The sequence below is a fragment of the Panthera tigris genome, chromosome F2 (assembly GCF_018350195.1).
Source record: "Panthera tigris isolate Pti1 chromosome F2, P.tigris_Pti1_mat1.1, whole genome shotgun sequence".
Classification (NCBI taxonomy): Eukaryota; Metazoa; Chordata; class Mammalia; order Carnivora; family Felidae; genus Panthera; species Panthera tigris.
Window position 1 is genome coordinate 29,121,270 of NC_056676.1, and position 144,179 is coordinate 29,265,448.

Below are 144,179 nucleotides of genomic sequence, written 5' to 3' on the forward strand. Positions count from 1 at the left end.
CTCAGAAGGTTCCTAGGTTGCTTTGAGAGCAAGAGAGATGGGTGATCTTGGGGGTAGTTTATGTTGACCATGTAAATTTCAAAGCTATTCTGACCCACATATGGAGTGTGTCTATAATTCCTGCGTGATCAGTTTTGTATCTCTTGACTATCTCCTTCCAAAAGAATACTTTATTAACTGTGCCTCAAAATCTTACTTTTTCTTTCTTTAGGATTCCATATACACCACCTCTTGCCAGTTCTTAATTAACACATTCTTTTTTTGTTAGTGGGTAAAATAATTGATTAGGTAACAGCTTTCAACTCCTCTTCCCTGATTGCCCCTTGATCCAAATCTGACTGTTCCCTAATGCTTTCAATTTTATATTCACCGATCATCATCTAGGCTGGATTAATTCTATCATCTACTCTACAGATTTGCTGATCCCAGTTTAGTTCTCTGAAGGCCATCTTGTTTCCAGGTTACAGGGTCATCTATTGTCCCCATGCATTAGGCTTTGAAACTGTAAACACAATTTGAAATTAAAAATAGTTAAATAATTTAAAAATTGGGAAAAAATCCTATAGAAAGTAGACATGTAAACGGTTTCTCCCTTTATTAAAAGCTTTACTGGGGAAAGCTTCTGGAAGGCCTCAAATATAGAAGAGGCACCTACATTATACTACACAGATAGCAAAAGCAGAATATCCACAGATAGGCAGAAGATACACTTTGCACTTTCTCTGGATGAAACATCAAGTGTTGTGGATTAATTCTGTCGCAGGCAACCACTGCTTTAGGTACACGGTGCCCACAGCAGTAAACCTAAAGCAGTAACAGAAGACTTCTTTCCAAAGAGCTTAAATCTAACTCAAGAGTAAAACATACAAATGCAACATGATTCTGGTTATTTTCAAATTATCAGTAATTGTTAATAATTATTGGAGATAAGCCAAAGAGGTGAAGCCTGAAAGAAATTAATAACAAAAACAACAATGATGGCTGTCATTTATGAAGTCCAACTAGGAGATACTACCTGTGGTGGTATTCTTAATATCTACATTTTACAGATGAAGAGACTGAGGTTCAGAGAGGTCTGACCAAGATCACATGGCCAATGGAAAAGGAGAATTATCATTCAAATCATTACTCCACATGGGCAAGTCAAGAGTTTGAGAAGAGTTTGAAAAGCAATCCAGGGGAAATGAGGTGAACAAAGGCAGCCAAGGACCACCAGGCTGATTTAGTCAGAGGGCAGATCTAAAGTGGAAGATAGGAGGCAGCAGAAGGGTAAGGGAGGGGGTTAGCTGCCAGCTGAGAAGAGAAGGGGGCTGAGAGGTTCTCAAAAATTTAGCCCTTTGGAGTTGATGTGATAAGCATGCAAGAATCAAGCAGGGGGAGTGGTCCTCTTCTCATATAGCATTTGCAGACCTGGCATCTAAAGACCTGGTGGGAAAAAGAACAGTCCTTGCAACCAGTAGTGTCATTAAAAAAGAGTCTACGTTGAAGAATATTTACCCATCATCTAGGATGTGCCTAAATACACAGTAAACAAAGATATCAGCAAAACAGTAACAGTGCAGTGTAAACGCTATAAATGCAACAAACAGGGTGACAATAGGTAACTGGGGTAGGGGAACCAACTTTGGATAGGGAGATATTGGTCAATGTACCTTTTAACACTCCCTATTCACACAAATAGCAAACATGAATGAATCTTAGTGACTTTTTCAGAAATACATAAAAAGTGAAATATACATATGAAATGTACCTCATACATATGTGTATATATATTAATTAAATATACACATATTTAATTACATGAAACTACAAAGGTGTTGCATATTTTTATAAGAAGTGTTCCTTACTGTAAAACTAGCTATAAGGAATGTACCCTTGAAAACCATCAAAAAGAATATAAACTGAATTCAAAGTCTATGATTTCATAGGGAAGTTTCCAATTAGAAGGAAATATTTGGAACACATTTTGAAAGACTTAGAGAATAGTGGCATTATAAGGCAACGTTTCCATTTCAAAGTACAAACAGAGTTTGAAATCTGCTGGCTTCACTAGAACAATTTTTTTTAATGTTTATTTATTTTGAGAGAGAGAGTGGGAGCAGGGGAGGGGAGGGGCAGAGAGAATCCCAAGCACGGTCCAGGCTGTTAGCAAGGAGCCCAATGGCAGGGCTTGATCTCACAACTGTGAGATCATGACCTGAGCAGAAATCAAGACTCAAAGGCTGAGCGGACTGAGCCACCCAGGTGCCCCTTCACTAGAATATTTGTTAGTGAAAGTTGTGCTGTTAAAGAATAATCCCAGAGGTATCTGAAATTCCTACAAACTCCAGGAAATGCAAGTGCCCTTGGAGCATGCAACCTAAAAGGAGTTGGTTTCCTAAAAGCAAAACACCCTCAGATGTATCCCAGGTGTCCCACGCTCAGAGAGAAAAACATGAAAGGTCACAGATGTGAAAATTACAAATGAATCAACAAGATCCACTCAGTCTTGATAGCAGGCACCCCAGACTCCAAGATGGCATCATCTGTACCCAGGAAGGAGAAGAAGCCCATGGATGTCAAACTAGGAGGGCTGCCAAGCTGGATAATGATGTGGGATTTCACCCCAAAGGTGCTGCTGGAGCATTTCAAAGAGGTTACTACTGGTATTACATCAAGTATGTCAATCTGAAGAAAGGGGTATCGCTGGGATTTCTATGGTGCTGGCAGCTTATGTGCTTTTCAACTACTGTCGTTGCTACAAGGAACTCAAACAGGAGTGGCTAGGCAAGTACCACTGAAGAGGGCCCAGCGTGGAGGCACATTCTGTATTCCTGACCATGATCTTTGCCTGGCACTCTTGAATCCTTACATATTCTAATTTAGAGTTAATACCTACTAAAAGATGACTTGTACATGGAAAAAAATCCACTCAATCTTTCTTTCATTAAAATAATACTAACCCAACAAAAGAAAAGAATTATGGGCTACGTAGGGCTACAGGAGTTTAAGCTTTGGGATCTCCTACCCGCCCTGCCGCTGTCCCCCAATTTGCAAGACCCCCTTCCAAGATCCTATAAGGGATCTAGCAATGTATTTCTCAAGATGATATGTTTTTGAAAATTTAGAGAAAATTTTTAATTCAATTTCTTTTTTTTAATGTTTTATTTATTTTTTTAACTTTTTAATGTTTGTTTATTTTTGAGAGAGAGAGCCACAGGGTGCAAGTGAGGGAGGGACAGAGAGATGGAGATGCAGAATCCAAAGCAGGCTCCAGGCTCTGAGCTGTTAGCACCAGAGCCTGATGTGGGGCTCAAACTCACAAACAGCGAGATCATGACTTGAGCCAAAGTCGGATGCTTAACCGACTGAGTTACCCAGGCATCCCTCAATTCTATTTCTTACCCTATATTGTTTAAACTTCAGGTTCTAGACCCTGGATCCTGCTGACTGAATGCCTGCCTTGTACTACACACTACATTCAATGCTGGAGATACAAAGACGAACAAGGCACATCCTTCCTAGGGAGAAGCTTGGTGTAAAACAGAAACAAGAAAAATAATTGCAATGGGACACCTGCTTGGTTGTGGACTGTACAATGGGAACAGAAGCCCAAGGAATGTTCTTGGGTTGTTGTTATCAGCCTATTCATTAAAAATTTAAGCTTGGATTTCTTTTTTTAAGTGGTGAATGTCCATTCATATGACACTTAAAGTAACACAGGAACTTGGGACAGTCAGGAGAACTGAAAGCACCAAAAGTATTCAGGTAATCCATAAGGTTCACATATAAGAACATACATAAGGAGATAAGAATGGAAAAAGAAGGGCAAGAGTGTGGGGCTTGGAGTTCCAGGTAAGGGACTCTCGCCTCTGTTCCAGATGGGTTTTCAGCAGAATATTACTATAAATAAGCCCTGCTTTAGAATGGCAGTTGTGTTGGGGTGCCTGGTGGCTCAGTTGGTTGGGCGGCTGACTTCGGCTCAGGTCATGATCTTGCGGTCTGTGGGTTTGGGCCCCATGTCGGGCTCTGTGCTGGCAGCTCAGAGCCTGCTTCTGATTCTGTGTTTCCCTCTCTCTCTGCTCCTCCCCTGCTTGCGCTCTCTCTCCCCCACTCTCTCTCTCTCTCAAATAATAAACATTAAAAAAAAAATTTAGAATGGCAGTTGTGCATGGAGCTGAGCTGGTTGAATGGAGACGTGCTGGCAGAGCAGTTAAGAAAGTCTGGTCCAGGTAGTAGCAGCAGAATGAAAAGTAAGGGATGGGCTTAATAGACACAGGAGAAGAATCAGAACTTCAAACCTGATTTGGATGTAATGGCGGGAGGCCTAAGAAGGAGCCTCACATTACTCCGAGGCTTGGTGGACAATTAATAAGGTAAAAATTAATGACAACTCAAGAGGAAGACTGCCTGATTTGGGGAGGAAGATGGTAAGTTTGAGCTCAGCTTCATTACTTCTGAGATACTAGTAGGTCAACAAAGTGAAAATGTGTCATTCTTTGCTACTCAGTGTGGTCTGTTGGACAGCATCATTGGGACCCCCTATGAACTTATTAAATATGCAGTGCTTAAGCCACAGTCCTGCTGAATCTAATCGGTATTGTAAATCTGCACATGTAAAGCCCTGGGATCTGTCTTGGGTCCAAACTGCTCAGGACATCACCAAACTTCCTCTATTCTGGGGGTTAAAACTTCCAGGATTTAGGACCTGTTCTATAGATGTGATTGGTACAAAGGAACCGCAGAAAAAAATAGATTGGTAAAGTTGTGTGGGACCCTTTAAAAACTTCTGCCTATGCAGTATACCAAAGCCAAACAAACACCTGCGGACCATGTGTACAGCTGTCACGGCCAGCTGACTCATCTACCCATCTGCCTGTTGCATCACACATTTTCCTCTGTAATTAAGGGCAGTGATAGTAACATCAAAGAGAAAATAACTTACAGGGATTGTAATGAACTTGTCAAATTGTAAGAATTTGGGTATAGACAATAAGTGAGAATTTGAGTATAATGCCATAATTATAAAATCAGTATCTTATACTCTTCAAAACTCTCCATATTTATAAATACTGATTTTTCCTTGTTAATCACATAAGTCAATTCTTCAAGTTCACCCTAAGACAGATATCTGTGTGTAAGAAATCACCTCCCAAACTCACCAGAAAAAGCAAACATAACTATGACATTTTCTAATATCCAGTTTTTGCAAATGCACAAAAAAATCCTTTCCTTTTCTTTTTCACTTCTGCTGTCTGAAGAGTATTTATACAATAGTGCAATGCTATCTTTTAAACTTGGAATATGATTTGGCATGCCACTTGAATGTGTTGGGAATGGGTTTTTAAGGAAAGTTCACTCTAAGTAAAATAATGTGTATAACAGCACGTGTAACCAGTAAAGACCATATCACAATATGCTACTATATTGTGATTAGATATACTCAGACTAGTGACCTAATGACTCAATTATTCTGAACACCAACCATGTGCCAGGAATTTGGCTAGACATTTTACACATATGAACTCTTTATAAGCACCTTAAGATCTCAATTGCACAGAGTTCTTGTTCATATTTTCCTGAAATCTCAACAAAAGGGAAAAAAAAGTGAAAGGTGACCCTCATTTGGAGAATATGCAAAGGCAATATGTTTACCAACGGTATGAATTTTATTTTCATTATTATTTTTTTAATTTTAGAGAGAAAGCGAGTGAGCAGGGAAGAGGGGCAGAAGAAGGGAGTGAAAGAATCTCAAGCAGGCTCCATGCTCAGCTCAAAGCCCGAAGTGGGGCTTGATCCCACAATCCTGGGGTCATGACCTGCGCTGAAATCAAGACTCAGATGCTCAACTGACTAAGCCACCCAGGCACCCCATGACAACTGTGTGAATTTTAAAAGAGGGTGTAAATGAAATGTCACTGTTTCATGGGCATAGACTGCTTCAATTAGCACCAGAGCTATTAGGACAAACCATATATGACATTGCTGCCCAATGTCAAACTGGCATTTAGCAACCAACTATTGGCCAAATAGAATTTCATATGGTTCAGCTTATACTGTAATTAGGTAATTTCTCTTGGGCCAACTCATGCTGTAAGTAGACAACAAAATCAAAAGTGAAGCCCAGAGTGAACATCTAAGATTATTTTCTTTCCTGCGGTTGATTTTCAAAGTACAGTCATCTCTCTAATGCTATTGCTACACAGACTCTTAGTGTCAACTCTGAAACCTGACTGCCAAGAGAGAACCTAAATTTCATGATGAACCACGGGTCAGAATGCCCTTGTCTGATCATTGCTCCAATCATCAGAGAAAAGTTGACAGATAGTGTGATAGGGTGGACGTCAACCCCACAGAAAAAACATTTTTTGTTTGTTTCTTTGACTGAAAAGGTACATGTGATTTTTCAGCTTCTTTGAACTAAAAATCTAAAAACTTAGAAGGCAGGGGAGCCTGGGTGGCTCAGTCGGTTAAGTATCCCACTCCACCTCAGGTCATGATCTCATGGTTCATGGGTCTGGGCCCCATATCAGGTTCTCTGCTATCAATCAGTACAGAGCCAGCTTTGGATCCTCTGTTTCCCTTTCTTTCTCTCTCTCTCTCTCTCTCTGCCCCTCCTCTGTTCATGCTCTCTCTCTCAAAAATAAATAAATACTAAAAAAATAATAATAGGGGCACCTGGGTGGCTCAGTCAGTTGAGTGTCTGACTTGGGCTCAGGTCATGATCTTACGATTCCTTGAGTTGGAGCCCTACATTGGGCTCGCTGCTGTCAGCGCAGAGCCAGCTTTGGATCCTCTGTCCCACTCCCTCTGTCCCTCCCCCACTCATGCTCTCTCTCTCAAAAATGAATAAATATTAAAAAATAATTTTAAAAACCCAAAAATGCAAAGACCTAAGGGTAAATGTATCTCCTTGTCTAAAATCTGTTGCCAAAAAAGCTGACCTGACACAAATAAGAAGCTAACTATGTTTATTTTCAAGATATCTTATTTCATGTAATCAAATATTGAATGCATGGCCAATTCATGCCTGTGAGTGTAGGGCTAATTTTGTATCGTGGCAGGATAATGGGATGAATACAGTCTCCAACAGTTACAGGGGGGAGAATATTGTTATCTGGGAAGGTTGTTTTTTTTTTTTTAGGAGATACTATATACATCACATTTTAAATTGTATAAAACCTTAAATGGTCAGACAAGGGTCAGCAGAGTGAGTGTAATTAACTCATTAATTACAAAATCCTCCAAATGTATTATTTCCAAGTTAAAAAAAAAAAAAGAAAAACAGGACAGGAAATAAAAAATGGATGACACTGAGGGTGGGGTGGGGGAATGGGCAAAATGGGTAAAAGGGAATGAGAGATACAAGCTTCCAGTTATGGAATGAGGAAGTCACCAGGATAAAAGGCACAGCCTAGGGCATATAGTCAATGGTATTGTAATAGTGTTGTATGGTGACAGATGGTAGCTACACTTACGGAGAGCAAAGCATGTTGAATCACTATGTTGTACACCTGAAACTAATGTAATATTGTGTGTCAACTATATTTAAAAAAATAAGTGACAGAGATTAGTGGTTATGTTAGTATGAGATATAGAAAATAGCATAGTACTAGACAAAATAAACATTCAACAAGTTTAACAAACTATTACTATTACTACAATTGTTATTATTGAATGTGCAGAATTGTTTTTGAAATAATAGCTCATTTTATTTTATTTTTATGTATGTTCATAAGGTGTTAGTTTGGTTTCAGATTTCATCAGTCAGGTCAAGAGAGTAAAGATGCTTTTTTCTGTAAGAAATTATAAAATTAATTATGCATGCAACACATTATCTTATAACTTATATGTTGCAATAGTCAATTCTCATAGCAGAATCTGTACAAAACTGGAATCTGAAAACCTGGATTTCAGTGTGGGCTCTGTACCTAGTGCTAACCAAGGAAAAGTTGCTTGAAGTCTGTGAGCCTTAATTTCCTTATCCACAAAACAATGCCAGCCTATAGCAGCAATAATAGCTAACTTTCAGAGTATGATGTTTCTTCATTGCCAGGGCTTTTCTAAGAACTTTACACACATTAACTCAGTTACTAATATTTCATCTAACATCTAGCATTTACTTAGCAAAAAAGGGGGATTGTGCTGGTCAGTCTCCATTGTCCTCCAACACCTGCCTTGCCCTGCCCTGCCAGGAAGCTGACTCCCGCAGATCAGACACTGGGGCTCCAGCCACCAGACTTTCAGTTCAGACAGGGGGTGGCATCAGGAAGTCCCCAGAAGCTGGGAGGAGAGAGATGCTGGGGTATCTCGTCTCCGCTTCCTTCTTGATTTAGCAACCCTATTCTAATTTGTGTATGTTGTGGTGTATGGCAGGGGCGGGGGATGGGGGGCTGTTCCCCAAGACTAAATCTCCTGCCTGACAGCCTCTTCTCCATGGTTCCCCTTCTCCCTAGGTTCAGTAAACACCATTTTCTTCTTCAGCCTCTTAGCCCCCTTGGTAACAACTTTCTACGTTTGCCAGTCTTCTGGTACCCCAACATCCCTCTTTTGTTTCCTTAACTCCCTTCCCACATCACCCTAAGGAGTTGTTTCATTAACATGTCTTGATTTGAACCCTTTAAGTGGAATGCTCTTTCTTGCTGGGACCCAGACTCTTACGGGGATTTACTATTTCAGCATTTTAGTCAACTACATTACTTAGTATGAGAGTATGTTAAACAGAGCTTTGTTTTATTTCATTTTGTTTTTAATGAATTGGTATGTTAGGAAATATGATCTTGAATTTCAGTTGTTTTAAAAAACTAAAAGATTTGTTTCTAATCTGAACTACTTCACTTTTTTTTTTTTTTTTTTTTTTTAACAATCTCTTTCAATTGGTTCACACTTGAAGGAAAGGGTATTTGGGATTTAATTTAGTTCTGGAGTTCAACAAATTAGCCTGCTATATTCCAGTTAATGGTTCATGGTTTGGTATGGTTCAGGTTCAAGCATAAAACCCCGAAATACTGGAAAAGGCAAGTTGGCAAGTTGAAGTATGGTTTCTCTGAGTGGGGCTAACGCACACTCTACAAATATGAGGCTACATTCCTACAATGATAGAAACTCAAGGTCATCCTAGTAATAAAACAAAGTTAGTGATTCTCACTTAAATGAATGGTTCATCGGCCCCTGGGTTTCCCTGTGTATATAGTTGAGCTTCCTAAACAAAATTATGACAAACTGTGTGTTCATGTTTTCTAAGTGCTATTATATCTCATCTGTTTCTTTCTCAATGAATTCCCTTCTCAATTAGATCAGTACTTCTCAAAGTATGGGCCCCAGACCACCACCTGGAATTTGCTAGAAATGCAAATTTTTGATCCCCACCCCAGATCTACTATATTAGAAAATCTAGGGGTGGGCCCAGCAATCTGTGTCCTAATAAGCTCCCCCAGTTGATTCTAGTACCCAGTGAAGCTTGAGAAATACTGAATTAGATCATACGTTTCTTGAAGTCAAATCCTATCTAGTATTTCTATGTTAGAATTGGGCTCTACTCAAAATCATGTTGATATTATCAGTTTCATGTGTGTGTGACACGATAAAAGGGGCAGCTGATGGACTGCCCAAAGACCTAAATGACAGAGCCAGCATTTGAACTTGGGCAATCTAACTCCAGAGCTTAGCTTACTGAGCACAACTACGCTAGAATCCCTCCCTAATGGCCACACAAGAGGTGAGACATGAAGCACTAGGACACTTTGAGCAAAATTTGAGGAACAATATTCATGTAAATTTTTTAACTCTCAAATATCCTTAATATGAAAATGTGATACGTATTTAGAATAATATATATTTGCTTCATTTTTTTATCCGGTAGAAAAAGTCAAGATGTAATTTTGTTAATATACATCTAAATTTTCAAGCACAAGTCTCTGGTTATCCTGAAACCTGATGAGTTTTTACATTTTTGCTATTGAAAGCCAGTTTCTTTGCTTAATGAAAACCAAGCAGAGCTGAACACGAAGAGTACAGCTACAGTCTGTGATAAAGCCATGGACACATAGTTCTAAGCATTCCAAATGGGTTTAACTGTATCTTCTGGCTTTCATATTTCTTTCTTTAGGACAATAGGTCTGTTTTAATTATACATATTTTTGTTTGTTTGTTTTTTGTTTTTGTTTTTGTTTTTTGTTTTTTGTCTGGAGCCAGATCTCATAGCTTCCTGAGAAAAGCCTAAAATGGACAGGAAAAGCATGGGTGGGAGTAGGTGGGGTTGATTTCTAATCTAGGGATTCCCTTAGTTGAAACGAATGATGTTTCACTACGCAGGCACATCTTCAATGTCACAATGAATAATGTATAATGGTTTAGAGAAAGATATAATAAAAGATCCCTATGTTCCAAAGCCAGTAATTTGGGCATTATGCTAGTTCCTCCTTCTCTCGCCCCCAAACACAATCTGTCACAAAGCCCTACGGATTCTAGCTGCCAAACCATTCTCAAACCTGCCTTTTCTTTTTCAGTCATATTACAACTGCCTTAATTCAAGACCTGGACTCTTCCTAGGTCTTCCTCTCCTGCTCCCCTTTGCCTCATTGTCATCACAATTATACTTTTCTTAAGGTCATGCTGTTTCCCTGTTTTCAATGTCACCAACGACCCCTCCCACACCCAGTTGATTAAGTCATTAGCAGACAACCTTCTGTCTCTTCTCCTTGCTTAACAATGTGCTGTACAAACCAACCTGTTTCATACTTTCCAACCTTTGCTTCCCAGCCTTTTCTCCTACCTGGATTCCCTTTCTCCTCCTGGGCCAAGAGAGCAATACATGCATTTCTTTCAAAACCTAGCTCAAAGGGAGCTTTCTTCACCCCAGGAGCAGGAATTTCTCTGTCCCTTGCCATCACTGCACCTTGAACATTATCTCACAATTCATCGCTGATAATTTTAGTTATTTATTTGTATGCCTTGCTCAGTTCGGATTTCCAGACATTGCACACAATGCCTAACATGAAATAGGACACATAATTTAAGGAATGACCGTATTCCTCAATACTGGATAATAGTCTTTAGCTATGTTAAATGATATTGGGTATGCACACAACTTGAAAATCTTTTAACTCTCATGCAAATGATTTCAAAAGCCAGATGCTTGGAGTTGAAATAGCTTCATTGCCTCTGTCACCAATAGCATTTGCTCATTCTTTATCTTCAGTTATGAAGTAAGTACAAAAAATGGTTTTATCAACCACAAAAATCTTCTTCCTATTGCTGGAGTTTTATAACAGTATGGCACAAAGGAATCATAGAGAAAAGCTAGCTGACCAACTTATTTGCCTTATTCTGCTTAAATCACATATTTTGGGTTTTAGTCCAGATATGTCTAGTGTGTCCAAGAAATTTGACTTTGAAAATGAACTTGAATTGACTAAATTATTTGGTGTAGCTATTAACCTCAGAAGTCATATTATAAAAGCTTGAGATATAAAACAAAATGCAAATGTATTAATTAACAATAAAAGATATAGATGTGTTTAGAGACCTTACTATTCCTATCCACTCCTATTAAACAGGAGGCAAAATTAGAAATCAGAGGGCCATATGTTAAGTGTGGAGTCATAGGAAAGGGAAACTGCCAGTCTTATGAGATGTTTCTTCCAGACTAGAAAAAAGCCAAATGAACCATCCCTGACTTCGCTGTTAACAGAGCACACTTCTTCTCCGGGACCTGGACGCACTGCGTCTGGTAGGGTAAATGACTTTCTCCTGACCAATGCAGGAGAAATACTACCAACTCTCTGTTTGGGGGGGATAGGTTTGGTCTTTCCTGCTGCCTAGATTCTTGTTTCTGCTTACAATTTTCACTTGTTTTTATTTTGTTTTGACAGGGCATAATAAGGCGACCTCAGAACTCACCCCTCTCACTCTTGATGTTCACTCCTTGGCCTTTTGTCCTGGCTTGGCCTTGTTATCCTAGTTATGATTTTCACTTCCTCTTAATCACATTACAGGTAGACCAGGGAATAAGGCAATCACCCTGGATAAGACGTAGTCACAGTTTTCTCAGGCATACAGTTATGATTTATCTCATCTATCGGTGACAGGTCTCATCTGCCATACTTTTATACTTTCTGATTTTTGTTCTCAGACAATGGCATTCTGGAAGCACCTAACGGTAGTCCCCTAGATACTGACTATACTTGACACATGATGGTTTTAACAGCTATAGTCCCAAAATAATGTTTTGAAAAGGAAGAGGTAAAATTAAATATGAAGAGCTGAATCTTTCTCATACTGACCCTTCAAAACACTTCTCTTTCTGCCTCTACTCAAAAGCAGAAGATGGGAGGTGACCTTCATAAAGTTATATTGGGTAGAAAAATTACTCACTGCCAGAGGCTAGGAAGAGAGGCTCTCTGTTCACATGATCTCCCCCGTGGTTTTCCATGGTTGCAGAAGCTCAGAAGAGTGTGTATACAGGTATTCTCTGTGTGGCTCAGGAGTTGACTTCATTTTTTTTTTTTTAATTCTACTCATGGGATGCCTGACTTCTTTTCCAAGGTTGGCCACAATCATTCATGGCCTTGAAGGGCATAACTTGTGCATTATCTGCATTATGTTTCATACCTATATAACAGAGATAAAAGATACTTTTGAGTATAAAAGTAGGTTTTGATCTACTATATAGATTTAAACCAGTGTCAGCTTCTAAGAAAAAAGAAATTATTCAATGTATTTTTTAAAGGTTTTAATCCTAGTTGCTCTATTTTGGGCACTTTTCTGAAATGTGATTCCAATTATTTATATAATAGAAAAGAAAAAAGCTAAGCCTCTTTCAGTATGTGACTCACAACTCACTACCCACACACAACTTTTAAAATTATCTTTACACAATATTAGCATATTTTGGCGCTTAACTATACTATCGCTGGCCACTTATTAAAACTTTCAGCTGTTTCTGTGAGGATCACTTGTTTTATGGACCCTTTTCAATAGGTTCATTCACCTTCCCCTGATCTAGATTCTTGATTCTTCCTCCTCATCATAAAATACTCAGAAAGATTGCTTATGCATTTGCATTAGGAACTATAAAAAGAGCACAAAAGAAAATGGGCCTTAAAATTTTAGAGTACACTGACATGCAATACACGAACAGCAAAATAAGGAGAGTGAGTCACTATAAAATTAGTCAATTGGATTCAGAATGTATGTTTTAGGGATAAGTGTATTTAAGGTTCATAAAAGTAGATGAGGCAGATAATACTGACTTACATGTGTAGAATGTGTGGCAATATAATCCAGTGGTGAAGACAAAGGCATCGGAGCGATAGGCCTGGGCTCACAGTCCAGCTTTCCAAATTACTTGCCATGTGACTACTGATGTGACAATATCTTTTGGACCTTTGGCATTTAACTGATCTAGGCCTCCAATCACTCCTCCGTAAAATGGGGTTTCTAATACCTTCTTGTTTGTTGACTGAATGATATAAAGTATAGGAAAGTACTGAGCACAGTGCCTGGACATAGCGAGAGTTCAACAAATAGTTATGTTTTACTCATATATGGAAGTTAAGAAACTTAACAGAAGACCATGGGGGAAGGGAAGGGGAAAAAATAGTTTCAAACAGAAAGGGAGGCAAACCATAAGAGACTCTTAAATACAGAGAACAAACTGAGGGTTGATGGGGGAGCAGGTCTAGTAGAGGGGAAATGGGTGATGGGCATTGAGGAGGGCACTTGTTGGGATGAGCACTGGGGGTGTTGTATGTAAGCAATGAATCACGGGCATCTACGCCCAGAACCAAGAACACACTGTATACACTATATGTTAGCCAACTTGACAATAAATTATATTAAAAAAAATAGTTGTGTTTTAGTATCACTGTGCTTTCTACTTATTCAAAGAGTTTTCAAATGCATCATCTTTTCTGATCTGGACATCAGTTTGGTAGAGAAGATCAACAGGTATTATATACCCTTTATAACCCCCTACACACACACATCCATCTTCCAGTTAGATGAGGAAAGAGAGATGCATAAAATGGAAATGATCTGCTTAAGCTATTGACAGCATCAGCACAAAAACTGAACTAGAACTCTTTCTACTCCGTCTCACCAAATAGGAAGCATAGCCATAGGTGTTCTCGACTCCAGACAGAGTGACACCATGTATGCAATTACTGTTCTCTGACCAGACTAGGAAAACTTTATAGAAAACATTAAAGATTTCCAGGACTATTTGAGCGGTGGGTACAAGGTGACTTTTTAGATGAGGTGTAAGATTGGTGCTTAGCCCTGCTTGGGGAAAATCTCACCAGGGGTGTATTCTAAGGGGATGGACCCTTGATATATGCCAGAGAAGAATAAAGATACATCAATTTCTTCTGCAAGTAGGACATACCCACCCATAGAACTGTAATAAAGATTAACTTGGTTAAAATGCATGAAGGAATTTGTATGTGGAGCTGTTACAGAAGTTGAGACTCTGGACATAAAGAAAGTAGAAAAAATTATGCAGCTCCGTTCTTTTTCCCTTTAATATATGCTATCTCAGATTGTGTAAAATCTTTTTACTTTGTTAGATTTGCCTGAATTTAGGTTAGGGAGTCACTGAGGTTAATAGGCATCCATTTATAAGGTATACATAGTTCTAAAGTTTATTTATTGACCAGCCATTTATAAATTAATATGTTGTTTAATCAGATTGTTTTCCTAATTTTTATTTATTTTTAATTTTATTTTTTTAATGTTTATTTTATTTTGAGAGAGAGAGAGCGAGTGCAAGCATGAGTGGGGGAGGGGCAGAGAGAGAGAAGGAGAGAAAGAATCCCAAGGAGGCTCCACACTGTCAGCACAGAGCCCAACACAGGGCTCAATCCCACAAACTGTGAGATCATGACCTGAGCTGAAATCAAGAGTTGGACATTTAACCAACTGAGTGCGCCCCACTTTTTCTTTAAATGTTTTTTTTATTTTATTTTGAGAGAGAGAGAGAGAGGGAGAGTTGCTTTCCTAACTTTTAAATGACACTGAAGAAAAATCAGAATAATTCTGGCAAGAAGAGGCAGATAATTTGAGGATAAAGAGCAATTTGGTAGTACACAATATTGGGTGTCCAAGTATAAGAGTACAGTGTTTTTAAAGGGCAGAGAGTTGCACAGAAGGAGATGGCAGAGTCTCAATATTACTATATGGCGAAATTTTCCAGATTTATGCCTATAACAAGAGAAAGCACAGAAATATTTTTATTCTTCATATTCCTCTTGCATAAGGAGGCCCTTATGCTTCCTGTAACCTTAACTTATGGTCCCACTCACTAATATTTGACTCTACAATGGTTAAACAGATGTTTTGGGCTGGCCTGGGAGGCTATATTATTTCTATGGGAAAATTAGTCCCAAGTTTTAAGTAAACAGCCTACAAATGACATTTTTTAAACCTAGGAAATATCTATGTTTATATTATACATATTGATTTAGCATGCTAGTATCTTTAAATAAGAAAAAGGCAATTATAACATCCTTTATCTTTAGCTCTCTACAAATTGAGTACATCTCTTGATTTTCTACTGTTATTGGCCAGTGTATTTTTCTGTATTACTTTACAAATGTAATGAAACAGCAGTAGAAACTGATATGTTTTATATATTTTTAAGGATAGTTCCAGTTATTTAATTACCGCCAAATTGGTTTAGGGGAATCGTCCAAAGTAAGGAGACCATCCTCTGGAAATACCTACTATAATGCTTCACAAAAATAAACTACTGAATAAATTCATATATTTAAAAAAATATAATTAGCAGTATTTACTTGAATCCTTGCTAATCATCAAACTATAGTAAAGATATTGGATCTCTTTTTCTTTTTTTTTTAAGATTTTTTAAAAAATTTATCTATTTATTTTGAGAGAGAGAAAAAGCATCAATGGGGGAGAGGCAGATAAAGAGGAGAGAGCAAGAATCCCAAACAGGCTCTGTGCTCCCAACGTGGAACCCAATGTGGGGCTTGAACTCATGAACTGTGAGATTATGACCTGAGCCAAAGTTGGAAACTTAACCAACTAAGACATCCAGGTACCCCTCATTTCTTTTTCTAAATATACTATTTTTCTTTATTTGCAAACCTGACTGCAAAGCCCCAAATATGAATAGCACCAAATTCAGTACAGAAGTTTTCAGAGCAAATGACATTTATTTGGCATTATTCTTATCCTAGATGACGTCCTTCATTTTTCATTGAATTTAAATCACGGTTACAAAATTTATGAGTTAATCTGAGCCAGCTTCTAAAGTATCACATTAACACTGAAGACATTTAAACACAAGGATTTAGACCAATACATCACCACTCAACACGTTTCAGGCCTCTCCCTCTTCATCTTAGTCCAAGTTACCATTATCTCTCATCTGGCATTTTATAATAGCCTCTGAAATTGGATTTCTTTGCTTTCACTCGGCCATCTGCAATCAAGGCCCAACACTGTGGCCAAAATGATATTTTTAAATAAATTAGATCACATCACTTTTCAGCTTAAATTCCTCCAGGTGCTCTCCACTGCACTTAAAATATTAATTCAAACTTCCAATCATAGCCTATCAGGGTATCCATGACTTAGTTTACCTTTTTTCTTGTCCTTCCTCCATTTATTTCTACCTTCCAACCCTACTGGCTTCTCTGTGTTTCTCAAGGAAGTCTAGTCTGTTTCCTACCCAGGTTTCTGGCACTGTAACTTCCATCAGGAATGTCCTGGCTCTTGGATTTCACAAACCTGGATTCTTTTCTTTCTTTAGGTCTTAGCTATTCCCTGCTTGTCTCTGTAATGTTGCCCCAGACCACCCAGTGCCTCTTTAGAATATGAGCTTGTCTTATTTTCTTCATAGTTTCTGCTACTGGCTATGATTATTTTATTTATAGCTCTGTTTGTCTTCCCTCCCCACTACAATTTAAGCTCTCTGAGAACGGGGATCTTGCCTGGTTCTTAGACACTATCACTGAGATCTGTTCCTAGTTACTTAATAGTAGTTGAACTCAGGGTATTTTAAATTCTTATAACCTATATTTTACAATAGAAGGAGACCTTAAATACTACAAAGCAGCATCTTTTCGTGTTATGGATAATAAAGCAGAGCACAGGGAGTTAAAACACATATTTGGAAAGTTGTAAGACCAGTAGTAGAATCCAGTTCTCCTAACTCCACAACTGCACATGGTCTCTCCATTATAGCTAGTTGTCCTGAATTTCCCTAGTTGCCTAATTCTTCAGCTAGCTTGATCATTATTTCTTCCTCTTCCTTCCTTGTACAATTTTTTTCTAAGATTTTGTTTTGTCTATTCATTACTGCTAACATAATTCATTTATTTCTGAGGCTTACTAACTCCATGAAGTGCTTTGTGATGCTAGTTATGAGAAATATCTTATGAAAATAAACCATAATGTGAAAAAAGCCAGTCTCCAGCAGTACTGCACACAGTACATATAACAAAGGCTCAGTTGTGTTGTTGCAGGGAAGAGTCAATAATTAGTAACACATTTCTAAAGGTCTCTCTTGCATAATTTTTGTGTCCAGATGTCTATGACATTTGGGTTCTAAAATAGAGTTCCAAATACCACACATTCATGCACATTTTCCAAGAATAATTGGATGATTTTCGAATCTTTCTATTTAATAAACATCAGGACTAAAGATGGACTACTTCACAATATCAAATTTATTCATTTTAAACATCCGTTTTGATGTGGAAAGCGTTTGGAATAAACACAATTAAGAGTGCCCAATTGTAAATCTTTTGAGGTTTTTGTTCATGATATGTCTCTTCCAACTGCTAGTAGTGTAAAAATGGAAAGTAATTTACATAAAAATTTTCAATTCACATGTTCTTGGAGATTAACTATTTTCCCCCCAGTCTTATTGAGAAATAATTGATATACATCACTGTATAAATTTAAGGCATACAGTGTGATGGTTTGATTTACATATATTGTGAAATGATTACCACAACAGGTTCAGATAACACCATCCTCTCATATAGATAAAGTAAAGAGAAAGAAAAAAAGAAAACTCTTAGGATCTACTCTCTTAACAACTTCCCTATCTATGACACAGCAGTGTTAGCTGTAGTCATTATGTTGTATATTACATCCCTAGTACCTATTTATCTCATTATTGCAAGCTTGTACCTTTGACCACCTTCCTCCAATTCCCTCTCCCTCCTCCTATTCTTCACCTCTGGTAACCACAAGTCTGATCTCTTTCTATGAGATTTGTTTTCTTTTTAGATTCTCTGTATAAGTGAGCATACAGTATTTGTCTTTCTCTGTCTTATTTCACTTAGAATAGTGCCTTCAAAAAAAAACTAAAAAAAAAAAAAAAAGAATAGTGCCTTCAAGGTCCATCCTTCTTGTCATAAGTGGTAGGATTTTCTCCTTTTGTTTTGTTTAATGGCTAATATTCCATTGTGTGTGTGTGTACATATCCATATGTAGATATATACACATGACAATGTCTGTATCCATTCATCAATTGATAGACACTTAGGTTCTTTCCATGCCTTCGCTACTGTAAATAATTCTGCTGTGGGGCACCTGGGTGGCTCAGTCGGTTAAGCATCCGACTTCGGCTCAGGTCATGATCTCACGGTTTGTGAGTTCGAGTCCCGTGTCGGGCTCTGTGTTGACAGCTTGGAGCCTGAAGCCTGCTTTGGATTCTGGCTCCCTCTCTCTCTGCCCCTCTCCTGCTCACGTTCTGTCTGTCTGTCTCTCTCTCAAAATTAAAATAAACATTACAAATTTTCTTTAAAAATAATGCTGCTATGAACATGGAGTTACAGTATCTTTTTGAGTTAGTGTTTTCACTTCCTTTGGATATATTCCCAGAGAGATTTACTACTGGCAATGCCCATGAAACCCTCTGGTGGATCTCCATGGCCCAGAGTATAAAGTCCAAGTGCCCTAATAAGATACAAGCCTCCTCTTTTGCACCTGGCCCTGACTACCTCTTCCACTCCTCCAAATTTATGCTCCAGGAACACTGAACTGCCTATATTACCTGGAACACAGTGATGTGCTTCTTGTTTCAGTGCTTGTCTTTGCGCACACTGGGCTCTTTCTTTCCACGTCTCCCACCTTAGTTCTATCCACCCTTTAAATTCTAGTTCGTGTGCCAGTTCTGTAGAAAGCTGTCTCTGATGCCCTCAAGTTGGTTGTGGTAGTTCTTGAAAGCATAACTCCCTCACTGGACTACACTGAATTATAACTGTTTATGCAGGCTTCCTGTTGGGCCATGCACTAACAGGAGCTCATCTTTGTCTCTAAGCATCTAGTACAAGGTAAAGTAAAGTTAAATAAGGCTTTCACATAAGAAAATTAAAGTACAGAAAAATAAAGGTTAGACTTCAGTGAGAAACCTTAATTAATTACAACAAACTAACTACTTGAATTTACTGGACTTTTAGACTGTTTATATTTTTAAAAGTCTCAGGAAGATGTTTTTACCTAGGATCTCTTAAAAATGAATGAAAGAAAGAAAAGACAATTTTCAGGATATGTCATAGCATAAAGCAAGATTTAGCACAATCTTTTAAACCTTCAACACCTATTCCAGTGGCCACCAATCCTTGGAGAATTGAGATTCCTCAAAACGAGTTAAAATAATCTTTAATCCACTATTGTAGTTTGAATATCTATGTATGGATAATTCAATAGTGATGCTGTATGAATATTTATTTGTCTTTATTTTTTTTAATGTTACTTATTTTTGAGAGACAGAGACAGAGTGTGAGCAGGAGAGGGGCAGAGAGAGAGGGAGACACAGAATTCGAAGCAGGCTCCAGGCTCTGAGGTATCAGCACAGAGCCCGACACAGGGTTGCAACTCAAGAACTGTGAAATCATGACCTGAGCCCAAGTTGGACACTTAACTGACTGAGCCACACAGGCGCCCCTGTATGAGTATTTCTAAATGTATGTTGATATCAATAAAATATAAACCCATTTAAGCAATAAATAATTCACAGAACCAACATCAAATATATTTTTCCAATCCACGTATTCATACTTCATTGAATAAATACATACTGAGAACTAGTACCTGCCAGTCCAGGTACTGGGGATTCAATAATGAACAAGTTAGATGTGGCTCCTGCCCTCAAGGTGTTTACAGTCTAGTTGGAAAGAGACAACAAACAATAACAAATTGGGTGAGACTTATGAAAGGAAAAACTAGGAGTTATGTCAGAGAAAAACAGGAGAGAAGGAAACATATTCCAAGAAGGCTTTTCCAGGAAAGTGACTTTTAGACTAAGATCTAAGGTCTATGAAGCAGCCAGCCAGGAAAGAGGTGAAAGAATAGCATTCCATTCAGATCAGCGTGAGCAAAGGCCCAGCCAAGTAAGAATCTTAAGTGTTTGAGGACATGAAATGAGGTCAGTGTGGGTGCAGCATACTGGGCAATAAGTGAGATGGAGTTGGAGAAGTGGGCAGGAACAGATCATTCAGTGTGGGTCATTATAAGATTTCCTTCTAATCACAGTAGGAAAAACTAGACGGGATAGGCTACTCACTGTCTATCTACATTACTAGATACAGTAAGTACTATCTTATGCTGCATGTAAATAAGCATTTGTGTTTCCAGATACTCAAGTAATATTTCTAAAAATATTTCTTTCAAAATGTAGAAGGAACACTGGCATACTGAACAGTTTCCTAAAATATGGACAATTTCTTCTAACAGATCTAGTCAATTATGCATTGATAGAAACGTGGACCACCACAGCACCCTCCTCAACCAACCTTAAACAAATATCCACAGAAAAAAAGGAATTATTGAAATTAGGATCCAAGGGGCAAATTTTTTTTTTCTTTACCTCTGGGCACACCAAATGGCAACATTCTATCAAGTTCACGATAGTCCAACCAACTCAAAACGGTTATGACCTGAAATAGAACTCATAGAGGAAACAGATGAATTTAGCCAGGGATGGATGTTGCCGCCTTCATACCTGAATTCCAGAAGATCACTATTCTGTTTGCTAGTCTACGCTTATTCTCATTGTTTATTTTCACATAGCTGAGTTTTTGTGCTTCCAAGGTATTCTCGCATATGAGGGGGAGGCTATGCTTCTATGTCCTTTTGTGTTTGAACGACAGTCTTAAATTTGAAATAAGAATATGGTGATCATAAACATATATTAATGACTCTCTATACAGTATTTTATGATTTTTTTAGTGTTTGTTTATTTTATTTTATTTTATTTTATTTTATTTTATTTTATTTTTGAGAGAGAGAGAGAGAGAGAGACAGAGACAGAGCATGAGCAGGGGAGGAGCAAAGAGAGGGAGACATAAAATCTGAAGGAGGCTCCAGGCTCCGAGCTGTCAGCACAGAGCCTGATGCAGGGCTGAAACTCATGAACCGTGAGATCATGACCAGAGCTGAAGTCAGTTAATCAAATGAGCTACCCAGGCGCCCCAGTATTTTATGATTTTTAAGTACCTTCACCAATTTGTGAATGCATGGATCCTATAACTGGAGGCATTTGTCCTCTATAGTACTGTGAGAAGAGATTGAGAAATCAGCTGTCAGTGACTTCCCTGGGGTCTCCAAAGTTTTGGTGATGTAAGCACTTTTCTTCATTGAGTTAAATTTAGGAGGAAAGAAAAATCTGCTGAGTTTGTGTTTTTTATGGCAATAAGCCAATTTTCTTTTCCATATGTTGTTTGCCCTAGGGCACTCATAAGGTACATGGGATTCATTTCCACTGAAGGAGAAGCCTTAGAGCATGGGGGAGAACATGAATGAGACAAGATGGTATGAGTAGCTGTTTACTATGATCTGCAAAAAAATATATAAAAATTAGGACCGAACCATAATTGCACCAAAAACCATAAAATGCCTAGGAATAAATATAACCAAAGAGATCAAAAATCTATACACTGAGAACTATATAAACCTTATGAAAGAAAATGAAGAAGACACAAAAAAATGGAAAAAGATTCCATGCTCCTGGATAGGAAGAACAAATATTGTTAAAATGTCGATACTACCCAAAGCAATCTACATATCCAATGCAACCCCTATCAAAGTAACACCAGCATTCTTCACAGAGCTAGAACAAATAATCCTAAAATGTGTATGGAACAAGAAAAGACCCCGAATAGCCAAAGCAATCTTGGAAAAGAAAACCAAAGCAGGAGGCATCACAATCCCAGACTTCAAGCTATACTACAAAGCTGTAATCATCAAGATAGTATGGTACTGGCACAAGAACAGACGCTCAGATCAATGGAACAGAATAGAGAACCCAGAAATGGACCCACAAATGTATGGCCAACTAATCTTTGACAAAGCAGGAAAGAATATCCAATGGAATAAAGACAGTCTCTTCAGCAAGTGGTGCTGAGAAAACTGGACAGCGACATGCAGAAGAATGAACCTGGACCACTTTCTTACACCATACACAAAAATAAACTCAAAATGGATGAAAGACCTCAATGTAAGACAGGAAGCCATCAAAATCCTTGAGGAGAAAGCAGGAAAAAACCTCTTTGATCTTGGCCGCAGCAGCTTCTTACTCAACATGTCTCCAGAGGAAAGGGGAAAAAAAGCAAAAATTAACTATTGGGACCTCATCAAGATAAAAAGCTTCTGCACAGTGAAGGAAACAATCAGCAAAACTAAAGGGCAACCGACAGAATGGGAGAAGATATTTGCAAATGACATGTCAGATAAAGGGTTCGTATCCAAAATCTATAAAGAACTTACCACCTCAACACCCAAAAAACAAATAATCCAGTGAAGAAATGGGCAAAGACATGAATAGACACTTCTCCAAGGAAGACATCCAGATGGCCAACTGACACATGAAAAAATGCTCAACATCACTCAGCATCAGGGAAATACAAATCAAAACCACAATGAGATACCACCTTACACCTGTCAGAATGGCTAACATTAACAACTCAGGCAACAACAGATGTTGGTGACGATGTGGAGAAAGAGGATCTCTTTTGCATTGTTGATGGGAATGCCACTCAGGAAAACAGTATGGAGGTTCCTCAAAAAACTAAAAATAGAACTACCCTACAACCCAGCAATTGCACTACTAGGTATTTATCCAAGGGATACAGGTATGCTGTTTCGAAAGGACACATGTACCCGATGTTTATAGCAGCACTATCAACAATAGCCAAAATGTAGAAAAAGCCCAAGTGTCCATCAATGGATAAATGGATAAAGAAGACGTGGTACATATATACAATGGAGTATTACTCGGCAATCAAAAAAAAAAAAAATGGGGCACCTGGGTGGCACATTTGGCTGAGCGTCGGGCTTCGGCTCAGGTCATGATCTCGCTGTCTGTGAGTTCGAGCCCTACGTCAGGCTCTGTGCTGTCAGAGCTCTGTGCCTGCTTCAGATTCTCTGTCTCCCTCTCTCTGCCCCTCCCCTGTTCATGCTCTGTCTCTGTCTCTCTCTCTCTCTCAAAAATAAATACAGATTAAAAAAAAAATGAAATCTTGCCATTTGCAACTACACGGATGGAACTAGAGGGTATTATGCTAAGCAAAATTAGTCAGAGAAAGACAAATATCACATGACTTCACTCATATGAGGACTTTAAGACACAGAACAGATGAACACAAGGAAAGGGAAGCAAAAATAATATGAAAACGGGGGGGGGGGTACAAAACATAAGAGACTCGTAAATATGGAGAACAAACAGAGGGTTACTGGAGGGGTTGTGGGAGGGGGGATAGACTAAATGGGTAAGGGGCATCAAGGAATCTACCCCTGAAATCATTGTTGCACTGTATGCTTAGATGTAAATTAAAAATAATAATAATAATAAATTAATTTAAAAAAATTAGGACTGAAGGCTAGGGATTAGGAATGTGCACAAAGTGAGGCTGGCATTCATATAAGTCGGCAGATTTTCTTGATTTGTTGTGCAAAACAGGTTGCTGGAAAGTCAAGGCCAGGAAAGCTTGAAGTACAGGCCCTTACAGAGATCACAATCCATTGGGATTTCAGACAAAGAGGTAACCCAGGGTTTGATTAAGGGCTCTGAAGAGAGAAGAAGAGGGGTGCCTGGCAGGCTCACTTGGTAGAGCATGCAACTCTTGATCTCAGGTTGGGAATTTGAGCTGCACATTGGGTGTACAGCTCACTTAAAAATAAAAATAAATAAATGAAGAGAGAAGTAGAGATTACTGTGATGGTATAGCGCATAGGAAGGATTTGGGGCCTGTGGGAAGGTAAGCCTCCTAGAGGAAGTCCTTTCTAAGCTGAGATTTAAGTAATAAAGATGGCATTTCAGGCACAGGAGTGGGATGGGTGGGTGAGAATGGGGACCATGGAGGAGGAAGTGTTTATGCAAAATATTGTTAAATTCGAGGTACATTCCAGGAACTGAGTGTAATTCAATATGCTGAAGCACAGTGTGCAGGTGGAGTGGGTAGGGAGTGATTAAAAGCGAGGCTAGAGATATACACCCAATTACAGAGAGCCTTATAGAACAAGGTAAAAATTGATATGGGGGCAATGGGGATCCAATAAGGATTTTAAGAAGGAGAATGATCAATTGAAAAAGAGCAGTTAGGCGTCAGTGTGAAGAATGCATTGAAGTGGAAATAGTGAGATTTGATAATTGGTTAGAAGAAGGAGGTGAAGGAAAAGGAAGCCTATCTTTCTCTAGTTTCCTGGTTTAAAGAGCTGGTGGATGATGTATCAGTTCTCTAGCAGGGAACCAGAGTCAGTTGGGCTACTGTTCTTGGCACTAAGTCATACTATCTCCCTTCTATCACAGATCATGCATGTTGTCTTGAGAAGGAAATTGGGGCAGCCAAAATGCAGCTACATATTGGGAACCATAGTTGTGATTTGCCAAGTTAGTCCTGTTTTATGCCTATTGTCCTGACATCTCATCTGCTGAAGCATTTTTCTGGAGAAGAGTGTCCTGGTTTGGACCTTACTAATGGGTGACTTCCCTTAGAAAGAAAAATAAGTTAGCTCTTTTCTTGAATACAAATTTTACTAGGGTTGCAGTCATAAGCTAGTGTGTAAAAGGAATGAGTTGGCTAGAATAATATAGTAATGAATAATTCATTATTCATATCACTTATCTGAGTAAAATTACTGTAGGAGACATTCTAAGTTATAACTATCTTGATTGAAAAAAGTTCAAGTACTTGTTGAACCTGCCCATTTTAATTTTTAAATTGGAAGTATAAGTTTTTCTAAATATTCCAGAGAGGGTTAATAAACCATAGACATGGCTACAGTACTACACATGTTTTGCAGAGCTTTTTTTCACAAAGATACGAATTATTATAGATAAGATTATTCTCAGGATATAGTTAAGGAAGCCCCATTATATCCTAAAGTAAATAGCTGATTTCAGGGCTACGGGAAAAAAAAAATCTTCAGGATATCTGAATTTGGTGAAACTATTCTATGGCTCTGTCTTAAAAATTATCTATCTAAATGTTTTTATCTATATACCTCATTTATATATTTATAGCCCATCTCTTTCCAAAAAATATGTAAGATAGCCACAAAAGACTCATACACCACTAGAAAACATTTTTGCACAGAAGCTGATATGTTTCTAACTGCAAACTCCTTCAAAAGATAACTTATACAGGCTGCCTGGTTATTTCACTTTCAAACAGATTGTATTCCAAAAATGCATTTGAGGGTTGGCTCTTTGGAAGTTGGAATAAATTTTTCTTTCAGAAACACTATGATGGTTGAGTTCCTAGGCAAGTGCACAAAAACCTGGTTAATCTTATATATATACTACTTGCTTGAATTCTGGGTCCTAGAAGCATTACTGAGGACAGCAGAATAAAGAGAGCTTTCCCCCCACTTTCTTTTTTTTTTTTTTTTTCTTTCAACGTTTTTTAATTTATTTTTGGGACAGAGAGAGACAGAGCATGAACGGGGGAGGGGCAGAGAGAGAGGGAGACACAGAATCGGAAACAGGCTCCAGGCTCCGAGCCATCAGCCCAGAGCCGACGCGGGGCTCGAACTCACGGACCGCGAGATCGTGAGGTGGCTGAAGTCGGACGCTTAACCGACTGCGCCACCCAGGCGCGTCCCCCCCCCCCCACTTTCTATATAAAGAGGAAAGTTCTAGAAAATTTGAACTCTATCTTGTTCTCTCCACCTTTTTCTCCCTGTTTCATTCTCCTCCTGGTGATTCTTCAAGGTCCCAGTGATGTCCCAAGTCCTCACTACTTCCCTCCATTTGGGCCTGTTCCAATTCCTTGAAAATGTCCAATTTCCTAATGATTGCTTTGTTCTTCCTTAATACAACTCCCATGCTTTCAGTGTAGTTGTCTTAACTTCCCATTGAAACATTCTAGTTGTGAATAACTAATTAACTCTGGATATTTGAAGAGCTCTTTTAAAATATGGAGGGAATGTATATTATTTCAAACATTTATGTTTTGGGAGGAAGAGCATAATGCAATTTAACAACAGGCCTCCAAAGTTTGATTCTTTTTTTTTTTTCTTAATTTTTAAAAATGTTTTCCAAAAACATTTCTTAACATTTATTTATTGGGGGGGAGGGGCAGAGAGAGGGAGACAGAGGATCTGAAGCAGGCTCCATGCTGTGAGTACAGAGCCCAACATGGGGGGTCAGCCCATGAACTGTGAGATCATGACTTGAACTGAAATCAAGAGTTGGCCGCTTAACTGACTGAGCTACCCAGGCAGCCCAAAATTTGATTCTTTAAATTCCTACTTTTATTTTTTTTTTTACAATGTTTGCCCTTACTTTTTAACATTTGTTGTTGCCTTTACTTTTTTAAGTGAATGATAGCAATGATGAACATATCATTTTATAAAGTACATTGGTATAATTTTGAAACCTGTTAAGGTATTGTTCTTATTTAACAGGAAGGGAAGCCGAGGCTCAGAGAAGCTAAGTAAGTATCTTGCTTGGAATCTCCAGCTCAGGCTGGAAAGGACCCAGGTTCTGAGATTCTGCTTTTGGGCCAGTTCTGCTGCATTCAACTGCCTCTCCAGTTTCCAAAGTTCCCAATATTTCCATGCTGACATTGAAGGTTCTAGCACTACTCGTGAGGGGAAAAGCTTAGAAAGTCAGGGATTTAGTGTAGGACTGTCATTCCTTGAAAACCATTTTTTGTCAGACTGTAGATGTGTTTCTTCTTGTAAGAACTAGTCATGTTGCTAATAGCTGACATAAACCTGAGATCTGGTCAGAATAGACAGAGGACGGGGAGCCTGGGTGGCTCAGGTGGGTGAGCGTCCGACTTCAGCTCAGGTCCTGGTCTCACCGTTTGTGAATTCAAGCCCTATATGGGGTCCTGCACTGACAGCTCAGAGCCTGGAGACTGTTTCAGATTCTGTGTCTCCCTCTCTCTCTGACCCTCCTCTGTTCATGCTCTGTCTCTCTCTGTCTCAAAAATAAATAAATGTTAAAAAAAATTAAAAAAAAAAAGAATAGATGGAGGGAGACATCAATAAATGGAAACTTTGCCCATTCAGAGGATATATTTATATTCATATATATATGCATATCAGAGAACATAGATCAATAGATACTATAATTGTTTTCAATTTTCCATTACTGATGAGACAAATAATGTAAGCTATTAATGTCAGTATTGAGGAAACATTCAGAGATCGAGAACATACACTTGACCAAATCGTGAAGAAATGAAAAAAAGAAAAGGAGGTACAATCCAAGAGGCCATAATATTAATTGTTGTTATCAGAATTAAAATGAAGCCTGTCAAAATCAAATTTAGAAAGAGTCTGTATCTTTGGAAGAAAGAAAGCCGTATTGACAAGGTCTGATCATGCATTGGAAACTCTTTCCCTATTCCCTAATAACTTGTATGGATTTGTAAAGAGGATTTAGTTTACTTTCTCCTTTGGGGCCAATGTAACTAATCAGCAGTGAAAAAGATTACATAGGAAAACAGACATGCTCAGAAGTCCTAGCCACAGCTTTTGGCATGAAGCACCAAGGAGACCACTGGGACACCCCTTGGGGTGGTTAGAAGCATGAACCCTTGAAAATCTTGTTTTGGTCTGTCTAGTACTACAAGTGCTCTGAAAAAGCAATAGGGAAAGAACAGAAATAATTAACTCTCTCCATATTAAAAAAATTAAAGAGATAATTGAATTTAAAAATAATATTAGACAAACATTTATCAAAGCTTTTCAACAAGGAAAAACTTTTGCAAACCTGAGATCTGGTCAAAATAGACAGAAGAAGGGAGACATCTGTGATTAAAGGAACTGTGATTAAAGGAAGTTATTAGACTATTGCCAGCATTAAAAAAAAAAAAAAAGAGTCAGATGATCTCGTGGGAAAGAAAGTTTTGGGAATGGGGGTGTGAAATGAGGAGAATGAGCTATGGAGGGCTGTGGTAGTTTTTTGTTTTGTTTTTTTTTTTTTAATTGCTGATAATCTATCAAACCTAGATAGGAGAAAATCTCATCAGTGAAAATGTTAATCCATTTACTTTAAACAAGGCTAGAACCTGAAGTAGGCAGATAGGTTAGACTTTATCATTATTTGGGAGTGATTGGATATACTTGTAATTCAGAACCTCCTCAAAGAATGCTGAGGTTAAACTGGAGCAAAAGAAGCATTTTTCATTTTGTTTTGGGAGCTAGGGAAACTTGTTTGTCTAGAAGCATACTGGGTCTTACTGAGGTATAGGAAAATACACTAAGATTAATTTACTGTATTACATGTTATTAGTAAAATAAAGATTCTAAAATCAAAGATCTGGGGTACCTGGGTGGTTCAGTCATTTGAGCGTCAGACTCTTGATTTCGGCTCAGGTCATGATCCCAGGTTCGTGGGATCTAGCCCCATGTCAGCATGAAGCCTCCTTAAGATTCTCTCTCTCCTTCTGCCCCTCTCCCCTCTTGCACTCTCTAAAATTTAAAAAGTAAATTTTTTTTAATAAAATAAAAAATAAAATTGAAGACCTATGTGTATGCAATGGTTATTTGTAAAAATCTTTACTCAGTTAATCTGTCACTACTTAGACGTAAAAATGCTGTCTCTGTAACCTTAATTCTAGTGCAAAAAATGATTTTGTTCTGATATTCTCTATCAACATACTTTGCTTTTGCCAGCATATAATTCTCATAGTTTGATAAAGGAGCTTCTTTTGTATTTAAAGGATATCTTTGAATAAAAATAATATATAAATTATGTTTTGGATCAATTTACATTCAAATCCTTTACCTTTAGATTTAAGCTAAGAGCTCAATAATTTTTGAATAAATGAGTTTAAGACCAAGGTAAATTTTTTAGAAGGGCAGATTTAGTTAGCTACAGTAGGTGATACAGTACAGATACAAAGAGCATCCCACTGGCAGCAGAGTAAGTCAATATAGTCCTCTTAGTGCAATAAGGCCCAGAGGGGTGTATTAAAACTCAAAAGTCTTTACAGTATTTACTGTACAGGTTTACTGTACAGGTTTACTAAATTTGTCCAGTTCATTATTTTATAACATCTCCACAATTTCTATCTCCAAAATATGTCTTAAGTATGTCTACTTCTTGGAGCACCTGAGTGGCTCAGTCAGTTGGGCATCAGCTTTGGCTCAGGTCACGATCTCACAGCTTGTGACTTCAAGCCCTGTGTCGGGCTCTGTGCTGACAGGTCGGAGCCTGGAGCCTGCTTCAGATTCTGTGTCTCCTTGTCTCTCTGCCCCTCCCCCACTTGTACTCTGTTTCTCCCTCTCAAAAATAAATAAACATTAAAAAAATATATATTTGTCACAATTTATAATGACTTTGTTTCCTTCTAACTTACTGGTGTTTCTGTCTTTTCCCTCTAGACCCAGGACCACAGACTATGCCCATCTTGTTCTGATGAATGCCCAAGTACCTAACATATAGAGCCTGGTGAATTTATGAGAATTCATAAATGAAGAAATTAACAATAACCCTATAATGTGGACAGGCTTTTCAAAGAGGCAAAAATCACTTACTAATAATCACCCACCAGTGAAGTAGTGACCCAAATAAAAGTTAAGCCTTTATGATTGATAGTTTGGGGTTCAGTGAATGGCTGAATGATAGTTTGGGGTTCATTCACTGAATGGCCACTGGCTGTTTCTTCCTCTTGCCACACACCTTTGTTGAGAAAATTACTAATAGGAAAAAAACTGAGAATAGTCATGGAGCATGAAGAATACACATGATAAATTTGTTATTTTCTATACATGAGCAATGAGTAGACCAAATATAGTATCTGCAAAGTATGCAAAAATTAGACTGGAAAAGGCCTTGAACTTCAGGGTAGAAAGTCTAAATTTTATTTGGGAAGTAATGAGCAGCCTGTGAAGGGTTCAGAATAGAGAAAGAATATTTACCAAACAGAACTTTCGAATATGCAAAATGTGTGAGGTTAGTGTATCATAGGGATATATGGAAGGATACCCTCTAAGGGACATACTGCTATTTGATTATGTGCTTGGTCAAATCACGTCCTTCCTGTACAGTGTCAAGATGATGAAATGAGGAGAGTCCAGAACCAGAGAAGAGGTATCCCTGTTCGAGTCCCATCACTAACTACCTACCGAAGGTTGTCATATATCCTGAGTCTTTCTAACCACTCAGATGAATGGCTTGTGTTAAATAACCTCTAAGCTTCCGATTCTAGCATTGAGGAAAGTGCATAGTGAGCACTAAACACATACTTACCTATTAAGAGAATTAATGAATAAATAAATGGAACCTATAACGACATTTGTCACATTTCAATATTTATAGTTCCTTATAGAAACTTTGACGTTTCAGAAGAGTATGAAGAAGGAAACAAATCACACATAAATCTCTGCTCCTCCCATTCTCTCTCTTAAAATTAATTAATTAATTAAATTAAAAATAAATAAAAAATACAATATAAAATTATGTGTGCCCCTGTACCATCCTTTTTAAAAACCATCTTAGTACAATCATTTTGTCATATTACTAAAAATTCTTCAGAAGCATGGTTTCTAATATCAGTAAAATAGTGATATACTTTTTTTTTTTTTTAATGTTTACTTATATTTGAGAGAGAGACTGAGAAAGAGACACAGAGCATGAGCAGGGGAGGGGCAGAGAGAAAGGGAGAGACAGAATCTGAAGCAGGCTCTAGGCTCTGAGCTATCAGCACAGAGCCTGATGTGGGGCACGAACTCACAAACTATGAGATCATAACCCGAGCCAAAGTCCGATGCTTAACTGACTGAGCCACCATGTGCCCCTGGGTACTCTCTTTTGAAATGAACCAGTACCTGGGGCACCTGGGTGGCTCAGTTGGTTCAGTGTCTGACTCTTGGTGTTGGCTGAGGTCATGACCTCACGGTTGGTAGGATCAAGCCCTACATCCACCTCTGTGCCAACAGCATGCAGCCTGCTTGGGATTCTCTCTCTCCCTCTCTCTCTGCCCCTCTCGGCTGGTGCGCGCACGCTCTCTCTCTTAAAATAAATTAAAAAAAAAAAAAAAAAAGAACCAGTATCTCACTTCATGCCCATCAGTCATCTGAAGTGACCTGTTGAGCATACACTGTGTGTTGTACATGAATACTACCATCAAACTCAGGGCATTCCCCCCAATTTTATTTTCCTAGTATTTATTACTCATCTTTTTACCCTGGGAAGACATCCTGGACTTTTACAATGTCAGCAGAATTATGTATTCCCTCCTCTGTATTCCCATTTCACTGTGTTTATCATTCTATTACTATAACCTTTATATCATAATTAGCTATCTATTTCCCTCTGTTAATTATGGGCTCCCAGAGGGCAGAGACTATTGTTCATCCTTGTGTCCTCAGGGCCTAGGACAGGGCCTGGAACTAAACTGGGTTGGGTTTGGTTTAAATCTCAATTTCAATGTATCCTGTAGTATAAATAGCCATCTGTCAGAAATTTTCACCTTTCAGGACTTACCATCATTTCAGCTCTACATACCTAAAAGTATTAAAACTCCTAGCTCCTCCTACAAGAAAACAAACAAAAAATCCCTACTCCTTCTGTAAGAATATTTCTCCTTGTTATTGGTACTTTATTATCGTGGTCAAGCTTTAAACCTTGAAATTATTTTGACTATATTTGGTTACTTATTTCCAGTAACAATTTATTCTTTCCACAAATATATGCAGAGTGCTGCTTTAGGCCATGCCTTGTTCTGGGTGCTGGGTCTATAATAGCAAACAGGACAGACATGATTCCTTATCTTTTGGAGCTTACTTTCTAATGGAAGGAGGCAGTTAATAATGAAGCCAAGGAGAAAAATATCAGATAATGGTAAGTGCCTCGTGGAAAATTAGAACAAAATCATAAGTAGAGGGTAACTACTTTAGGCTGATCATCAGGAAACGCCTCCCTATAGCATATTTCTCCTGTCTCTCCCCTTTCTTTCTAGTCCTGCCAACAGGCCCTCCTCACTTCATGCCTGCATCAGCGTAATAGCTTAATGGATAGGCTTCCTGGCTCCAGAATTAACTCTATATCTTACCACTAAATTGATCTTCTATTTGATTGTTGTGGGAAAGACAGGATAAGATCCATGGAAAATTGTAATTTTCTCCTTTGTTAAGCACACAGATAACAGCCTAAATTACAGAACTCAGATCCAATTTTTACTCACCAAACAAAAAAACTTAATTACTCATTAAGCTAATAAGGCATTAAAATTGGAGAGATCTCTTTGAATTTAGGCTCAGAAACCTATCTGATTAGTATTTAGGGAGAAGGGATTCAGAATTATACCCTGAAGGGAGCAAAGATTGACTCCTTTTTCTTTAACTACTGAGGCCAGACAGAAAAGAACATTCATGGAGCTCCAGCTAGATGCTATGAACTGTACTGTTTTATTATCCTTCTATTACTTAAACCTCAAGATAACCCTCTAAAATAGATATAATTAGTTAACTTGCTTCAAATCTCCACAATTAGCAAGTGGTACATAGTTCAGTGAGTAGAACTCAAGTTTGGGTAGAAACCCTAACTTTACAAATTGTTTGGTTATAAGTGATATCCTGAGAAACAAACACAAGAACTACAAATCAGCTGAAAGAGTGGTACCTAGAATAATTATTTTATTTACATAATAAATGAATAACCAGATGAGAACAGGCAGAAAAATTTATACCCAAAGTAGTCATTTAGGGAAATGGGCAGGGGATGGAATTAACCAAAGTTAAAGATACTTATCTATTCATCAATGCAACAAATAGTCAGATGCTGTATTCAGCACTAGGGACATTGTTCCTGTTCTCTTGAACCTGATGAGCTAGTGGGCCAGTAGATATTAATATATATGTGCTTTGAAACAAAAGCACAGGCTACATTGAGAGTTAGAGACCTGAACTATTCTAGAGGGTCCTTAGCAATTGACATTTAGGTTGGAATCTGAAAGGTAAATTGGAGTTTATCAGGCAAGTAAGCAGGTATTGAGCATTGAAGACAGAGTGAACATTACATTCTATATTGTACCATTACATCTTAAGGCAGAAAGCATCACAGTATTTGAAAACTGGAAGGGAACCACTTTGGGTGGAACATGAAAAAAGAGAGGGGGATGTAGAGTAAAGGAGATTGTGCAGGGACTTAAAGATTTTGAGCTTTATCCTAAGAGTAATAAGTAGACATTAAAGGGTTTTAAACCAGAGAAGGAAACACCAGATTTGTATTTTAAGAGATCACTATGTCTGCTTGCTGGAAAATAGGAGGGAAATCAATTTGAATGCAGAAAGACTACTAGGGACAGGATGGGTGGGTGGTGTCATTACAATAGCACAGGTGAGACTTGGTAATATATCTCACTGGGTCAGAGAGAACTGGGATGGATTCAAGAAGTATTTAGGAGACAGAATAGATAGGACTTGGTGACAGATCGTATTAGCATATGAGAGATAGGAAGGCTTCTGGAATAATTGGCCATATTTTCAAAGTAAGTAAGAAGGTGGTGTTAATTAGTGGCACTGGGACCCCAGATGGAAGAAGAGTGTGGGGAGTGAATACCATAAAGAAGTAAGCAGCTGAAGAATGTTTGGGATGGGCTGTATATTATGCCCACTGTGATAAAGGAAAGTTTGGAACTCAATGGCCAAGAACAGTAATCTCTAATTTCTTTTTCAGAGAGGGGACCCTGGGGCTATGGGACCCTGCCCTCCTGGGGAGAGTGGGGTAGGGGCCAGATTGCTCCTAGTTACAGGTCCCTGGTCTAAGCTTTTTTTTTTTTTTTTTAATGCCTATTAGTAAAAATAAATTGTTAGTAAGTAGTCCCATAAATTATAATTCACCAAATATTGGTAATCTCTACATTGATTTATTTTATAGATAAAATAAGTAGAAATAAAAATGATATCAATTTCTTCATATACCCCAATAAATCATGATACTGTGGACGTTAACTCACTTGAGTGTTTTGAAAAACAAGGTATTATCATTTCAGATATACAACTCCTGGAAGAACCAAAGCCACCCTAAATATTTTAATTTAAATAAAATTGTAGGGGTGCCTGGGTGGCCCAGTCAGTTAAGTTTCCAACTCTTGATTTTGGCTCAGGTCATGATCTCACCATTTGTGAGTTCAAGCCCCACTTCGGGCTCTTGCACTGACAGTGTGGAGCCTGCTAGGGATTCTCTCTCCCTCCCTCCTCTTTCTGCCCCTCCCCTGCTCACACACTCTAAATAAATAAATAAATAAATAAACAAACAAACAAACAAACTAAAAAAAAGATTAACAACCAATCAAACAAACTAGATAACAAAGGAAAGCCTATCAAATACTGGGGTGCCTGGATTGCTCCATCAGTTGAGCCTCTGACTCTTGATTTCAGCTCAGGTCATGACCCCAGGCTCATGGGATGGAGCCCCATATCAGGCTCTGCACTGACTGTGGAACCTGCTTAAGATTCTCTTTCTTTCCCTCTGCCCCTCTCTCCTCCTCATTCTCTCTCTCTAAAACAAAGAGAGAGATAAACAAACAAAAAACCATCAAATACCTTACCCAAACTGAGAGGCTACCACCCTGGAGCCCAAATAGCAACTCTAGAAAAGTAACCAATCAAAGACAGGTTGCTCCCAGCAGACACGTAACAAACTTCAAATTCACAGGCTACTAAAGTGGAAGTACATGTTTATTAGCTGGCACTGTTTTAGCTGCAAGAGACAGAGATACAAATTTTAACCTGTTTAAGAAAAAAGGGGGATTAATTAGGAGGGTTCTGGAGTGTTTTATGGGACCTAAAGAGAGTAACATGGTGAATCAAACCCAGGAACTTGAATCATATCAGTCCCTACATTTTCAAGGCTCTGTTCTTTTATACATCTTCTTTCTTCCTTTTATATTAATTACTTTAATTTTCATAACCTATGAAGTAGATATAACTAACATTCCCATTTTATGGATGAGGACGATGACCCTGAGTAGGTTGTTCAAGGTCATAAACTTAAAAAAGTGGCACAGCCAGGATTCAAACCCTAGCCATCTATTGCCAGGGTCCATTAACTTTCTATTATGGAATATTTTAAAGATACACAAAAGTGGAAAAACTAGTACAATTAATCCTATGCATGGACTAATCTAGCTGTGACAATCTAGGATACACACACACACACACACACAAGGCTATAACAATCATAAACTTATGCTCACTTTGTTTCATATATACCCCTACCAATTACTCCCAATTGGTACTGATTATTTTGAAGGAAATCCCTTAATTTCATTTCATCCATAACTATTTCAGTGCGTACCTCTGAAGGAGAAATTTTAACATAATGGCAACATCCATATAGTCCTAACAATTAACACTTTCTTGACATCATCAAATATCCAGTCCATGTTAAAATTTCTAGTTGTTTCATAACTTTTTTTTTCCTACAGGTGATTAATTTCTATTGGGATCCAAATGGTATCCAAACATTACATTTGATTGCCATATCTCTTAAGTCTCTCTCTCTCTCTTTTTTAAGGGCCTATACTTATTTAGATAAGACCTAAATAGTTATATTTGAAGTAGAAATTGACAGATGGCATAAGACATAGAGAACTAAAGTAAAATGGGAATTCAGAAATAACTTTTGGTGACAGTTACCAAGAATAATATTCTCGATTTAAAAAAAAAAAAAAATTACAGGGCACCTGGGTGGCTCAGTCGGTTGAGCATCCAACTCTCAATTTTGGCTCAGGTCATAATTCTAGGGTTGGGGATTGAGCCCTGTGTTGGGCTCCACATTGAGTGTGGAGTCTGCTTAAGATTCTCTTTCTCTCTCTCTCTCTCTCTCTCTCTCTCTCTCTCTCTCTCTTTGCCTCTGCCTGTCTCCCCTGCCCCACTCATGCTCTCTCTCTCTCATAAAAACAAAAATACAGTGGAAGAGTACATGATGCCTATTAACATCCCTTGTAAAAGACAAAGAATTCTTATACCTTGTTGTCTTTGAAAAAGAGAGAGAGAGAGCATGAGTAGGGGAGGGGAGTAGAGGGAGAGAAAGAGAGAAAGAGAATTTTAAGCAGGCTGATATGTTGGCAGTAAGTAATGATCACTGTCCACAGCAGCAGATAAACATAATATGAGCCACATATGTAATTTTAAATGTTATAGTACCCTTATTTGTAAAAAAGTGAAAACAATTTTAATAATATATTTTATTTAACTCAGTATTTTGAAAATACTGTCATTTTGATACTTAACTAAAAATCATTAATGATATATTTTATATTCTTATTTTCATACTAATTTTTCAAAGTCTGGTGTATTTTTTCCACTTATAGCTGGTAGGTGTTACAGTCTGCTTGCCCTGGCCCATGAGAGCTGACTGTGAGCATCTCATCCCATCTACATTTAGGACATTCCACTGGTAGCTCAAAATGGCTATGGTGATAGTATTTACGCCACAGCAAACATCACAAAGCAGGGTTTTTTCCACCTCAGAGAGCCAGTTATTAAACACTTAACAGTATACCACCGGTTAAATCACATCTCATTTCGGACCATCCCCATTTCAAGTGCTCAATGACTATGTATGGCTAGCAGATATTGTATCACATAGCAAATTATGGGGCATGGAGTTGAGTGTAATCTATTCTATCATTCGTTCTCTGCTAATTAGCTAGAATAGTCCTACAGAGAAAAATTTTCCTCGTTAACTTTTTAGTTATCCTAATGTATAGTAAATTCAAGGAAGGCAACATACAGCCTCAATTATTTTCCTTTATTAACTAGTATTCACAATAATGAGTTGATTCCACAGCAAAAGTAACCAATTAGTATTTTTTGGTAGCATTATGAGTTCATAGATTCCAACATATTTGATCGTTTCAATCCATTGCATTTACTATTTTTATTAATGTTCATATTGTCCCATCTTTGGCCATTGGAGGCTTCTTTAAGTTCAGAGCCCACATTTTAGACTGCTAAGCTACCACTAACACCAACCAGACTTTATGTCTTTTAATTTCAACCATTAGAAAGTAATTGACCTTATTTTCTAGATCAAAAGTACAAAAAGCTTGGGATTCATTGACTTAGCTTGTTTCAAGTGCCCGCCACTATGTCCAGCAATGTCACATGGGAACTTGGCAACTCTGTTAGGAATCAAAGGTGAGGCTATCCTAGAAGAACAATCACTTGGTAGACAAAACAATAGATGTCCACCATCACATATTTAAAAGATTACCGAGAAAATTTTAAAGCACATCATCCTTTTCATGTCATTAATTGGTTGCTTTGTTTATTCATTCAACACATATCTATTAAGAATCTGTGATATTCATGGAACTATTATTCTGACTGTAAAAGTTAGTTTAAAAAAACATAAACCGGGGCGCCTGGGTGGCTCAGTCGGTTAAGCGTCTGACTTCGGCTCAGGTCACGATCTCGCAGTCCGTGAGTTCGAGCCCCGCGTCAGGCTCTGGGCAGATGGCTCAGAGCCTGGAGCCTGTTTCCAATTCTGTGTCTCCCTCTCTCTCTGCCCCTCCCCCGTTCATGCTCTGTCTCTCTCTGTCTCAAAAACAAATAAACGTTAAAAAAAAAATTTTTTTTTAAATAATAAAAAAACATAAACCTGTGTGAAATTCTTATTTTGGTTATTTTTATGATTTTTTTTTATTTGTTGCTGTTATGCATTTATTTTTTTTTAATTTTCCCTATGTGAAATTCTTGAATCCCTAAAGATGTTTGACTCTATCAAACTGAAAGAGAATGAGTGTTAAAAACACTGATATCCTTTAGAAAGTACTCATAGGCCCTTTAGAAAGTAGCACAGAAGGCATAATTGCACATATGTAAGGAGACAGAGAGCATCTTTTTGTTTCATGTGAGTTCAAGAAAGAGGCACTTTTTACTCAGATCGTCCCTGAGATATGAAAACTAAATTTTACGTTAAATGACCTCATTTAAAATTTTCTATGGCAAAAATTAAATGGGACAACAAAGAGTTCTAACAGAGCAAGTGTGGCCCCTCCAACTTCTTAGTATCCCCTCAATGAAATCTCTGAGAGCAGTAACATTCATCCAACATCCCTGCTAATCAACTGGAGATTGGGCAGATGAGTATTTTAGTCATGGTCATATGCTTGCATAATCTTCAGCGAGCAAAATATGAAGAACCTATTTTCTAGTAAAAATAGAATGCACAATAACCAAAACATTCAAAGAATGAATTGTTAAAATTCACCAGGTACTCCAAAACAAGCAAAGAAGTACTTTCAGGATTTTCTTTTTAAAAACAAAAATATCAGCAAACGTTTCAAAACTGAAACTTAACTGACCTTAAAATTGTAGTTATCTTGAAAAAAAGAAAAATTGTAGTTGTCTTATAATATTTATGGTTTTTTAATAAACTTGTACATTTGTAGACAATTTAACACAACCATAAAACATGCTAGCAGGGAAAATAATTAACCTGAGGGAATAAATGGGGAAAGTTACCAAGCAAAAGAAAGCCTAGATTCCAAGATCCCTCCAAATAGGAAATTGTTATCCTGTTCATTTTATTTTAGAATCTTGCTTCTTTTTTGTGGGTGGCGGCTACAGGGAGGTCTAGGAGATAATTTAAGGAAAATAAAAATATTATGGATTATATTTAAATTTTTTCATTCAAAATAGAAATAACATTGAGAGAAAAAATGTGTACTTTTAGAACTCAAATGATGTGTTTTATTGAAAACTGTCAATAAAGGAAAGAATATGGTATAACTAGTCATTCTTTTTATTTTTGTAATACTGATGACTCTAATTGTCCTGTGCTTTGAATAACAGAATACATTCCTGCAGATTTTCCTTCTAAGAGGTACCTGTACTTCTCTGGGAAATGTTTTTTCAGTCTAATATTTAAACTTTCATTTACAAGTGTGCTACTTAGCAATTCTGATTTGGTTAGCAACATTTAAATATATTACTTAGTCATTTATGATAATTTAGCACTAAAGATAAATAATCATACTTATTCATATTTGCTATATTCATTTGAATTATAGACTTCAGTGATTTTTAGGGTACTTGAAAGTATAAATGAGAGTTATTGTCCTTGTTTGGTCACTATATTTTATGTTATCAGTACCAATATAATCTGTTGCAAATTCAAGTTGATGATACTATTGCTTCTAATTGTATTCTATGGTATACACTAATAATAATACACTGTCATTTTTTCAATCAACATCTACAGAAAGATTGCCAGTGTAATAGATTATGTTAGTGTGTTAGAGACACAAAAGTAGATATGACATAATGTTCCTTTAGAGAGTTCATAGTGGTGGTGCAGACAAATCCATACCTAGCCATATTAACATAATGTGATAAGGGCAAAGATAGGCAGGGGTCTTGGGTATTACAAAGGCACAAAGGTGTGTGTGTGGGGGGGGGGTAGGTCAGTAGGTAAGTAAAAGACTTTCTAGGAAGAGATGATAACTGAGGTAGGTTTTATGAAAGAATAATTAGTAATTAATTAAATGATGAGAAAGAAGGAGGGTGCTCCAGACAGAAATAGCGCCACTGCTAGAGAGCAAAGTGAAAGATAAGAAGTAGAGGGAGATGATAAGAGATTAAAATAGAAAGTCAGATGGAGGCCTGATCATAGAATTATTGAATTCCATGTTAAGGAGCTTGAACTCAATCTCACAAACAATGATGATTCACTGAAATGTTTACATAGGGAAATGAGGGGCGCATGGGTGGCTCAGTCAGTTGAGCGTCTGACTTCGGCTCAGGTCATGATCTCACGGTTCGTGGGTTTGAGCCCTGCGTCGGGCTCTGTGCTGACAGCATAGAGCCTGGAGCCTGCTTTGAATTCTGTGTCTCCCTCTCTCTCTGCTCCTCCCCCACTCATGCTCTGTCTCTCTCTCTCTCTCTCTCTCCTTCAAAAAATAAATAAAATAGTTTAAATAAATAAATAAATAAATAAATAAATAAATAAATAAATAGGGAAACGAGATAGTAAGCTATAGACAGGGCCAGACCAGAGACTAGAAGTGTAGTTAAGAGGATGTCATAATATTCAGGATGAGAGCTGATGAGAGCCTGAACTAGGAGAGTGATAGCAGAGTTGGGGGTAGGAAAAGGATTCAAGAACTAATTAGGAGGTAAACTGCATAAGAGTTGGTAATTGATTGAATATGGGACATACAGAAAATGCAAGAGTTAAAGACAATTGTGAAGCATAGCACCACACCAAGTACAACAGAGAATACAGGAGAATGAATAGGTTTCACAGGAAGTGATGACTTCAATAATTTTAGATTTGAGTGTGAGGTGTAACTGTAGCATACACATAGCAGCCAATCAGCGCTCTGCAGAATGTTTTGACATATAGCTCTAGACTTGATGTCATTACCAAGTGGCAGTTAAAACCATATCAATGGGTCAAGCAACTCAGAATGTAGTGAGAATTTTTCCCTCTCAACTCACTGTGAAATTATACTTTTAGAGTGCTTATCTCCACTTTTAACTGTGAACTTTAGATCCAGTACCTATCATGAGTGGATCAATCTACTTGATTCATCATTAATTTATGTATCTTTGAGGTTGTCTTCAGAGTCTAGACATGGAGGCTTACGTTAAGTGAAGAAGCACAAAACAAAACAAAGACAAGCAAAGTATCTAAAATTAAATGTATTGGCAATTCTTCAGGATTATTTCTTACATTCCAGTGGCTCAACAATAACCCCCAACATATTGATTTCTTGTGGAACTTTTAAAGTAGCAGCTGAATTCTTTGATTAGTTAAAAGCAACTCTATTATTTTTGTTGACTTTTAAGTTAAATCAAAACTATTTTCTGTGCAGGCTTCAAGGAAAACATGAATAAAACTCTTACAATGACATTTCAGGATCATGTGTGGAAACCATGCAGATTAGCACTGACACACTTTCCAAGAGCTACTAAAGACAGCCTTTATGCAACTGGGCAAAATGAGTGGGTGAATAGTTTTGTGTGTGTGTGTGTGTGTGTGTGTGTGTGTGTGTGTGTGTGTGTGTGTTTCATTTTATTTTTTTTTTAATTTACATCCAAGTTAGTTAGCATATAGTGCAACAATGATTTCAGGAGTAGATTCCTTAATGCCCCTTACCCATTTAGCCCAACCCCCCTCCCACAACCCCTCCAGTAACCCTTTGTTTGTTCTCCATATTTAACAGTCTCTTATGTTTTGTCCCCCTCCCTGTTTTTACATTGTTTTTGTTTCCCTTCCCTTATGTTCATCTGTTTTGTCTCTTAAAGTCCTCATATGAGTAAAGTCATATGATATTTGTCTTTCTCTGACTGACTAATTTCGCTTAGCATACCCTCTAGATCCAACCACATAGTTGCAAATGGCAAGATTTCATTCTTTTTGATTGCCGAGCAATACTCCATTGTATATATATACCACATTTTCTTTATCCAGTCATCCATTGATGGACATTTGGGCTCTTTCCATGGTGTGTGTGTGTGTGTGTGTGTGTGTGTGTGTGTGTGTGTATTTTAAGTGGAGCCATGACCTCTGAGATTTTCTGTTGTTTTCACTATGATCTATAAACTGAACAAAGTGCTATTTTCTTTCTCACAGAAGCAGTCCATTACTTGTCTGGCACTAAGGCACTGTATCGGAATGAAGCCATAGCTCCTGTTGCTTTTAATGGCAAATACGGGCTACCTGTGCCTCCTTTCCTATGTCCCATGTCCAAGGTAAACAATTTGATATAGCAATTCACAGTTCTAATTTTCGAAAATTCTAATTTGCCAAAACATTTTTTCATGATCTAGGACCCTGCTTCAGAATCTTTCTAATCACATTGCTAAGCAGTAATTAAATTACCACCAGTCAACTGGAGCTGACAAGCAAGAAGGAACTTGAGTGCTACTGCTGGTCAAGACCTTCCTTTTCCACATTTGACTTAAGGCAGGCATCAAGTGTGATTTTCCTTGAGATAAAAAAGTGAACTGAGAATATAAAGATAACCAGAACTGTGTTCCTTCTTTAAGGAGCTCACAGTGGAGTAGGGGAGATAGACATGTGAAATAACTGAGGATCCTTCACACTAACGGTTTAATCTGACTCTACAGTTTAACCAAGAAAGGGAAGATGAAAAAGAACAGATGCTTCATCTATGTCACCCTATGCAAGTACATGGAGTACAGAGCTTTTACCTCCTACCCAAACTGAAACCAAGGCAGATAAACTTATTTCATTCAATCACCTAAAGGTATTGAGAATAATCTCTTTGAAATGTCACAATCAACATGGATTTAATGTTAACAATAAATACAAAAATTTAGCCGGTTACACATAAATAGCCAAAATAATTGGTTTACTAGAAATCCTGTATTTGACATGAAGTCCAAGCATAGCACTGGGATACATACAGTTACCATATAAAAATTTAAGAAAATTCTTCCATGATCCTCAAAGTGAATCTCAAAAGCACATGTAGCAACGGACTCCACAGCTAAAGAAGGATGTGGAGAAAGTGGAAGGGATTTGAGAGTCACAGAGATGATTAAAGGGTTGGGAAGATGGGAGCTAGAAATTATTTAGCCTAAGTTAGAGAAGACTACCAGGTTTCTTAATAACAGTATTCAAGCAGAGGAAGGGTTGTTATATACAAGATGATGAACAGCTGCTTTCTATCTCAACTGGAGAGTGGACAGAGGAAACAGACTTTGAATACAGCATGATATACCTAAGTTAGACATAAAGAAGAACTTTTAAGAATGAGGATCATTGGATAAGAGACCTCAGGATCCTCTTATTATTTTTTTAATGTTTACTTATTCATTTTGAGAGAGAGAGAGAGAGAACGCACATGTGTGAGCAGGAGAGGGGCAGAAAGAGAATCCCAAGCAGGCCCAATGCTGTCAGTGTAGAGCCATACAGGGGGCTCGATCTCACAAAGTGTGAGATCATAACCTGAGTGGAAATCAAGAGCTGGATGCTTAACTAACTGAGCCACCCAGGCACCCCCAGGATCCTCTTATTGTACCTATTCCTTAAATGATGCTGTTTCACAGGGTCCTTTTCAAATTCTTTATCTCTTTTCACTTTATATGTTGTCCTTAATTTATTTCATCTACTCCGATTTAAATTACCTAGTATAAGCTGATAATCCCCAACATACATCTATATATCTTTTTCTCTATATCTCTAATCCAGACCACTTTGTAAATGGCCTCCTGGACATCAGGCTTCTGTCTTTTACTTGTTCAACTGTCATAACTGATAACCCTGTCTCTCCAGTCTTCAATTCCATTCTCTGGTCTATATGATGTTCTGAACCTTGGTTTCAGCTGAGGTCATGATCTCACAGGTTTGTGAGATCGACCCCTACATCGGGCTCTGTCCGCACAGGGCCCACTTGGGATTCTGTCTCTGCCCTTTCTCCACTCATGGGCGCACATGTTCTCTCTCCTCCAAAATAAATAAGTAAACTTAAACAAAAGATTTAAATAAATAAATAAATAAATAAATAAATAAATAAATAAATAAATAAATATTAAAAAGCAAGTCCAGTCATTTCCCTGCTTACAATTTTCTGACAGACCCCATCATTTACTTGCTTTCCATCATTTTATCCCTTAACCTATCCAATATCATCCTTGTCACTCACCAAATGTTATTAATTCCAAGATAATTTCACCCCTTTCATCCCACTCTGTCTTTACAAGTCTGTGCTTTTTTAAGTCTCTGTATTATTCACTCTTCCTAGAACACACTTATCTCCTTCTTTCTCTGGTTCAGCTTCAGTTCTAGGAATTTTTCATTGACCTTACCACATTGGACTAGTGGCCATGAATAAATGCTCATGAATTTCCATGAAAACTTGCCTTGAATAATTTAATGTTGTAGTCAGTATTAATAAGAGCGTTTCCAGACTTCAGGTTCAGTAATTGCTCATTTAGAAAACATTTAAGTAGCTTGCTAACAGAATCTAATGATCAACCTTCAAAAGTGGTATATATCAGACTATTGTGTTTATCACACTAGCCTCAGGCTGCTGTTCGTCTGACACTTCTTGCAGCATTTCCTCTGGCATTTCCATATCACTCTCCCATTACCGTACTAGTGCCTTTTCCTCAATCTCTTAGCCTGGCACAATTATTGATACATATTTAGACACTTTATGTGCAGCCTCTTGAACTCATTTCTTACAATACTCCTATGAGGCAGGTAGTGTGCTCACTTTACAGGTGAGAAAGTCATCACCTATCCACAAACAACATATATGTATGTGCATGTTACTTAAACAGAAGAAAAATATACATGTCATGTATATTCTATGGGCTCTGGCCTACCTAACATGTCCTCTTAAATACCTCAAAAGAATCTCAAAATGAAATTTCCAAAACATGAATTCATAACTTTACTCCCAAATCTTGCTCTTCTGATGTTACCTGCTTAGTGAATAGTGGACACTTAAGAGTCATCCTCCACACTTTGCTCTCTTTTAATCCCCATATCCAATCCATCCCCAATTTATATATATAAGATTTTCTTCCTAGATATTTCTTAAATTTGTCCAGTTCTCTCCAACTTTACCATTATTAGCTGAGTCCAAGTTTTCATCATGTCTTATAACAGCCCCTATATCCTTTGGTCTTCTTCTTATCCATTTTCTACAGCCAAGAGGATCTCAAAATCCAAATCTAATCATGGTACTTCACGCTGTCCCTTCCTCCCACCTCATTTAAAAGCTCTTTAGCAGTTTCCCATTGTTCTTATCAAAAAGACAAACTTAAAACTGCTATTCAATGGATCACATCCATGCATCTCAAATTCACCTATTCTCACATCTTGCTCCCCTTCCTCAATTGCTCCAGGCACTCAGGATTGCTTTCTGTCCTTCAAACCCGTGATGACACATTGTTCTGCAGGCCTCAGCACAGACTGGAAAGCCGTCTCTCTTCTCCATTTCACCAAGTTAACTTTTAATCATCCTTCAGATACCACTTTCCTGGAGAAATCTTCTCTGATTACCCTCAAAAACCAAGTCTAATCTTTCTATTTCTAAAAGCCCATTTGTTTCCTTCTTCTCTTCTTTGTATTTGTTTTTGTGATGATTTGATTATCAACCTCCTCCATTAGATTGTAAGCTTCATGAGAGCAGGAACTGTTTATTCTTGTTCACCATTTTATCTCTAGTACTTATCTCTACTACCTGGCATGCAGTGTTGGAAAAATTGAATAAATTAATTTGTTGATTTATATTTGGTAAGCACTGATCTAAGTGCTTTACATATATACTTTCATTAAATTTTCACAACAGATTTACCAGGTTACTACCTTTCTATTATTAACTCCATTTAGAAATGGGAAAAACAGGCTCTAAAGATATTGGGTAATTTTCCCAAGACTCACAAGTTGAAAAGTTAAATCCTCTACAGTAAAACTATATGCCCAACATTTTGTGGATACCTTTGGAGACATTAATGTATTAATTAATGTAACACTGAGCACATGAGCAGGAAGAAGTCTCTGAATCATGAATTGATCATTTGTGTCTCTTGAGCAAACCTGAAAATCCTGAAATATTTAAGAGTCAACAACAGAATCCCACGGTTGTTAGGTCAGGTTACTTAAACAGAAGAAAAAAGTAGGCTGGACCTGAATTGTACTTGTTCAGTGAGCCTAATTGTTCCACTGACCAGTGAGGCATAATAACTTTGCACAGTACAACACTGACTGTGACTGGCCTAGGGGAATGTATCTCAGAGCAGTCAAAAAAATTTATCAAGCCAAAATTAATTAATTGATTCTCACTTCACCGAAAAGAAAACAACTTACCTCACTCACGTTCACTGTCTTTGTTCATGCAGAAGACTCTGCTGAGCCATTGTAAGTAGTGCAACTACTTTGAGCAGTTTATCCAAAAGTGCTTCTGAGTTTTTCCTTCTCCACCTACACTGGTCAACTCCTTTTGAGAACAGAGGTATAGTGGCATAGCCATTCTTTATGGGTCTTGTTGCAAGAGTAATATATCAAAGTTCAAGATGAATTTTATGTTGGTTGATCACGAATGTTCGGAAGAGCTTCACCTTCATTTCTGGAAGTTGTGTTAAGGATTTTTAAATTATCATTACCATCTTTTATGAAGTTATTGTCATCATGACTACTGAATTCTTACTACATGTAGGAGGCTGATAGATACTTAATCTTCAGGTTACTACAGAGAAAGTCTTCAGAATTCCCACTAGCTTTTCAAGCAGGACTTGAAGAAGTAGAAATAATTTGTTGATCTCAGTAGTATTTTCTCAGATCTGCTACTCAGGTTTGGGCATTCCCAAACTGGGCTTGTTCACTATATTTTAAATACATTAGAGTTTGGATACTATCTCAAACCAACTCAGAATAGATTGCCAATTATTTTTCAATAGAACATTTATCTGGAAGGAGAACTTAGCTTGTTTACTAAGAGAATTTCTTCCTAGTGAATGAATCTACATAGGAGGCCAAATTAAAGATCAGATTGTTGGATGAGCCTGTAATTAGGAATTAGATGGTATTAAGAAGTATCTGATTTAGTCATTTCCTTGCTTAAAAAATCTTTCAGTCTTGCCATTGCTTCAGGAGAAAAAACAAATTTTGTATTGGTCTCTCCCCCTTCTTTCTTTTCAAATCTCACCTCAAGCATTTCTATAGTCCAAACACACTTGAACTACTTAAAATGTTCTTACTTCTAGGATAATTTTCCTTATATTTTGGTAAAATTCATGCTTTCATCTATATTCCCTAGCAATTCAATTTTTAAAACCAGCAATAATCATTCTGTCCTCCATGTTTCCACAGCAATTTGTACATATCTCTATCAACACTTAACCATTATAATTATTAATTTTACATGTTCCTCTCCTTCACTGAAATGGGAGTTGCTTGGGGGTTGGGACAATCTTATTTACCTATTAAATCCTGGTGTTTGGTACACAGTAGAAATTCAAAACATGTCTTTAAAATGCTTGTTGGTTATGTTCACTAAACTAGGTAGTAAAATGAATATCTCCATTCCTCAATAAGTCCAGAATATTCTGTTTTATAAAATAAACATTCCTATTTACATTCTACTAGACTGGTGTTTCTCTCAGGATTTTGAATCTTGTGAGTTAATAAAAATAACTTTTTAAAAACATTTTAGGAAGCAATGAAGCAAAAAACATTAAAAATAAAGCCACCATTTGTTAACATCACAATTTTAAAATATACCTTAACTCTAAACCATGAGAAAGGATATAATTTAAAATAATAGCCTTTTAAATTGAACAAATTTAACATTATGAAAAATTTTCTAGGTTATTATTTTTTTTTTCTTTCCCAACTGGTGAAAATTAGCATTTGGGACACACTGAACTAGATCAGTGTCCCCCCCCAAAATAATTTTAAAATACTAGGTACCCTTTCATACATTTCTAAGATATCACTTGAGATATTTTCATTGTAAATTCAAATTATTGTAATGAATGTCATTTCTGGCATGTGATAGATATTGACACTACAAAATAAAATATCTTCTTAGAAAAATCCATTCAAGGGTAACTGGGTGGCTCAGTTGGTTAAGCATCTGACTCTTCATCTCAGCTCAGGTCGTGAGATCAAGCTGCTCATTGGGCTCTGAGCTGGTTGTGAAGCCTACTTAAAAAAAAGAAAGGAAGGAAGGGAGGAAATCCATTCAATGGAATCTGTATACTGCAACTGATACCCATCATTATTCACAGTTTTATAATATGACACTTATACTCAGAAGTCCATTATCAATTAAAACTTAATTTCAAAATTTCTATAACCCTAAATGTATAAAATATCCTGAAATGAGTTACCTTTATAATTACTAGTGCACATTTGGTCAAAGCAACATAAATATATTGATATTAAACATGACATAAACATTTACTAAAATACATTTCTTAATTAGCTGAGTTTCTTCAACTAATTAATGTGGTAAGAATTTGTTTGCTAGGATGAGAAATAGTTTGTCATACATTTTATTCCCTTTTTTCTTCTTTTTAAGACGTGCTGCGAATATTTGTTCACAAAAAATTATAGATGAGGGAAATAGAAGGGGTTTTAACTACGTCACAAATTCTTTAAACTCCTTGAAGTTACTTGCAAAAAACCCTTAGTGATCTATTGTTGAAAACTATTTTTAATGATTAGCTGACACTTTAGTTAGGTCCGTCTTCATTTTTGTTTAAAGGAAAAGCTGAAAAACATTTGTACAAGGATAGCTACCAAGTAATTAGGGACATTTTACTTTCTGTGTCTGGTGTCCCTTTTCCATCCTGGGGCAATATAACACAGTTAATATTAGGGATGGGTAAAATGTGTTTGCTTTTTTTTTGTTTTCTGTTTTTGGGGGTTTGTTTTTGTTTTGTTTTGTTTTATTTTGTTTTGTTTGGTGAAGGGGGAGAAAGGTTTGTGCAAGGTGGAGGTAGGACCAGAAAACCAATGGGGGGCGGGCTCTCTAGCGGCTCAGTTTTAGAAAAATAGTGCATATGGAAATTTAAAGGGTGACAACTAATTCTCTTAAAAAAAAAAACAAAACAAAACTACATGCTGGTTACATAGTTCTTAGAAATTCCTTGGAAACCTCGAGCTGAGCATACTCCAGTTTGAAGAGCACAGGAATATACCTGAAAGTATATTAATTCTATTAGCTTTAGTTTCAAAGTGTGGTATTTTCTGACCTTGACACTACCTCCAAATTCTGGGGGAAGGAACTTATTTGCAATTTTTAAGCCCTCTGTGAAATCATTATGTGAAGTTGTGTAGACAGTCCTGCTTTAGGGGCGCCTGGGTGGCTCAGTCAGTTAAGTGTCTGACTTTTGCTCAGGTTGTGATCTCACGGTTGGGGAGTTCGAGTCCTGAAGTCAGGCTCTGTACTGACAGCTCAGGGCCTGCAGCCTTCTTCGGATTCTGTACCTTTTTTTTTTTTTTTTTTAATGTTTATTTATTTATTTTGAGAGAAAGAGAGAGAGCTCACCAGAGCAGGGGCAGGGGAGAGGGAGAGAGAGAATCCCAAGCAGGCTCTGAGCTGTCAGCACAGAGCCTGACATGGCTCTCAATTTCATGAACCATGAGATCCTGACCTGAGCTGAAATCAAGAGTTGGACACAACCAACTGAGCCACCCAGGAGCCCCAGCACTGTACTTTTAGGACCTTGGCATCTTTCTCTCTTCCATGTTTTCTCACCTGGTCCTTCTGAAGGGAACCGGTTTGTATTTGTAAACTTATGAAAGAGGTGGATTAGTGTGAAATCTGTGGCTACTGATCAGAGCCTAATTAATCAACCTATCAGGGAAATGAATTTGTGAACCAGTTATCTGTACACTAAATATTTGAGATAGACCTCCTACAAAAATTGATAATGTTTATGTGGTTTTAATAATTCAGGGTTCAATAAAAATAAATATTAAGCCTCTGCTCCTACTTTATTGTTCTCATTCTTTACAGTCGATATAAAAATTCATATTGTAAACATGATCTATTTTTGTACAAGTCATACATACAAAGAAGGCCTTTTACTTTTTACTTCATCTGAGTACAGTGAACTCTTATTTGTGATCAATTAAAAGACAAAGAAACTGCAATGACAAAATGGTTAGCTATCATTAAATTCTGAATTTCAAATATTTTTTTACATAGTACTCACCTAGGGGCACCTGGGTGACTCAGTCAGCTGAGCCTTGGTTCAGCTTGGGTCATGATCTCATGGTTCATGGGTTCAAGCCCTGTGTCAGGCTCTATGCTGGCAACACAAAGCCTGCTTGGAATTCTCTCTCTCTCTCTCTCTCTCTCTCTCTGTCCCTTCCCTGCTCACACTCTCTCTCAAAATAAATATTTTTTAAAAATTTAAAAAAATAAATGATACCACCTAATTTTTTAAATAAATAAATAAATAAATAAATAATGAGTTTTTAAGTACACTCCATGCCCAACATGGGGCTTGAACTCACAACCCTGAGATCAAGAGTCATCTGTTCTACCGACTGAGCCAGCCAGGCACCCCTGAATTTTCAAATATTTTTAATTAAAAGCAAAACTTCACAGATAAAACATTTCATTTATTTATATTTTTAAAGACCTAGTAGTTTAGTTCTTAAAAACTTCAAAACAATCTTCCTACAACTGTACACTTTATAAAAATGTCTTACACTGTATAGCATGTACGTATTATCAACACTTAACACCTATTGTATTTCTGTTCTAGTAGTTCATTTTGATCTATGTTTTAGTCTTTTGTTGAAAGTTCAAGGTTGTGCATACTTAGTATTTGAAAATTTGCACATTCATATATGATTCATTCAACAAATCCTTACTAATTATCTGCGATGTCATAGTCACTGTTTCTACACACTATTGAGTCAAGCCAGAAAGAGTCCTTGACCTCATGGAGTTTTCGGTTTATTGGGGGAACATGCAAGAATCAAATAATTACACATGTTTAAAAACTACAATTATGACAAGTGCTGTGAAGGAGAGTTAAAAAAAAAATACTAGAAGAATCTTCAATAGCATATATGAATGTTGGGTGTGTGGGGGGGCTGGTTAGGGAAAGTTGCCCTGAGGAAGTGATATAAGGATGAATGTGGGTTAATTAGGAGAAAGGAGGGAAAAGCATTACTGACCTAGAACAACAGCTTCTACAAAGGCCAGACAGGTATCAAAGCAAACATGAAGAACAGAAAAAAGCTACCTTCTAGAGGAGAGTGTTAGAGGCAGGGGGAGCCAGGCATGAGATGAGGCTAGAGTATGAAAGGCAGCCAGATCTTGCTGGACTCTACAGGCATTTAGAAAGTGTTTTTACATGTAGACAAACAGAAAATAATTGAAACCTTTGTAGGGTTTTAAGCGTGATTGTGGGTGGGGTGATAGGATAAGATTTGCATTCTGAAAAGATTACTGGCTTCACAGTTGAAATGGATTAGAGGGCAGGGCAAGAATGTATGGTTTACTGAGATAGACTCTTCTCTGAACATTTGCATATAAACTTCAGACTTTGAAAAATCAGGTTTTAAAGGGATTGGGATTTTCTAAGAAAAGAAACACTGTTTTTTTAGCTTTTAAATATTTTGTGTTTATTTTTTAGGAGCAAAGCAAAATGGGTTCACAGTGAGTATAGAAAAAGAAAAATGAACAGTACACCTTCCCAGAAGTCCTGGGAAAAAGTTTGTCATTGATTATTGATGTTAACTTTTTCTCCCCAAATGAAAATAGCTTCATTGATTTTTTTGATTATACACCCAATATAAGTTATATTTTCACTATAAAGCAGTACAGAAAATGTGTTAAGAAAGTTTTTTAGAAACTGAAGTTCAACTACTGACTGAGATAAGTATTGTCCCCATTCTGGTGAATCTTTTAAAACTACTCTCCATGCTAGTATTCACATATGAACTTACATATACATTCTAGGGACCATGGCTATCAATAAATATTAATAGGAGGAATTAATTATTCCCATTATATGTGTTAATATATTGCTTTCTTCACTCAACAACAAGACTTGGACTTATAAAATGCCATATGAACCTTTTTATTTATTTTTTTTTTTTTCAACGTTTTTTATTTATTTTTGGGACAGAGAGAGACAGAGCATGAACGGGGGAGGGGCAGAGAGAGAGGGAGACACAGAATCGGAAACAGGCTCCAGGCTCCGAGCCATCAGCCCAGAGCCTGACGCGGGGCTCGAACTCACGGACCGCGAGATCGTGACCTGGCTGAAGTCGGACGCTTAACCGACTGCGCCACCCAGGCGCCCCAGTATGAACCTTTTTAATGGCTAGTGAATAATTCATGATAAGTGTGTGCCATAATGTATGTAAACAACCCCACAGGATAGGAGCTCAAGTTTTTTAGGCTTATAAACAGTGCTACAGTGAATATCCTTGCACAGACATCTTAATAAACCTGTCTAGGATAAATTTCTAGAAAGGAAATTGCTAGGTAAAAAGATACATATATTTTTTTGTTTTGATACATATAGCCAGCCTAATGTTAAGCTATTCCTATTTACATTTCTAATTATATTAATTTGCTATACTTCTAATGGATTAAAAAATTACTTATTCATTGGTGTTTTTTATGCACACTCCTCTGATTACTGGCCAAGTCTGCACATCTTCCCATACATTTATTACTTACTTGTATTTCTTACATAGTTTTAAAAAAATTTTTTTAATGTTTATTTTTTGAGAGAGACAAGCAGAGTGTGAGTGGGGGAAGGGTAGAGAGCGAGAGAAAGAGACAGAGAGAGACACGAAGAATCGGAAGCAGGCTCCAGGCTCCCCAGATCCTGACATAGGGCTCAAAGCCATGAACCAAGATCATGACCTGAGCCAAAGTCAGACACTTAACCAACTGAGCCACACAGGCACCCTTCTTCTTATATAGATTTCTATGTCCTTTGCACATTTTTTTCTTTTACTAGATATGTGTTTATTTTATTGATTTATAAGAGACCTTTGCTTATTAGTGGTATTAAGCCTTTGTCTGCCATATATACCCCAGATTTCTTTTTCCTAGTTCACTTAAAAAAAATCTTTATTATTAAAAAAAAAAGTTTTAAAATTTATATAGTTAGTTCTGTCAGCCTTTTTCTTTAAAAAATTTTTTTTAACATTTATTTATTTTTGAGAGACAGAGTGAGACAGAGCATGAACAGGGGAGGGGCATTGAGAGAGAGGCAGGACCCAGAATCTGAAGCAGGCTCCAGGCTCTGAGCTGTCAGCACAACACCCAACATGGGGCTTGCACCCAAGATCATGACCTGAGCCAAAGTCTGATGCTTAACGGGCTGAGCCACCCAGGTGCCCAGTCAGCCTTTTTCTTTAAGGCTCTTGCTTTTGTGTTCTACTTAGAACTAGGTCTTTCACTGTCCAATATTATAAAAATACATCCCTAATTGTATTTTCTTTTGGTACTTTTTACATTTTCATGAGCATTTCTGGAGGACAAATGATACTGACTTTATTAAAATTTTTCCTTTTATGAGAAATTCCTCTTTTAGGATTTATCTTAAAGAAATAATAGACACAAAGTTTTAGTTTCAAGGATATTCACTAAAGAATTATTTATAATGACCAAAAAACTGTAAGCAATGATAAGTTCAACACCAGAAGACTGATTACATCAATTATGGTATATCCATAGCCATTAAAATGACACTAAAAATATTTAATCATATTAAAACATATTAATAAACATAAGCACAAATATGCTAAGATGTAATACATAAACACCAAAAAACAATTTTAGCTAGGCACAGAAGAGTAAGATTGTATTTACACGACAGTGGTTAGTTTTGGTACCGGAAATAATGAGTGATCTTTTCTCTTATTTTTTTCTGCCATGAGCATGTATAAAGTATGAAAAAAGTTTAAAATTTAGTGTACCCTGTGATTACACAGTGTATAGTGGTGTTTTAGTAGCTACGGGTGCCTTAGACTAGAGATTGTCTTCAACCTTACAAATATAACTTTTGCTTCATCCAATAACCTTGAGCAAGTTGGTTAACCCTTTTGTACTTGAGTTTCCTCATCTTTTAAATAAGGATAATAATACCCATCTTGATTTCATTCAAAAGGAAGGTGTGTAGGGGCGGTCTGTGAGTTTGAGCCCCCCCCCCCCCCCCCCCCCCCCCCCCCCCCCCCCCCCCCCCCCCCGGTCAGGCTGTGTGCTGACAGCTCAGAGCCTGGAGCCTGTTTCAGATTCTGTGTCTCCCTCTCTCTCTGACCCTCCCCCTGTTCATGCTCTGTCTCTCTGTCTCAAAAATAAATTAAAAAAACAAAAGGAAGGTGTGTAAACTGTTCATAATTCACTGTAAGCTATATAGAAAATATGATTTACATTCAACTACATAAACATCATTGCTTTTTTGGCTTAAACCCCTTTCTTGAGGTGTGACTGACATACAAAAAGCTGTACATATATTTCTTAAAGCTTTTATTTCTTTTTTAAGTTTACTTTTTTTTTTTTTTTAGTAATCTCTACACCCAACATGGGGCTCGAACTCATGACCCTGAGATCAAGAGTCCTATGCTTTTTTGACTGAGCCAGCCAGGCCACCCACAGTACTATTGAATGTATACAAATTGGAGATAAATACACACCTGTGAAACCATCACCACAATCTATTCCATAAACATATCCATCACCTTCCAAAGTTTTCTACTGCCCACTTTATTATTACTTTTTTTTGTGATACAGACATTTAAGACCCACCTTCTTAGCAAAATTTTAGGTATACAGTACAGTATTGTTAAATACAGGCACTATGCTATACAGGAGATCTTTAAGACTATTCACCTTATATAACTGAAATGTTGCACCCTTTGACTAATACCTCTCATTTCCCTCTCTCCCCAATCTCTGGCAACAATTACTCTACTTTCTGCTTCTATGAGTTTAACTAAATACCTCATAGAGGTGGTATCATGCAATATTTTTCCTTCTGTGTCTAGCTTATTTCACTTACCATAATGTCCTCCAGTTTCAACCATATTGTTACAAATGGCAAGATTTCCCTCCTTTTTTAGGACAGAATAATATTCCATTGTATGTATATGATTATTGTTTTTAATGTAAATTCGATGGAAACATTAGTTCAATATCTTTACTCAGCTAAGGAAAGAAAAAAAGAAGAAACAGAAGAAAAAGTTGTCTACCAAATTAAACTGCAAGGGAAAATAAATTATTCAACAAACATATACTAATCCCCTACTATGTGCCAAGCATGGATTGGGATAGGGAATTATAAAAGTGAGTAACACATAGTCTCCATTCTCAGGTACTTCAATCTGGTAGATGACACATGTCAATCCCACAGACAGAATCATAGGCTATTGTCCCTAGAACTAAAGAGGCAAAGTGCCCCCACCAAAGCAGTAACTGTCAAGTTTGACTATCAAAGATCAGATGAACCAGGTATAGGATGTCAGCCTTACAGCAGTTATAGTGAGACAGTATCAAGGTAACCTACAGAATTTTACATAGCCTAAAGTGAAATTAGGGGATAAATTGGTTGGGGAATGCCCCATTCTTGAGGGGTTCCCCTGGTAAGCATAAGGGGGAATCCCCTTAAATATGGTAGAACCCCCAACAGTAAATGTAGGGGCTAAGGGGAGAACAGATCCCTACTTGCTAGCAGGAGACTGGAAGGGGTGGGGGAATTCTTAAAAACTCCATTTACAGAACAGGAGATCCCCTTATGTTACTCAAAGTTCCCTCATACATACAGCTGTTTTGAGACGTTTGTGATTACTATCCTCTTGAACTTTGATTTTGATTCCATCTCCCTTAAGGTTTAGAGGAAGACCTTAATATTTCTTTATATATATCAGGAAGACCTGTATATTTATATAGAAAAAACAATAAAAATATGAATACATACACATACATACACCACACACTCACACTATTTGGCTGTTAGGAGTTCAAGAGTCCTATAATTTAAGTCATTTACTTGTACCATTTGAATCTAAAGTTCATTCCCAATTAATCCATGTTTAAATATAATTCCAGACAGAAGACAAAGTGGATTTTACAAAATATAAGGTAAGATATGTCTGAGAAAAATACAGTCCTGACACAATTCATACCAGTAGGGATTCAAACATTTTTGGTGGTTCTAGGGCTACCAGAAAGCAAAAATAATACTAGCAAAATTCCTATTATGTACTAAACATATAAGATGAAAAGAAGCAAAGATGTTCATTTAACAGTTTGGAATGAAAATAATTTGTAAAGTTGAAATAAAAATTCTTAAACCCACTTTCACTTACCATTACCTTAATCCTAATGAGCAATTAACTTTAGTAACTCTTTTTATGGGAGAGGCACTGGTGGTTAAAATACAGTAAATAATGTATTTATTTGCAAAGTGCCTGGAATTGAAAAAATGCATTAAGGACAAAGTACTGTATTGTTATAGCATTCTTCCATATATTACATGGAAGCACATATTATATGTACCCCAACAGGCAGAATCCTATCTTCTCCAAGGTACAGATTAGGTCAATGTCATGAGTCTACTGTCTCAGACTTTCCAATAACTAAAACAAAGCAGGACAAAATGAAGAAAAAAAAAAAAAAAACACCAACAATGCCAATCTGAGGATTTGTATCAGAATTTGAAGCTGTTGATCACTGGTGGGCAGGTGACCATATGGATAGGTGATAATATGATCATTACTGGAAAAATAATTCAAAGCCAAAATCTTTTTGTGGCAGGTTAATGTATCATTCTTTACATTAAAATTACATTTCATCTAAAAGATAGAACTAATATTTTTTTGTTTCATATACAACACCGTTCATTTATACTGGTACTAAAATTATAGAGAATTTAAGTGGAAGTTGCTTTGAATAAATCTATACAATCAATAGCATATATGAGTCTGGATGTGCATGCATAGGTATAGCCATTGAAAAATATTAATATTAATGGTATTTTATAATATGTCTGGGAAACTGCTTTTTAAAGCTAATCTGGAGAAACATACCATATTCCTTACTCCACATATATATTCAAATTTTTAAATAATTTTCTTATTTGAAAAATAGAAATTTCAAAAGAACAGAATCATCAAACTTGAGGACCTAAAAATTGTAACACATGCTCTTTATTAAACATAAAATTTCCCATTAATATTTAATGCAGATTATTAAGGCCTCTAACCATAATTTGTAACTGTAGTTTGTATTTCCAATTTTTTTTCAATGCACATTCTAACATATATTAATGTAAAAAGTGTACCCTGTCATATAAATGTCCTTTTTCCCTTTTTCAAGAGTAACTATCTTGAACATATTTCATATTAGTTTGTGATTAAACTTTCAATATATTTCTTAAAAAAGTTAAAAAGCCTCGCCATAGTTTGAGAACATCTTTTTTTAACCTGAAATAGGTTTGAAAAAAAAATAATTTAAAATTTCACATTTTAAAACAATAAAACGAGTCTAAACACTTTAGTATTAGCTAAATTTAGCATACTAAAATTTCAAAAAAAGGAGAAGGGCTCTAAATTGGAAAACCTTCTTCTGAAAAACTCGACCAAGATTATGAGTTTCGTTTCTAGCCCAATCTGTTCTTTTAATCATTCTAAATTCCATACGCAATGTAAACAATTAAAAAATAAGTCTGAAAAATTAATTCTTGTCTTAAGACACACAGTCCTTGGAGTCGCACACAACGTCCGTAGAAGCAGACTCCTCCCCGCTCCTGGGGAAAACCCTGCCTAATATTTATAACGTTATGACATACTGTAATACTCACAAGGTGGTTGTAGAAGTATAAACACGACTGGAGTTATCTGATTGGCTGGTGGTGATGTAACACCCATGTCAATACTTCCCAGTGAACGCACGTGTTCGACCTTTTATTTAAATTTCCATTTCATCACAGCAATAAGACACTCGGGGCGGTGCATTTTCTGTGAAATGATTATTGCCTTGGGCCTGAGGTGGTGCCTCGCACACACAATGCTGCAGACGAGGAGGTGTCGGTGGTTGTAACCTCCTCGCGTGAAAGGCACCGCCTGGTCCAGTCTTTGTGAAGGAACAAAATAAGTTCACTTCCTTGGGTACCGCCACCCACCCCTAGGCAAATGACAAGGCTGGAGCGCAGCTCCCACCGCACAGTTATTTCTAAAGTCCCAGGTGAACTCGTGGCGAGAGAAGGAAAATGTGCGTCCCGGCCGCGGGTAGGTGCGTGTGGGCAGCGGGGAGGCGGCCAGACCCTGACACTCGCCAGCTGTTTGTCCTCCGCGTAGCCCGGCCCCGGCCGCACACGCCCGCCCCCTCCCCGAGACCCCCAGCCAGCCGCTCGGCCTTTTGTCCCCCGCCCCTCGGCCGACTTCCTTCCCCCCCGGCCGCACCCCCGCCCCCAGGCCGGAGGCGCGGCCCAGCCCCTTTCCCGGTCCCCTGGCGCCCCCACCCCACCCCAGCCCAGCCCCAAGCCCAGCCCCCCTCCCCCAGCCCGGCCCCCACCCTTTCCCCCTCCAGCGGTTACTGCTACCCCGGTGCATTGTGGGCGCACGGTCCGTTGTTCATTTGCCATTCGACCTCCGCCAGGGCCTGGTCGGACGGAAACGCTCCGCCGGCTTTATTGTCGGTTCGTTATGTGGCGGAGCCTAGCAGTTTAACGTGCCTCTCGCCCTCAGCGCCTGGAAAGCCGGCGGCGGCGTCGGGACTCCTCGGCGCACCGGAGGAAGGATATCTGTTTGGAGGGTCGGTGTGTGCGCGGGGCTTTAAAGAGGGGGCAGCGGAGGGTCTCCCCGCACTCCGCCTCTCAACTTCGAAGGCCCCACGCGCCCCCGGCTCGCTGCTCACCTCTCCGCCGCCCGCCCCCTTCTCCGCGCGGGACGCTGCCCGGAGCACAGCGGGGCGGGGGTGGAGGACGAGGAGGCGGCCGGAGGCGGCGGCCCGGCGGGCGGTGGTGGACGCGTGAGGCAGCCCCGGGAGCGAGCGCGAGCCGGGCGGCCGGGCGGGAGGGCGAGGCCGAGCCCCGCGAGACCGGAACGCCGGGGGTGGGGGCGGGGGCGAAGCCGAGGGGGAGCGGCGGGGAACGCGCGGGACGCGGCCCGAGGCCGGGCGCGAGCCGGGGCACCGGGCGGCGGCGGCGGCGCGCGCCATGTCGTTCAGTGAAATGAACCGCAGGACGCTGGCGTTCCGAGGAGGCGGGTTGGTCACCGCCAGCGGCGGCGGCGGCGGCGGCAGTTCCACGAACAATAACGCTGGCGGGGAGGCCTCGGCTTGGCCTCAGCAGCCCCAGCCAAGACAACCCCAGCCGCTAGCGCCTCAGCAGCTCAATGGGCGGGGGGCCGACGAGGAAGTGGAATTGGAGGGCCTGGAGCCCCAAGACCTGGAGGCCTCCGCTGGGGCGGCCGCCGCCGCCGAGGAAACCAAGGAGTTGCTGCTCCCCCAAGACGCGGGCGGCCCCACCTCGCTGGGCGGCGGTGGCGCGGGGGGCCCCCTGCTAGCGGAAAGGAACCGTCGGACTCTGGCCTTCCGAGGAGGAGGCGGCGGCGGGGGTCTCGGCAACAATGGCAGTAGCCGCGGCCGCCCCGAGACCTCGGCGTGGCCCCTGAGGCATTTCAATGGGCGAGGGCCAGCGGCTGTGGATCTGGAGCTGGACGCGCTGGAGGGGAAGGAGTTGATGCAGGACGGCGCGTCCCTGAGCGACAGCACCGAGGACGAGGAGGAGGGGGCGAGCCTGGGCGACGGCAGCGGGGCGGAAGGCGGCAGCTGCAGCAGCAGCAGGCGGTCGGGCGGAGATGGCGGGGACGAAGTGGAGGGCAGCGGTGTGGGAGCTGGCGAAGGAGAGACTGTCCAGCACTTCCCGCTCGCGCGGCCCAAGTCCCTAATGCAGAAGCTACAGTGCTCCTTCCAGACCTCTTGGCTCAAAGATTTTCCCTGGCTGCGGTATTCCAAGGATACTGGCCTTATGTCTTGTGGCTGGTGCCAAAAGACCCCTGAGGACGGGGGAAGCGGGGACCTTCCTCAAGTGGGGCACGATGAGCTTTCGCGAGGGACCCGAAACTACAAGAAAACCCTTCTTCTGAGACATCACGTCTCTACCGAGCACAAACTCCACGAAGCCAACGCCCAGGTACAGTATATCCTCCTACTTTTTAAGGTCTTTAAAGGAAAGATTTATCAGCTAAAAAAAAAAAAAAAGACAAAACACTTTCCTGGGTGAAGGCATCATTCCAGTTGTGGCATTGAAGGGAGCTCGTGCGTGGGGGTTTAGAAAGCCTGGGAACAAGTTTTCAAAAGTTACCTGTGTTGGGGGTTGGGGGGAAGGAATGACAATTTTCTAATCGTAGCGCTGCATTTTTTTGATGACTCCTTTCTTTGTCCATGGGATTGAATTTTTTAAAAGTTTAATAAAGTGAGTTTGAAAGTTTTAACCCCAAAAAGTTGGTTTTGCGGTCAAAAATTTTATTAGCTGTGATTTTAGAAAAGCTGCCTTATGTTTCAGTCTTTCAGCATGCTGGTGGAAGTCAAATCTGGCAACTCTTTGAAGAATGAATTAAACAATTTCCTTAACCTTTGATGCTAACCCTTTCAGGAAAACGTTCAGCTGAGAAAGTTCTTTATATCAGGTCAGGATAATGTGAATTATGAGAGCAGTATGTAAATGTAGAGCAAGCTATTTGGGTAACACTCCCCATGAATAATTTTACTAAATTCATCTCTGTTGAACTTTCTTACCAAAGGCATGCTTTTGGTAAATTACTGTAATTTTTCCTTGTTTCCTCCTACCCAGATTTTTGTGCTGAGATTTTCTCTAATCCTCCCTTTTAAAAACCTTCTTGTAAATGCAGTTCATTTTACACTTAGCATGTTAGAGATGTTTCACGTGAGGTTATTTCTATCAGGTAGTAGGTTGGTAGAGACTTTATTTACTAAACTGCTTGAAAACATAAGTCCTTAGTTACAAAACATAAGCTGTACCTTAGTTATTTCTTGTTTTAATATTTCCAGTCTAAAGATAGTAGTCTTAACATTTTGGTAATCCCTTTTCAAGCCAAATAGATGTTGAGCACTTCTCGTTTAAGAGTTTTTGGACAACCAATGTGGTGGATGGAATTCATTTTTTTGTATTGGTAGCCATTCATTGATTTTAGAAAATCAGCTTTTAGATACTAGTCTCTGTGTGTGTATTGGAGTGATCTTACTGTTCACAACACTGGAGTTAATTAGGCGCTATCCAATAACCCCCCATAGCACAGCAGTTTCTCAGAAGTTAACTTTAAAGCATAGGGTTATTTTGCCCAGTGGAGAATGGCAATAGTCTTCGTACAAATTTTAGTTGCCTAAGCCCTAGAAGGAAGGTCACTTAAAGATATATGGCCCCAAAAGGTTAAGTAAATTAATTGTCCTAAGTCTTAAGAGTCCTCGATGACAACTGGGACTAGGGCCTATAAAGAATGTTGTAATGGAAAAAGAATGGATTTTAGAGTAAATCTGGGTTCGGATCTCAGCTTTCTACAATTACTAGCTTTATGAGCTTGGGCAATGGAGTGAAATATAACTAGCATTTCCTTTTGTAATGTATGCCGAACACACATCACCTTACTCTGCAAAGTAATATTATTTTATAGAAGTGGAAGTAGAGGCTTTAAAGAGTTAAGTAATATATTAAGTTATTTTGTAAGATGATGGAGGAGGGGGACTTGTGAAAATGAAAGCATATTTTTCTAAATAATCATAGGTTTGTTATTCAGAAAACTACAAAAAGACAATGAGAAGGAATATATATATTCTTAATATACATGTGGACCCACTTACTTTTCTTGTCAGCATAGTCTGTCCCTCTAGGCAAATCTGAATGGGAATGCAAAATATAATTAGCTGCTTAGTGAACCTGAAATCAGAGGAAGGGGAATTAGAATTAGTTGGATAACCTTATGATAGACTTAGTATGGTGTAACCTTCTCCCCTAGGCATTATCTGGATCAGGGGATTCATTCCCTAGGTAAAATCTTTTCTGAATTTGATCTCTGATTTACCCTTCCTTTTTCCTTTGCCCCCTCAAAAATTTTTATAGATCTAAGATACCATTTTTCTCTTAGGACATACTTTCATTAGGCTGAGGATAATACAGTTTAGTAAGTACGTCCTGTGTCTAAGGGTGTATATATATATATATATATTGGTTCCCTTGATTGAGTTTCAGATGTTTCCCCTCTGAATTGATCCTGATTTTTTTTGTTTTCATTCTAACGTTAGTTTGTGGGTGTTAACCTTGCTGTTTACCCCAGATACCACCTACATATCTCTGTCTTGTTAATATGAGTGACCTGTTCAAGAAATGAGTTATTCCTATGGACAGAATTCGGGGTTTTTGTTTTTGTTTTTTTTTTTTTTTCTTATCCTGTAGCCTTTGATTACCTGTAGGAGGCAGTATAACACAATCTGTGAGAGCATTCTTGGGCTTAAGGTTAAGGGGACCTGAATCCTAATCCTCTATTTTCCTGGCAGGCAAAGGAGTTAATTTCTAATTTCCTTGTGTATGAAAAGTATATATGCCAGCACATAATCACTTAGTAAATGCTAGTCATTATTATCATTGTGTATATTTATCATAGATAATTGTAAGGGTGTGGGGGGGGGGCCTGGTACCTCATCTGTCTTCAGTGTTACCAATTTTGACAGTTTGGAAAGCACTTTATCTTGTGGAATCAATCTTGATTCTAGAGAATAAACCATTTCTCCATTTCATACCTTCAGAGACTTGGTTATCCAGTTCTTTGAACATTCTGAGATTTTCTCACATAGGCAGATTTTTTCACAGCTTCATAAGAATACTTTGCTTTGGCTTTCTCCTGTTTAAAAATAATGAAATGAGAGTTCTAGAGTTCTTCAGGCAAGAATTGAATTTGAGGCTAAGGGTAGTTCACTCCCTTTATTCCTTTCAACTCCACCCCTCCTTTTTTTTAAAATTTTTTAATTTTTTATTTTAAAGAGGGATGTTTTTTTGAGAGGAGGTTGGCCAAATTTTAGACTATCACTAAGTGTTACTTTTCTTATGCTTTCTGAAAGTACGATTCATTAATTCTGTAGTGACCAAAGAATTACAGTACATTCCTAAAAAGTTTGCTATACCGTTAATTGGCTGTTGGTTGTTAAGACTGCTCATGGGAGAGTCAAAATATGCTCTCAGAATCTGTTCTGAGCCTTCTATTTTGGAGAGATACCTGTATTTATAAGGGTGTAAGGGGCAGCATACAGGTTTTTTTGAGTAGTAATTATCTTCTTTGAGGCAAGTTCAATGATTAGCTCATACAGAATTTGACCATTTGGCCCAGAGGACTTTAAAATTGCTTTAATAACAGTGATTACCACTGTATCTTGGTTCAGATCACTTTCTATCCAATTGTGAAATTTTCATAGCCTAAATCACACATTCTGTCAACTCTAAGTTTGCTAAGTCTGAAACATACACTTAAATATATTATAAATTTAGTTAACCTTTCTAGAAAGTAAATACTTAATTTAGATCAGTGATCTGATTGAAATTACTAATAAGAATATGTTGAGGTTAGCAACTAAAGCAAAAGTGACAAAGTGACAGTCTACCCAGCCTTCTTTGCATTTGGCAAAAATAAGGCTTAAAGGTTTGTTGTTAACAATTTAGGAAGAAAGTCTGAAAGTTTTCACTAAGAAATCTTAAAGATGAACTTATGGCCCATTAAAGAAGCATTTTGTATAATATTATGTAGGTTCTAACATTCATTGTGTTTGGTTTATTGAGCTGGTTCATTTGCCTTGGGTTTGACTTTTTAGTAGTGTCTTTGACTACCTTATAGTGTATCTAGGATTGGCTTCTTTCTCCTTCTCAAATTTACTTATATTAGGTACATTCAAGGCACTGGAGGTAAACCTGTAAATCATTTTCTCTGCCATCAAGGAACTTGTAGTCTAGTAAGAAGAGACAGACAATAAAATGATAGATACCATATTAGAAGTATGTTCAGATTACAATGGAAACAGTAAAGGAAGGGAGTCATAAATTCTACTTGTGAAGGTTGGGAGAAGCTTGTATAATTGGCTCTTGAACTTCATTGAGTTAAATGAATAGCTGTTGAACAGGGAGGGGAGGGCATTGCAGGCACTGCAATTGGAAGCAGCATTAACAAAATGAAATTGATGTGTCTAAGAAGTGGATAATTTGGTTGCTGACCAGAATGAAAAATCAAATTTGAATAGGTAATAGACTATGGAGGGTATTTTGTCATGCTAAAATGATTGTATTCTATTCTAACAAATGGGCAACCATTTAGCAGTTAAATTTAGCAGTTTTAAACAGGGGAGGATCATGAAGAAATATGTTGCTGTTCAGAGACACCTGGGTAGTTGTGTTTTTAGAAGAGAGCTGGTAATAAAGCATATCTTTAGTATCTAAAATTGAAGATTTCCACTGCTAACCTATAGAATTAGAATTTCCATTTTGTTCTAAAATTTGGATTTGGAAGTGAAATTGACATTTTCATTCTTTCAGTATAGTATTGTAGTGGGTTGCTGCAACAAAAGCAGTAAAGATTTTTGTTTTTAATACTTTAATTTTATACTTTGTTTTGCATTGGAAATGCCTTTTTTCTGCTAATCCATTTATTTAAAGGACTAGTTCTGGGTAGGGAAAGTAAATACTAATTACTTGTTGATTTTTAACTAATATTTTCTTATGATTGGTGGATTAACTACAGATGAACTCACTGTAAATGAAGGTATCCCCAACTCTTCTCATAAGGGTGTGGAGATGGGTGGTGGTCTTGGATTCTTTGCAAGTTGGTGGCATTATCTAGCTCCCCAAGTTAGAGTGCTGAAGACCAACCCTATGATCCCTACCCCCTCAACCAAATCTAGTTGATTATTCAGGTTCTGCTGATTTTTATCTTCCAGGTATTTTTCCAGGCTGTGACTCATCACCCCTCCCCCCATTAACGTTATCCATTTTAGGTTAGTTAGGGTCCTGGTTTCTTGCAAGTATGTTGCACTATTAAACAGTAGCTTCCCCTGGTCACAGTATCTCTAGTTCTAGTTCCCTGATATTAATCCCCTACTTTGCTATCATAACCATCTCTTATATCTTCTAATCCAATCAGATCACTGTTTCTAAGGCTCTGTAGGTACCTGTTACAGTGGTTCTTAATCTGGGGGTGGGCAGGGGACAGATTCTGATCTCTTGGTAACTGCTGGAAGCTATTGACATATGTCTCAAAAAATGTTCATAAGTGTATACTTGTATTTCTTGGGCTTTTTTGGGATCACCTTCAAGTTCTTTCATAAATCTGGTATTGTGAAGATTCTTGTAGACTGTCTTGTTTCTTTTAATGTTTTATTTGCTTAGAATGTTCATCCTCCCATCCCACTCTTTTGTCCTGTAAGGCTCTGCTCAAGATCTTTCTTCCAAAAAGCATAAGCATCCTCCCCCACCACCAAAAAAAACAAAACAAAACAAAACAAAAAACACTGGACTGTATACACCTCCTCTCTGCCCTCATAACAACTTTGTTACAATCTTCAGTACCTTAAGAGTCTTGCCCACTAGTGATAGTCTTCAAATTGGGAACTATACTTCCTCATTTTTGGTCCCCAGTGTAGAACTTGTGTAAAGTAGGCATTTGTTTAATGCTTATTTAATAATTGAGTGAAGTCAGAATTTTTCAAGCTTTTAGCAGCTTTTTCCTCTGTGAGTAAAGTACTTATATAAGCTTCTTTGGAAGTAGATTTGAAGATACATGTTATGAGGATTTTAACTAAATCAACACCTTTTTATATTTTCTTGATTATAGAAGAGTTAATTCTAAGGTCTCTTACAGATGTAAAATTGTAATTTTACTTTGGGCATTTTCACAAGTAAAAAACTTGAAAGCTTTTCACATTTATAGAATCTTCAGTGTAACAAATTGTCTAACTTTTGAAGTCTGAATGTCCGTTTCCTTAAAATATCGTTCAGCCAGTTTAGACTGATGTCTAGGCTAAGTTGTGCTTTCCATTTTTGGGAAAGGGAACAGAAAAGGTTCCCAACATTTGAAAAGACCACTTCTGGAAATACTTAAATCTTTTCATCAGTATATTTTTACATATCACTGAACTTATGTTACCATATACTAGGAGTGGACATTTAGAATGTTAAAGAACCAGAGACAGATGCCAAGAGTTCTTAGGAAACTACTTTAAAGATTTTTATATTTAGTACTAAGATTTTTCTTAATTTATTTAGTTCAGCATATAATACCAGCAATTTACTTTAAAGCTATGTGCTTATTGAAGCTCTGTGTTACCCAACTGCCGAAACTACACATATTCTTGACTTGAAAAGCCTTCATTGTGAAGAGCATGTTTAATAGGTGCTACAGAAACAAGACCTAGTGCTCTACTCAGTAGCGGAAATGAAATTGCTGATGTCGCTCATAAAATCAAAGAACATTATTATTCTTGTATAACAGTAATGAGAGAAAAAATAGGTGAACAGTTGTGTTTGATTTGTATAGTTTGTGTTAAAATAGTATGGGTAAATATTTTGGTGGATAGGGTTTTGTCTGAGTTACTGTTAAAAGTTAGGACATTTGGTCTGATAATGGCAGAGGACTTCAGAAATTGGGACTGGCCCAGAAAATCAGAAAATGCAGAACACAGTGACCATAGCCTAAAATGACTGCCACAGTTAGATATAGCTACCTCCTTCTTAAAGAGCTTGAACTGCGAGTTTGAACTGCCAGATGTATAAACTCTAGGTGGGTTCTTGATTTGTAAATGCTAGTTCACTGCTTCCACAAATACTTCATGATGTGCTGCCAAATTTTGATCAGTGCTTAAATTTTTGCTTCTTCCAAGTATTTATACTGTTACTACAACATCAGAACTTTGAACCAAATGAGCTTTGCTGGGCAGGTATGGCATGCATAGCAAAGCTCAGTTTCAGGCCTGCATCAAAGGAAGATTTTTCGAGTTTGGAAATTTCTGTAGTGAGTAGAAAGCGTAAGGATATTAGTAAAAAGTCTTATTCAAATAGTCTCATAAGAGGGAGATCAAGTAAGCAGTATGATGCTTTTATAGAAAATTATACCATAGCATTGATTGTAGGTGTTTCTAGTATTGGTTTAGTTCTTTATATATTTATACGTGTTCATTCCCCTCTACCATAACTTTAGTGATGCTAAACATGCTGGTTTATGTACAAGCTCTAAAGGTTGAAACAATGTCTTTTATCTCACCTCCTTCCCTGCACACCTTCAAAAGCAAAAAAAATTTGGACTTGAGAATTATTTGTTTTGATTACCTCACACAAACCTTGGCTATTACCAGTTTTTGCTGAAGATTGGGTGTTTGGTAGGGAAAAATAGCTAATTTAGAGCATGAGACTTTTTGGTATGGTAGATCGAGAATGTGAGGGACTAGGCATACAGTATAAGGCATTCTGTATGTGAGACACTGGGACAGTGATAGACTGCCAAGGGTCAGTTGGAAATAGAGGAAAATGTCTACTTGCCATTCTTCCTTCTATATATAGTGATCCTGTATCTCAGATTTGCAAGGTTATCTTGCAAATACTGAAGGGACCTGGAATTCTAATTTTGGTTCTTTTCAGTTGACTTCTCATACTTGAAAACACACAAATTCTTAAATGGACCATGTGACCTGGTTTAGTTTCAAGAGAATTGGAATTGTATGTATGGCTGTGTTCAGTACTCAAACTTTAACCTAGTATTTTTGTGCTTTAGCCTTACCCATGTGGGGTGGGGTTAATTAAGGAAGTTGTGGGATTGTTTAGGAATCTTACCACCAGTTAGAATATTATTTCCATGAGAATTCTTTTGCAGTCTTAACTGTGTCTCCAACACCCTTCAATATTTTTCCCTAATTCCCCCTTCCTCTCTTCTCTCCAAGCATATCAGTCCTCCCAGCATGTTTACAATCTAGTATGTATCTTTCCATGTTTTTCCCATGCTCATATAATCTTAGATTTGTCTGTGTGTCATTATTTCACAGAAGTGGACTAACACTTCAGGTCACAATTTTCAGTTATCTTTTCTACTAGAAATGTCTAAGCACTTTTTTGATTGGAAAAAGTGATTACTTCAGTTACCTAGCGGAAGTTATTAAACAGTGTGCTGTGGCTCTAGAGGAAATTACCATAACTTTAGTGATGCTAAACAGAACTCTAATGAGTACTTGTCAGATTGAAAGAAAGAAAATTATAAACTTTTGAGAATTTTGAGTTCAGGAATTTTTGATAAGGTATTTTGAAAGTTGATTGGGAAATTATATAGCTGGATATTCCTGTAGTTGAAACCCATTTTCCTATTAGGGTCTTAACTTTATCTTCTTGAATTAGATTTAATTAACTTCATTGACCTAAACTATTTGGATGTTTGCCAAGACTTAAAATTTACCTTTTTAGTAGTGTTAAATAGGATGAGATGCCCAACATACTGTAACTTGAACATTGTTAGTTCAATTAGGAAGGCTGCTGCATTCCTATCAGAGATAAAGCAAACTAATTTGATTCATATAGAAAAGTTTCTTTTCATAAGAAAGTATTATTATGATTTTAAGTAATTCTTAATCTATATCCTTGGCTTATATATGAAAAAAGTAACATGATTCATGCTATTCCTCAAATGAACTCCTGCTGATCCTCATTCAGATGTGTTTGACTTAGAATAGCAGTGGCTTGCACCAAGCTCTTCACAACTTTACTCTCAGTATTTGGGATCCCTGTGAACACTATGGTCTCAAAATACATCAGGATTACTAATGTTAATGTGTTTGGTTAGCACTTTTTAAAAAGTTACATTGATGATACATGTTTTCCTTTGGGGTTTTTAGAAAGTAGATAAAATTTAATATTGATGTTTTCCATCCAATTACAGGAGTCAGAAATACCATCAGAGGAGGGGTACTGTGACTTTAATAGTAGGCCAAATGAGAACTCTTATTGCTATCAACTTCTTCGACAACTAAATGAACAAAGAAAGAAAGGTATTCTTTGCGATGTCAGCATCGTGGTGAGCGGAAAAATCTTTAAAGCCCATAAGAACATCCTGGTTGCAGGCAGCCGTTTCTTTAAGACTTTATATTGCTTTTCAAACAAAGAAAGCCCTAACCAAAACAATACTACCCATTTAGATATTGCTGCAGTTCAAGGTTTTTCAGTCATCTTGGACTTCTTGTATTCTGGTAACCTGGTGCTCACAAGCCAAAATGCCATTGAAGTGATGACAGTGGCCAGCTATCTTCAAATGAGTGAAGTTGTTCAAACCTGCCGAAATTTCATTAAAGATGCCTTAAATATAAGCATTAAATCAGAAGCTCCAGAGTCTGTTGTCGTGGACTATAATAATAGAAAACCAGTTAATAGAGATGGTCTATCTTCATCACGGGATCAAAAAATTGCCAGTTTCTGGGCGACACGGAATCTTACCAATTTGGCAAGTAATGTAAAAATTGAAAATGATGGTTGTAACGTCGACGAGGGCCAAATAGAAAACTACCAGATGAATGACAGTAGTTGGGTCCAGGATGGTTCACCTGAATTGGCTGAAAATGAATCTCAAGGTCAAACAAAAGTGTTTATTTGGAATAATATGGGCTCCCAGGGAATTCAAGAGACTGGCAAAACAAGGAGGAAAAACCAAACTACAAAGAGATTTATTTATAATATACCACCTAATGAAACAAATTTAGAAGATTGCTCAGTGATGCAGCCACCTGTTGCCTATCCAGAGGAAGATTTATCATTCATCAAGGAAGAACCAGGTAAATATTTTATATACAAAGGTATCTGGGTTTTCATTCTAATTAATTCTGATTGGATATAATCTTGAAGTATATTTTTAAAGTATTTTTTTAAATCATAGAAGTAATCCACAAGTAATACTAAATTTGAGTGTTTATAGTAGAAGGGAGAAAATTACTCAAGCATATAATTCTGCTATGTCTTTTTTCTCGGAACATGTGTGTGTGTGAGTTTCTCAAAGTTTGTGTTAATCAGGTGTTTGTTTATATTATTATGTGTAATGTGGACTCAGCTTCATTTATAGTTGTTAGGTGTTTCTGATCTTTATGCTCTGATCACTTTTTTTGCATCCAGTACTGGAAAGGATAAAGTCTTTGTAATCTTAGTTAAAATCTTAGTTGTAATATATAATCAGTTTGTCATTTCAGAACATTTTTGAGACCTAGTTAACATTTTTTATTCCCAGTTTGTGGGGGGAGTAAACATTTGTTTTATAGGATTTTGCAAATGACAGTGGGATTATTCTAATTTGTTTAGGGCTACTGTTCTGTTCTCACCATAAATCTTACAGAAGCTACACGTTTTAAATTTGTCCCATTGTCCCCTCATTTTCATTCTCATTTGCCTGTTACTAAAAGGACTCAGACCTTTCTCCTCATTATTTAACCTAAATGTATACACATACAACACAATCTTAGCATATCACATTTGTACTATGGATTTTTTTTTTTTTTTAGTGGAGTGGGAGACCATTGTTACTGTGTGTGTAAATAGAAAGATTTGAAAATTTTATCTTTAATTGCCTGTGCCTAACTAACTTAAATATATTTGAAGAAGAGTTCAGTGGATTTGAGGTTTTCCTTTGCAGACCCTAGACTTGAGGTATATATCTACCACTGTCACATATGATTTGATATTTGTTTTGTTGCTTTCAAAGCTCTTTCAGTGTCTGATTTACATCATGGTGATTATCTGGGGATGGAGTACTTTCTGTTAAAGAGAATCATTGTTTTTAGGTCTCAAAGGGCAAAATGCCATAGTAATCTTATGAAATGAAATGGTTTTCTCTGTCTTTTTAGGTTTGGATTTAGTTTTCATTGGTTTTTACATTTAGTTTTGTAAAAATCAGCATGCCTGTGTAATAACGATTTACTGATCTTTTCCCTCCTACTTGTCAACTGTTCAGTAAGAAAAGCCCAGAGGCAGTTTCTTTAAAGTATTAAGGGAAGATAGAATTTCTTAGCATCACTTTATTTTGGCTTAATTAAAATTTTTTTTTTTTACAGTATTTATTTATTTTTGAGAGAGAGACAGAGCTCGAGGGGAGGAGGGGCAGAGAGAAAGGGAGATAACAGAATCCAAAGCAGGCTGCAGGCTCTGAGCTTTCAGCACAAAATCCAATGCTGGGCTCAAACTCATGAACTGTGAGATCATTACCTGAGCCAAAATTGGGCATTTAATCAACTGATCCACCCAGGTGCCCCTTGGCTTAATTTTTAATGTACAAGCCCTTGAAAGCAGTTCTCAAAAATTAGAACTACATTGTCTTTCCGTTGCAGGGATTAATTGTTTAATAGTATGTTGGGAACCCTGTAGTGTTTTTTAAATAAAATACATATATACACAATTTAAGGAATAAGCAGGTTTTTGGGGTAGTAATTGGCAAAACTAATCAGAGCCAAACCCATTCATAGTCCCACATATAATTGGAATGATTCAAAGAAAAGCACTCATACTGAACCACAATGCATTCATTAAAAAATAACATTACTGGCTATTATCTTGGCCAGCCCCCCCCCCAGCTGAGTTTGCATCAATGGAGTAGGCGTATCATAAATTAATTTTTAGTAGTCTAATAATATGTTTTCAGTTTATCTCTTACATCTTAGAAAAGATTATTACGTTATGAGTATCACTTTGGTTTTGGACCTTGTTTAACTGACAAATTGGTTTAATCAGTGATGTGCTATATTTCAGTTAAACTTTTTGCAACTTTTCAAGGCCTCTAGATCCAAACTCACTGAATGGCAGGAAATAGGGTCTTATGAGATTATTATGGTTCGGACATAATAAAACGAGCCAGGGGTTGGCAAATTTTTGCTGTAAAGGACCAAAGAGTAAGTATTTTTGGTTTTGCCAGTTATAAGGTCAGTGTCTGATTTACATCATGAAAGCAGCCATAGACAATAAACACAAGTGAACATGGATATGCTTCACTATAAAGCCTTATTGCCAACCCTTGGTATAGAGTAGTGGATCTTAATTTTGGCTGCATATTAACATCACTTGGGAACTTTACAGACCATGATGCTTGGGTCTTTACAGTAGGGATTGAGTTAATTGGTTCTGTGATGTGTCCTGGTTGTTAGAATTTTTATAAGCTCTGTAGGTGATTACACAGTGAGCAAAGGTTGAAATCCACTGACAAAGAGGAAAGAGCCCAAATGGAGTTATGATTTGAAAATGAGCTGTGTATTTAACATTTAACTACAGCGTAACCATGATCAAATTAAACTCTTGCCTTTGGTTTCTTTATCTTTAAACTATGGTACTTATTTCTAGGATTATTAAAATTAAATGACAAAGCACACCTATCCTAGTCATCCTAGGTCCCCTTAAAGTTGAGACTATTGAGATTATTTGAAGTCAGTTTTCCAGTGCAGTGTACTTTCTACTAAATTCTACGAAGGATGGTCTTATTGGCCTCAGCTTGACCTTTTGTTTGAATATTTAGAAAGAATACTCTTTTAAGCAGCCCATTCCAGTGTATGATGACTGTAGTTATTAGGAAGTTATTTTATATTGAGCCGCAATTTGCTTCTTATAAATTTCCTGATTCTTCCATTTTGAGTAGTATAATCTGAGCTTAACCTAATCTCTCCAAATCTACCTGATGACTCTTGATATTATAAATAATTTAAGTATTCCCCTGAAGTCCCTTTTTCTTCTAGGCTAAGTGCTATACCACCCACCTTCTGAATTCCAAACCTTTTTACCATCTTTCTTACAATTAACCCCCCCCCCTTTTTTTTTTACCCAGAAATTGTGGTGTACAGAATTAACTACAACTCTTCAGGCAAATTCTGACCAATATAGAACACGGTGCATCTGTGTTTTATCAAGGTTAAGGCCCATCTCAAGGTCAATCAGCTAGTAAAAATAGAGGCAGGTTTCATGTTAAGGACTATCTCACAATAAAACTTTGCAATTAATGAACTAGTAGACTCAGTCTTTTAAAAAATTGGTCCCTTTTAAAATCTCAAACATTTTTATGAACTGTACCATCATTGGTTATACTTTGACTTCCATTTATTTAGAAATGGTGAAAATGTTCAGTGAAATAGTTTTAAATGAATTTAAAGCTCTATACATAAATATTGAAAAGTCCTAGTAAATTATATAGTCTACAAGCAATGCTGGACATATTTGGATTTGTGGATCCTTTATAAGAACTATGACTTCCCCCAGATTCTTAAGTCTACAGTTTGTAAACCACAGCTCTAAATATCTTCTTGCCACATAATGTTGAAGCTGGTGTTCAGATGCCTCATACAGAAAGGTTGTAAGATATTGAGATAAGATGTACCCACAAATATCAGGGATTTTATTTAGGTGGGTTTTTTTTTTTTTTTTTTATCTTAAACTAGCATGTTTGTTATTTGACTCACTAATGCAGTTTGCTTCAAATTAGTTTTAATATAGGAGGATATTTGAAAATAGAACTCAGGAGGGGTGTCTGTGTGGCTTAGTCAGTTAAGTATCTGACTGGGGCTCAGGTCATGATCTATCTCACAGTTCATGAGTCCTCTATCAGCTCTGTGCTGACAGCTCAAAGCCTGGAGCCTGCTTCAGATTGTGTGTCTCCCTCTGTCTCTCTGCCCCTTCCCCACTTGTGTTCTCTCTCAAAAATAAACATTTGAAGAAAATTAAAATAACAAAGTAGAACTCAGGAAAGGTTAGAAACTTCTGTCATTTTTATTTTATTAAGGTTTATGGGATAATTAAAACTATTGGGAAAGACTAAATTCTAGGTAATAGGGAAAAAAGATGTCATTAATGAGTTAGTTCCTCTGCTAATATAAAAATTTCAAATACTTGTCTTGCTGATACACAGCCAGAAAACCAATTTCAGCCAAATGAAGTAGATAAAAATCTAAGATTAGAAATTAAATTGTAGGAGTAAAAATAATAACTAAATTATTTAACAATGTGTTCACAGAGCAAGTCAAGTGTTAATCCTATTTTTGATCTTTTGATGCTCTGGGACTATAAGGAACATGGTTTTCTGAATCTAGATTCTTCTGTTATTTCATTCACACTAGCAGGTTGCACCCATTGTAAATACTGCTTTGCTTGTATACACATTTAATTTATGCATGCATATATACCACATTTTGTACAAACATTTTTTGAAATGACTGACAAATCAGCAAAACAATTTAGCGGTAAAGAAATTAAGTGTGCTAGTCAAGGGTGTTAATATGGTTGCCCTAATTAAGCTTTTAATTGGCTCTAAGATACTAAGCCTCTCTCAAAAGGAGGAAACATGCCAGTTCTGGAGGATGACAAACTTTTCTGGTACTGAATTCTGAAAGGAATTTCTCCATTGGGGTTTTATATAGTTGATACCATGTAGCATAATAACCATTTCCTCTGTAAATGAAGCCGTAGATTATATAACCTGGTTTTTATCTTTAATAAAAGCTGATTACAATTCTGTATAGATGATTGATTTTTTTAAATGTTTTATTTATTTTTGAGAGAGTGCCAGCAGGGAAGGGGCGGGGAGGGACAGGATCTGTGAGCTCTGCGCTGACAGTAGCAAGCCACCTGAGCCAAAGTCTGACGCTAAACCTACTGAGACACCCAGGTGGCCCTGGATTTTTTCTTAATGTATACAGGATGCAAGGTGATTTTACCTCAGCAAAGAATTTAACAGTTCTTTTAAATAATCTAAACGTTCCTTTCTCTCATCTGAACTTCTCAGGGAAAACAGCTTTACAACATTTGTAAATTTCTATTAATCCTTTACAAATAGAGTTTTAGCTTTAAAATTTCAATTTGCATATTTGCCTTTTGGTTAAAAAGCAAATAATTTTTGAGTATTTAGAAGACAACTTGGAGAACAGAATGTTCAAGCTAAATATCTTTAAGATACTCCAATGGGTCATGTTTGGACTAATGAATTATTCTATTTATATTGAATTCTTCAGAGTTTGCTACTAACCCGCACTTCTGCTTTTCTATGTTTTGGACGATAATAGGTATATGCATTACCTTCAGTCAGATGTTGCAGAAACTTTAAAAAAATTTTTTCTAATGTTTATTTTTGAGAGAGAGAGCACAAGAGGGGGCAGGGCAGGGACAGAGAGGGAGACACTGAATCTGAAACAGGCTTCAGGCTCTGAGCTGTCAGCACAGAGGCCAACATGGGACTTGAACTTGCGAATGGTGAGATCATGACCTGAGCTGAAGTTGGATGCTTAACCAGCTGAGCCACCCAGGTGCCCTCAGAATCTTTTTTAATGTTTATTTTTGAGACAGGTTGAGAGTGTACATGCACCTGTGGGTGCGTGCGTGTACATGCAAGCTCGTGCATGCAAGGGAAAGGCAGAGGGAGGGACAGAGGATGTGAAGGAGGCTCTGCATTGACAGTGAAGAGCCTGATATGGGGTTCAGATTCACCAGCCATGAGATCATGACCTGAGATGAAGTCTGACAAACAACTGAGCCACGCAAGTGCCCCAAATGTTGCAGAATCTTAAACTGCTTTCTAAATGATTAACTTTTTACAATTTTGAAAATTGGCCATCACATTTGAGAGTCCTGTTTTGACCATGCTATATAAATTTATAAACTATTAAATATGTTTAAAAACCATGAAACTTGGCTTTATTTAAGGAGATGTGGGCTTTGGACTAACTTTTGTCACTTAACTGTAACTGGTTCTGATTGTATCCCACATAATGTCTCTAATGGGAAGAAAGAAAGGAAAATTTTGTAATTCTGAAATCTTGAAATCTGTAAAAACTACCCAAAGCTTTTTCTTAATCATTTTGGCAACAAAACTTGATTCTTAGCTGGCAGCAAAACCAGCTATTTATATCTTTTACTCATTTCTTTAAATGTGAATATTCATGTTTCTTTGCAGAAATACTGTTCTGATTATAGGATGCTACCCCTAGACACCACTGGGAGTATTGTAGTTATTACTTTTATAAAATCTGAAAATTGCTGCCTTCTACATCTTACTGTAAGTAGATAGATTGATGGATCTAGATTAGTTTTCTTTGTTAGGGGGTCCCAGATGTTCTTTAACTTTGAGGCATCCTTTTGGTTGAATGTGTTATGAAGGATGATCTATAAGTGATAATATCCAGTCACTTTTCTTCAGAAACTGTTACAGTTGGGTGTTAAATGATAGTTTGAAGGCCTGATGATCATTTTAAAAAGTAAATGTCCACCAGTAGTGAATGGATTATAAAATACACTAATCCATAAGAATCTTCCCAATGTTTAATCTTAAAAGGATGATAGTAGATAGCTGTATGGTGGTAGGAATATTCTGCCATCTTTTTTCCCCTTCTTTTCATCTGCCTAGTGTTCCTTTCCCTCCCTGTCTGCCGTATTTGTCCCAAGAGATGACTGTAGTTAGGATTATTACCAATAAGTTAGAAACCCTAAATAAATAGAATCTGTGTGGCCAGACTAGGTACTGAAGAAGCCTTGTAGATCAGTTACAAAGGCATTTTTGTGAGTTCTGCCTGAGAGTATCAGATTGTCTAAGTGTCAATCCCTGAGAGTTCTATAAAACTGAAACTTTGGTTTCTGACATAGTCTTAATATTTATTCTGGGGTGACCAGAAGGTCTTAAATCTTCATTCAAAGATCTACTCTCCAGAAAAGTTATCTTATAACCAAATATTATTTTTCTGGGATACCAGAATAGCTTTCCACATCATAACAGGAAATTTACTAGTAAATTTTTTAAAAATGTTTATTTTGAGAGAGTGAGCAAGCAGGGGAGGGGCAGAGGGAGAATCCCAAGCAGGCTCCAGGCTGTTAGTATAGAGCCTGATGTGGTACTCCATCTTGTGAGATCATGACCTGACTTGAAATCAAGAGGGCTGCTTAACTAACTGAGCCACTCAGGTGCCCCTGATAATAAAATTTCTATTTAAGTCCCCAAAAAAGTAAGTATCTTGTCAGATGACGTTGATGTCAAGATTGAGGATTACCTTACCTGGAACTTGTTCATAGTAGGGTCGCTGTAGGGTAGAAACGTACCCAGTGCATTGGAACAAATGTTTAAAATAAGTAGGATGAGCAGATGCAATGGGAGGTTCCTAACTGCTCAGAAGAGTTGGAGGAGGCTTCATGGAGAAGGCAATAGTAAGAACAGGGTCTTGTGTAAGCCTTTGCCAGAGGAGGGGGAGGTTGTTCAGTGACTACAACACGGCAAGAAATCAGGGTAAATAGGTAAAAGAATAGAAGGAGTGTAGTGGGAAGATGAGGTTGGGTAGGTAGGTTAGAGCAGATTGTAATTCTCTTTGTTTTACATGGTAAGTTTGTCGATTCGGTTTCAAAAATAGACTGAGGTAGTGAGAGGTTTTTAACTAGAGATTAGGTGTGTTTATATTAGCCTTTAGGAAAAAAAACATTTGGCGTGTGTTCATGGATTGGAGTGGGGAGTGATCTGGGTAGACCTTTTAAGGACTAGTGAGGGCAGAAATAACAGCCCTAGTTGAGTAGTGCAAAGAAAAAACAGTAGAACTTAATCTAAGTAAAGATGGGGCAGTCACTTGAGTCAGTGGGGGAAAGGAAACTACTATATGTTGAGTCTCTATCCTACTACAGGAATTGTCAAGGGCATTTTATATGATACATTTATAACTGACTACTCTCCACTGAAAAGCAGAAAAAAACCTGATCACAATCAAGAGAAAAAAATTGTACCTGTTTATGAAAAAAACAGTTCTGAAACTGTCTTCAGAGAAGAGAAACTTGATGTTGATATATTTATATGAAAGTGGAATATATCTTACTGGGTCTCTTAAGAGTTTTTTGTACAGTTGAGTTAGTGACTTCCAAAACCTTGATTTCTGGAGCACCTGGGTGACTCAGTCGGTTAGGCTTCTGACTTCGGCTCAGGTCATGATCTCACGGTTCATGAATTCAAGCCCTGCATTGGGCTCTGTGCTCACAGCTTGGAGCCTGGAGCCTGCTTCAGAATCTGTCTCCTTCTCTCTGCCTGTGTCCACCTCATACTTTCTGTCTCTCTCTCAAAAATAAATATTAAAAAAAATAATAAATCTTGATTTCTGATGTTCTCTATCATTTCATTGATTTCAAGAATATCTGTCTCTTAAGACAAGTCTGAGTAAGTTTGTACCTGCTTCATGTTTGGAATTTTGAGACCCAGAAGAAAATTGTTGGGGAAACCTTCCAACTTGGTTTTGTTTATTTAGCATTTACAGGCAAGTGCCGTACCACTCCCTTTACCAGATGGTTTGGAAGCATTGCCTGCCGTGGTCCAAGAGAAACCTATAACAATAGGCCCCAAGATTAATCACACTTAATGACACCAGATTGATATTACACTTCACAGTTTACTCAGTATTTTCATTTACTGGTGTCACTTTTATTCATTAAAAAATTTTTTTAATGTTTATTTTGAGAGAGACAGAGTGCGAGTGGGGGAAGGGCAGAGAAAGAGGGAGACAGAATCTGAAGCAGACTCTAGGCTCTGAGCTGTCAGCACAGAGCCCGATGTGGGGCTCAAACTCGAACTGTGAGGTCACGACCTGAGGCAAAGTTGGATGCTTATAAACAACTGAGCCACCCAGGCGCCCCCTGGTGTCACTTTTCACAGAACTTTGTGAAGTGGGCAAACATTGCCACTCTTTTTTATGTGAGAAAAATGAAGTTGTGATTGTTATAAATTAAAGAGGGAGTAGAGACCAAGATTTTACTTTATTTTACTTTTATTTTTTTAACTATTTATTTTGATAGAATACTTGCAGGAGTGTGGGGGGAGAGGGGCAGAGAGAGGGAGAGCGTGAATTCCAAGCAGGCTCCTCACTGCCCGTGCAGAGCCCCACGCACAGGGCTCAGTCTTAATCTCACAACTGCAAGATCATGACCTGAGCTGAAATTGAGTTGGATACTTAAACGGAACTGAACCACCCAGGCACCACACCATTCTTTTTTTTTAATCTCATTCTCTTTTCTTTGCTTGTTAATCTGATTTTCTGTTAATCTGATTTTTTAAAAATCCATGACTAAAATGTCATCTTTTTAAACATGCAAAAACATGGTTAGTCAGTTATTTAAAAATAAACCTGAAGAGAAAATTGCCTTCAAAGACAAAAATGTAATACTTACAAAGAACCACAATAGCTGATACCTAGGTACATTTAAGATTTTGGAAATGGTTTTATTAAATAAAGTTAGTAAAGCAAATGTTGATTTAGCATGGAGTGTAAAGTTTATTTTTGTTCATTTAGCAAAAAGTATAAAGTATCACTAGGAAACTAAGTTAAAGATGGGTGTACTTCACTCGTTTCTAGCATTGCAGATTGTTTTTTTTTTTTTTTTTTTTTTTTTTTTGGCCTCGTGTGCAGCAAGTCCATAGGTTTGGAACTTACATATTCTCGGGAGGCAATGTAATATAGGCAATAAATGTAGCACTCTGCCACTAGCTTATCTTAGGTTCCTCATAAAGCTGATAATATTTTTACTATTCTTCCATAAATTTGTAGTAAAATTTAAATGAGATACATAAAGGGACTTACAGACTTGAATGCGTAAAATCTGGTGTTTGGTTTGTGTGGGGGGTGGGGGGGGAAGAGGTCTGTAGTTACCTGTTCACTGGAGAAAAAGCAGCTTATAGCCATTTGAATTCAATCATTTAAATTCATTCAGTCGTTTGAATGATAATACATAGTGTACCTATACCTGCTGTAATTCAGAAAGATGGCTATCTTGTGAAACTGTTTTAATAGTTCTTTAAAAAAAAAGGTCTTTTGTTTGCAGAGATATCTTAGCCCTTTTTGCCAAGTTTAAATGAAAAAGATTTCAGTAGGAAGGTGGCGAATGTCCTAAAACCAAATATAGTAGAGTTTATTCTTTAATCCTATAGTTTTGGAGAAAAACGATGACCCAGAGTTACTGCTTTTGCTTGCTAGTGAAACAAAATTCATTTCTGTTTGAAGTGAATGGTTAGGTGCCTCCTATCCCATTCACATCAACTGATTAAAAATGGTTTGCTAGGCAGTTTGGCTGCTTTTGAATAAGGTACCAGCATGATGTATTGATTCCTGAGTTAAACATGCTTATTGTCAACCTGGAAGAGCTTACCTATTCTAAGAATTTGTGTGTGTTTGTTTGCTTGTTTGTTTTGTTTTTAATGTTTATTTTTGAAAGAGAAACAGTGTGATAGGGGAGGGGCAGAGAGGGAGAGAGACAATCTCCTGAGCCATCCAGGCACCCATGAGAATTTGTTTTTGATATCAAGAACTAAGTAGTACCTTTTGAAAGAGATTTGATATTTGTAGCATGGTTATGATTTTGTTTTTGAGAAGAAATATTGTCCACAGAATATATTTGCCATCTGTTAAGCTTTCAGGTTGAGGTGTTCTGAGCTTAGGGTAAAGATCACAAATTAAATTCTAATACTTAAGAGGTAGAGTAGGAGACAGGAAATGTCTATTTTAAGAACTAGCTGAGGAAGCCTTCAACAAATCACTATAGAATGTTACATAAATAGAAACGCCCTGCCTGTATTTACAAACCCACTTTGTAGTGCCCTCTGAACAGGCTATATTCTTCAGAATAGTGACTTAAAAAAAAAAAAAAGATATTGGGGAAACCTAGTACAGTTGTTTGAATAACAATTTAAATTTACTATTGAAATACATTCAGGTTTTCATAGGAAAACAAAGGCACTAGATTTCAGTTAATTATTTTCAGTTACTGGTTATGTTTTAATGTTACTGTACACCAGAAAACTGAGAAATTGTCATTTAAATGCCATTAATTAAACTAGTAATAGAGGTTGCAGAAGGCAGAATATTCAAACCAACATTTAACAACACTTGTTGAAAAGCATTTTGTCACTCATTATGACAATGCTGGGAAAATAAAACCTAACCAATATCCCTTCTCTCAAGGAACAGGTAAAGGAGTCTGTGTCTATTTCCTTTTCCTGCTCTGCATATGAAGTACTTGTTCATTCTCCTGACAGCCAACATTTACTGTAGGCAATAACTTCCTATTTTACTATTCCACCTTATGGAGAATATAAAAGCCAATAGATGAATGCCCTTAAGTACTTGTCTTCAAATTTATCTCTATATGTTGATTATCCTTTCTCTCTCTCTTAAGTACCCAAACATTTGCTTCTGGATTCCAGACTCCTCTTTGCAGTATTTCCTCAATATTTTTAACTTTTCTCTTAATTAGTGACCTCTTCATTTCAGCATTCAAAGATGCTTATTACTTTCATCTTTAAAAAAATAAACTCTTTCTCTATTTCTCACTATTCCCTTTTGCAACCAAATCTCTCAGATTGTATTATATATCATAATTCTTCATTTTCCATCCACAGCACAGGCCACTCTTGCTCTTTCTCCTTGCCCCACTGATAACACCAGTGTTACTCTAAGATCACTAGTGATGTCCTAGGTGCTCAGTATTTATTGAATGAAAGTAATGCACATTTCAGTCCTTAATCTTGAAGTTTTGGCAGCATTTCAGCATTGTCATGGTGGAGTATTTCTTGAAATACTCTTTTTCCACGGGCGCCTGGGTGGCTTAGTCAGTTAAGCGTCCGACTTGGGCTCAGGTGCCCCGTGTCAGGCAGGCTCTGTGCTAACAGCTCAGAATGGAGCCTGCTTCAGATTCTGTGTCTCCCTCTCTCTCTGCCCCTCTCCCTCCCTCCCCCCCCCTCTCTCTCTCTCTCTCTCTCTCTCTCTCTCTCTCTCTCACACACACACACACACAAATAAACATTAAAAAGATTTTTTTTAAATAATCTTTCTTAAAGTCCTTTTATATCCTTTTCAAGTTTATTGAATGCTAGGATTCCTCAGCATATTGGTCATATTTTTTTCCTAATGGTCTCCTCTGTTTACTTCCGTGGTCTTATTTACCACATACGTTCTGACAACTCATTTTTATCACCAGTTGAAGCATCAAATCTGTATAGCCTTTGGTACTAAATTTCTTCACTTGGGAGCTTAAATTAAAAAAAATTAAAAGTTTGAGTGTTTGCTATTTACCAAAGAGCTAAGTACTTTTCATTTATCTAATTTGGTCCTTTGAGATAATAAATGAAAAGTACTTAGTTCTTTGCCTGATAATTTCCCCATTTTTATAATAGAACAGTTCTCAGTCTCTAGTAAGCATCAGAATCACCTAGAGGGCTTTTTAAAATGCAGATTTCTGGGCCCCCACCACCACAGTAACCTGATTCAGTAGGTTTGGGATAGGTCCTGAAAATTACATTTCTAGCAAGTTCCCGGATAATGCTGATGCTGCTGATTTAGGAGCCATACTTTGAGAACCACTATGTTAGAAAAGCAAAATAAACTGCTTCACAACTGTCACACAGCTGGGAAGTGGCACAGATGAGATTTGGTCCCAGGCAGTATCTAGAGTTTACCCATTTAACCCCTATTCCTACTCCAAACCTATTATTAAATTACCTCTTTCTTAGGTATGTCAAACTCAGTATCTTCATAACTACGTAAGCCTCCAAAACTGGTCCTCTACCCACCAGAGTTTCCTAACTGCCTTTAGTATAGGCTGGAAATTTCCCTCATTACCTTCAAACCCTGCCTTTTCCATATTCAGTCTGTCACCAAGCACTATTGGTTCTTCCTCCACAAAGTTTCCTTACTTCTCTACTTTCCCCCATTTGTTGCTCTCGTCAGTCAAGGCCACCATCAGTTCTTACCTGAATTTCTAAAATAGTTTACTAACTAGTCACCTTTTTGCCCTCTTTTAATTAATTCATATAATACCAGGATTTTTTTTTTAAGGTAAATGAAATTAACACCTTGTTTAAAATCCTTCTTTTGCTTTTAGACTATAGGCCAGAATCCTGACCATGACCTGCAGGGCTCTATATGACCTATCTGCACCTGCTTGAGAGGATCAATATATACTCTTCTCTCCTTCATTATGCAAATACGTAATCCTACTGGCTTCTTAGACCAGACCATAAATGCCAGATCCATTCAGTGATTTGAGGTTTTATAACTATGCACTAGAACCATTACTGGGTGGAATTCCATTGTGTAAGTGTACCACAGTTTCATTTGCCCACCATGGAGTTTTTTTGTTTTTTTTTTTTTGAATCAAGTATCTGCTTATGTAAAGAGGAAGGATTTCTCTCTTTGTTATTTAAAAAATTTTTTTTATCTTGAGTGTTGGGAAGCTAGATCAGTAAGTATGGAGTGGTATTATCAAAAATGAATCTTGGGGGACGCCTGGGTGGCTCAGTCAGTTAAGCGTCCGACTTCAACTCAGGTCACGATCTCGTTGTCCGTGAGTTCGAGCCCCGTGTCGGGCTCTGGCCTGATGGCTCAGAGCCTGGAGCCTGCTTCAGATTCTGTGTTTCCTTCTCTCTCTTCCCCTCCCCCGTTCATGCTCTGTCTCTCCCTGTCTCAAAAATAAATAACCGTTAAAAAAAAATGAATCTTGGAAGTAGAGGACAGATTGTCCATAAAAAGTGGCATTTAAAAAATAAAAAAAAAATTTTTCAATGTTTATTCTTGAGAGAGACCGCATGAGTGGGGGAGGGGCAGAGAGAGAAGGAGACACAGAATCTGAAGCAGGCTCCAGACGCTGAGCTGTCAGCAAGGAGCCTGATGCTGGGCTCGAACTCACGGACCGCAAGATCATGACCTGAATGACGTGAGTCAAAGTTGAAAGCTTAACCGACAAAGCCACGCAGATGTCCCCAATTTTTCTTAAGTTTATTGAGAGAGATAGAGGCAGCATGAGCAGGAGAGGGGCAGAGATGAAAAGAGAGAGAATCCCAAGCAGGTTCTACTTTACATGGGGCTCAAATCCACAAAACTGAGATCATGACCTGAGCTGAAACCGATAGATGCTCAGCTGACTGAGCCATCCAGGAGTGCCCAAAGTGGCATTTTTAGTGTTTATTTTTGGGGCTCCTGGGTGGCTCATTCAGCTGAGCATCTCACTTTGGCTCAGGTCATGATTTTGCAATTTGTGAGTTTGAGCCCCACATCTGGCTCTGCACTGACAGCTCAAAGCCTGGAGCCTGCTTTGGATATTGTCTCCCTTTCTCTCTGCCCCTCCCCTGCTTGCATTCTGTCCCTCTCTCAAAAATAATAAACATTAAAAAAGTTTTTTTGAAGTTTATTTTTGAGAGAGAGCGTGCGTGTGCACACGAGCGGGGGAGGGGCAGAGAGAGAGAGGGAGACAGGATCTGAAGCAAGCTCTGCACTGTGTATGACCTGAGCTGAAGTCGGACACTTAACCAACTGAACCAACCAGGCGCCCAATTAAAGTACCAAGAGGATGCCTTGATTTCAACTCAGGTCATGATCTCATGGGTTCGTTAGTTCCAGCCCTGGGTCAGGCTCTGTGCTGAGGACGTGTAGCCTGCTTAGGATGCTGTCTCCCTCAAAATAACATTAAAAAAAGATAATGAATAGAACTATGAGCATTATATTTTTAAGCAAGGAGACCCAAGAAACTGTTTCAGTAATTCACTAATCCAAGAGAATGATGATGCCTGAATTAAGGCAGTGGTAGAGAAACAGAAGGGATGGAACAGATTTAAAAGAAATTAACAGATTGGAACCAAAAGTATTGGTATCATTAGTATGTCATTTACGCTGCCTTTCCACATCCTTTCCATGTATCAAGGTTAATTCTAAGGAATTACCTCTTCTCTGAAGCCTTGCTTTACTATTCTAGCTTTAATTGGTCTTTTTCATTTCTGAATCAATACAGAAACCATGTTTTACACACCTAGTACTTGGTACTAGCAGCAGTAGCAGCTGTCATTGGATGCCAGACACCAAAACTCTAACACTTGACTTGCATTACCTATATATATCAAATCTGTGATCTAGTTGGAAGCATATGAGGAAACTGAGGTACTTGCTCACATAGCCAGTAGCCTAATTCACCCTGTCTCTAAAGCTTATTCATGTTCAGTACAGTGTACTCACTGTTGAGTGTGCACTTGTTCTTGTGGTTGAAAACCATGTCTTAACGATTTTGTACCTTAATGGCATTAAGCATATAGCAGGTATTTAATACTTACATATATTTTTCTATTTAGTGTTGCATAAGAAACAATACCAAGAAGGGAGTGGTGTTTTGATGATGGCTATGGTATGGTTGTAAATAACTGATTAAAATATCTCCTTTTCAGACCTGGATGGTGCTCTACTCTCAGGGCCAGATTGTGATAGGAATGTGAATACAAATTTATTGGCTGAAGCCGGCTCCAATCAGGATGGAGGTGATGCTGGTAGGTGCAGTAGGATTTTATTAGTAAGAGTATGTTTAAGAGGATTTAAAGATTTGGCATTGTTTGTGTATATGTTTAAGGACCTACTGCAGTTTCTTTCCTATCTGTCTGTCTAATCAGTTTATCTATTTATTTTTAAGTAGGCTCCACACCCAGCCAGGCACCCCTCAGTTTCTTCCCTTAAAGGAGAGTAGCTATGTTTGCGATAATGCTTTGGAAGCCTGGTGAACACAAATAGATGGGTGTTTCTTATTCTTTGTGGGAGGCATTTATTTAGAGATTTTAGAATTCTTAAATATCAGAATAATTAAGTTAATAGAGATGGTGGTTTCCTGCTAGTATATACATGGAATGAGAATGATAATTATCCAAATGGCTAGTTAATGTATTTTAATTAGCTTTGATATAAAATAATAGTATGATTAGTGATGGCAATACAAAATGTTAATTCTGAATAGTAATATTTCTATCATTTGAACTTTGGGAGAAGTAAAGGCAAAGAATCCATGAATATTCCAGAGAATAATGTGAGTCTGAGTAAATTAGGAGAGGGAAAAGCTTTCTTAACAGAATGCCAAGCTAATAAATACAGAATGATAGAATTGAAAAATACCCCACAGGAAACAATTCAAGATCATCCATGGATGTTAAGCCACTGTTGATGGGCTTATCCCATAATGACTGGGCAAAAGACTGTTGTAATAGCATATTCACATGGTCTTCATGTTATCCCATAGATTATTTCAGTTACAAAAAAGAAAAGATTTCTTTACAATAAAAAAAACAGAAATAACCTGCCTCTTGCCATAATGCAGTAGCAGGTGCACAACATCACCTATGCCAAAATGTTTAACTCAAATCTGATCATGAGGGAGATATCAGACAAGCCTACAGAAATCTAGCTACTCTGGGTTTTTTAAATGTTAATGCCATGAAAGACCAGCAGAAGAACCACTAGACTCCAGGAGACCAACCAAAAGGCATTATCAGTCTTGATAACATCAGGGTTCTAAAATGAGTAAAGGGGCATTTGGGGAACAGTTGGAAATTTGAATATGTAGTATGGGTTAAATGGTAGTTGGGCAATTTTAAATTTCTTGGATGCGATAAAGGTACTGTGGTTATGTTTGAAAAAGCTCTAGAAAATACATGCTATATTGAGGGGTGAAGTGAATTTCTACACATAAACATTTTCAATGGGGGATGGTCCATATAATCTTTTCAAAAAAAGTAAACCCTTGGTTTAAAGCCGTTTCTCTTAGGGGTCATTTTGATCCATGTGCTTTTTATGACTGAGATCAGCCTTTGTCTTAGGATTTGAGTTCAGAAAAACACTGCTTTCTTCTTAGTTTGCCATTATGGAAAAATGTACCCTGAAGGATATTATTAAACAGTGAGCACAGTTTTGAAGTAGATCTTTAATTACCTTAATGATCTTCCAGTGTATTGAATTATAAAGGCAATACCTTTGTCAAACTGCTCATATACTTCCTATAAATAGTAATTTCTACTGTTAAAAGAATTGGGACAGGTGAAAGAAGTTTGGGTTGAGGTTTTCTTAATTTGAATTTTGTATTCTAGATATGGTGTCTCTTGTCTGTTATCCTGGATGTTTATTAGATCTTTAGATTACCTAGAGAAATACAGAATTTCGAGTATTAAAAAGTTTTAATTTTTTTAAGTATTTTGAGGAAGTAAAAAATAGTACGTGTGTGTTAGCATTCACTAGATACATTTATTCAATAAATAGTTGAAGGGTATATGCTTTGGACATTAGCAATACAAAGGTGAGTAAAACAGGCAAGTTCTTGCTCTCAGCTTTTTTGTACTGATTTCATCAAGAACTACAAGTCAAAGCTCAGGCTTTATGTAGAAGTGTAAAACTGAAAATTGATAGATTTGTGTTCACAGGCTACCACCCCCATCCCAGTCTCCACCCCCCCCCACACACACATGTACACGCATGATGTCTCACTTTAGGATTCTGAAAACTTACCCTTGAACAGAAGTACATTATAGTTTAATTGTCTAATTGTCAATTCAGAAGTCTTTACTGACATTAAAAAGGTATAAAGGTATTCCAAGTATAAAACAATTTACATTAATAGAAATGAATTTTTTTTTAAGTTTATTTATTTTGAGAGAGAGGGGCAGAGGGGCAGAGAGTCCCAAGCAGGCTTGTGCTGTCATTGTAGAGCCTGATAATGGGGCTCAAACCCAAGAAAGGAGAGATCGTGACCTGAGCTGAAATCAAGAGTTGGATGGCTCGACCAACTCAGCCTCCCCTGTGCGCCGATTATAGTGAAATTTTAAACACCTTAGAGACCTTTTGCATTGTTGGTTAGTGATACTTTCAATGAAGAAGAAATATTAAGTTATTTTAATTTTTTTAAATGTTTATTTTTGAGAGAGAGAGAGAGAGAAGGAGAGCATGAATGGGGGACAGGCAGAGAGAGAGAGAGAGAGGGAGACCACAGAATCCAAAGCAGGTTCCAGGCTCTGAGCTGTCAGCACAGGGCCTGATGCAGGCCTCAAACTCCTGAACCATGAGATCATGACCTGAGCTGAGGTCGGATGCTTAACCGACTGAGCCACCCGGGCACCCCAAGTTATTTTAATTTTTAAGAGAAGTAGTATATCTGGCAGGTAGATACAGGAAAATAAATTTTTACGAAGTCCTTTTTAACAAGCATTGTTTTATATAAAGTCCATGGTTTTTGTGGGAGGAAAATTAATTACTGCACAAGTGAGTGAGTATATAGCCTGGAAAGGAGTGTTCAGGCAGAGGAAAGAAGAGTTGAAGTGCAAAGGTCTTGCAGAGGGACCCATTTTCCCATGGAGGAACAGTACAAAGGCCAGTATGGCTGAAACAGATTGACCAGGGGGAGTCGTTAGAAGCAAGGGCTAGAGTAGGTAAGGCTATGTAAGATTTTGGAAGTCTTTGGTTTTTACTATGAATGAGATATGGGTAGTCCTTGCAGGCTTTTGAGCAGAGCAGTGCCAGGCTCTGAATTAAAGTTCTGAAAGAATCTCTAATTGCTGAGTTGAGAGCAGACTGTAAGCGGGCAACATTGTGAGCCTGGATACAAACTCTGATGGCTACTGAAAATAATCCAGAGGCAAGAGTTGATGATTGATTGGATCAGTGTGGCAATAGCTATGGAGAATTCTGGATATGTTTACATTGCCACAGGATTCCTGGATTTAGGGAAATACATACAAATTCAAGAAGGAATCTTGTCCAGGGGTGATTGGCTGGCTCAGTCGGTGGAGCATGCAACTCTTGATCTCAGGGTTGTAAGTTCATTCAAGCAACCACATTGGGTTTAGAGATTACTTAAAAAAATAAAATCTTAAGAAGTAAAAAGGAATCATATCCAAAGGAGGTAATTTTTCTCTTAGCTAGTCTAAAGGTCCTCTGGCACAGATTCCTTAAGGGATATTGACTATTCTAATTCTACTTTCTGGATTTAAGGATGGAGTTAGAGAGGTTTTGATGAACTTCCCAAGAGGGCATTCAGTTACCTTGTCCAGTGTGTCTGAAACAACAAACGGGTGTAATAATGCGAGAACCTTGAATTTGTAATTTCCTTGTATTTATTCTTCATCTGTTTTTCTATACTGATTAGTCTTTTTTTTTTTTTTTTTTTTTTTTTTTTTTTAATTTTTTTTAACATTTATTTATTTTTGAGACAGAGAGAGACAGAACGTGAACGGGGGAGGGTCACAGAGAGAGGGAGACACAGAATCTGAAACAGGCTCCAGGCTCTGAGCTGTCAGCACAGAGCCCGACGCGGGGCTCGAACCCACGGACCGTGAGATCATGACCTGAGCCGAAGTCGGACGCTTAACCGACCGAGCCACCCAGGCGCCCCATATACTGATTAGTCTTAAAAACAAGATTGTGATTATTTTGGGGACAATAAGGACACTATTCCATTCCACAGCTGGGCTTCAGGGCGATAGTCTCAAATGATATAATAATTAGGAGTAACAATTAAGAGTGCTGTTTTGAATGTTTGAAATACAGTATAAAAGAGCACTTTTCTTGTGGCCTCCATGCAGTATTAAATAGTATTTAGATTTATTTCCCTAAATTTTTCTCTACCTGTGGTTGAATTGTGTTTTAAATTTTAGTTTTCCTATTTCAGATGCCTGCCAATCAGGGTTTTATGATTAGGATAATAAATAATGGAAAAAAGTGCAATAAAGTATGCAGACATGTCAGTTTTAGACTAAAATGTAGACATTTTTATTTAGCTATTTATATTAAGCTTCTCTATCATAGTGCTCATAAAATATAAATAAATATTTTTTTCTTTTAATTCTAATAAGAGGTGTTTATTACCACCATTGTATCAGAATGACTTTTCAATTGTATTAGGTACTTCACATGATTTCAAGTATGGCCTGATGCCTGGCCCTTCAAGTGATTTCAAGTATGGATTGCTACCAGGTACTTCAAATGATTTCAAGTATGGATTGATACCAGGTGCTTCAAACGATTTCAAGTATGGATTATTGCCTGAATCTTGGCCAAAACAAGAAACTTGGGAAAATGGCAAGTATTAGTCATCTAAACATCTACAGATTTTTTAAATTATTTTTAACAATTAAAAGCTTCCATATTCTGGGTTTTAAAAAAATTGAATAGTATGGTAGCCCTATAATAATCCCTGTTCTCAGGGATAGAGACAAGGTTTTGATAGCAAATTTTCTGTTTAATATATAATTGCTTTTTGTGTGTGTGTGTTTTTGTTTCGTTTTGTTTTGTTTTTATTCTCAAAGGTGAATCATCTCTAATCATGAACAAGTTAAAATGCCCTCATTGTAGCTATGTAGCCAAATACAGACGAACACTAAAAAGGCATTTGCTCATTCATACGGGAGTCAGATCATTTAGCTGTGACATTTGTGGAAAACTGTTTACTCGCAGAGAACATGTGAAAAGACATTCCCTGGTAAGTAACTTTAAATATAAATGATCTTTGAGATAAACTATATTTATGTCAGGGAAGTTTAAGATATTTTAACACTATTACCTGAAATTTAGGGAAGGTTGATATTAAATAAATTGCCTTAAACAGAGAATGTGATTTATGAACTGAACTTCATACAGAAAAACAAGGTATATATTCACTCATTGTTGAATGGGTGGTTTGAGTGGTTCAAATGCATTATTGTCTGTACTATCCTTATATTGGATTTTTCCCCCCTTCAATTAGGTGCATAAAAAGGATAAAAAATACAAATGTATGGTGTGTAAGAAGATCTTCATGTTAGCAGCCAGTGTTGGAATAAGACATGGATCTCGACGCTATGGTGTTTGTGTAGACTGTGCAGATAAATCACAACCAGGAGGGCAAGAAGGTGTAGATCAGGGACAGGATACAGATTTCCCTCGGGATGAAGAATATGAGGAAAATGAAGTAGGAGAAGCTGACGAAGAGCTGGTTGATGATGGAGAAGATCAGAATGATCCATCTCGATGGGATGAATCAGGAGATGTTTGTATGTCTCTAGATGATTAACTGACCTATACTCCTCAAGGATGCTGCATTTGGACATAATATGAATCGACAATTTGAATTGTTGAACTTGAAGGCTTGCAAAATATGGTACATGCTGGATGGTAGTTATGTTGCTGTGAAAACTGTAGGGTCAAAAAGCCTTATAGCAAAAAAAAAATTTTTTTTTTTATATTTGCACAGGACTGTACAGCAAACAACCTTGTGGTTGGATTACATGGAGTCCCATCTTCAGTCAGTTATCAAAAATATTTTTTATTTATAGGATATACAGTAACTATTTGGGTCCTATGAATATATAGTATGTGTCCTTAAAGAGCTTACATTCATGTGCCACTTTAACATGAATGAAGAAAACCCATTTATAAGACTACAGTGACAGCTGACCCAATACTCTGTCCATCAAACCACTCAGGCTAGTTTGTACTAGTAGAGTTTTGTTTCTATTTTTATTTTTATTAATTTTATTTTTTTTAATACAGATTTTCAGTGAGGGGCCTTTTCAACCCCATGGGTTCTACCTTTCTGTATTTTTCCATTTTAATTTGCTTCATAACTTAAACCAAGTCTCTTCTAGTCTTAGGTATTATTTCTCAATTTTGTGCTGATGGGCATGTTTATAAGAACTGGAGAGGTAATTTATTGGAATGAACTAACTGACTTCCTCCATTCCCCCTTTCCTTTTTGACATGAATTTTACTACTTTACAAATGAAGAAATGATGTTGCAAAGTTAACATGGCGAAGTTGACAAATACCACTAAAATGATTATGATCTAGAAGTAACTTTCTCCTGCTGCTGTAATCGATAAATGGTTACTATATGACATGACGTTTTCTGACATGGTATTCGGTTTTGGGTATCTGTTACTTTGGCACTATTCTGGTTTGCCTCTTTTTATTTTTGCCAGTGTACTATACCTCAGTCCTATATGAAAAGACAGAAATCTAATCGAAAGAAAAGTCGTCATAGAAACAATAAGGAAAATGATTTGTTTCCTAATTTGACCTCCATGTCCAGTTTGGTTAGCTTGTTATGCAATATAAGTGAAATATCAGGTTTTTATTCCTGTGCCCTTTTTATCATTAAAAATAACACAAAAAGTGCATTCTCTTTTGTTTGATACTTACTGGGATATTGAACGTTTTGAAATTATGATAGATCATTATTTTTTCAATTCCTCAAAGTTACTACATCTTCATATATAGTCTTTCTGGTAGTCACCATGATTCAACAATCTGCAAAAATCTTACAAATAAGATATTGAGAGGCTTTACAATTATTCTGTTAACTAAATTCTTCAGGGTACAAGGGGTGATGTATTAAGTTGAAATTGTCAGATTTATTTAGCCTAATGACAGATGAATTAGCTGATTGTTAAACTCACAGCAGCATTTCACATAATTAATATTAACATGCATGACATTTATCAGGAACATATTGTATATTATATAAGATTGAGGGATATCATATTTTCAGCTTTCTTTTAAATAGAAATTGAGTATATTTTCCTATTTTATATCAGGTCACTAAATTATGCTATTTGTGTGGAAAAAATTGCAAAGTATACTTTGACAGACATAATCCTTTTGGTGCTCCATCTGATCAAAGTTGAAAAGCTGATAGGTTTTTTAAGAGACAAGCTTTCTCATTGTCTCCGACTTCAGTACTATAATGGTTTAATGTTAGACATTGATGTTTTTGCTTGGATAAATCAAAGATATAAAATACAGTTACATGGTTAGATACATCTTTTGTCATCTAAACTTTATTGTAGTTTCTACATAATTGTAAAACTGACATGAATAGTTTGGTTTTGATTTTTGTTTAAGACTGAAGAGTACATCTTATTCTCAGTGTTCTAGACAAATGAGTATAATGTAATTCTGGTGGGGTCCAAAGTAGACGTTAGTTGGGCAAAGATACTATGAATGAAAAAGTATTTTAAACGTAAAATGTTCTGCTTTGTGAATATGTAAGTATAGTATAAAGATTTCTTTCATCCCATTATCCCCCTCCTTTAAAATAAACCATAGTTTACAATTGGTAGATCTGTCTATATATAAATATATATTAAAGAGAAAAGATATATATCTGAAAATCACCTAAATCTGCTTTATTAGACTACAGTTCACTTATTGCATAGAAACTGGACTTGGCTTTACATTCTTAATGTACTTTTACTTTTCCTCAAGATATGAACTTACTCTCTTTAAACTGAATTTTCTTTTACTACTTAAATCATTTATGTATATCTGGTAAATTATGACCAAATTTTTGTTAGATTGCATACAGTAAATTGAAATACACACTTGGTACACTACGGGATTGTTGTGCTTTTGTTTTGGTTTTAGTTGGAAACAAGGTTTGATGTAGATGGCTTGTTACTGTTAATTTAAAATATTCTATAATTGTCCATTACTTTTTATGTTGTGTTGTGACAGATTTGGCTATATTTTTAGTCAACTGAAATATGATACTTTAAAAGTTTGTTTTTAGAAAGGTAATCCAAAGGAATAATGTTTATACTCTTGAATATATTAGCCTCAGCCTATATAAAAATTTCTTCTTTAAAGTAAACATTTTACCAGAAACAGAACTGACAGATTTTTCTACTTGCTGACTGCCTAACTTATTTTGTTTCATGATCTCGAGGGACTGCCTTTTCCCTTCTAGGTCTTTTTTTAAAAATAGTTTTAGTACTAAGGTATACTACTGGACTTTTTTTTTTTTTTTTAAAGTATATTCTTTTTCTGACTTACAGTACAATTTCAGGAAGTTGATAGATAATAAGAACTTATGATTGGTCTCAAGGTGACAATGAAATACTCATAATTTTGTCTGTGGAGCCCTGGCAGAATTATGTGTTATACATTTGCTGAATTTTTCTCTTGTAACTTATATTTTAAATGAGAAGCATATTTTAGAGCTTGTAATTTTAATGAAGAGGAAGAATATAAACTTTCTTTCCTATTTGCTCTAGTAACAGACCCTCTCATATAAATCAAGATCATGTATTATTTCTTAGAATTCTCAGAGACAGTTACTTCCATATGGTCCCTGCATTGTTGTTATTGGCCCTCATTATTCATATTCACTAGATGTTTTGCTAAATTTTAGCACCCTAGCAATTAAGAGCTTAAAAAAACTGTAGGAAGGGGAAGCTGAACACTAATGAATAGCTTTGAAATTTGCGGGGGGAAGGGAAACACTAGCTGGTTTTGGTAGAGCCATCCTGCTGGAGAAGAGAGAAATGAATGAGTTAATTCATGTAAAGCGCTTAGAACAATGTCTGGTGCATAATAGGAGCCTAATACATCTTAGTTTAATAATAGATGTGAACCAAGAGGAAAGGGGGAGAAAATAGAAAATGAAAGGATCAGGGTTGGGAAATTTATATTCATACAGTACAGTTGTAAAAAGCCTGAAGATGACTGGAGGAGTATAATACGGGGCAAAGTGTGATGGAAGAGGAGTTCTAAAAAATAAATTTAAAAACTTCGGTAAGCTTTATGTATATTTTAAAGATTTTGTCAACATAGAAGAGTTTATTTTTCTGGATAATGATTCAAAAGCTACCATTGTTTTAGTGCCTACATGTGCCCTTGCGCTTTACATTATTTTGTCTAATTCCCTAAGGTGGGTGCTATTGTCTCCATTTTATGGAAGAGAAAAGGCTCCAAGAAATTTGCATAACATAACTTGCCCGATGTGACACAGCTACTAAGTGGTAGAGCTGGGTTTTGACCAGATCTGATTCTGAAGCCCATGTTCTTTTTAGGGGGCTCTATTAACTGCCTCATTAAACTTTTGTAGAATTTCAGTGCTTTAAAAGCAGTTTGTGTATGGAGACATGTTCTCCCCATAAAACATCATACGTTAGGAATTTGAGTGTCTAATCTTTCCTCCCCCTCAAATATCCTTATCAGTCTTTTCCTCCTAATACAGCAGTTTTGTCACCTGACTATAAATAAGACACCTGACCTCAGTATAGCACATGCTATTAATTGGCTGTGGCATTTTTATTTTTAAAAGGATGGTCTTAAAGTGAAGAACTAGATGCGAACCCCAGTTTTTGTGCCGTTCAGTCACCCAGATCCTTAAACTTAACTATGGTACATAATATATGTGCTTAGAACTAACAGGTGTTTTTTCTTAGTCACTTTAGGATTTAAAATGGCAAGTTTTTTCCTGCTGTATCCCTGCTTTCAAATGAAGTTGAACAGTTCTTAGATAGTTTAAAATGTGTTAGGGATAAGCACACTTTAAAAGATGTTTTCTGGCCCTGAATTTTATGACATTGGGTACTTAATTTGGAGTACACTGGCTATTGAGAACAAAATTTTGGGTTGAGGAGAGGGATGGTTGAGGCCATTATGAAATGGGAGAATCAGCATTTTAAACACTGTAAACATAAAAGAACGCTTTCTTCTGCCTGCTGTTTGTAAAAGCTCTTGGGGAAGATCTTTTACGAAGACCAATTTTTTAAATGTAATTTACCTACCTAGTATAAGTGTCCTAAGACATGTATGTAAACTTCCAAAACTGTTTTGTCTGTGTATTTAGAAAATACACAAGAATCTTTATCAAACCTAAAAATATAAACTTGTGAGCACTAAACTTGCTTCTGGCTTTGTGAATTTTGTTGACTCTGACATTTAATTCAGATTTCTTTGAAAGTGTATTAATTTGGACTATTTGGGGTAGGGGAGCACCTTTGTTAACTTTGACTTATGTATAATTCAGATATCTTTGTACTTAAGGTTTACACGTTTGAATTACATAATAGGGTTTTTTGGTTTGTATGTTTTTATATGAAGTGCATAAATGACTCAAACTACCTCCTCGTAATGCTTGGAGAGCTGCTTTAATTAATAGATAGCAGTGATTTGTAATCAGCATTTCATCTATCTTTTAATCTTTATTACTTTTGGGATTCTTTACAGGTTTTAGAAAACATTAAAATATTTCCCCTCTAATTTACACGTGTGCATAATTTGGGAAGTGGATTGAAAAGCAAAGGTAAACTACATCCCATATTTACTGCGTATTAGTAGACTAATGAATTACAAGTAAATCTATGTTTTGGGTGTCTGTAACTTTAATAATATAGAGAAAACATACTTGTTTTATTATTATTTTTTTAGGTATTTGTGGTTGTGGTGTTAGTAATAGAACAAAGGAAATCATAGAGTGACCAGATACAGACTTTACTAAAGAAATGAAAGTTTTGTTTGGAGAAGGGTGGCCATGTAACGTGTAAAAGCCTAGTGTCTTAAACTTATAAAAGCCGTCATGTGGCAGAATAATTACATATATTCTGTATGGTTCCAAGAGGTTAAGACTGGGACTATTTGACTCCAGATTAAAAAGCAGCTTTTAGTAATTATCCAAAGATGAAATGTAATTGCTTCAGAAAGAAACCAGATGTCCTATTGCTGGAGATATTCTAGAGAAAGTGGAAGATTACCTGATAAGCCGTTTGGCTAAGGTAATAATTGACCAAACATTTCTATCCAAAGGTGTTTTGTTTTTCGCTTAAAAATTTTTGGACCATTGTAGTTAACCAGTTTTTTATCTGGTTTAGCAAGAACATCGATAAGATTATGTGTAAGTATCTCATGACACCAAAAAGGATACAGTGGAAATTAAGAGCGATTGGTTTAGCTTTATGGAAAAAATTGCTATTTGAGCTTTTTTCTTTTTCACTTTGCACATCATCACAGACCAATGTTTGGAAGGTAGTATAGGAAATTAAATTACTGGGTCCTTGGTTAGATGAGAAAATTAAAGGTCCTTCAGGTCTTCGTCTGTGTTGTAACTTTTTCTCAATTTTGAACTAAAGGAAATAAAAAATGAACCACAAGAAATCTATTCAGTTAATTATAGGAATTAAAAAATAGGCTGTATTACTGCATGGTGCCTTTACATGCTATTGATACTTTCTGATTGCCAGCCAGATATTTCTTTTTTCCAACCCAACCAAAGTTTGGCAATAAGTAATTATTAATCTTCCAGGCATAATTTGGTATGTTTTAGAATATTAGTGAAAGATACACAGGAGGCAATCATTTCTTAGCACATGTCTGAACAGTCACTCAGCGACACAAAATGTTTCAAGATAATTGTAGAATTTTTTAAAAAGTTTGTTTTGAGAGTGAAACACTGTGAGCTGGGAAGGGCAGAGGGAGAGGGAGACAATCCCAAGCAGGCTCTGCATGATCAGTGTGCAAAGCTCAATGCAAGGCTCAAACCGACAAACTGAGATTATGACCTGAGCTGAAATCAAGAGTCGGACACTTAACCAACTGAGCCACCCAGGTACCCCAATTGTATAAGTTTTTAGGTTGAAGGAAATTTTTTTAATGTTTATTTTTTAGAGAGAGCACACAAGCAGGGGAGGGGCAAAGAGAGAGGGGGACAGAGGGTCTGAAGCAGGAGGTTCTGTACTTACAGCAGCAGTTCGAACTCCACACTGTGAGATCATGACCTGAGCCAAAGTTGGGCACTCAGCCGATTGAGCCACCAGGATCCCCTAGGTTGAAAGAAATTTTGACAGACTGATAACTGATTCCCAGAGAGGTTACAACAATGACTTTGCAGTCAGTTTTGGGATCCAGGATTTGGGAAAACTGAAATTAGAGACTACAAAGTGAACTTAAATGTAATTTCTGGCACGCATTCTGAGTTCAAAATTATTTACTAAGTGATTAAAAGACCGTCAGCAAATTTTTTAGGAATTTGCTTGCTACTATCTAATGGCATATAGTTAATAAGCTAATTTCGTTTACAAGTAGTTTGTGTTGCCAAGCACAGGATGTGTGGGATTCCTTTGGATCCTTTCCCACAATACCCCCATAGGTGACCACTATCTGAAGACATAATAACCAAACCCAACTTATAGCAGGTATCATGATAGAAATCTCAGTGCACATAGCCTTTTGATTTTTTTTTTAACCTACACCATCCATATAACTTGGAATAGTTAGTGACAAGATTAAGTATTAGCCATTTGCTGTAAAATATTTGTTTTAAAATGACTGGTATAGCCCCCACTAACATCTTAAAGTATCTAATATTCTGTGTATGTGAGGAAGATGTGAAAAACCCTATTAGAGTTTATACTTTGATGTAGAGTGCAGCAATGCATCAATAAAGATCATTTAGATCTAATGCTTTTGTTGCTGATGATGAGTTTTATATTTGTAAAGAGACATGTTGTGTAGGCATTTATATTTTGCCATATGAAAGATTGTGTTCATGTGGAAGATGGAGATTAGTAGTTTTGTCACCCTCTCCCCTGTTCATGAGCCATCCACTTGGATTATGGTAAGACCTAGATTCCTAAACTGGGATGTTGCATTTTCATGGACACATGGGTAATTCTCCAAAGTAGGTTTTACTATGCTAATTTTTAAAGTAATTGCCACCTAAAGGATTAGATCAAATAATTAACTCATTCCAAAGAATCGCAGTTCTAGGAACGGAATCCATGTCCAAGAGCTCTAGTCCAAGGAATTATCCTCACCTGTGGCAAGGGAGATTTGAACAACAGCTTTATATATGTTGATGTGGATTTTCTTTTATTGGTAGTCTTAAATTTACCTTCTTTTAGGATTTTGTTACTTCATAGGTCTAAAGATGTTTATTAGAATCCTACATTAGATTTCTGGCAGTTTTTTGGAGTCATTCATTCTAAACTTCTGCCCTTATGTGGGTCTTCTGAAGGTAGGTGACTTACTGGCATCCAGTCTGTTTTCTGGCCCTTCTTTCTTTGTTGCTACTGGTGACTTATACTATACTCAAAAATGTGAGCTCCCATTTTAGCCTATGGACTCTTCTTTAGTTATATAGATATATATTAAATACCCATTTGTGAGAAAATGGTTACCTGTGATGGATGAGATCACACTATATTCTGTTCTCAATTATTCTACTACAAGCCATTTGCAAAGGGAAAAGATTCAAAATTAAGCAGGGAACAAAAAGTCCCTTCACATCAGTGGTTTTAAAAAGCAGGAACGATTGGGAGTTGTGAATAGGTAGGATAACTAAATATATAAAATGGAGCAGATTAAGTTAAGAAAATGCATACATGGCACTTTTTTTAAAAATGTTTATTATTTTTGAGAGAGAGACTGAGCGGGAGAGGGCAGAAAGAGAGGGAGACACAGAATCCGAAGCAGCCCCCAGGCTCTGAGCTGTCAGCACAGAGCTCGACGCAAGGCTCAAACTCTTGAACCGTGAGATCATGACCTGAGCTGAAGTTAGACGTTTAACCCACTGAGCCACCCGGGCACCCCAGAAAATGCATACATGGCACTTTGTATTGTCTCCTTTCATAATAAGGAGAAAGAAAACTTTCTCCTTGAAAATATATCTTAAGGTTACTGCAGAAAAAAAGATGTTTCCTGTATAATTTTTGAATGAACTTTAACATTTTTGTCTTAAGTGGTAAACAAAAATGTTTATGTCAGCTATTTATCTTTTTCTGGGATAGGAATGGTTACTCTTTAGGTGTCTCCTAGTTCTATAGGACAAGAACTATACTGGACAAGTCTATAGGATTAGACAAGCTCTTCTTCAGAAGGTCCATTTATGTACTGAGGTCCATTTATGAAACTGAGACCTTAACGGTCTACCTCCTATTTGGGGAAAGGAGGGGATGATGAAGTCTTTGACCTAGAGGAGTTTTCCCTTCCAGTAAAGCAGCTCAGTACACTTGCACACACTTAGGGTTAATGTTCAGTCCACTTATTTTTGGCGTAGGGAAAGAACATCACCTTTTCTCAAAGGATGAAACTGCAAGCTTCTATACTTCCTTCCACTCCAAGTTATTCTTAAGGAAATATCCTTATTCAATTTTGATGTGCTCTGTTTTTAGCATAGTATATTTAAATGTCACTAAAATTAATCTCAGTATCAAATATCTGATCAGTGTTCAAAATTCCAAGCTTCTGTCACGTGTGCGCTTATGTATTTTACAGTTTTTTTGGCCAGGATTCTAAATTGTAGGAGCCCGCAAGCTTTTTCTGTATATGGCCAGATAGTAAGTATTTTTGGCCTTGTGGGCCATAAGGTGTTCAGTCCAACTAGTCAGCTTTGCTGTTGTATCATGAAAGCAGCCATAGACCACATGTAAATGAATAGTGTGGCTGTGTTCTGATAAAGCTTTACTTAACAAAATTAGGGCGCAGTTTGCTGACCCCTGATCTATAAATTCTCCACATCTATCTTCTCTCTCTCTTCTTTGTCCTTGCAATACATACACTGAAGAATCATGTGCCTTCTAAATAGCAATGAATTATTTTCTTTTCAGAATTGCAGACCTGGAGTAGCAACAAGATTTAATGTCCTGGTGGCACCATTTTAGCTGAGAAGGATAAAAACCTTACCATTTTTGCTCTGATTAGACAGTAAGACCTTAATAGGAACAAGAATACATCCAACTCAGAAATACATTCAGAGTTTTAAGAGAGGAGACTTACTGGCTGATTAAGGTATATACTTTTTATTTTTTTTAAAAATTCTTTTTCATTTATTTATTTTTGAGAGACAGAGCACAAGTAGGGAGGGGCAGAGAGAGACACACACACAGAATCCGAAGCAGGCTCCTGGCTCCGAGCTGTCAGCACAGAGCCCGACATGGGGCTCAAACCCACAAACTGTGAGATCATGACCTGAGCCGAAGTCGGATGCTTAATTGACTTAGCCACCCAGGCGCCCCAAAACATACACTTTTTAATCTAGGCCCTTTCATTGCCACTTTATCCCATATTAAAAGATTGTTTTTACATCAGCCTCAGCCTTAATCAAGTTATGTACTTGAACATACTATGTACAAAGTACTATGACGTTTATTTTCCACAGCCTTGAGAATGTAAACTATTTGGGAGTCTTTCATTAACATCTGCATTCATAAAAGATTATGATTAAATTAGACTTGTCAGTCATCTTGGATATAGGTTGAAAATGCTAAGCTTGTGAGTAAATGAGCCAAAGTATCTGAACTGAAAAATACTTTCCATCAAATCCCTTAGGAAATATTCCCAAGACTAAAGACTCACACTGAATCAGAAGACTAAAGACTACCAAATTGAACCAGAAATCTGCCATTGTTTCAAACCTACGAATTCCCCATTGTAAGCCCTACTGAGGCCCTTGTGGTCTTGTGTTTCTCAGTCTCTTGCAATAGTAGGCTATTACTAAATACATGTCAGATGAACCAAGTACTGATTATAATTCTTCATAGTCAGAACTTCCATTTAAAACGCAGTTTCAACATCTAAAATAGTTCTACGAGTTTTTTCTTATTAAGGCTAAAATTAGAACAGAGGTTTGATTCTAACGAATTTAGAAAAAGTTCTGTTGCTCTTCTAATAAGATACACTCCCCCTTCAGGGGGCACCTGGGTGGCTCAGTCAATTGAGTGTCCGGCTTCGGCTCAGGTCACAGTCTCAGTTTGTGGGCTTGAGCCCCATATCGGGGTCTGCTATAGCTCAGAGCCTGGAACCTGCTTGGGATTCTGTGTCTCCCTCTTTTTGTGCCCCTCCCCCACTCGTGTTCTGTCTCTAAAAAATAAACATTAAAAAAAATTAAAAATACTGTCCCTTCAGGAGCATGAAATCTATTCAGAAAGGACATATGTAGAAAGTCTGAGAAGAACATAGCCATAGAATTCAGCAGGGGTTGCACTATTCCGTGCACTGCAATCTGGATTGCAAGTTAAATATTTGAACGAAACTATTTTCATAAAGGCCGCTAATGACTAGTTGCTAGATCCTCACCTCTGCAGCATTTGATTCTGTTAATGACTAATTTCCTTCATACAGATCTCCTCTTGACCCCATAAGTATTGGTATTCCCTTAATTCTGTGCCGGGCACTCTCCCCATCTTCTTTCACTTGGGCGTTCTTCAGTCCCATATGATCACAATGACAAGCCTGGGTGACTCTCCTCACTGACCTCTCTTTCGAGTTTACAAATAATTAGTTTAAATGACACCACGCATTGTTGTTGGAAACCAAGGATTTTCAATCATGATCCTAATTTGGGTCACAGTTCTTTCATTTCTCTTGAAAGAGTCTTTACGCTGACATTTCACTGTATGGGGTCTCACCATGAGCTGATAGTACATAGCAAAGTCACCATTAGAAAAACTATAATCTTGGTTTTCCAGAGACATTTAATGCATCCAACCATGTTAACGCTATTTGATGAGGTGGTGTCTAGCTGGCTATCATATCAACATGTATATACCTCTGTTAACTAGATAGACCAATAGAATCTTTGAACTGAAAGAACCTTAGACACAATTACACTTGTTTACCCAGCCTCTGATTGATTTCATTCCATAAATACTCCTCTCCAGCTCATCACCTCATATTGCAGTTCATATTAGCTTGAGATGCTTTTCTATTCTCTGAACTGAGCCGAATTGAAACCCACTTCTTCCATCTCTTAATGCCGCACAGAAACTCATCCTTCCATGTAACAGTCTATGTAACAGTGGAAATTGGAAGTGGGGGAGTATACTATATTTTAAGAGTGCTTAGGAACTTAGATTTTTCCATTGCTAGAAAACAGTACTGTATGGTTTCATTCCTGTATAACATCAGAAACCCATGTTGTTCATCCTTTTCCCATTTAATGTTTCCCTCTTAAGGCTAAGAATTAAATATTTAATATAAAAAAACCAATGCCCAAAAAGATGTTTTAAAGAAAAGCATCCAGAAATATTTCTTAGAAAGTAGAATATTAATTTACTGGCACTGGTGTAGAACACTTAACATAAGATTAAACATGATTCTCCCAAGATAAGATTAAGTTTGCAGCTTGATATAAAAATTTAAATGTTGCTTAATCCTAGGCTCTCAAGAATTTCACAATCAACTGATTTTTAAATGCAGTATAATTTTAACATGTATAAATTTAGTGATTCAACTCCCTTAAAATGTATTACAAGGAAGATGAGAGTTATTTCCTTGGATTGCATTTTAGATCATATTCTTAAGTGAGAAATATTTCATTTTTATTAAATTCTTATAAATCTTTAGGTCCCGCAGGCCCAAACTATTCCTCTCCTTAAGCAGCAGGGCAGATTTCTAATTATGGCTGCTTTTATTTTTATACTTATTTTGAAAAAGACTATGGTTACTGTCCTAGTGCATTTATGTCACTAAGATGGAAAAATGGGAATATTGTCCTTATTGGGTACCCATAAGTCTTGAAAATTACCACATGCTCCTTAGCATAATGTTTTCTCAATGCTTGAACGTTAAAAATAGGAATCAGGAAATTCCATAAAAATAGTTACCAAAAACACATTCTGTAAATTTTATCACATGCTGTTGAGAGTTACCATCCTATCCTTCATCTTTGTCTCAGCAAAAACCCAGGAATAGGAGATACCTAAGAATCCTAGGACATTTTGCCTGTGTAGGTGATGAATGTCACTGCCATTTTCAGCCATTTATGGATATGAAAGAAAAAGGGGATGTTTTTACTCTTCTAAGCATTTATCACTCACTGACATCATGCCAATTTGTTAAAACTTTGGTTTAACGTAAGCAGTTTCTCTATAATATTATTGTGATTCTAGACCTCAGAACTGCCATTTTTGGGAAACCAGGCATAAATGATACAGATGTAATATTTTCTGCAAGCAGAAAATAAATTTGAATTAGCTTGCTTGCCACTGTAAAAGTGTTTTCAGCATATTATAAAGGAATTGACTTGAAAAATCTGACTTGAGAATTTTCCTGATATATCATACTGTCATTAATGTCCTTTTTAATAGAATCTTTTTTCTTATATTAGCACCTTTATTAACAGTCATTGTTGGAGATGATTAATGAGACAATTGCATTTTGTATATCTTTTTTTTTGAGAGAGAGAGACAGACAGGATCCAAAGCAGGTTCTGCATTGACAGCACAGAGTCTGATGCAAGGCTCAAACTCCCAAACCATGAGATCATGACCTGAGCTAAAGTTGGACACTTAACTGTGTCACCCCTGTATTTTGTATATCTTAAAAAAACAGACTGTTAGTATTTTTTTTTTAGCCACAGGTACACAGAAGCCAAACTTAAGCATGACAGTAAAGTAAAATCTTAAGCAACTGAAACTGAAGATTAATGTACTATATAATTGAATTCCATTGTAATAATTTAAGTATGTTTAGAATATTTTCATTGTGGGATTAGTAATCAGAATATGGTATATATTTAATCCCTTTAGTTTCAGAGTTGAAAGTTTTCCAATGCTTGTAAAAAGTAAAGCTATAACTCATTTATGTGGCTCTCATTCATGGACATTGGAGAAAGGATTTCCATAAGCCTCATGAGGTATACTCCATTGCAAAGAGGATTCCGCGAGAAAAAGTTTTCATGATTTGTAGATGTGATTTAGAAAGCTTTCAGAATAAACTATGGAGTGTCATGAATTTTACATGTTTGAACAGGTAAATTTGGTAATTAAAGAATGTTTTTCTTTAATGTGTTCATTTGGTATATGGGATCATTATTATTATTCAGATCATGTATATTTCTTTAGCTCTATTAGAGACCCTTTGTTTTCTCTTTAGTAAACAGTGATCAAAATTACCATACATGCTGTCGTATTCTACAGTGACTAATTAGCAGAAACTCCTCAAACACGCCAAGGCATTTCTATTTTAAAATCCAACCTTGGGGCACCTGGGTTAAGCGTCTGACTTCAGCTCAGGTCATGATCTCGTGGTTGGTGATTTGGGGCCCCGCATAGGGCTCTGTGCTGACAGCTCAGAGCCTGGAACCTGCTTCGGATTCCATCTCCCTCTCTCTCTGCCCCTCCCCTGCTTGCACTCTGTCTCTTTAAAAAGTAAATAAACATTTAAAAAAAATTTTTTTAAATAAATAAATCCATCCTTAAAGAGAAAATATACTTTGTAGGATAATTGCTAGTAACAATATTCATTTTTAAATAATCTAGTAAAATTATGTGAAATTTTAAAGGAATGCATTGTTTAAACATTTTATTTTCCCTTTCTGCATTCATGCTTGACAGGTATTCACACATTGTTTACCTTCATCTCTTTGAGTTCCCTACTTTAGCACCTCCTTGTTTACTTTTATCTGATCTTTGGCTAATTCTTTCAACTACATCCATCTTTGTTTTAGATATAAATACAAAGCTAAGGATCCACTTCATGCCCAAGCTAACCTGAAGGGAATTTTAATCCTATTTTATTTGCAAAAATAGTGTCAATTAAAAATTTTTTTTATTATAATGGTAACCATCTAAATTTACTGCCTGATTTCCAGTACCTAACTTCCAGGAAGTTTCTTCATAACGTATTTCTCTGTACCATAAATTTGACCATTTTGCCCTGACTATGACCTTTCTTATTTAAGCCTAACTGGCTAACAAATGCAGCGCAAACCTCAAAAGAGGAGCATTGTTTTCACTTCTAAATAACCTTCTTCAGGGATTTTTCAAACTGTGCTGTAGGATTGTAGGGGTTCTTTGAAGATGCCTCTCTGGGTATGGGGTTAGCTGGTGCAGAGTAGGTGGGGCCCTGGGCCTTCAGCCAAACCTCTACAACAGCTTCACTTTTGTCTTATTCCTTAGGCTTTCATGGCCTAGTGTTTTTTAAAAAATTTTTAACTGCCAACTTAAAGTATTAATGGACGATCATAGTTAATAGTAGCTTTTATTTATAGAGTGCTTATATGCCAGACCCTGCTTTAAATATTTTCTTTCATGCATTAATCCTTTAAAAACTTGTAAGATGAAGCATTTTTATTATCCTTATTTTACAAATGAGGAAACTGAGGCTTAAGGGAATTAGCCCAAGGGGTTATGGCTACTAGGTGACAGACTTTGGACTCAATCTTGGTGTGCTGATTAATGGCCTTAGTTTAAGTCAGGAATGGTAGATACAAGGTCAGTGTGCCACCACCCCACTCTCCCACATTTGAGGGAGACAGAGCCAACGGCTAAAAACTATTTCTCACAGATCACCAACATAGCCTTAGAATCCTCCATGAGGTGCTATGGGGCAGTCACTCCTGATCCTTTGGTGTTGGCATTCAAGATAAGACTTATTTACTTCTCCCCGCTTTAAGGTGAGATATCTGTGACCTCACACTTGTGATTAGGAGGTCTCCCCCAAGTCTAAAAGTGTTGCCAGTTGCAGTTTGAATATTGGTAGTCAAAAAACAAATTATCTTTGATCCAGATGTAATTTTTCATGATGAAGCTATTCTATGAATAAATCCCTCACTATATCTTCCTCATTCTCACCAGCTTCTAAAAGAGGATTTTTGTTTCTGTATTTATATATTTGTAATCTAAGTTGATCATTATAAACACTATACAATCCTCATAATTACAATAGTTGGGATTTTTAAGCTTCCCTTTGAGTGCCTACTAGAATAAAGACCTAACGTAATTAATATTCTGAGACCTAATGTTTTAGATGTGGGGTGGAGGTGGACAGAGAGGGTGGAGAACTTATGCTTGGGGTAGGTCTGCCAGTTTCCATATTGTAGAGAATTTAGTGGTTTGAATGACCTTCACTATTTCCACTACCAGCATGCCCTACCCAGGAATGCCATAGCCACAGGACTGGGCGAATGCCCAAACATTTAAAAAAGGAGCGTGCACACACATACACACCCAACCCCTAGCGGATTTTCCCTTGCTCAAGCCAGGAGGTAACCAGAGTTCCTGTGCTGTGCCCATTCTTACCAGGGAAAGCTGGGTGCAATTAAAGTTTTTCCTGTTATGTGCAAGACTTTTTAAATGACTCATAGTAGTTCCTGTGCTCAAGACAGGGTCAAAAAGGCCCAAGCCTATATTTAGGAACTTTCTGAAATTCCCTGTCGGCTTCAACCAATTTTTTCAATACAGTATGTATGGAGACTTAGTGGCAAGTGATTTATTACTTTCAATACATGAAGAAATCTTAAGTCACTTTTTTGTTGTTGTAAACAGGTATTGAAATCCAGATTTTCTTAAATGGATGGAAATTCCTTTAGTGAAATTATTTAACATTCATTCAGCAAACACATTAGTATATTGGAATGATCTTCATATGGCCAATATCATGGAACCCATTAAATCCTTGTTCATAAAAATGTTTGAATATACGTCTTAAATGTTCTCTATACAAATAAAAAGTTTCTAAGAGCTATTTCTTATGCATTCTCTTTCCAATTTGTAAAATTAGAAATCGCTGACCAGTGTTAAGGGTAACGAATCGTACTAAGTCCAATGACACTTAGTGCTATCTAGTGAATTTCTTTGAAGAGAGTTGAAAGAACCACCTTCTACTGGTGAAGGTGTTGCAAAGTTCTATGGTTGCAGTGTATGGTCCACATGCCTCTTTTCTCCAGGTTTTTGCTTTTGTCAAATGAGAAAATAGAACAGCCAATTGTAAGTTGTCCTGTTGGTAGCTGATCAGGGCCTCCCGAAAAAGTCAACCAAAGCCAGTGATTCAGTTATATGAAAGAATACTAATTAGGATTGGTAGCACACATGAAGTAGAGATAGAAATGCCCACTGAAGAACTATGTGATGCTAGATAAGATTCTAGAAATGTAATATAAATTAAGATGAGATGGTATCGGGATTATATTAAATGGTGTTTGGTAGCACTTAAGGTTTGGTGAGAAAGGTTTCGTTATGTGTGTTTCAAAAGCTTGCTCCACTTGATAGTTCTAAGTGATTTCATTAAAGCATCTAAGCCTAAACATTAAGTTTTGGTATTTACTTTTTAAGTAAACAACCGTGCCACTGCAGGTTTCTGATGATACCACATACTAAGTGCATGAAAAATACTTCACAGAACTAAAAAAGTCCTTTTGAATGTTAATTTACAAACATACATATCAATGGCAAATATCATGCTATAAATAGAACATCGTTTGTTTGTTTGTTTTTTTCCCTTGATGATTTAGTAGAATGATTATGATCTAGGTCTAATATAAATGCTAAAAGTTCTTTATCACTAACAACTGAAATTAAAATACTGTAAGATCAGAGTAGTCCCATGTGGTGGATTAAGAGAAGGCCATCACTTTTTTGGAAAAGAAAAATCTACAGAAATAAGAGTTACAGATAAAGTTCTTCCTTAAAAACCTATTGTTAAAATTTTTTTTTAAACCTTTCAATAAAATTTCAGGTCCATGATTTATTGTACAACTGTCATCAAGATAGTGCTACCATAATAGCACTTGCCATCAAAATACCATTTACCTGGCAAATATACAAAAGTAATTCAACTAGTTTTCAATGTTTTTTCTACGGATGCCATTATTTTTAAAAACTGTAATGTTCTAAATTGGCAAGTATGAGGTTAATTGAAATTTTCGGGACTCCTAGAAGAGGCTCTCTGGAAAGCAATTTGGTAAAAATTTTGGTTTCAAGAGTTATTAAAAAATGTGTATCCCCCCCCAAATGCACTTCTAGAAAACTGTACCACAGGAGAGGTGATTTTTATATAAGGATATTTTTCAAAGTGTTATTTATAAGAAAGAAAATAGGGGCGCCTGGCTGGCTCAGTCAGTAGAGCATGCAATTCTTGATCTTGGGATTGTGAGTTTGAGCCCCACATTGGGTTTAGAAATTACTGAAAAATAAAATTATAAAAAGAAAAATAACATTTCCAATCATGTAGGGATAAATAAACTATGGTAGGTTATCATATTAGGTACCCGTTAATATTTTCAAAGAACGTTTGATAATTTAGTGTATTATCTTCTCTCAATATTAAGACGAGATGGTATCGGGATATAAATTAATATAAAAATTAAGATAAAAAAATGAAACCTAAATAAATACACAAAAATGTCAACTTTTGGGATAATTTATTATTTTTTACCCTGTACTGTATTTTCCAAATTTTCTTCAATGAACATTTATTTTAATCAGAATATTAAATGAGGGTTGCCTAGATGGCTCAGTAAGTTAAGCGTCCAACTCTTGATTTTGGCTCAGGTCATGATCTCATGGTTTGTGGGATCGAGCCCTGCATGGGGATCTACATTGACAGCAGGGAGTCTGCTTGGGATTCTCTTCCTCTCTCTCTGCCCCTCCTCACCCTCAAAGTAAATAAACGTTAAAAAGAAACAAAGAAAACTATATGATAAATATAAATCAAGGCATTTCTTATTATTTTAGGAAACATCATTTCCATTTCACAGTTTTTGGAAATTATGCTATTTGATAAGTTGGTTGCTTTATTGCATTTTCCAAACAGACATAGCTTTTTTTCCCCCGACTGTAAGGATAATGGTGCTGTTTAAAAAAAAAAAAAAAAAAAAAGACATGAAATACAGAAAAGCATGAATAAATTAAAGACATGAAAAATTACCCATAATCTCACCACCCAGAAACAGTCATTGTTAGCATTTATTGTATATTCTTCCAAATAATGTTTATGCATATATATCTGTTTCCAGGACTGGTTTTCAGGGATGTACAGTGATAAATAAGCATATCAGTTATTTACAAACAGCAGCTATTCTGGTGATTTGGTGTCCATGCCAACTGGTGGCAAAATACATTGATTATCACCCTTTCACAATCTATCAATTCGTCGATCGAGCAATTGTTTGATCTATTTTCATATTTTAATTTTTTTTTTAACATTTGTTTATTTTTGAGACAGAGAGCATGAACAGGTGAGGGTCAGAGAAAGAGGGAGACACAGAATCTGAAACAGGCTCCAGGCTCTGAGCTGTCAGCACAGAGCCCGACACGGGGCTCGAACCCACAGACCGCGAGATCATGCATGACCTGAGCCGAAGTCAGACGCTTAACCGACTGAGCCACTCAGGCGCCCCTATTTTTATATTTTAAACAATGTAATCATATTATATGCTCTGTTCTATAATCTGCACTTTTTTTCCCATTTAATCACATCGTAACATCTTTTTACGTTAACGAACAGTATGGGTCTACTTCATCATTTTAACAACTGCACTATATTTGTGTGTTTAGAAAGACCTTCTCCAGTTCAAAATTATTAAAATAGCCATCTATATTACTATCCAGCTAAGCTTATGTCAAGCCCAACAGTCAGCAAACTTTTTCTAGAAAAGGGTCAGGTAGTAAATATTTTTGGCTTTGTGGGCCATATGGTGTCTATCAGAACTGGTCAACTCTGCCACGGTACTGGGAATACAGACACAGACACTACTTAAGCAAGTGGATGTGGCTGTGTTCCTTTAAAATTTTACTTAGGCACGGGGCGCCTGGGTGGCTCAGTCGGTTGAGCGTCCGACTTCAGCTCAGGTCACGATCTCGTGGTCCATGAGTTCGAGCCCCGCATCGGGCTCTGGGCTGACGGCTCAGAGCCTGGAGCCTGCTTCCAATTCTGTGTCTCCCTCTCTCTCTCTCTCTGCCCCTCCCCTGTTCATGCTCTGTCTCTCTCTGTCTCAAAAATAAATGTTTAAAAAAAAAATTTTACTTAGGCACACCGAAATTTGATTTCATGTAATTTTCACATGCCATGAAAAATTTTTTCCCACCATTTAAAAATATAAAACCATTCTCCCTCTTCTTAGTTTGCCAGTCATTCAAAAATGACTGGCAGGTCGGATTTGGGCCGGAGCTTGCTGACTCCTTCTCTAGTTGAATGCTTCCCTTCAAATATTTCATCTTCTGCCATGAAGTATATCAGTGTCACATGTAAGTTTCCTTCAGTTAGATGCAAACCTTATAGGAAAATGTTCTTTTGATGGTACAGAGGATCCCTAAAGAATGTCACATTTCCATCCAAATCCTAAAACCGTAAAATTTAGAGGCAGGGTGAACACCTTCATTTCAGGTCTAGAATCACAATGACTTCACTTTTTCAGAAACCAAACATGTTCATGGAATGCACTAGTAGATTTTATAAATTCCATTTCTTTCTTTACTTATAAATTTTTCCCATTGCTTTTATAACTTTACTGAGACAAAATTGACTTGTTATTGAAGACAAAGACCTTACCTTAGTGTTGTCCTGTGGAAACTCCTCAAACTTCATTATACATGCTTCTTTTTTATAATCTGTCCTCCTTAAGTATTGCTGTTTTTTTTCTTAAATGACTGCCACAAAGGAATATTGAGCATTAATAGTGGCCACATATTCAGAAATGTTTTGCTTGCCAAGTACTCTCTCAAAAGCCTAATATACACTATGTCATTTAATCATCATCATTTAAACTTTGTATGGTAGGTATTTAGGTCCATTTCATATATTAAAAAACTGTGGTTCATAAAGGTAATAAACTGCCAGCTAGCAAGTATAGGATTGGAATTTTTAACGTTTATTTATTTTTGAGACAGAGAGAGACAGAGCATGAACGGGGGAGGGGCAGAGAGAGAGGGAGACACAGAATCAGAAGCAGGCTCCAGGCTCTGAGCCGTCAGCCCAGAGCCCGACGCGGGGCTCGAACCCACGGACCGTGAGATCGTGACCTGAGCCGAAGTCGGACGCTTAACCGACTGAGCCACCCAGGCGCCCCGTATAGGATTGGAATTTAAACCTAGATTTGAGAGTCTTTCAAAGGCTCTGAGTGCTCTTGAGCAGTGCTAACCTGCATCCTTGTAATTTACCTGCCACCCCAATTAAGTATAATTCTTGGTATTCAATAAAAACTTTGTTAGAAGTTATTTTGATGTAATTACAAAAGCCTGTTTCTGCAAGATCCATATCCCACCCAAAACAGATTACAAATTGGCCAGCACAGTCAGAGGCATAGAATGAATTAAGCCCAACAAATTAATTACATTAAAAAAAAAAATCCCACAGGGGCACCTGGGTGGTTCAGTCTGTTGAGCATCTGATTTAGGCTCAGGTCATGATCTTGCAGTTCTGCAGTTCTTGAGTTGGAGCCCCATGTCAGTCTCTGTCCTGACAGCTCAGAGCCTGGAGCCTGCTTCAGATTCTGTGTCTCCCTCTCTCTGCCTCTCCCCTGCTTGCACTCTGTCCCTCTCTGTCTCAATGAATAAACATCAAAAAAAAACCCTTTTACACATTGTTTTATTTTTCTGTTATCTTACCTTTTTGCTGTATAGATTTTTAATATAAAATATAATATTAAATATAAATATTTAATATAAAGATTTTTAATATAATATAATATAAAAAACTTTTTTTAACATTTTTTTAACATTTTCACATTTTTATTCTCTTTATGGTGTTTGCCTTTGGTGTCTTATATAGAAAGCCCTTCCCCAACTCAAAATGATTAAAATAGCCATGTATGTTCCTTTCAATATTTCTCTTAAACTAAGCAAATCCCCAAACTGTAAGATTACTTGGTGATTTATTTAGAAGAATTCCATGTCAGAGGATCCAAGTTCAGTACGCTTTCACCTTGTTTTCAGTCCCAACGAGTTAAATAATGATTTTACTATCACATTCTCTTCTCCATTACAAGGCTTGATATCTGAATTTATCATGTTCAAATTTAACTTTCCTTTTCAACAGATTCAGTTACCATTGAAACTGTGCTTCATGTTTATGAACTGCAGAGGAACCCATGAACTGTGGGAAAGACAGTTCCTAGAGATTAATCTCATATTACTCTAAGTAATCTTAAATGATTTCTTAGTCTCTTATTAACTTCCCATGAGAGATAAAATGTAATTCAGAAAGTGCCTATTGTATAGCTTATGTGCATACTTGTGACACTTTGTGGAGAAACTAGCTAAAATGTCAATCTCCTTAAAGCTCCAGTGGGTTCTTTATCTGGTTTTATAATTGAGACTTACAGTCCCCTAAATGAGATCTATGGGTTTGCAGGTAGGAGTTGGCCATTATAAAATTTTGTTTTGTTTTGTGTTGTTTTCTGATTCCACAGACATGCTCTAGTTCTACGGCCCTCCTCTTCTGCTCAAGGTGAAACCAAGAGGTTTCTGTATTTATGATTTAGAAGACCGTATTAACTCTTTGAATACAAGCACTGTGATTATATTTCCAAATACAATCCAAATTACCATTTGGAGATATTTATGTATTGAGTGAGCATATTTAGAAAACTGGCCTAAAAGGATCTCAAATGAAGCCAGTCAAGACCTAAGAAAACTTTTTAAAAATTCAAATACTATGTTTCATTTCTTGATCTTGGTGATAGTTATATGGGTGTTTTCACTTTGTAAACATTCATCAAACTCTATACTTAAAATGCGTGTACTTTTCTGTATGCATTACATTTTAATTAAAAAAAAAAAAACACTTTACTTGAAAAAAAATCTCACCACAGCTCTACTTCTTTCTGCAATGCATCATGGTAACTCTGGTGTTTGGTTCCCCAGAATATTACTTTTTATCCCTCCAACTCAGGACTTGGCCCATCAGTGTCCTTCCTTGGTCCCCTCTCTGCGTGTTATGAGGGAGGGTGGAGAGCAGAAATCTAGGTTAGTGTGCTAATCCTGTATGTAATTAAGAAATATAGTCCATGTGAATATAATATCTGGTCTGTTTGCTCTCATGGGCTTCATCCTGCCTCTAACTTGGAACAAAGCTAGATTGTTTTTAAAGTTTGGTGATAGGGTTTGTGTATTTTAGTATTTCTCTGGTTTTTTGTTTGTCAGACCACCTGTTTTCATGTTCTCAGGTTTCCAAAAGCTGCCTCCTTTTTTATTATCTTTCATAAGTTTCACTCTTTTTTGGTTTCGTCTGGATTTTTAACTAGTTTCCCTCTGCATAATAGGTTGAGCTGCAATTTTTCCAGTTTCCTCAGCCTTGTCACATCTTCCATGGAGAGCATTTTCTCTTTTGTGTTGGAAATCTAACACAGTGTTAGCTAACATTACTGAACCCTTACTTTTTTTTTCACTTTTTCTCTAAAAGTTACTTTTTAAAAAAAATTTTTAAACATATTTTATAGTTTATTTACTTAGAGAAATAGAGAGAGAGAGAGAGAGAGAGAGAGAGAGAGAGAGAGAGAGAATCCCAAGCACACTCCACACTGGCAAAGCAGTACCCTATGTGGGACTCGAACTCACAAACTGTGAGATCATGACCCAAGCCAAAATCTAGAGTTGGATGCTTAACTGACTGAGCCACCCAATGTTTTAATTGAAGTATAGCTGACATATATTACTATATTTTAGGTTTCAGGTGTACAGCAAAGTGATTTGACAATTATATGTAATACAAAATGCTCACCATAAAAACTGCAGTTACCATTTGTCACCAAAGTTATTACAGTATTATTGACTTTATTCCCTATGCTTTACTTTTCATCCCTGTGATTTTTATAAGTTTGTACCTCTTAATCCTCTTCTATTTCATGCATCCCCAACCCCTTCTCTCGTCTGGCAACCACCAGTTTGTTCTTTGTATTTATAGTCTGTTTCTGTTTCGTTGTTTTTTTGTTTTTGGGTCGTTTTTTTTTTTTTTTTTTTTTAGATTCTACATATAAGTGAAATCATATGGTATCTGTTTTTCTCTGCCTGACTTATTTCAGTTAGCATAACACTCTCTAGGTCCATCATGTTATTGTGAATGGTAAGATTTCATTCTTGTAAAAAAAATTTGTTTATGTTTATTCATTTTTGAGAGACAGAGACAGAGTGCGAGCAGGGGAGGGGCAGAGAGAGAGGGAGACACAGAATCTGCAGCAGGCTCCAGGTTCTGAGCTGTCAGTACAAAGGCCGATGTGGGGCTCCAACCCACAAACCATGAGATCATGACCTGAGCCAAAGTCAGACACTTAAACTGACTGAGCCACCCAGACGCCCCTAGATTTCATTGCTTTTTATGGCTGAGTAATATTCCATTGTGTATCTACACCACATCTTTATCCACTCATCTACTGACGGACACTTGGGCTGCTTCCATGTCTTGGTTACTGCAAATAATGCTGTAATGAGCGTAGGGGTAAATATATCTTTTCAAATTAGTGTCTTCATTTTCTTTGAATAAATATCCAGAAATAGAAATATCTATTTTTAATTTTTTGAGGAACCTCCATACTATTTTCCATAGTGGCTGCACTAATTTACATTCCCATTATCCACTTATTTAATAAATACGTATTGAGTATCTACAATATGCCAAACACTGTTCTGGGTAATTACAAAATAGAAGGGACAAAAACTTCTGCTATGTGTCTGGCTCTGGACTGGATGTTTTCTACGTATATCATCTTATCAAGTCACATGTTGTGACACTTCCCAAGTGTCATGGTGCACATTAACCTAGAGAACTGGGAAAAGGTCCTAATTTACATTAATCTCCTTTAATCTATTCTGAGTGACACAAGAGACCATGAAATTATCACTAACTGTGCCACATCTCTTTACATATAAAATTTACCAAGTTCCTTTCCTGGCTCATAGCTCTTCATTATTACCATTGAGTAGGCACTCATGAAAATTATATCCTAGCCCATGGGCTACATCCTGCTTTGAGTGTTTACTGGGTAAGGTGACTAATAATATTTTGCACCCAGGCAGCAGCTTGGATAAGACCATAAAAGCTCATGTGGGCCCAGGTTCTTATAACTATTATTTTTTGGATGACAACCACATGGCATATAACTTTGAAATACCTGACTTGATTTGTAATCCCTTGTTGAGTCTAGGGCTACTGCAGAATAATGAAGAGATCATTTATCTAATTTTCCTACTTAAATAGTATTTTAAGAAACACACATGATGAGGGGCACTTGTGTGGCTCAGTCAGTTAAATGTCTGACTCCTGATTTCGACTCAGGTCATGATCCCAGAGTCATGAGATTGAGCCCCATGTCAGGCTCCATGCTGGGCGTAGAATCTGCTTAAGATTCTCCCTCTCCCTCTACTGCTGAAGCTCTCTCAAGCTCTCTATCTCTCTCACACTAAAAAAAAAAAAAAAGAAAAAGAGGAAAAAAAGAAAAGAAACACACATGATGAAACATAGGTTTACTATGGTAAAAAAAGACAACATAAAATTTACCATCTTAATCATTCTTAAGTATTTGGTTCAGTAGTATTAAATATACTCGTATTGTTGTGAAACAGATCTCCAGAACTTCCTTCTCTTGCAAATCTGAAACTCTGTGCCTATTAAACAACTCCCCTTTTCCCCCTCCCTGAAGTATATTTATAGGGCTTTCACATACAAAGCTTATAGTGTTCAATCTTTTTCTTGTATAGGTCTCTAAAAGCACAACAGAAAATAGTAAAGGCAAAAAAATTGCTGTCTGGTTCCCTGTCATTTTATCCATCTGTAAAAATCAGTGGCTGTCAGAGAGCTCCCTGAGTGGCTTCAGGCCTTTACAGATGACTCAGGCCCTGGATGATGCCAGGGAGTTGGAACACCTTTTGCTTGTTTGTGTGATTTGGGAGAACTTCTAGAGACATGTTCGAGGAGATAAAATGGCCTCAGAGCTGTGGGTTCACCAACCCCCTCCACCCCCAGTACTGGCGTTCCTTCCCTCACATCTCAGACAATAATCACATGGCCTATATCAAATAATTCCAATGACAGAAATCTCACCACACCTGAAGTCAATGTTCCTTCATTGTCTTCGCTTTACGATTACAATAGGTTTTGAGAAAACAGCAAAAAACTGCCCTCTTATGTACCTGAAAGGAAAGTGTTCAGAGTTACCAGTCTGGTCTGGTTCTGTGTCTGACTGCTTCAGGTTTTCTTTCTTGCATTTAGCAATCTGGATGTAGGAGATCTCAAAAGAAAATGTTTTTAATAAACAGAACATGCGAGCACTGAGCCTTCCACCTCAGTACAGTTAGTTCATTCATGCATTCGACACTCAGCAGCCTAGAGAGCCGCTTGGTGTGCAATGAAGCCTGGAAGCTGGGAGACCTCCTAGGGGGATACATTTGTTTGTTTTGTTCAGTCTTTTGTCTTTCAAGATCTCTGATGTCATCCTTCCTCCGATTCTCAGTCCATGTGATGCAGGTAGTGCTAACCCAGCCCTGTCTCTGCGGGCAAGCATGCCATCCCGACCTGCTTTCTCAACACCACATTCCATGTGATGATGGAAGCCTCCGCATGACCCCTTATCTCTGTCTTGGGCTCTGAGAATTGCCTCCTGTCAGACACGGGTGTCCAGAGGAACTACAGAGTAACATGGTCAGAGAAAGTCAAAGTGAACGGGCCACAGTGAAGGTCGCCAGCTCAATCTGATTGGAAGGATAGCAAAGAAATTAGATATATTAAATGAAAGGAAAATGAGATTTCATTAAGAAACTGCTGATGAATTAAAACGTAAAGGCAGACCTGATCCTGAGAACATTTTTAGAGAATTGAGAATCAAGGAAAAATATTCCTAAACTATGTTAAATGACATATAAGTATCTGAAAGACACTGAAACTATTTTCTTGGCAAAGAAAAAAAGTCGTGCATGCTATCTTCACTCTGAGCCCTGTAGAGTGTGTTGTTTGTGCCACTGGTACATTAATATATTCTATACAGATAGTTGATTTCTCTATCTCCTGTTTCAAGAAGTTTTTCTGGACATTTTGAAGTGAACTGTGCCTTTGAGTTGAAGATTAACTTGTTTAAAAGACTTTGTGCTGCCAAAAATACCAAAAGATAACACAAAATAATAAAGAAATAAGCAGCTCAAACTTTGCTGATCTTTATGATAACCTAATTTCTCTCATGGCTGTCCACCTTTTGAAGTTCCATTAACTCTATCTTGCACGGACTACTAAGGCAGTAGCTTTCCGGTTTTTGACCCTGACATTCATAAAAAATATTTTAAATTGCAATCTACAACAGGCATTTACATGTATATGTACAACGGAGAAATATGAAATATTTCCTTCCTTCACCACCTGCAATTTACTGATATTTTATTTTGTGTTCCATTCCATCTTATTCTGTTCCTCTATTAGTTCTATTAGTTCCTCTATTTGTTCTATCCAATTCTAATTAATTTTAAAATGTCAATTGTGACTCACAAAGTTGATTTCACAACTTACTAATTGATCTTAATGAGTAGTTTGAAAAATATTGCTCTGGTTTAGGGTACAGCAAAGAATGAAAACTGGAAATGTCTTATCTATGTACCAGCTCCAAAAATGTTGCCAATCCACTTCAGATTCACCTTCCACACTTCTTTTTCATTCATTCACTTATTCCTTCATTTCATTTATTAGTGGAAGACCTATGAAGCCTCTGCCATGAGTTAGGCACTTGGCCATTTATTGAGAATATGGTGGTGGGCAGGATAGACCCCAGAGCTTACAGGAGTAACCAACTCTAAGAAAGCCTGAGTCAAAAGAGATCTAGATCCCAAAGGAGGGGCAATGGTGGAGTGAGGAAGGAGGTGGAATGTGCTCTTATATCATGGCACTAGGGGGGTCATTTATTCAAGAGTTTCCTGGTGGTAACAACGAATGCAGTGTTCAGAAAGGAAGATACTGTACTTGGTTCTGCTAATATGGTGATGAACAAGTAGGATGGTCTCTTCACTGCTGTTAGTGTGATAGTGTGGGGGTGGGCAATACATAATTATAGTATAATATATTAATGCATCAGACCAACATAACAACATTTAGTTGCATGGAGTTAACAGATAGTTAAAAACAGAGGAAATGAAGACGGCAAGCAGGGGAGGAAATGACAAGGGACGAGAGCAAACAATGGGAAAGAAGCCTGGTTGTTGGGAGATCTTCTCCAGGATTGGAAGAGATTTGAATATTTTTACAGGTTGAAGGTAAGGCACTAGTGCAAAGGCCAAGACCGAGCATGATTAATTGATGTAGTTAAGGTGTTGGTGGGTTTGGGGGGCCAAGTCCAGAGGTGGAGGGATTCACCTGGGAAAGATTAACTAGCACAGTAACCACTTTAGGAGTAAGACAAACAAGTAATAGCCAAGGCCTGCAATATTGTTAAATTTTCTATGAAAAGCAAAAAAATTATTGATACGGTGGAAATTTTGTCATTGGCTACCTTTACTTATTATCGTGAATGATATACAGATAACATTTTATCCTGAAACTACTCAAATTACAAGTCCTCTTGCTTCATCCCTTTATTTCATTGATTTCTTTGATTTCATCATCTTTCACTCCAGGGCCCTTTATTTTTTAAACTTGGACTTAAAGAATAACATAATATAGAAAAGCAAAGGCAAAAATGGTATAGAGCTTCACGAATTTTCACAAAGTAAGCACACCTGTGTGAAACTTGCACCCCTTTTAAGAAACAACATTACCAGCACCCAGAAGCCTGTCATCCCCAGGGACTCCTAACAATTATTCTGTCTCCATCCCAGGGTAATCACTGTCCTAAGTTCTAACAAGGAGTACACTTTGAAACAAGAAAACAATCCAAGATCTTCAACAGAGAAATCCACATGCAAGAAGGTTATTTCTTTAAAAGTCCAAATATGGGGCACCTGGGTGGCTCAGTCAGTTGGGCATCCAACTTTGGCTCAAGTCAGGATCTCATGGTTGTGAGTCCGAGCCCTGTGTCGAGCTCTGTGCTGACAGCTCAGAGCCTGGAGCCTGCTTTGAATTCTGTGTCTCCCTCTCTCTCTGCCCTTCCCCTGCTCATGCTCGCTCTCTCTCTCTCTCTCTCTCTCTCTCTCAAAATTAAACATTAAAAAAAATTTTGTTTTAAGTTGTCCAAATAAGGATCCTATTTCCAACCTGTTCTCAACTGTTTACCCAAAATGTTTCCCTCACTCCTATACTGTTTGCCTAGCTGGAGTAAAAGTAGGGTGAATAAAAAGCCAATCAGAAGGCTTTTTTCTGGAAGACTCCCCTTAGAAACAAACAATTTTGAAATGAAATGGGGAGCAGAATTAAAACCAAGTGTGAACAACCTACTTACATAATAAGTAACCTATCCCTGGCTATCTTATTCATCTGATGCATTGGTATCTTTTTAAAAACCAAATTATACTTTTCATGTTACTTACAAATGAAATTTTAGAAAATACAGCAAAGTCAAAACAATCCACAGTCCATCATCCAGAGATACCATTGTTTGTAGTGAAACACTAGAAACATTTTAATGTCCATAAGCAGGGAATGGTTAGATTATGGCACATACATCCTAAAACACCCTATTAGGTAGGTTAAAAAGAATGAGGTGGAACTATATGAACGGACATGGGAAATATCCCCATCAATTTATAAGTGAAAATGTCTCAGAATTACGTGCATAAACTGACCTCATTTATGCTAAAAATGCATAGATGAAAAATGATTTGGTATTATTTTTTATACAAAAACATCTTCTTTGATCTCACATAGACATGACTTAAGTTTGTTTTAAGAGTAATTAAGGAACACAGTGGGACGCCTGGATGGCTCAGTCAATTAAGCATCTGGCTTCGGCTCAGGTCACTATCTCACAACTCGTGGGTTTGAGCCCCTAGTTGGGCTCTGTGCTGACAGCTTGGAGCCTGGAGACTGCTTCAGATTCTGTCTTCCTCTCTCTGCCTCTCCCCCCTTGCGCTCTTCTCTCTCTCTCAAAAAAATAAACATTAAAAAAAAGGAACATATTATGCTTGAGAGTGCTATTTGAGAACAATGACAAATGGCTATTTACTCATTGATTCAATGCATATTTGTTGGTAAATAATGGTTTGGAAACCAATACTCTAGTGTCTTGTGGAAATGTGAGGTATTTAGAGGTATTACATTCATAACATTTCCTATTATGTACTAATTCCTGATTTGTAGTGTGTCATTCTCTTTTGTGAAATATTAAAGTGTCACTAAGTCAATTATGACCTATTCAGATATATTACATGAGAAATTAAACTTAAGATGCAACCAGAATAAACTGAGTACAAGATCATCTATTTCCAATAGCCTTAAATTTGGTGTCCTCATTAGAAATATAGCTTATGAAGTATCCTGTTTTCACTACTATAAATAATCCCTTCCCCTCCTTTTTTATGACCACACTTTTTAGGAGCCAGCATAAAAAGGTCCTGTGTGAAGGCATCTATGTTTCACTAAGAGTTAGAGGCAGTTTTCCTTTCATATACATATTAATATATATGTTGTTGCATTTATCACATATAATTGCAAATGTTTACTTTAAGAGATTATACAATCCTTAAAGGCAAGGATAATGCCTTATTCCTCTTTAGAACCCTAGTCCCTAGTACAGTGCTAACATATACCAATACTCTCCCTGAGACAGTGCCAATGTTTAGACAATTGTACTTAGATATCAATGGTAATACCTAAATATTTTCAAAAACAGGTCTGTTTAAACAATGAGTATTTCCATCTGACTGATTCATTTAACAACTCTGGAAGATTTTATTTTCCAGAGATGGCCACCACAATATACCCTACCCCACATGCTTATGCAGTGAGACCTGACACTCCTCCCATCAAGTAGGGTGGCCTAGATCTCCTTTTGAACCTGGCTGGACCTCTGTGACTGCTTTGATCAATACAATATAGTTATAAGTGATTCCATATGAATTCCAAAGGTAGGTCATAAAAATGCCATGGAGGGGCACCTGGGTGGCTCAGTCGGTTAAGCATCGACTTCAGCTCAGGTCATGATCTCACGGTCCGTGAGTTCGAGCCCTGCGTCGGGCTCTGTGCTGACAGCTCAGAGCCTGGAGCCTGTTTCAGATTCTGTGTCTCCCTCTCTCTCTGACCTTCCCCCCGTTCATGCTGTCTCTCTCTGTCTCAAAAATAAATAAACGTTAAAAAAAAATGCCATGGAATTTTCTTCATCCTTTCAGGACACTTGCTCTTAGAACCCAGCCAGTATGTGAAGAAGCCAAGCAGGCTTATGGAGAGGCCACATGCAGGTATTCCAGCCAGCAGCCCAGCTAAAGTCCCAGATTCTAGCCGGCATCAATTGCTAGATGTGTGAGTGGGTCTTGGATGATGGTTCCAGCCCATAGCTGTTGTCACCAGCTGATGCTGTGCAAAGAAAAAGGCTGTTCCTGCTGAAGCCCGTCAAAATTGCAGATTCATGAGCAAAATAAATGTTGTTTTAAGCCACTAAGCACAGGTAGCTTGTTATGCAGTAGTAGATGACCAGAAGAACAGTTACCACTAGTTCAATGACAATGGAAATGGAGGGAAGGCCTGGGGCCCCAGAGCTCTGTCTTCTATTTCTGTGCTTAATCCAGGTATAGTGAGAAGCAGCATGGTCAAATGCAGGTAGGATCATAACCAAGCAGATGACCCAAACTTGGACAAACAGTCCTAGGAAATGAATTAGAGCCATGAAAGTTCAAATAGACACACTAAAAATGCATTTGTGATGTCTGGATTTTTTTTTTTTTTTGAGGAGACAGAACAGAATATTTTAAGCAATTATGAACAACAACTCTACTATTACCTTACTGAATTGTTAAGAATCATGTTATAGGTGTGGGAAATTTAATTATCTAATGCTGGTGTTTTGTGATGTTGGGATGAAGGACCTGTTACTTGCTGCAGGATGCTTCAAGATTTGCCTACAGTTACTGAATAGTCAGTTTGAGCAAAATGTGGTTCCTGACCTCATCAATGCTTTTGTCACAGTAAATCATATCGTGGCGAAAAAATTACACAGGACTTAAATGCTTGATGCAAGTGCAGATGAGTTAACTGGCTGGTTCATGGACACTGGCTGCTTTCTTTCCTGGGAAATTACGTGTGACAGTTAAATTAACCTGAAGGGACTTGGAGGTTGGCAAAGATTTGCATACTTTTTCCCCTATTCTTTTATTTATGAACTGCCAAGTTCTTTTGAGAGTACAACAGTGCACTTTTATATTAACAATGAAATACACTATTTGGGAGGAAGCAATGAAGAATGAGACTGAAGAAACCAACTTGGAGCTTATCAACCATTTCAATCTATGAAAATACTGCAGCATGTAATCTTGAGTAGCACTGCCTTCGTTTTTTAATAAAGATAAAATGTAAACTATTTTTTCAAAGGTTTGTTTTGTTTTATTTATTTATTTATTTATTCATTTTTAAGTAATCTCTGCACCCAACATGGGGCTCAAACTCATGATCCCAAGATCAAGAGTCTCATGCCCTACCAGATAAACCAGCCAGGCACCCCATGAAAACTATTTGTTATTAAGAACAAAAGGTTATTAGATTCTAATTTTCCTTTTGTTCCCATTTAAGTCAAAGTACCTATTTTCGACCTTGGAAGTAGCAGATGTCAAGTCCACAGGAGTCTGTTATTAGCTAACAAAGGTTCATTCCTTTGGATATCTCATTGAACAAATGTGAACATTTCTACTTGCTCTCTGGTGGTAGGATACCCTCCCTGATAAACTTGGAAGAAATGAATTTCAAGGCCCTCTGCTCCTCCCTTTGATGTTTTTTTTTTTCATCTTTTCTCTTTTGTATGTAATTCTGAGTGGTTGCTGACTTAAACAAACTACAAATCTGATCCCTTAAAAAAAATTTTTTTTTTAATTTGAGAGATTGAGAGAGAGAGAGAGAGAGAGAGAGAGAGAGAGCTCGCAAGCAGGGGAGAGAGGCAGAGGGAGAGAGAGAAAGAATCTCAAGCAGGCTCCACATTCAGTGTGGAGCCTGACACGGGGCTTGATCCCATGACCCTGGGATGATGACCTGAGCCGAAATCAAGAGTTGGATGCACCACCAACCAAGCCACCCAAGCACCCCAAATCTGATTCTTAATCCCATTAAAAATTTTTTCGTAAATCAGGGCAAATTTCTTGGAGAAAGTTGGCATCCATCGTCACTATGGACTTCCTCCTGGAGTGCCATTCTGCTGTACTGCTTGAGTCTTGGAGGGCTTGAGTCTTTAAGATTCATTAAAGATAATTATTAAACCCCAAATATTGATAGAGTATATGCAGAAAAATGCTCATCACAGTATTGTCTGTTTTTTTAAATGTCAAAAAATCCAAGATCATCAAGTATATTGTATTATGCAGAGCACTAGGATTATGAAGAACATTTAGTAACCAGAATCTTATTATATAGAACAGAACCCCAAACTTTAAGTAGATTATGATTATAACTCTGCAAAAAAGAGCCTATAGAAAAAGGAAGGAAACATATTAAAATGCTAACAAAGGTTGCATTAGGGTAGTAGAACAAAGCATGATTACTTTTCTCATTTTTCTCTACATTCTGTGAAGGTGATTACATAATTGTTACTAAAATTATTTAAAACAATTGTTAAGTACTTAACAATGCTTGGATCCAGCAAGTGAGAATAAAGATCGTTTTAAGCTAATGAAGTGACACATAAATATGGACAAAGTCTTGACAGGGGTCCTGCTTTTGTCATAGTACCCAGATTCAAGAGGCACATAGAGGTGGCTTCTATCAGGGGGCAGAGTGCCCTTACAAATAAGTTCTATCCCATCCTTCAAAGGAAAAAGTGTTTGCCAGACTTCTCCATCTAGCTCTGTCACATCCTCAACTCTTCACACAACCTGGAGTTAACTTAAGGTATTCTGTTTATAAGTAGGAGTGAAAAATATTTTACTCTTTAATTCAGAAAACAGCAAACGCACATCAGAAATTGCAAAACTGTTTTTGAGAAAACAAGATGCAGTCAACATAAAGAGGTATGAAGAATATATGACGATGTGATACCATCAGAGGAATGCCTGGTTTTGAGGGGGGAAAGCCTTAAAACTAGCATTAAAAAAGCCAGTTAGAAGTGGAAGTAGAGGGGCGCCTGGGTGGCTCAGTCGGTTAAGCGTCCGACTTCAGCTCAGGTCACGATCTCGCAGTCCGTGAGTTCGAGCCCCGCATCGGGCTCTGGGCTGATGGCTCAGAGCCTGGAGCCTGCTTCCGATTCTGTGTCTCCCTCTCTCTCTGCCCCTCCCCCATTCATGCTCTGTCTCTCTCTGTCTCAAAAATAAATAAACGTTAAAAAAAATTAAAAAAAAAAAGAAGTGGAAGTAGAATTTGCAACATAGAGTTGAAACCCAAACTTTATAGACAAGTGTTGGTATCAACAAAAGTGAAATTACAGACAAAAATCAGATTGCCCTGGATGGCGATGGATGGGAGAAAGGGGGTATTTTGGCTTTCCAAAGTGGACTGGGGTTCCTACCTGCAGGCTTTTTGGCTTGTTCTTCTGTCATAAGCATGTTATTTAGCTGTAGTTTACATGTGTACTTGGAACACAAATTCAGATTTCAGAGATCATCAAAAAGTTCTTGCCTTCTCCCCTTGTGTTAACAAGGGGAGTTTTCTCCTCTTGCTTAAACAAGTTTAATCTTGGATGATTTTCGTTTTTTAGTTCAATACAAACTTTTGTTTAAAAGAATATTCTAGTTACAAGTGACTATGAATAGATTAATGCAAAATTTATATAAAATGGTGTTTAAAAATGGTTTTTTTTGGCCTTCTAGCTGGCATGCCCCGAAAATAATTCCATCAAAAGTTTATATTCACTTTCCAAAAGTGAAAACCAACACTTCTGAAATTCCAGCTGGTATCTTTTGGGCTCATTAATATTATCTGCATATATTTGGAACAAAGACAACGGACAAATAACATTCCCTGTTCCATTTCATAATCCAATGGTGTTCCATATAGATATATGGTTGTAGTAGTTCTTTGTTAATATGGTTATAAGAAATTCTTCACAAAGTAGCCAACTGGATATAATAAATCCTTTATCCATTTCTCATTCCCACAATCATTTCTCTCTTTGACAAAAAGTACCAAATACTTATTTGCAGAGTATATCTTGTTAATGCTTCTTTTAAAAACTCCTCTTCTCCTTCCTTATATAAACAATTCTAACCAAATTTTCATCACCTCAAAAGTATCCCTTGTTCTCATTTGTCATTACTTTGAATTCCTACCTCCAGCCCTAGGCAACCACTAATTTATTTTCTGTCTTTATAGATTTGCCTCTTCTGGAAATTGTACATAAATGGACTCATACAATATTTGTTTTTTGTGTCTAGCTTCTTTCACTAAGCATAATGTTTTTGAGGCTCATCCATTTTGCAGCATATGCTAGTACTTCATTTCTTTTTATTGACAAGTAGTGTTTCATATGGATATACCTCAATTTTTTTTTATCCATTCATAAGTTTATGGGCATTTGGATTGTTTCCATTATGAATTTTGGCTACTGTGAATAATGCTACTGACCATTCATGTACAAGACTTGGTGTGGACATATATTTTTATATGTTTACTTACTGGGTGTATACTTAGGGTTGAAGTTGTGAATGACATGGTAAGTTTAACTTTTTAAGAACCCCCCAAACTCTTTTTGCAAAGTGGCTGTACTATTTTGCATTCCCGCCTGCAGTGCATGAGTTCCGATCTCCCCACATCTTCACCAACTAGTCATCGTAGTGGTACATGGTGGTATCTCAGCCGTAGTTTTGATTTGATTTCCTGATGGTGAATAATACTGAGTAGCTTTTCATGTGTTTATTGGCCATTCATATATCTTCTTTGCTTAAGTGTTTATTGGAATGTTTTGCCCATTTTAAAAATGGGTTATTTCCTTTTATTATTGTGTTGCAAGGATTCCTTATAGTCTGGATACAAGACCTTAATCCAATATGGTTTGCAAATATCTTCTCCTTCTGTGGCATATCTTTTCACTTTCTTAATGGTGTCTTTGTAAGCACAAATATCTTTCATTTAAAAAACTTTTTAGTGTTTATTTTTGAAAGAGAGAGACAGAGTGCAAGCAGGGGAGGGACAGAGACAGAGGGAGACACAGAATCCAAAGCCGGCTCTAGGCTCTGAGCTGTCAGCACAGAGCCTGACACCGGGCTCAAACTCAGGAACAGCGAGATCACCATCTGAGTTGAAGTCGGACGCTCAACCCAGGTGCCCCAAATATTCTTAATTTTGATAAAGTTCAATTTGTCCATTTTTTTCTTTTATTGCTGTGCTTATTTGTCATATTTATTAAAGTCATGACGATTTTGTCCTATGTTTCTTCTAAGAGTTTTATAATTTATCTCTTACATTTAGATGAATGATTCATTTTGGGTTAAATTTTGAGTGTGATGGGAGGTAGGAGTTTAAATATATCTTTCTGCATGTGGATATCCAATTGTCCCAGCACCATTTGTTGAAATCACTATCCTTTCCCTATTGAATTGCCTTGGCACCTTTGTTGAAAATCAATTGAGCATAAATGTAAGAGTCTTTAATATGTTAATGTATGTTGTGAATCTCCAACAGGGAGGATATAAAATGTTTCCCAAATGTTTTTAACAAGGAATCCTACCTCCTCTCCCTACTCTTTGAAACAGACTTCACACAGGTCTCACTGCTGTCCACAGAAGGAACTTTAAGGAATGCTTCTCTAAGGGGCTCAGGGCTCTAACTGTTACTTGCAATTTTAGTGCTCGTTGTTAGAGGCTGCGAGGCCGAGAGTTGTATTTGAAGCTGCAAAACCAAGACATAATTTCTAGTAATATGCATAATTTCTAGTTATAGTAAGTACATTAAGACATCTCATTATGCAGAAATGTATGTAAAGGCTGCAGAAAATACTTGTTACTGAATTAGCTCCGTATTTTACACATACACAGTAATGAAGGGGAGTTTTCTTATAGGCATAATAGATGGAAGTATCAGAATTTTGCAACTGTGTGTTCAAATTTTTAGGGCAATGCATCTTGCTTGACCATGATATCTGATAGGAATAAACATAAGTATTAAGGTGTTAAAGTAAAGACCAATTTGTATACACTTTAGCATATATATATACACATACACACATATATATGCACACGCATATATACATACACACACACACATATGTTGGAGGTATATCTTTTCCTTTATACAACCAGTAGGTTTTGTCTTAATGTTCTGTTTTAACCAAATATAATGCAAAATGTTGGATAACTACTTAAGTAACCTTCTTAAAATGACAATACAATCACTTTGGCATAGTATCACTACAACAAACAAAAAACCTTAGTACAAAAATAAAAGGTGAAATTAAAATTAGTATCTTTTAACCACTTTGTATTTATCTGCAGAACAAGAAAAATACAGATAAAGGTCAATCAATGATGAGAGGGAAAAATGTTCAAGCACTTTGATAGGGTTGGAGGTGTCATCAAATCTAGAAAAGCAGATCAAAAAAGCTTCCTCAGTGCTTTGCTCACAGAACTTGGAGAATGTTGCATACCTACTAATAGGCAGCTGATTCCAGTGAATGCCCAGGGTTCTAGAATCCTCAGAAAAAGACAGCATAAGCCAAACATATAGGCATTCTACCAATGCACACTAAACTGCATTCAATTACCTTAAACTGACATGTTGACTTTCTAATCATGCCTCCTTCTGCTAGAGCTTTATTGGTTCTTTTTTTTTTTAATGTTTATTTACTATTTCTGAAAGATAGAGTGTGAGCAGGGGAGGGTCAGAGAGCGAGATATACACACACAGAATCCGAAGCAGGCTCCAGGCTCTGAGCTGTCAGCATAGAGCCCAATGCGGGGCTCAAACCCACAAACCAGGAGATCATGACCCAAGTCGGATGCTTAACAGACTGAGCCACCCAGGCGTGCCTATCAGTTCTTTTTAAAAGCATAAATCTGTTTCTGAATATTTGATGGCTTTATCGTGCCTTATACATTAAGAAGTGATTGTATACAGAAGTTTCCAAATATGTAACAATAATATGTTGGGGTTTTTTTACTATTCTATTATGCCAAACAAAATTTATAGAAAAGTATATTTTCTTGGAAAACTTTAGCCATGTTTAGGGCAGAATTTAGAATGTAAAGCACCTCCTCCCTCCATTGGTCAGTGTTTGCGACCATCTAGTTTTGCTTGTTTGTTTGTTTTTAACGTTTATTCATTTTTGAGAGACAGAGACAGAGCGTGAGCGGGGGAGGGGCAGCGAGAGGAGGAGACACAGAGTCTGAAGCAGGCTCCAAGCTCCGAGCTGTCAGCAGAGTCTGCTTGACACAGAGCTTGAACTCATGAACCTCGAGATCATGACCTGAGCCAAAGTGGGAGGCTTAACCGACTGGGCCACCCAGACGCCCCTCGACCATCTAGTTTTGAGGCTTAACAGCCCTCGTCCACTTTTATTCTCACTTTATTTTTTAAGTAACTTCAGTGTTCATCTTAGTTTAAATCTCAGAATTTTTTTCACAAACGGATTTCAGTAATTTAGCAACTAATTTAGGAAAATTTACTAGTATTTTATTCTTTGATTTGTCACTTGAAACCATGCTGGATGTTTGCTCCGTATTTTAAGATTTTTTTTTTTTTCTGGGGCGCCTGGGTGGCTTGGTCGGTTGGGCGTCCGACTTAGGCTCAGGTCATGATCTCACGGCCCCGTGAGTTCGAGCCCCGTGTCGGGCTCTGTGCGGACCACTCAGAGCCTGCAGCCTGTTTCAGATTCTGTGTCTCCCTCTCTCTCTGCCCCTCCCCTGTTCATGCTCTGTCTCTCTCTGGCTCAAAAACAAATAAACGTTGGGGAAAAAAAATTTTAATAAAAAAAAGATTTTTTTTTCTATGATATTTGGAAACTTCCAGGCTACTTCTCTCTAAGGAGGCGATTTACAGATTTTGTGTTTAACTGTTTTCGCTTTGGCCTGTGTGTGTCATTTTTTTCTCCTAGGATATGTTATGCTTACCTATGAAGCCCTGTCGTCGAAGGAGAAATACTGTGCGAGGACTGTACCAGGTTAAACACTTACAGCTCTGCCCCCATGACCTTGTCAACCTCCAGCGCGCGGTGGGCGGATGTTGATGACGTCACGGCCCATTTGCTCTTGCCTGTCTGGTGGTTAAATCCTTACCTCCAGGCTTTGCGGCTGTGGGTGGATCGCGGATGGAGAAAGTAAGGGTTTCAAACAAATATCCCGCATCCTCTTTCTGCTGGTGGAGGAAATCTCTTTTCAGCCCGGCCCCCAATTGTGCTACAGGAGAAAAATAAAACTTCCCGCTCATCTGTGCAGCTGGACAGTTTCAGAACGAGTGGGGGAAAAAGGCTGATTAGAGCTTGGTGCAAACAGGAAGCCAATTCCCCTGGAGCTAGAAATGAGGGGCAGGAATTCACATCTTTTCCCATGAGTATCAAAGTCTTGGACATTTTCCTCCCCAAAATAAGCTTCCCTAAATTGAATTCCTAAAGCTGCTTCCCAAGAACTACCCTGGAGGCAGCTCCCCTGTAGAGGACAGGAGAATTTGGATAATATGGGAAGACGAATCCACCCAGTGATGGGATTATTCCGTTGTATAATTGGATAAGATTTTTATGAGAGTGAAGTAATTTTATTGAAAATTAATATCTTTGTAGTCACATGTAAGCCAGGTATTGTAAAATGCATGTACTTCTTATTCTGCCCTGTCTGTTCAATCATTACCACACAGTTACTCTTTTTGTTATCTTCATAAAGCTCTGAGGTAAAGAACTCCTACTGTGTTGTTATAGATAAATGTCTGGGCTGGCGAAACTCCCACATCCCTGTAAGTAACCAGTAGGCTGTTTTCCGTCTGTTTACTTCAGTACAACATTTTGCACATGCAATAACAAATACAGTCAATGAGTGATGACATGGGTAGAAAATGACCACCAAGTCTGTAAAGTAAATTCCAGTAAATTGACAATATATTCCTACTTAATTACTTGCACTCTTCACATCTCCACTCCTTCTATTTGCTTTTCAAAGAGAAAAGCCCTTTGAACCCAAACATTTGTCAAGCCCAGTCCTAGACGAGTCACAGAAGAGGCCAAAGGGAAAGGCAATTCTCTCAGCATCTACTTCTATCATAAGTAGAATTGCAGGGAGTAACCACTCAGGAGCAGTCGAGCAAAATTGGCAGTTTTCCCCATACAGCTAAAAGATTTGACTCGAAAAACATCTTCATACAGCCATTCCAAATATAAATACAGTCTATTTACCAAATTGAATGTGAGCGATTTTTAAATTGTTCACACAACTGCTTCCCTCTTGTAGATTCTCTTTAATTACCTTAAATAAATGCATACATTTTGATTAAATAAAAAGGAGAAAAGAAGAGGGAGATTGTGAAATAAACAGAAATAGAGGCACCTATTCTGAAAGTGTCTTAATACTCTGGGAAAATGTTTCAGAGGTACAGGAGATTAAATTAAAGCAGGAAAGTTTCCCAGGTAGGTTAATTTAAATTTTTTTTAATGTTTATTTTTGACAGAGAGAGAGAGAGAGAGAGAGTGAGCACGAGCGGGGGAGGGGCAGAGAGAGAGGGAGACACAGAATCCGAAGCAGGTTCCAGGCTCTGAGCTGTCAGCACAGAGCCCAACGTGGGGCTTGAACTCACAGAGCATGAGATCATGACCTGAACCGAAGTCTGACACTCAACCGACTGAGCCACCCAGACGACCCTCCCATGGTAGGTTAATTTAAACTGTGCTCTTTATTTGCTTAGATGCATTTGGGATGGGGGGAAAAAAACCTCATTTGTAACCAATTTATTGATACTTCTTATAAATTATAGTCTGTTTTTAAATTTTTTAAATGTTTTATTTATTTTTTTGAGGCAGAGAGAGACAGAGCACAAGTGGGGTAGGGACAGAGAGAGAGAGGGAGACATAGAATCTGAAGCAGGCTCCAGGCTCCGAGCTGTCAGCATAGAGCCCAACAAGGGGCTTGAACTCACAAACCCTGAGATCATGACCTGAGCAGAAGTCAGACACTTAACCAACTGAGCCACCCAGGCACCCAATTATAGTCTGTTTTTTAACTTAAAAGTGTGGACAGAAATGTCTTTACTGATCAGAAAATGAATTTTAATATCTAAGAAAGTAGAGAATGTGAGTACATCTATGTGCTCTATAGTTTATGATTGTTAAACTTGATTTCAGAGTGTTGTTTGAAAGGCAAGTAGTGTATGTTATCTGTATATCACTTTATAATCACTTACTGTCTGTCTGAACCAGCTCTTAACCTCAGTGTTTCCCTGCTTTGGGGAAATAGCCTACTTTTTATACCCAAGGAATTAAAGTTTATTCCAAAGGATAATGAATAGGTTTTGAAACCTCAAAGCACTTGTTCTACATAGAAACTAAAAGGAACTCTCTTGTTTGAGAAATTGTTGCGAATTAAAGATGTCTGCAAATTCTTTGTCACCACCTCCCCTACCTCAGAGGTGGAATTTATTTCCCTTCACTTTGATTATGGGCTGGTTCTGGGACTACTTAAGTAATAGAAGATGGAACAGGGATGGTATGCCAGCTCTCAGATTAAGCCTTAAGAAGGCCTGGAGGTTTCCATTTTCTGTCTCTTTTGGGAGCCCCAAACTACGTACCTGTGCCCTGCATGGAGAGGAAGGATGCTCAGCCTGCTGGCCTCCTGCGGGGAGGGAGGGGCCCAGATGCCTCTAGCTACAGCCATCCTTTGGAAGATGCCAAGGGAGACCAACAGAACTGCTGGTTGAGCTGTCAACCCACAGAAGCTAGAAGGCAAACAGAGCGGTTGTCATTTTAAGCCACTAAGTTTGGGGTAATTTGTTCTATAGCAAAAAATAACCGAAATAGAAAGCAAGCCCTTTACTGTCACCTTTAACTCTTGGTTAACAGGGAATGGCTTTGCTTTATGAGACAGACAGCTAGACTTGCTTCTCTAGATTGGGTTTGGATGATTTACGGTGAGTTGCAGAGGGCTCAGGTAAGGGTACCTGCAGTTAGGGAGGACGGGGAGATGGGGTCAGAAAAGACAATGCAGAGCTGAGTGGGGAAAAGGAGGACGACCTTCCGAGCCTGGGATGCTGGTGGCAAACATGAGGAGCCAAATAAATTCTTTTTTTTCTTTTTTTTCTTTAATTTTTAAAAATATTTATTTATGTTTGAGTAAAAACAGAGTACAAGTGGGGGAGGGGAAGAGAGAGAGAGGGAGACACAGAATCTGAAGCAGGCTCCAGGCTTCGAGTTGTCAGCACAGAGCCTGACGCGGGGCTCAAACCCACAAACCACGAGACTGTGACCTGAGCTGAAATCAGCTGCTCAACTGACTGAGCCACCCAGGTGCCCCTAGGAGCCAAATAAGTTCTGTGAGTAAAACGAGTGATCCCAAGGCAGAGTGTTTGGGGAGTGAGGCAGTAAAAAATGCATAGTTATTCAAATACAAATGTTTATTCATATGCACTATGAAATTATCTACCATACTACACTTTTGGAAATGCTGCCTGAAGTAACACACTTTTTATGTCTCATGGCTCCTTCAGAAGTCCTTCAGGAGGAAGTAAGTACATAGGGATATTCCCATTTTTTAAAACTGACCATGTTTTCTTATATAAGAATGCCAAATCTTTCTTCATTGCTTTAGTGGCAGTTACACTTAGCCCCATCAAGACAATTAGACGGACACACTCACACACAGAGAAACACAACACACACACAAGCACACGTTCTTAAATAGAATTTTTTTTAATTGCCAAATATGAAGAAAAATTTTCAGCTTTTAAAATTAGGTGAGTCTCTGGGGTACCTGGGTGGCCCAGTCGATTAAGCCTCTTGACTTTGGCTCAGGTCATGAACTCACAGTTCGTGGGTTTGAGTGCCGTGTCAGGCGCTGTGCTGACAGCTCGGAGCCTGGAGCCTGCTTCAGATTCTGTCTCCCTCTCTCTCTGCCCCTCCCCCACTCATACTGTCTCTCAAAAATAAATAAATGTTAAAAAAAATTTTTTTAATAAAAAATAAAATTAGGTGAGTCTATTTGATATCAGTTTTGGTGGGAAATAAATTTATTCATATTTTTAAATATGTAAGCATAAAACTGCATAATTTAATAATTGTATATCATTTTTGATTTGCAAAATTATTTTAGCATTTAAATTTTTTTTAAATTTAAATTTTTTAAAAGTAATCTCCACATTCAATGTGGGGCTTGAACTCACAACCCCAAGATCATGAGTCACATGTTATACCAACTGAGCCAGTCAGGATCCCCTTTAAAAAAAAAAAAAAAAAAAAAAGATTTTTATTTTTAAGCAATCTCTACACCCAACATGAGGCTTGAACTTACAACCCAGAGATCAAGAATCACATGCTCCACTGACTGAGTTAGCCAAACACTCCTGTCTTATCATTTGTTAAATGGAGATTAGCCTTTTTAAAAAGAATAAAAATGAGGGTATGGTCATTAGACAAAATAAAGCTTCTCTTGATATCAGAAAATTCCATTTCTGTCCACCTATTGAAGCTTTGGATTATAATCTCATGAGCATGCTATTATTATTTTTTTGATCCAAGTTAGTTAACATGTAGTATAATATTGGTTTCAGGAGTAGAATTTAGTGATTCGTCACTTACATGTAACACCCAGTGCTCATGCCAACAAGTGACCTCCTTAATGCCATCACCCATTTAGCCCATTCCTCCCAACCTATACCCCACCAGCAACCTTGTTTGTTCTCTGTATTTAAGAGCCTCTTATGCTTTGCCTCCCTCTCTGTTTTTATCTTATGTTTCCTTCCTTTCCGCTATGTTCATCTGTTTTGTTTCTTAAATTCCACACAAGTTAAATCATATGATATTTCCTTCTTTGACTGACTTAGTTTGCTTAGCATAATACATTCTAGTTCTATCCGTGTTGTTGCAAGTGGCAAGATTTCATTCTTTTTGATCGCCGAGTAATATTCCATTGTATATGTACCACATCTTCTTTATCCTTTCATCATTTGATGGACATTTGGGCAAGCATGTTATTTTGCCTGAGTCCCATTCCTTTGAATTCCAGTGTCCTCATTTATAAAATGGTTATAAATATTTTATCGTTGCCATGAGGTAATCTATATTTAAGAGCTTCATGAGCTGCAGAGAAGAACAGCTTGCCTGTGTTTTAAAGATTTAAAGTGTAGAATTTTATTTCACAATTTTAAAAACAATTTATTGTTGAGACTGTTTCTTCCCTTCCACAGTGATTACAAGAGCATTTCCTCAAACTTCTTAAGCAGTTGATTATTTGGGCTATTTTTAAAAATGCCCAGATTTTAAAAGAATTACATTTAGTCTGAGGGCTTCCTATCGATCCCTTTTGTGTTTTGATATCTGATGAATTTCTCCTGTTCTTCTTATATATTTGTCCTGGAATTTTAGAGCATCAAGCAGTCATGGAAGTCTCTTAGTTCTTATCCAACCATTTAATTTGGTAATGGTGGCCCAGAGAGAGTTATTTGTGCATGTGATTTCTCTAGAAGATCCCATTTCTCTAAAAGAGCTGATGTAGCAGCTCTTTCAGCCTACGAGGTTTCATTGTGCAATAAAGGTGGGCAGTATCCCAAACAGGATCACTGGCCTTTCTTGTGAGTAAAACCTCTCGAGAATTCAGAAAGACTTCAACTAAGACTACAGCTAAGACCTGGTCATCCAAAATTCTGCCTCTCAAAACATCTGTATGATAGCATGGCATGCATGTGCCAGAGGGACCCCATCAGTAAAGGTTGCCCACTCTGAGCTAAGACATAGGCTGGTGAGGTTCCTGCTGTTCCTTTTCTTATTCTGTGCCTTGGACCCTGATATACTAGGGTGAGAGGCAGTGTGTTAAAACCAAAAATCCTGTACAGAGAATTCAGCCACAAATGAGACAAGGAACTTAACATCGTTACTTCTTAATGGACAGGATCAGCTGACCTCTAAAATTAAAGAAACAAATATTTAATGTAATCCTAAAAAGGAGATTAATTGTTTTCACTTCTGTCTTTAAAAGAATATACTGTACTTTATTATATCGCAACAATTCAAGCGTCCTTCCTGCCTCTTAATCCAGAGGCAAGGAGACTGGAGTGGGGGTTCACAGAAGAGCAAAGTTCTCTTTGTGTTGTGCCTCTTTGAGTTGTGAAGTTGGGCTGGGAAAAGCAGAGGACACGTTAATTAATATTCTTAAAGTAATGGAAGTAAGTAGCAGTTAACATGGAAAAAGGGAAAAAGTGTATTTTAGAGAATCTAGAAGTCATGATATGAGAAGTTAAAACATGATGTAGAAAGCCACAGGGAGGGGCACCTGGGTGGCTCAGTCGGTTAAGCGTCCGACTTTGGCTCAGGTCATGATCTCACGGTCTGTGAGTTTGAGCCCCGCGTCGGGCTCTGTGCTGATCGCTCACAGCCTGGAGCCTGTTTCAAATTCTGTGTCTCCCTCTCTCTCTGACCCTCCCCCGTTCATGCCCTGTCTCTCTCTATCTCAAAAATAAATAAACGTTTAAAAAAATAAAAAAAAAAAAAAGAAAACAAAAAAAAAGAAAGCCACAGGGAGTCTGTAGGAGACTGCCTGCCTAGCTCATATCAAACCTCGTTCTCAGAGAGGGAACTCTCTTCCTATTCAAAATCAACATTCTCAGTCATGATGATTGGCTCAAAGACGAACACCTGACGAATTGGATCAGTCACATTTTTGCTCTCATGTTTGGAAATGAGATACAGTGGGTAGTATTCCTGGAACTGAGGTGATGGAAACCGAGCTTTTCTGTGACCTCATTGATCACATGTTCATGGGAGCAGTAAAGTAGGTCTGCAGAGGTGAAAAGTTCGGAGGTGTGATGAAAGAAATAGAGACAAAAGGCAGAAATGGTGAGGGTGTTCTGCCTCACTCCTGATGACTTTCAAGTTTGGGACCAAGTCCCTGCTGGGGCCTGGGAGCACTTGCCCTTGGGCACCATGAAGTCTGTCTATGTCCCTGAATCCCTACAACAAATTCCTAAGGGTAAATATTGGGAAGGCAATGTATAAAAAGGGGCAGGAACATTGTCTACTTTAGGCTAATGGGGAAAATCAGTGCAGATAAAACATGTCCTTGGTCTGGAAGTTTGGTTCTTAGACAAAAGATGAAAGGGTGAATCCCAGCAAAATCGAATCTGTCAGCTTCACAGACTCTTTGCACACCTCCACCCCAACCTCTCCTCCTCCTCCTCAGTGCTCCCCAAGGTTGGGTCCTTCTTAACCATCAAGCTACTGCAAAGTCACCACTGGGGGACGTCTCTTCTCCCCAATCTCAGTCTCTCTATTCCTGATTTCCCCCCAGGCCATAAAGAAATAGGCTAATGATTTACAAATTAGCAAATTCCACAAAACAAGGTTTCTTCAATTAGCTTTAACAGTAAAAGTATTAACATTGTCCTCCATCTTTATTTCAAGTTCCAGCTAACGAATCAACTAAGAATTTTTCTCTTCCATTCTGTCAGTTCTCCTCCTAAGCAGTGAACCTCCCCTCAGTTCTATTAGGTCAAAACTTTTAGTTCAAAACTGAAAACTGTGGTCAGTCCTCTGGAGATTTCTAAGCATGCCTGGATGCTGGGAGATAGCCTCTACTTTCCATCTGATTCTAGGTGAAAGAGATGACATTATCTAAATCTGCCCTCCGCAAGGAAAGCCAGCAACACCTTGCTGCTCTGAGGTTTCTTCTGGTCACATGAGTAATAGAAAGTAGCCGATGGGGGGGCCCTTGCTGGCTGAAATGTGCTTGTCCAAGTGCACTTTTTGGGGGGAGTCTGGGAGGGGTTTCCCTCTACCCCCCACTCACTGATCACTGTGATGGAAGGATGAAGAGAGAGAATCCAGATGGAATGCCACCTTTGCCATTTAGGATGTGGGTGATCTTGGGTCAGTTATCTGGTCTCTCCAGTCCTCCATCTTCTTACCTGTATAATCAGCACAATATTAATACAGTAGGTAGCTGGGCCTTCTAGGTTAAATAAGAGGATTGCAGATAATGTCTGTAACTTTATTGCCCAGCATTATGCCATTATGCACAAACACACACACACACACACACACACACACACACACACACATACACACACACACACACACATCAGATGTTCTTTTTATTTAGGCAGAAAGCCCAGATGGAAACTTCAGGCTGTTACTCTTGTCCTCACTCAGACTTCTTTGCTAGCACAACTCTCCTCCCAAATCTTCTTTTTTATCCCTGGACATTATTACAGTTTCTGCTAAATAAAGTGTCCTGCCCAATAATGTTTTCTAATGTGGCAATGCCATGAATTGCACTGTATCAGGCCTTTTTTCTTTACCTCATGTTAATGAGGTCCAGATACAGTGCTGTTGCTTTTATTTTTCTAAGAAAATATATTGCTTCCTTTCTATGTGAATAGCACATATGCTTAGAATTATTTGGTGATCAATACTAATTAGGTATTCTGTTCAGTGGATGCTTAATGTTTTCATTGCAGACTTGCAACTAGTCACTTTGAATTGGTTGGCCCAAACTCTATATTGTTTCAATTGCCTTTGTTTTGTTTGACTTCTTTAGTGAGGAAAAAAACTATATTCAGTTGTATTCTTTTAAGATTTTTATGCTTTTATTTATTTTGAGAGAAAAGAAAGAGAGAGAGCGAGCAGGGGAGGGGCAGAGAGAGAGTGAGAGTGAGAGTCCCAAGCAGGCTCCATGCTGTGAGCACAGAGCCTGATGTGATGCTTGAACTCAGGAATTGTGAGATCATGACCTGAGCCAAAACCAAGAGTTGGGTGCTTAGCCAACTGAGCTACCCAGGCACTCTTAAATTTTTTAAAAAAATATTTATTTACTTTTGAGAGAGAGAGAGAGAGAGACAGAATCCAAAGCAGGCTCCAGGCTCTGAGTGGTCAGAACAGAGCCCAGTGCGGGGCTTGAACTCACAAACTTGGAGATCATTACCTGAGCTGGAGTCGGATGTTTAACGGACTGAGCCACCAGACACCCCTCAGTTGTATTCCTTTAAGTTTCAAATCTAAACATAAGTCTGTGGATATAAAAAGAAAAATGAGGCATGCAATAACATTATGGAAAAATGCTCCTTATGAATTCAATGAAAATTTAATTGAATTTAAAGAAATTAAATTTTTCTTATTGAGACAAAAACTAGAATCCTGTGAAAAATTCTTATAGTCTCCCTCTCTCTCTCCTTCTCTGTTTTCTTCATTCTTATTTTCTAATAAATCTTATTTAGACTTGAGACCCTACTGGGAAATTTCACTTTTAGTTTTGGGAAATGTCAGTTACCAGTGGTGGGAATATCAGAATATGTAAGCAAGAGAAAATAATCTTTTCTCTCTCACATGTGTTAAAAATAGTCACAGGGTATTCCACCCCTGCCCCCCATCCTGTAAAAGGGGAAAAAAAAAATCACCTTTGGACTAAAGTTTATGAGGGAGTGTTTTCCTAAGGGGGAAACATTTTTTTTAAAAGAAAATTAAAAGAAACAAAACGATTTGAAATTGCAGTCAGTCAAGGAAGAAGGACAGAGTTGGCCAGTGGCATCTGCTCAGGCAGAACACGATGCCCCCCCCCCCCCCCACCATCCCCCGCCTTCTTCCCTTGCTCTCCAGGCCTTTGGACAGGCACAGGGGCCATCAGGGAAAAAGGCTCTGGCCATGAGAACCACCCTTTTTTTTCCCCTTCAGCTTTTCAGTGGGAGGAAGAGAGAAGAGTAAATCCATACTCTGAAATTTCCTGGAGGCCTGGCCTCTTAGGCAAGGGTCTCATCCCACCCCCAGTGAGTCATCTGAAATTCAAACTTGACCCCTAAGCCAAGCCTACAAAGAAGCGCTTCCCTCTAGTTCTCAGCCTAAAAAAATGGGCCTGAACCACCTTACTGGTCCTCACTCCATTTCCCCATCTCTCCCCCAACCTGAGCCCTGCCCATTTTCAGCTTCCAGCATTGCTGACCCTGCACAGGGAAAAGTTAGTTCTTTGCTTGCTTTTGTCCCAAATGCTCCACTTTTGTTTCTTTCTAACTCTTTTCCTCCACCACCCACATCTGCGTTCTTCCCCTAGCTAAGTCAAGTGAAGGACTGACTGTAGGACTGATTCAGACAGAAGACAAAAGATGCAAAGGCAAAAGATTTTAGTGACAGGTATATTCTTGTTACCCATTTATAGAAGCTGAATTCAGCAGAGAACTTTCAAGCCCCACTTGACTCTGAATGCACAAACAAACATCAAGTAGTGCTTAGTGTTTTCCTCCTCAATTGTAGGTGCCTAAGGATTTAAGATTAATCCTAAGATTAAGATTAATGTGGCCAGACATTAGATAGAAAATAAGGAGGTCTAAGTTATAAGCAATAAGACAATCCCAAACCTGGGGAAACTTACTTCCAAGCTCTGTACAAAGAAAAGGACCCAAGGCAAAGGTAACTAAAATAAAACCACTCATGTGGTCTACAGACCCTTAAATTTTACTGACTTCCATGGTTGTCACCTTTTTAGTCTTGAGCCACAGACTTTAATGGAAATTACCAGGAGGTATTCATGATCCCAAATTTACTTCCTTTGGCAGATCCCTAATCCCCCAAGTAGAAATAAGTGTAAATGAGGCTATGATCAGGAACCTTTCCTTGACTCTTGAAGATATTGCAGAATCTGCTGCTAAAGCAATAGTTGCCCAAGACTCTGGCCAAAGTTGTTCTCGATGATAGGATAGCCCTTGCTCACCCTTTAGCTGAGCAAGGAGGTGTCTGTGCCTTGGCCAGCACTACTTGCTGCACTTAGATTAACACCTCTGGGGAAGTTGACACTTGGCTACATGACATCACTGAACAAGCCACTTGGCTCAAGAAAGTGACTCCTTCAATGGGAGTCAATCTATTTGACATAAGTTGGTCTGGGTAATGGGGACTGTGGCTTCAGAGTCCCCTCCAAACTTTGGATATTATTCTGTTTATAGTCGTTCTAATAGTTTCCCTGCTTCACTGTGTTCCCTCAAAAGCTTTAAATGCCTGCGTGCGGCCACTGGTGAACAGACGAATGATCTCCCTTTGCCTAGAACACGCAAAACGGGATGATGAACATAGCCAACTAAGGGAACAAGGCTTCAGTATCCTAACCTATGTCTTCTACTCTGAGATCCAACCTGACTCCAACATCAACAAGACGCGGTAGATCCAAATGGTGCTAGTACCTTTTTTTTTTGATGAGCGTTCTCAGTACGACTGACTGGAGTGCTGAAGGACTACTGTGACTTCTGGCAAATAGTGAACAATTGTGTTTGTGAGCAAAGAGTTAAATACAAAGTCAAGGGCTTGATGATGCTGGGCTCTGAAGACTGTCTTCCCATTCTACTTCTTAGGACTGAAGGAAGGAATTGTTCAGTTTACAGAAAGCCAATTACCAAATTCAAAACCTATTTTAACTGAATAGGCTAATGAGATACGTGAAATTCCTTGTTGACCTGTTACTTTGGGGGGAAAGGCATTTAGCATGGCATGCAGGTGTCTTTGCTATTTTTCTCTACTTCTACGCGGCTCCTGGTTCGTTTTCCACTTTTATTCAGAACAAGTTTGCACGTAGTCTTAAATGCAATATTTGTTTATTCCAAAAGAACATATTCATGATAAAAATCATTGTAAAAGGAAAAAAAAAAAACAACCCAGAATATTGATCAAAAGAGGGGATTGCCCCAGTGGCCTGGGCCGCATCACAAATCTTAAACCTAAATCAGATAGATAGATAAATAAATAAATAAATAAATAAATAAGAATAAACCTAAGTCAGCTTGCACTTATAGGAAACACCTGTCAAGGAAACCCAACATTCACCAGTTACAATCTTCTGTCTTAGCTTTAGTTATCTAGCTTATCCCAGAAAATAGGACCTACTAACGTTATAAGGAAATCCTCAGTCTCCCAGTCTTGCCCTGTTTCTGATTTGCTTCTTCTAATGCTCTATAAAACTCGCTCTTGCCCCAAATCTCTCAGGAGCAACATGGCACTGCTTGCGAGACACTATACTCCCCCAATCCATGTATTGTTTTCGCTTGAATAAAGCACACCAAACTGGTTACTTAAAAAAAAAAAAAAAAAGTATACGCAACAGGATATAAGCAAGTTAAAAAAATATGGTTTATTACTGAATTCAGAATATGTATTTTTAAATATTGCCACAATCCTAAATATTTATGTGAAACTCCATTAACAATTTGTGCCTGGTAGAATTAGCCCTGGAAGTTTGTTGCTTTTTATATTTTTGAAGTTTATGATATGTACACAAACTTATTAGAGGAACACTTTAAAAAATAAGAAAACAGGGGCACCTGGCTGGCTCCCTCAGTGGAGCCGGTGAGTTCAAGCCCTAGCTTGGACATAGAGATTACTTTGAAAAAACAAAACAAAACAAAACAAAACAAAACCAATGAATTGTGAATTTTGCGAATTTACATGTTTACCTAATGCCAGAAAAAACAGGTAAAATTGAAAGATTCAATTGATCCATAAATCTATTTGACCCTATATTCAGGATAATTCTAGATGAGATGCGAGGAAAGTCCCTCTCTTACAGAGCATGTGGTCAGGGAGCAAACAAACTGCTCAGTGATGACTTGAGGACTTCATCCCAGTCCTGCCCACCATGGCTGTGTGAATCTGGGCAGGTTATATAACCTAAGCCTCAGTTTCTTTACCTGTAAAATGGGATAGTATTAATACTGCCTTTTCAGTTTAAGAAGATTAAATCGAATGTTAATATCTATGAATTGCTGAGAACAATGCCTGGAATGTAGTGAGCCCTCAAAAACGTTATGTATCAACTACATGGAAGCAAAGACTAGAAGTTATTCATTTTATGTCAAAATAAGTGAATATTTAGAGTTTTATATATATAGCTTGATGTTTGCCTACATTTTTCATCTTTTCTTTTTGGTCAAAGATAGATCTGAAACCGGATGGGATATCACATATTATAGTCCTACAAATTTCCTGTTTCTTTTAGATTGGTACCCAATCTTGGATTATGCGGGTAGAAGAAACCAAAACATATTCCTTAGAGTAATACCTGAGAGCAGGAGTTATAGATTAAGACCTTCAGAACAAACAACAAAAGCCCTGACTATATACACAGAAGCAGTGTTCTTTAAGGCTTGAGAGGATTTTTTGACCTTTGCTTTATGAAACATGGACAATCTTACATTTGATTGGTGAATTTTCTCCGAGTTGCTTTTTTTTTTTCACCATGTTCCCTGCCTGAAAGCTAAACCTATTTATGGTGAGCACTGTTTTTTCAATTAAGTTTATTTTCATTTTCCCATAGGCCATGTTAGCTGAGAACGTCCCAAAGTTTTTCTTTCTTTACTTTTCATAAAGGTCTTAAAATAAATTATACAACACTTTTATCTATTGGTCTCTTGAAATACTGTGGATTTTTTTCTCTCACACATTTAACGCCAGGTAAGAAGAACTATTCTAAAACTTTTCAGAGAATAATAGTAATCCATTTTTGTGGCAAACTTTCGGAGAGCAAGGATCGCAGCCTTTTCGCCAACTTTGTGAAATGTCTTATGCAAGTTGGTGTTCAGCACATAGTACTTAAGAATGATGCGTTTGCGGTTTGGCTTTTTCCAAACATTTTCAGCTGGGTATCAGAAAATATTGTTTCAATCTCCGAGCTCGATATTGGTAATAAGTTCTCTCCCCGAGGCCGCTCGTGATGGGGGCGGGGGCAGGGGTGGGGGAAGGGAGTGAACTCAGAACAAATCTCAAATCACCTTTCTAACAGTTTTGCAACAGAAAATATTGTCGGCTGCAAACACTTGGAGACAGCGAGTCTTGGCTAAGAACTCTCCAACGGCCGGAGCGCGTCCCCCCGAGCCTAGCTTGCGGAGCCTGGCTTGCCGCCCCTGGGGACATCTGCGCCTCCCGGGAGGACTTCGGGCTGCTCCGGGTCTGGGGAGCCGGCCCTGGGGGTTGGGAAGGTCGACGCAGCTGGAGTGAGGTCCTCCAGCCGAGGGCGGGGCGGGGAGAAGGGAGGCCTCGGCCGGCTCCCGGGGCGCTCCACCCGGGCTGGGGTGGGCGGCGAGCCGCGGCGGACCTGCCCTCTCCCCGTCGCCCTGCGCGCCCGCGGCTCCGCCCCGAGCGCGGTCTCCCCTCCGCCAGCCGTCGTCCCACTCCGCCGCTGGCTCCCGCTCCACCTCCCTCCAGTAGGCGTGGGGGCAGGAATTCCGCCGGAGAACGCGGCCGGGGCTCAGTGCCCTGGAGGGCGGGGCGGGGCAGGGCCGGGGGCCGCGCCCTCCCCCGGGCCGCCGCCTTGCTCTTCCCCCTCCGGGGCTCCAGCTCTCCTCCACCCTCCCTTCCCCCCCCCCCCCCCCCCCCCCCGATCCTCCCGCGCAGCTCCCAGCTCCTCCGGTTCTCCGCCTCCCCTGCACTCCTGCTCCCTGTCCCCTACCCACGCTCCGGCTCCCGTGCTTCTTTCCCCAGGCTCCTCCCCTGCGCTCTTCCCTACTCCCCTCTAATGTTTCCCTCCTCTCCTGCCCTGGTGCCCCTTCTTGCTCTCTCTCTTCGCCCTTACTCCCCCTTCCTCCCCGATTCTGTTCCCTTCCTTTCCTCCTTACCACCTCCTCCAGATCCCCTCGTCTCCACCACCCCTCTCTCCAGCTCGCCTCTCGTCTTCCCACTCAGTTCCTCCCGCGCGCCCCTTCTCCCTTCTCCCACCACCTCTCCCGCTTGGCTCCCTCTTTCCTCCAGTGTTCCTCCTCCGGACCCCTCCTCCTTCCTCTCCCTTGCCCCTCTCTCCAGCTCTCCTCCCCTCTTTCCTCCCCGGCTCCTCTTCCCGGTCTGCGGAGCTCCCACGCGGTTGCTATGGAGGCGCCAGAGGCTGCCTGCGGCCGGGCGGGAGCTGCCCTGGGGCC

General features: G+C 37.9%; 1 protein-coding gene, 1 long non-coding RNA gene and 1 pseudogene across 4 annotated transcripts; 2 read left to right on the forward strand and 1 right to left on the reverse strand.

Annotated features, from left to right (window-relative positions):
- The first annotated feature begins 2,515 nt into the window (after positions 1–2,515).
- LOC102958119 lies at positions 2,516–2,780 on the forward strand (annotated as a pseudogene).
- Positions 2,781–54,936: 52,156 nt separating this feature from the next.
- LOC102957921 lies at positions 54,937–58,935 on the reverse strand. Of its 2 annotated transcripts, XR_006212865.1 has the most exons (4): positions 58,441–58,935; positions 57,700–57,856; positions 55,661–55,771; positions 54,937–55,046 (listed from the first exon to the last, which is right to left on the reverse strand). It is a non-coding gene; the product is annotated as an uncharacterized LOC102957921 (long non-coding RNA). The 2 variants fall into 2 exon arrangements; XR_443739.3 differs by lacking the exon at positions 58,441–58,935 and having other exon boundaries at positions 57,700–57,901.
- On the forward strand, positions 58,031–91,252 carry ZBTB10 (zinc finger and BTB domain containing 10). 2 transcript variants are annotated; one of them, XM_007073796.3, is made up of 6 exons: positions 58,031–58,126; positions 68,810–69,695; positions 85,094–85,192; positions 89,577–89,753; positions 89,981–90,153; positions 90,418–91,252. In XM_007073796.3, the coding sequence occupies exons 1-6, from the start codon at positions 58,031–58,033 to the stop codon at positions 90,721–90,723; spliced, it is 1,737 nt and encodes a 578-aa protein (XP_007073858.1). In that variant the 3' UTR covers positions 90,724–91,252. The 2 variants fall into 2 exon arrangements, with proteins under 2 accessions (XP_007073858.1, XP_042828838.1); XM_042972904.1 differs by lacking the exon at positions 58,031–58,126 and adding an exon at positions 59,001–60,033.
- Positions 91,253–144,179: the final 52,927 nt, after the last annotated feature.

Bases quoted from the DNA above. Each gene is read 5' to 3' on its own strand.
- ZBTB10 (XM_042972904.1), top strand. From the start codon at position 59,056: ATGTCGTTCAGTGAAATGAACCGCAGGACGCTGGCGTTCCGAGGAGGC. The intron at 89,754-89,980 runs GCAAGTATTAGT...TTATTCTCAAAG, and splicing joins ACAAGAAACTTGGGAAAATG to GTGAATCATCTCTAATCATG. The intron at 90,154-90,417 runs GTAAGTAACTTT...CCCTTCAATTAG, and splicing joins ATGTGAAAAGACATTCCCTG to GTGCATAAAAAGGATAAAAA.